The sequence below is a fragment of the Diospyros lotus genome, chromosome 5, assembly GCF_014633365.1.
Source record: "Diospyros lotus cultivar Yz01 chromosome 5, ASM1463336v1, whole genome shotgun sequence".
Classification (NCBI taxonomy): domain Eukaryota; kingdom Viridiplantae; phylum Streptophyta; class Magnoliopsida; order Ericales; family Ebenaceae; genus Diospyros; species Diospyros lotus.
Genome location: NC_068342.1, coordinates 19,781,587 through 19,898,399, shown reverse-complemented (window position 1 = coordinate 19,898,399; position 116,813 = coordinate 19,781,587). Strand labels below are relative to the sequence as shown.

At 36.3% G+C, this 116,813-nt stretch overlaps 5 protein-coding genes across 16 annotated transcripts; 2 read left to right on the top strand and 3 right to left on the bottom strand.

Annotated features, from left to right (window-relative positions):
- Positions 1-37,849: 37,849 nt before the first annotated feature.
- On the bottom strand, positions 37,850-38,188 carry LOC127802142 (uncharacterized). Its single transcript, XM_052337838.1, has one exon. It carries the CDS (start codon positions 38,186-38,188, stop codon positions 37,850-37,852), a length of 339 nt encoding a protein of 112 aa, XP_052193798.1.
- Positions 38,189-52,883: 14,695 nt separating this feature from the next.
- On the top strand, positions 52,884-56,497 carry LOC127802803 (UV-stimulated scaffold protein A homolog). 2 transcript variants are annotated; one of them, XM_052338835.1, is made up of 3 exons: positions 52,975-53,115; positions 53,352-53,504; positions 54,446-56,497. In XM_052338835.1, exons 2-3 carry the CDS (start codon positions 53,502-53,504, stop codon positions 56,270-56,272), a joined length of 1,830 nt encoding a protein of 609 aa, XP_052194795.1. In that variant the 5' UTR covers positions 52,975-53,115; positions 53,352-53,501; the 3' UTR covers positions 56,273-56,497. The 2 variants fall into 2 exon arrangements, with proteins under 2 accessions (XP_052194794.1, XP_052194795.1); XM_052338834.1 differs by lacking the exon at positions 53,352-53,504 and having other exon boundaries at positions 52,884-53,115.
- A 3,696-nt stretch (positions 56,498-60,193) lies between these two features.
- Positions 60,194-68,350, top strand: LOC127801624 (E3 ubiquitin-protein ligase SINAT5-like). The gene is made up of 3 exons (XM_052336902.1): positions 60,194-60,740; positions 66,893-67,279; positions 67,988-68,350. The coding sequence occupies exons 1-3, from the start codon at positions 60,528-60,530 to the stop codon at positions 68,348-68,350; spliced, it is 963 nt and encodes a 320-aa protein (XP_052192862.1). The 5' UTR covers positions 60,194-60,527.
- A 136-nt stretch (positions 68,351-68,486) lies between these two features.
- LOC127801625 (calcineurin B-like protein 7) lies at positions 68,487-84,855 on the bottom strand. 2 transcript variants are annotated; one of them, XM_052336903.1, is made up of 11 exons: positions 84,729-84,855; positions 82,989-83,132; positions 76,379-76,596; positions 71,583-71,685; positions 70,678-70,760; positions 70,506-70,565; positions 70,049-70,157; positions 69,853-69,905; positions 69,296-69,376; positions 69,069-69,181; positions 68,487-68,912 (listed from the first exon to the last, which is right to left on the bottom strand). In XM_052336903.1, exons 4-11 carry the CDS (start codon positions 71,659-71,661, stop codon positions 68,843-68,845), a joined length of 648 nt encoding a protein of 215 aa, XP_052192863.1. In that variant the 5' UTR covers positions 71,662-71,685; positions 76,379-76,596; positions 82,989-83,132; positions 84,729-84,855; the 3' UTR covers positions 68,487-68,842. The 2 variants fall into 2 exon arrangements, with proteins under 2 accessions (XP_052192863.1, XP_052192864.1); XM_052336904.1 differs by lacking the exons at positions 76,379-76,596; positions 82,989-83,132; positions 84,729-84,855 and having other exon boundaries at positions 71,520-71,653.
- Positions 84,856-96,723: 11,868 nt separating this feature from the next.
- Positions 96,724-103,560, bottom strand: LOC127802560 (cyclic pyranopterin monophosphate synthase, mitochondrial). 10 transcript variants are annotated; one of them, XM_052338417.1, is made up of 5 exons: positions 103,251-103,560; positions 101,849-102,002; positions 98,767-99,702; positions 98,459-98,603; positions 96,724-97,731 (listed from the first exon to the last, which is right to left on the bottom strand). In XM_052338417.1, exons 4-5 carry the CDS (start codon positions 98,558-98,560, stop codon positions 97,141-97,143), a joined length of 693 nt encoding a protein of 230 aa, XP_052194377.1. In that variant the 5' UTR covers positions 98,561-98,603; positions 98,767-99,702; positions 101,849-102,002; positions 103,251-103,560; the 3' UTR covers positions 96,724-97,140. The 10 variants fall into 10 exon arrangements, with proteins under 10 accessions (XP_052194377.1, XP_052194380.1, XP_052194378.1 ...); XM_052338420.1 differs by having other exon boundaries at positions 98,767-98,864; XM_052338418.1 differs by having other exon boundaries at positions 101,849-101,893.
- Positions 103,561-116,813: the final 13,253 nt, after the last annotated feature.

The following is a 116,813-nucleotide window of genomic DNA, read 5'->3' as shown; positions in this document are numbered from 1 at the left end:
AAAATGCATTTCTTAAATGTAAAGAAAGGAAAGGAGTTTTCCTTAAAGCTTTGCTTGTAACAACTTTCTTCCTTTTCTTCTCCCTATTTCTCACTGTTGGCTGCGTCTTCTTCTTCCTCAAATCTCCTCTGGTCTTCCCTCTAACTTCCAGCCACTACCAAGGCTGCTTCTTCAATTCCCTTCCTTGGCTGAGTCTCCTGCTTCAATTTATAATTAGCAGGCCCTCACAACTACATCCTCGCCATTTCTTCTAATTAATTCATGTAATCATTAGTTATACTAACCCAGTCCCACTTAAAGCCATGTATCTATGATTTTTCTTATCTCTTGGCACCTCATTAATGCTTTACTTAACCACAAGAAAGTTGAAATTAGAGAGGCGAGAGGAAGGAATACAGGAAGACTGGATGCATCGCTAATATCCAGATTATTCTGGCTATCCAAATGCTAGATTTCTTCTCTTGTGAGTGATATCCGAATATGCCTTTGGGTATTCAGATATGTTCCTCTTATGCATCCAAATAAAACCTCCCACATCTAGATTTCGCTCTTTTTCCTTGCTCTCCATATCCGAATAAAACCCCACATATCCGAATAAAGCTTCATATATCCAAATAAGGCCTCATGCTATTTGAATTCATGGCTTGATGTATCCGAATATCCTTCATGCTATCTGAATACATGCACTCTTCCAAAATATGAACACAATGAATTCCATAAAACTCTAGACAAGATAATTAATATTCCTCCTATCTTAGCTTAGATACTTACCCTTAAATTTCTTGAGACCACAACCCATAAATGAATCATCTTTATTCCCAAAATTTCTAATAATTAGTCCATCCTAATAACTACTTAACTTCGTAGATACCTGGTATACCATAGGTAAGTTATCGCCCCTTACGAGCTAACCAGCCCACATGAAATTCCTTTAAACACTACCTAATTCTTCTATTTCCCCCTTAAACAACCATTGAATATACAACACATAGCCACCTTGCTCTTGACTTGAAAATTCAAGTTGTTACAATTTGTGGCTTATGTACTACATTATTACCCGTTAATGAGTTGACCTATGTGCTATCATCATTAATCAAATGATAAGTGGTTTCCAAACCAAAACTTGTTGCCTTCCTTATGGTATGGTCTTAAGCACAATTCTAGACTCTAAGGTTGATAATCTAGGCAATGTTAGGCATGACTTTATACATTCCTCCCAATTTCTTAGTCAAGCCTCTCTAGTTCGAATGGGATACAAGAAAGATTGAGAGGGCAATTGGGCTAAATCCAAGAAAGAAAGGAAATTCACTTGTTGGAGGATGAGAATGATCACCACCCTCCTCCTCCTACTTTTGGTGAGCCCACTGCCTCGATACCTCCTTCATCACTGTTACTGGCCTCTTTATCCCACCACGTGGGTGAATCTTCTCATCCACCTGATGATGTCATTGTTCATGGGATAGCTAACCTGAAGGTTGAAGTCTTTAATCTTCAAGATGAGATGAGCGTAATTCATCGTCGTCGGGATGAGATCATGTAGCGTCTCAAGGTTCTTCTCTCCCATTTGCTATCGCCTGCATCATTTTCATCTCCTCTGCCGCCTCTAGAGTCTTAACATCTCTTTTATATGTTCAGACATTTGTTGTATATTTTGATCTTTATGAACGATTTGCTCGTGTTTTGGTTATTTATATGGTTTGAGTTTGAATGGTGAATGAAAGATAATGTATGTTTTGTTCTTAAGTTTTGTTCATTAGTATGAATCATAATTGTAAACCTCTTTTGTATGGCAAGTGCTTGTCTTGATCCTTTGAATGAAAATATTGCACTTTTGTATTGTAAATGGTTCCTTTGAATGATAAACAAATATTATGATCTATGGGTTCTATTTGGCTTATTGGTTGCTCATTTGGTTACTTCATCTCTACCTCCTATTGCCTCTTTATTATCGTGACTAATGATCATTTGTTTGTTGTCTTCAGTTATGTTAGTTTATAGGGGAGTTTGTCTTAAGGGGGAGTTTTGAGTTTTGTTAAATTTTTTTTTTTAAAAAAAAAACCTTTTTGATTTATGAGAAAAAGGGGAGATTATATTGAAATTGATTTTAAGTGAGTTTTGTCATTATTAAAAGGGGGGAGAATGTTGTTTTTCTCTTTGCTTTGGTTTTAATGATGAAAAACAATATTCTTTTATAATGAGAGATATTTCTATCTTTATTACGTGTTTTTGCCTTGTATCAATGTATAAGTTGTTTAAGTTCAAATCAAAAATCAATTTCAATATTTTGAATCCTTTGCCAAATATCTACTAAGGGAACTTGTGAAATCAAGTTGATGTCATAAGATTCAAATAATTTTCTTCCATCAAAATTGGTTTCGAAATGATTGAAAAATGAAGCAAATATTTTTAAAAGCAAATGACAAACTATTGACTGGTTCTAAGTAATGGTCAACTATTTTTCTTTTTGTTGTTAATTGGCTTTCATAGACTGTTGATTGATCAAAAAATGGCTCTCAACCAAGTGCGATTGACAACCACTGCATAAAAATTTGTGGATTATTTTTCAGCATGTCGATCGTTTTTGCTCTCCATGTCGACAACTTTTCAAATTTGTACACTAATCTGTCAATCGATTCTATGAATCTATCAATCGTTTTTCTAGCAGACTTTGCTAGATTTGAAATGCTATGACACACACTAAGAGGAGGGTGAATTGGTATATAAAAATTCTTTTTCCTTAAAAATTCTTTTGATAAGAAGGAGATGTCTATGAAGACCACGACTTCGTTAAACCTCAAAATCTTGAAATGGCACGAAAAGGTATTAACCATATAAAGATAATCTCGTCTTGACAATGGAGAATACAAAATTGAAAAATATGAAATCTTTTTCAATGAAAGGTTAAATATATAAATCAAGTGAGGAATATAGAGATGCTTGAAAAGATAAATAAACAAAGAACACAAACATAAGAGAACACAAAGGATTTATAGTAGTTCTGCTTAAGCCAAGCCTAATCCATTACCTTAGCTCCTCACTAAGAATTTTGCAAACAATCCACTAAAACCTCCTACTTACCCAAGACTAGAAAATTACAAACCTCTTGCTTATACAAGCAACCCCTCTAGCACCTAGCTAGGTATTTCAACCCCTTGCTTCAAAGAGCAAGTTCTTTAGCACAACAAGCTAGGAAAATAAGAGCGATACAAATGAAAGAGAGAAGCTAAGAGTTAACACTCTTAGTTACAAGTTCTCTCACAATGAAACAAGGCTTAAGAATAAATTTATAATGATAGAACGAAGCCTTGGAGATAAAAATACAACAATTAAAGAACAAAATATTGTAAAGCTCATTTATGTCCATTATCCTTCTCAAGTTCATCCATGACTTCTTTTTATAAGAATTCCCAGAGCCTTGCCCAAAACTAGCCGTTTGTGACCGTTGAGATTTGAAAAACTAATCGTTATGGCTTTCTGCGAAAAGAGTTAGTTAACATATAAAAATGATTAGTAGACAGAATCAGGAAAAATAACAAACTTGGTCGACAGACAAAATAAGTTGGTCAACCAAATCATAAAAACAACAGAACACTTAGTTGACCAAAACATAAATAAGCATGGCACTTAGTCGACCAAGTCAGCACATAAGCACTGTTAGTCAAAAAAGCTTATAGCTTAGTCGATCAAGACATAAACAAGCATATTGTTGGTCGACAGAGCCTATAGCTTAGTCGACTAAGTCATGCTTTAAAAGATAAATGAGCATACTGTTAGTGGACCAACTTACATAATAATCTTGAAACCTTGTCAACTTGATTTGCTTTAGGATTTAAACAATTTGAGATATTTTAAAAACAACTTAAACCAATTTAATTTGAGTCTTTGACTCAAATAAACCCTTTGGATTTAAAATAGCCCAATCTTCATTTCTTTTTGAGATACTTCATGAAATTGATTTTTGAATGCATAGAAAACATTTAATACATGAATTCCATGTTTAACGAAAATTACATTATTTGTCATTATCAAAACTATTTTGATCACAAGAGTAAAATATCATACTTATCCAATGGTTAGTTTTGGAGCTCATTTAATGCCCTCCAACTACCACCAACGGTTATATTTTTTAAAGCTCTCGTCAAGCTCTATAAATATAGACATGGTGGATTATTTACGTAGCTTAGAGATTTTACTACAAGCATTCAAGTGTTCAATGTATTCTCAAGCGTTTAAATTGTTTTAAAATTTTCTCTCTTAAGGCTTTGTTCTTCAAGTGTATTTATTACTTCAAGCCTTGTGTTATTTTTGAGGGAATTTGTAACTGAGAGATTCATCTCTCAAATCCTCTCTTGTTGTAATCACATTGTATTTTCCTAGTACGGGTGTTAGAGGGCCTATTTGTGATCAAGTAGGAGGATTTAGTGAAGGTTTTAAAATTCTTAGTGAGCAGCTAAGGTAGTGGATTGAGCCATTTGGCTGAACCACTCAAAAAATTGACTGTGTCTTCTTTGCTTTTGGTTTCATTGCATTTATCTTATCAAGAATTGTTATCACTCACCATCTTTTGTACTAAATCCTCACTTTAAGGAAAAAAAATTCAAATTAAATCAAAGTTTTTAATCACCAAATTTGCCCCCCCTTCTTGGGTATGTGGTTCCATTGCTAGATAATTCTATCACTCCATAATTTATGAATCCTGAGGCGTACTCCACTTTACTTGCGTAACATTCTCGAGAGAACTTGTACTCATTTACTAGTACTGTAGCTTGAATGGCATTGATGTCAACCTCCCTTAACTAGCGAGCAACTAGGGGTGTGTAGGGGTTTAGTTAGACCGAACTAATCGAACCGAACTACTTGAACTGGTTGGTTTGATTCAATTATTTTGGGGTTGGTTATCAATTCGGTTATTTTTTTACATAATTTCAATTATTTAAAAATTGGTTCAATTTTCCTTATTCAATTAACTGAATAAATCGAACTGACCGATACTCAAAATGACGTTGTTTTGTATATGATAAAACAATGTCGTTTTATGTTATAAACCTACTATACACAAAAAACCCTATCGTGGAGAATAGGTTACACATCCATTGTGTTTGAGAGTCTTCGAATTCGATGAGAGAAAGAGAGAGAAATCGAAACCCTAACCCTCTAATTGAAACTGAAACCCTACCATCGTCATCACTTCCTACTGTCACTGTCTGTTCCTTTTGTCATTCCTTCATTGCCTCCACCTTCTGTCGCCTTTCCCTCTGTCGTCAGACGTGAGTTTGAATCTTTGAGTGGTTTCTATCTTATGATTTCCTTTTCATACAGTAGATGTTGTTTCCATGGCTTTTGAATTCGATTTCCTTCTTCACTGAGTTCAGTCATGTTTTGTTTCTGTCGTTCAATAGATCTCTCTCTCTGGTATTTATTTTATTTTCTTAATATGCACATATCAGGCTGATTCAGCCATCCGTCCACTCTTAAAGGTAACTCACTAGTCATCATGTTTATTTGGGATACTAAACTTTTTTTTTTTGTTAATGGTTTATATTTCATATTTTGAATAACTTATATGCTTTTATGTGAACAGTTTTGGGAGAAATGCTAGCCAGAGCTGTATATGAAATAGAACTGATTGTCTTTTAGGGTATGATCTTTAATAATTTAAATCATGTTTAATGTAGAAAATGTTAGTTATATATAATTTTTATTGCATATTATTTTTTTTATTTAAATGCATGTATGTTTGGGTTAGAAAAATTGGAAATGGAGTTGGCACTTGGCAGGGTTTTGGGCTGTCCTCAACTGTACCTATCCCATTATCATTGTGCTTATAATTAAGGGTGGGTTAATATTATTATTATTTGTAGTATGAGACCTTGTTAAATAGCCTGTGTTTCCAACATAACCTCAGGGTTGGGTATGATAATTAATATGGATAAATAATTACCTAATAATTAATTTAAGCTGAGCAAGTGGATTAGCATGAGTAGTAATTATTGTTAATTAATTTAATCATGATGATGATGCATGGCATATCCAAAAAGTAAAGGTTGTGAATTCTCATTAATTAAAGAAAAAAAGTAATTTAGACCTCAATTGTATTTAATTAGGCCACTTAATTTTAGATATTTCAAGGTTTTTAATTTATTTTTTAAACACACTTTACATTACAAATATACTCCCTAATCTACCAATTATTTTACTTATAAATGATGTGAGATCTTGTCATTCTCTAAGATACAAATCAAATGACAATAATAACTAGAAGATATTTAAACTCATTCTTTAAATACAATACATATTAATTATAATTGTATTAATTTTAAATGACAAGAGAAGAAGACATCAATCACACCACAAACATCCCTAGTAGGGATGATAGTTCAAGACCTGCACTAATAGCACCAAGCCAAGATAACCAATCTCAAGATGATAGAGGTGCAACATCACTAGGAAAGGCAAGGAGAAAAACAATAAGAGCTAGGTATAATATGTGGGATCATTTTACTAAGTTTACAAATTTAGAGGGTCAATTTAAAGGGAGATGCAATTATTGTTCTAGAGAGTTCCATTGTGATCCCAAAAAAAAATGGGACTGCGGCTTTACGAAATAAAATGGGAACATGTAATGTAATTTGTCTAAAATTTTGAATTCCTTCACGTTGGACAATTTCTCGTGATTGTTTTGAATTATTCAATGAAAAGAGGTTGAAATTGATGAACGACTTAAAAAATTCATGTTAAAGAGTTTGCTTAACCATTGACACATGGATTTCCATTCAAAGTATTAATTATATGTGCTTGACAACGTGCTATATTGACAATAATTGGATATTGAAGAATTTGTTTTTTTAAATTTTTATCCAATATCTAGTCACAAGGGTGATGCCATTGCTATGGCAATTGAAAAGTGTCTAATGGGATGGAAACTCGATAGATTTTTACTTTTACAGTAGATAATGCTACTTCAAATGATGTTGTTGCGGGTAACTTTAGGAAAAAAATGGTGAAATGGGATGCTAGCATTATGAGTGGCCATTATTTGCATATGAGGTGTGTGGTTCATATAATAAATTTGGTTGTGCAACATGGGTTAAAAGATCTAGATGAATCAATAACAAGAGTTAGGGATGCCAGTTAGATATATTAGACAATCCCCAGTAAGACTAAGAAAATTCGAAGAATGTGTGGAAGTGAAAAAAATCGAATCTAAGGGCCTGTTATTGTTCGATGTTGTAACTAGATGGAACTTCACATACTTGATGTTAGAGACCGCTCAAAATTTTGAGAGGGCTTTTGAGAGATTTGATGAGGAAGAGCCATGTTTTATGCTTGATCTTGGTACAAGTAATTGGAATAATGAGTTATAATAGGTTATTACTATTGATGGGAGACCCAAACTAGAAAATTAAAAGAGGGTCAGAATGTTTGCTAGAGTGTTATAACAATTTTCTGAGCTTACTTTGTGGGTTTTAGGTTTTTCATATGTCACTTCCAACACATTTTTCCATGAGATTAGTACCGTTCACTGTCTCTTACATGAGTGGCAGGAGGCTGACGATCTTGAGTTGAGTGAGTTGATCGAAAAAATGAAAGAAAAGTTTGATAAATATTAGGGGCACTCGAAAAAATAAATCACTTATTTTATATTGCTGTGGTGTTTGATCTTAGGCACAAGTTAGAGTTTATGGAATATGCACTTAAGGAGATGTATCTGGGTGAGAAAAGGGCTGTTGCAGTTTTGTCCTAAAAAAATGTCATATATGCTTTGTATGAAGAATATAATAAAAAATTGGTACCTCAGGGTGAAGCAGGAGAGCCGTCTCAAGTGTCTACTTCACCTGTTGTGGTGAATGTCGAGAAGGGAAAATCTAACAGACCAAACTTGCTTAGTTCTTGTTTCAAAAAGTATAAATCTGCCAATGGTAGTGGGTCTACAACTATTCCTTCAGAATGGGATAAGTATTTAAATGAAGTGTGCGAGGAGGAAACTAATGACTTTGGTATTTTGAATTGGTGGAAAACTAATTATCATCGGTTTCCTATTCTATCTTTTATGGCTTGGGATGTGTTGACAATTTCAGTTTCTATTGTTAGGTCTGAGTATGCCTTCAGCATAAGGGGTTAAGTACTTGATCCATTTAGGAGTTCTCTATCTCCTAAAGTTGTTGAAATTTTAATTTATACGCAAGATTGACCTTAGTCATTTACCACCCCAATGAGTGTTGATGAAGATTTGGATCTTGTTGAATAACTTGAAGAAGGTAAACCCAATGTTACTTTTTTTTTTTTTTTAAATTTTAGTTCAATACTTGGTACTTTGAAATTATTTAATTAATTTTTTGTATTTTTTTTAGAATTGGCAAAGGTTACCATTGACAGCCCCACACCTATGAAAATTTAGATTTTGAAAACTCATGCATTTGTAAGTAAGATAATTTGAGTCTCTCAGTATTTCAATATATATTTATGTGTTGAATGCATTAGTTAAGATCTGTTTATTACATTATTTTACAGATTTAGAAATTAGAATGAAGCATATACGACATTTTAGTTCAATCCCCCCCCAGCCACATGTGCCAAATTTTTCTTGTGGCTGCTTCACTCAACTCAAGTTCAGGAAAATTCCCCCCCCCCCCCACAAGTAGTTAGTTGTATCCTTTGTCTATAACAATTGTTTCTATATCCTTTGTTTATATATTGCTGATTTTAAAATTTCGAGGTATCAATAAACTCTTTTAGGTTCCTTTCAGACTGTGGAACTGATTAAGACCTTTATGAATTACCCGGTAATGATTCTTGTTTTTATTGTTTTAGTACTCAATTGTATGTAGCTTCACAATTTAAGATGTTGTCTAGTAACGATTCTTGTTTTTATTCCTTTCAAACTCTAGAACTGAGCACCATGACTTGTTTTTACTTTCTGTTTACCATGATTTGTTTACAATTTAAGCACATGTAATGTTTATTTTGCACTATGATCATACTAGTTTGAATTCATGCATGCATTTTGTTCCTATAATAAATTCTTTAATCTTTGTTTCTATATTTCTAGTGGGTGTGTTTATTGTTTGCTGGCAGATGCCTTGCAGGGAAGAAAGTGAGAATGTGAAAAGTAATATTTTTCTCTAGAATTTGGAATTGCCTATTTTATAGTATTTATGAATTTTCCCTCATAGCTGTTAGTATCATATGTTGAAGCTTGAAAATAACTTCTTTCACTAACTCCTTTGGCCATTGCTTTCCCCTTCTAAAGCAGGATGAGATGTTATAGAAAGCTAAAATAGGATTCCGCAAACTAAAGGCAAGTTAAAGTAGGATTCAGCTAAAGGCAAGTTATTTTTGTAGTATTTATGAGATGTTACAATAAGCTAAAGGCAATTTGTCTATTGACTTCCCATTCTATTTAAAGTAGGCATAGAAAATATTAAATTGTGACGCACTTCAGTTTTTTTTGTTTTTTCTCTCATTGTATCATTCCATTATGCATTATGAGGAGAAAGAGGAAATTGGATGGAGATGCAACACATCATGCATTTAGGTTAGAGAAAAAAAGTTGGATGGAGATGGAGATGGAGATGCTGACGAGGACACAAGAAGAGCCATGAGAAAATCTTTTGTTACTTGTAATTCCAAATATCACTTCAAATTGGATTGACATATGACAAGTGAGTTGTGGATCTAATGCTTCTTAGGCTTAGTTTTCTAGGTTCTCTTGTCTAGTTGTTTGTACAATTTTAAGCATCTTATTTTCTTTGTCATGTGATTTCCAGTTGGCCTGATTGTTAGGATAATTTTAAGTACCATTGCCAAAATTCTATATATGTTTAATGTTTCTTTCTTCTCCATTTTCCTTTTGAATTGTAATCTACTTTTCCATATAGATTATGTTCACAAGTTTTTTTCCATACTGTGGAAACTTTAGTTGGCTTTGATAGATGTCAATGTATGTATTTTGTTGGATATGTTCAACAGATTAAACCAAAATGTGATTATGTGAGGATGCATAAGTGATTTCAATATATGTTTCCATCCTTCATATTTGAATGTGACTGTGAGGATATGTTCAATAGATGTCAAACTCGAAAGATAGCAACAACATGTTTCATTTTTTGTATGTGAGGGGATATATAACATATGTTCAGCAATGTTGTTTATGGTATTTGATAATGCTTATATGTATGGTTTTTATGCCATTTTTTTGTAGGAAGAAACTACTAAGAAATATAAGGTCATTATTAATTAATGGGTTTAAAGTTGGAGATAACAACAGTAGGTTTCAGTTTATTGTATTTCAATTCGGTTACTTAAGTTTCTTCAATTCGATATATCGGTTATAATCGATTTTCGGTGATCGATTTCTTCAATTTCAGTTAGGTCGATTATTGTGTTAAGCGGTTCATTTTGATTTAGTTTTTTGGTAAGATTTTTAGTTATGTTTTCGGTTTGGTTATTGCAAAGGGCGGTGTTGGCGATTTGGAGAGCCATGATAATCTTTCGTTGCTATTTTATTTCACACTTATTTGATTGCGTTCCCTCTTTATTTGTTCATAGTCATCGTTGAAGGAGTTTCTCTTCCTCCTTATTCTCTCGACATCTCGCTTAAGGTCTCGGCCTTGATCTCTGTAGCCCTTAAGGTCCTTAGCTTTGTGCTCGAAGCATTTTTGTTCTGCTTGAAGGTGGATGCCTTCATCTATCCATTTTTGCATGTCCACTTCAGTTTTAGTAAGGTCGGCTTGTGCATTTGTGGTGGCCTGCCTTTGGACACTCTGCATGGAAAACTAAAGCAAGCATTAGACCTCAAGCAATACAACAACTAAAGTAGCAAAGCCAAAAGATGCATACCTAGACAAAGTGTCATTCTGCGATGTCTAAAGCCTCTGATGTGCACCGCATGAAATCCTGTTCATTGCGTGGAAACACTATGGTGTAAATCAACCTAGCTCCCACATCAAGCTTTGCCATTGAGTTTATATAAAGAATCCCCAGGCACACTTGGATCTCATGCCCCTTTAGTTGTTGGTGTGAGAGGGGGATTTCCCTTTCATGTATTAGCCCCATGGTTGGGAGCAGGGGCAGATGCTTTCTGGACTCTGTCTCCAACTCCTGGTGGGGTGGACGCTCTGTTCGCCGGGGAGTGGGAGTTAACACATAGCACGATGTTGGTTGTGATACCTCTCTAATCGGGCCTATTCCTGTCGGTTCCTCACCTCTTCCTTAGCCTCTAAGGGGGCATGTGTCCCTGGGCTCAGTGGAGAAGGTGGCTCTAGTAGCTCTCTTTACTCGAAGACCCTACAAGAAACTTATGGGGATGGCAACACTGGTGGAAGAATGACAATGGGTAGGTTAAATAAGTCATTTTCCATCGGATTTGCGGCTGCCCCAAGGTCATTGGTGGCTTATCCTGCCACCCTGGCTCTCTTGTTTCTCTAAGCCAAGGGGATTTCTCCCTCTAAAGTCTCCTTAGAATCAAGGATGAGTGCAGATTGTTGTTGTCATTTTGCCTGCCACTGGCTTTTCTCCCACTCCTGAGCCTCTTGGGCTGGCTTCGCCGTCTGATTAGTGGTTAATTTTGTAAAATTTTGCTATAATTATAACCCCCGTTTTGATTTTAAATTGGTTTAATTAAATAGTTATGTGTAATATATATATATAATATTATAATAAACATGTAAATATAATATATATATTATAACATAATACATATATTCAATGGAGTGCGTGCATGGAGCATCTATATAATATATAAGTATATAATATACCATATAATATATCATATAAATATAGACATAATATATAATTTAATAACACTCAATTGCTTGTTTGTCGGCACGAAGAATGTGGGCTTGGGGATTCAAATTGGATTGAAGAATGAAGAATTAAAGCACATGAAGAATTAAAGCCCATAAAGAATTAAGGCCCAACTTGAGTAACCCATGGAAGATATCATTTAGAGAAGGCCCAAGCATTATTTTTAATTTTAATGAGGATCAAAAATCCAATTGTAGAAATTTATTTATTTTTTATTTTTAAATATTTATTTTGTGAGTGCTTTATTAGGTGTGTTTTTTTAACTAAAATCCATTTAACTATTAGGTGTGTATTATAGCTAAAATCCATTTAACTTTATGAGTACTTTATTAGGTGTGTATTTTAGTTAAAATCCATTTAATATTAGGTGTGTATTATAGCTAAAATCTATTTAACTTTAAGTGTGTGAGTGCTCATTAGATATAATTATGTTTAGTTGAATAATTGAAATTGTGTGGTTTGTATTGCATCTTGTGGGCTATAAATAGTTCACTTGATTGCATTTGTAAGTGTGATTATTATTCTTGAATCAAAGTTTAGTTATTTCTTTAGAATTCTCTCTTTGAGAATTGCTTTTGTTCTCTCTTATTTTCTCTAATGTTTTCTCTTGTGATTTTACTTCCTTTCTTTCTTCTTTCAAATTTTTATATCCTTTATTGTTACTTTATTATCCACCGCCTAAATGGCCGGTTAATTTTTGCTTTTTAATTTCTGTAATTTTAATTCCTATCAGTTAATTATCCACCGCCTAAATGGCCTGTTAGTTTATGCTATTTTAATTCCTATCATTTAAATTCTGTTATTTTAATTACACCATTTAAATTTCTGTCAATTAACTTTTAAATGGAGATGAGTAGTTAAATCTAATCTTGGGTTAAGGCAAGGACAGTGTCCAACGCCAATGATTCCCAAAGAAAGTTGTGCTTTAAATAAGTGACATTAATTTAATTTTCAATATGAGTGTGTATTAATTATTGAAAAATCACTAGGTTTGGATTGGAGCGTAAGCCTAACTTAGAGCTTCCATGTCATGTATGAGAGTTACTAGAATTGGAAACGCTATCATACCCAAACCCGGATGATTAATTTAGTTGTTTTGTGTATTAATTGCAATTGGATTTATGATGGTTGCTTAAATTAGAATCTCGCATATCATGTATGAGAATTGCTTAAACTAGAACTATCATCATCTTTAATTATTTTTAATAACAAACCCTCATATCTGAAATTAAATTAATGTTGCTAATCTTTTCTGGTAAAATTTGGGAATCAACAGGTTGGTGCTGAAATTGTCTTAACCCAAGTACTATCCAATTTCATATTCTCACGTTCAGTATTTATTTCAATTTCTACCTTGCTTTATTTCCCAGTATATGTTGTCTAAAAAAAAACCATAAAAAAATCTTGTTGTCAATTTGTCCAAATGCGTGTGCGTGTGTGTGACATTCTTTTTTCTTTTGCCATAAATAAATCTCTCAGTGGACGACCTAGACTCATCTAGTAAATATAAATTTAATTTGGACTACAACTGCATTCGTACACTGACGAGTATAAACCTCTCATCAAAATAAAGAAAAAAATATAAAAGTTTTAATATGTTTTTATTGTGTTTTAATTGCAGGGTGAGAGTGCAGCCAAATTTTGACGCCGTTACCGGGGAGATTGAGGTAAAAATAAAAAGAAAAAAAATTATAAATTAAAAAAAATTATAAATTAAATAAAACATATATTTAGATAACTATTAATTACTAAACAGTGCAAGAGACTACGGTCAGGTATGATTATTGAAACATTAATTGATTCATTAGCATCATTATTTATTGTTGAATTGGCATTTTCATATTCTTTATATCTCAGTATTTTAACATTTCTGTGTCTTCTAATGCATTTGGCCATCCCGATCCCAGTGAGGGGAGATTTTCTTTTAACCAGAGTCAGGGGGAGAATTCTTATCTGTCGAGCTACGACCCAGATCTTCATATTGATTACCCCAATTCTTATGATCATTGGAATTATCCTTAGAACGATGACTCTTTATTCCAATCTCATGAACATTTCTCTCCAATATCTCACCAATTCGAGTTAGAACAAGGGGTTAGATCTCAGGTCTCAGGACAAAGAAGGTTTTTTGCAGTGATAGTCTCGAGTGAGGACAGTCTTGAGCGGGTTGATGATGACTTTTTCTATTTTATAAATTTATTGTTGTATTTTGATAATAACAAAATTAATTAATAAAATACTAATTAAATTAAATTTAACTGAAAATAAAAAACTTATCCATCAAATCATCCCTAATCATATTTTAATATAATACATCAATATATGACAACTAAGACTAAAATGTGTTTGGTGGGTATGAAAGAGGGAGAAGATTTTAATTTAATTTAACTATTTATTGTTGAGAAATTTGTATTTTGATTTATGGAGAAAATAATTTTTAAAAAATATGTTTTTAGTAAATTTGGTTTATTGATGATTTCTAAACCATTTTATAAATTCATTTTAAATTGGAGAACTTGATGATTATATATATATACATCTCTTTCAAAATAGCCGAGTATGGTTTTGTATTAGTCAAGTATGCTAAAAGTCTTTATGAAAAAATAGGCTAAGTATAGCTTTTGATGTAATCGAGTAATTGTTCAATATGTTTTCAAAATAATCGAGTATTGAAGTGATTCAATCGATTATTATAAGTTCCTACTTGAGTATATTTTTGCAAAGTTATGTTTCTTAAAACTAAGTCAAGTATGATACTTTTATAATCAAAGTAATGATCCTTCACTACTTGAGTAAGCCTTTGAGAAAATTGAGTATCTCTATAGCTATGGAATTTGAGCATATTTTCAATCGAGTTAAGCTTATTTAAATCGACTAATGTATTCTGTAATTGAGTAAATATATGTGTTAGTCGAGTGCTTTATACAACTCTTTGTTTTCTCAAAATCAATTGAGTGAAATCTTCTTGATAATCAATTAACTTGATTTTATACTCAGTGAACAATCATATTAGTGATAGAATTGAGCTGATGTGGTATCCACCAAGAGGGGGGGTGAATTGGTATATAAGAAAAATTTCTTTTGGAAAGTGAAAATATTTTTGTGTAAAAAGGAATAATTATGTGGTCTTATTGATGATTACACAAAGTCAAAAGTACAACGATGCAAGCTTAAAAGAGAAAGTATAAAGAGCAGTGAAGACATAGATTTATAGTGGTTCAGCCTTCCAAGCTTAATCCACTACCTTAGTTATCCACTAAGGATTTTAAAACCAATATCATTATCAACCCCCTACTCAATATGAGTAGGTCCTCTAGTCCTTGACTAGGCAATGTACAACCTCCCAATTTAATGGGCCCTCTAGCTACTGCTAGGAAGAAATACAAACAATGAAGTAGAGAATCTAAGAGTACAACTCTTAGTTACAATTTCTCTCTTTAAATAAATAAACGAGGCTTAAAAGTAATAGAACAGTATATATCAAAGCCTCTTAAATGAGAATATAGAGAGAAAGAAAGATAAAATTCAATGTAACAGTGAAGGCACGATCGTTCAAGATATTCAATGTTTTTCCAGCGGCCTTTAATGCATCTTCAACCACCTATTTATAGTTGATGGTGGGTATGTTTGAATTTTGGACCATTGTGGGTGGTTGGCGAGCATTTAATGCACAAAAAACTAGCCATTATAAAATCTGTGAAACACAATAGTCGACAGAGAAAATGATTAGTTGACTATTTTTACAAGTAAAATTAAGAATAGTGGACAGACATATACTGATAGTCGACTATTTCTAATACAAAAATCCAATAGTCGACAGACATACTTGAATAGTCGACAGATGCTGAAATGTGAAGAAATTTTTGAATTTTATGAACAAAAATAGTCGACAGATATGAAGGCATAGTCGACTATCCTTACTCGATAGTCGACAGATGCTTGAATAGTCGACAGAACAATCAAAATAGTCGACTATTTCAAAGCATAGTCAACAGAATGAACCTGATAGTCGACTATCCTTTTGAAAATCTTGAATTTTCAATACATCCTTATTCGATTCTTTAAAGACTCATTTTGATTATCTTGAAAGGAAGTTGAGATTATCAAAAGTATGATTTGAAACAAATTATTCTTAACAAGCAAGTTGAGATTATCAAAAGTATAATTTGAAACAAATCATTCTTACATCCATACTTAATATTTCATATCTTGCTTTAAGACTTATATACAAAAAAATGCATTTTCTCATTCATATAATCCACATAGTAGAAATTGATTTTCATATAGTCATTATCAAAACTATTTTATTACTAAGAGTGAAATATCAATTAGTCTAGTAAAGAAAGGTTGATTTTCTGGCTAAGTTTATGGTTCTGAAGATTAATCGAGTATGAAATGTTTATACTCGAGTAAATGTATCCATTAGTCGAGTAAGCTTAGCCTAGTAATCGAGTAAGAAATGCATAGTCTCTGTGACTTCTAAGTTAGTCGAGTATTGAATTGATCATACATGAGTAAGCCATCTATATAATTGATTACCTGAAAAGTCCAATTGAGTAAGTGCTATATTAGTCTAGTAACCTTATAAGTTAATCGATTAATTGTTGTCAGACTTTGAAAAATATAGGCATTGAATGCATTAAGTTGCTAGTTTTAACTTTTTAGTACATTTAATTCCATTTCAAACAACATAGGCGTTCTTAAATGAATTAATAAATGTTGTTTAATCTTTATAGAGACAAAAATGACAATTGTGAGACAAATTGAACATTTCAATTTGAATTTTTCTATGTCAGCTAACATTCAATGTAGGAAATCTATAATTAGGAAATGGAATTGCTTGGAGAATGTTAGAAGAACTGAGTACAAAACTCTAGAGCAATCTCCAAAAAGCTTTCAACAATCTCGTTCAAATTCTCTTGCTTCTCACGAGCTTACTTTTTAACATCCTTATGTGAGAAATTATTTAGAGAGTATTTTTCATTCTAAATCTTATAACTTTCTCTATTAAGAGAAAAACTTTTGTACTTACTGTTGTTATCATATTTTTCTTTTGAGATATCCTTCACATCTTTTGTGAAATTCTTGTAAAGATTACACATGATCCTTTAAAAGGTAGTGGTTATGGCTTAGCATATTTGTGAAAAGCCAACTTGTAATACCCCATGTTCGTATGAGGTTGCCATGTAATTTTAATGAGTTTAGAATACCAAAAAATTGGCTTGATAACAGTTATAAGTACTGAATCGACTGCAGGGAATGCCTCAGGGTGAAATTGTCTAAGAAAAATTATATGGTCTTGATGAGCGTTCTGAGAAAAGATTTATGGTATCGAAAGAAACCAGATCGGGAATAGTTTTCGATACAGATAAAATATAGCTGCCATTTAGGTAAAAAAAAAAAAACCAAATCGTTATAAGAGACTCCCGAAAAATTAACAGAACCCTAGGGGGGCTCCGATTTTGCGTAATGAGCAACCCTTCAATAGTTTCAGGATGAAACAACAGCTCGGTAAGGACACTGGGGCAAAATTGTCATTTTAACTAAGCTTTAAGTTATTAATTTCATGTTTTTAGTATCAAAATGTCAATTAATTCAATGTTAGAGGGTATATTTGTAATAAGGAAATTTCATAGATGAATTAAAGATAAAATTTGATATTTAAATGTGAATTTTCTCTTACACCATAAATATAATATGGATATATAGGCACGTGTAAAGTGAAGCTTCTGTGAAGCTTTAAATGTAAAGATTTGGTGCAAATTACAAGCAATTGCCAGCGAGATTTGAGGATCCAATCTGTAAAAATCAAGGAACAGGCAGGATAAGATGATTTGAGGAATTAAATGCGAGGCGTAATATATATGTATTCGCGTGCATGTGTGCGTGAGTGGCAGCTTCCATGAAGCTTCATGTTGCTGCAGGTGGATTTATTCAAATGATGAAGTGATGGACCCTTTGCAAAATCTTCATGGCCGAGCTAGATCTGCGCAATTTGAAAGAGAATGGCAGCGGGATTTAAGGGGATATGGTTGCCGAATTTGAGAGATTGTGTGATTAATGCAATGTATAATATATATATATATATGTGCACGTTGGAGAGATAATAATGGCTGCCTATAAATAGGCAAAGAAGTTAGCCAATTGAGAGCAAGCAAGTGGGAGATTGAGAGAGAGAGAGAAAGAGGGATAGCGAGAGAGGGAGATCGGTCGGTGGTTGCCAAAGCAGCAAGCGGCCATAGCCGCAAGCGATCAGAGCAGGGGGCAACAGCATGGCTGGTGTGTAGGAGCTGGCCGAGGCGGACCAAGGTGACCAATGGCGTCGGCAGTTGCAGCCAGCAATGGCTGAGACCAGTTGGAGGCGCAAGCTACAAGGGCGGCCATGGCGGTTTAGCGAGCAGGGTTGCACCAGCTGCGGCCAACAGCGGCAGCGAGTAGCTTCAGTGGCGGCGCGGCGGTTGGGGAGGCCAACGGGAGCCGGCGAGGGCGGCGGTAAGCCGACAGCAAGGCAGTACGGTGGCTAGGCAAAGCTAGCCATGCACCCATGGTGGAAGGAGAAGAAGCAGGGGAGGGAGGAAGAAGAAGAAGAGAAGGAGAAGAAGAAAAAATAAAAGAAAAGAAAAGAAAAGAAAAAAAGGAAAAGAAAAAGAAAAGAAAGAAAAAGAAGAAAAAATAGGAAAATTCTCGAAAAAAATCTTGAAAAAATAGGATTTAGATATTTATTAATATTCTGGAGATTTTGGGTAAGAAAATAATTCGGGCACACGTTTCGAAGATATGACACACATACCGAGAAAGCCAGAGATGCTAAGTTAAGGTGAGTAAAATTTCTTAGAAAATTTCAGAAATTCAAGAATATTATTTTATGAATTTTCGTAGTGAAATATTTGAGAAATATTTAATTTGGATTTATTGAGGAAAAATAGGAAGAAATAGATAGAAAATTATAGAAAATGTCAGAAATTATGAAAAAATAGGTTTTAATGTTTATTTAAATAATTATGGTGATTAGGATACTTTGAGGCTGAAGTTGAAGGGACTCGTGCAAATTTTGAGGTTGGCACGCAAATCGAGGCAAGGCACGGTTATCGAGGTAGCCCGATAAGCTTGAGAAGATAAGTGGTACTTCCAATTAAAGTTAGTTTTACGAAAAATGTTTGGTTGTAAGTGATTTATGTTTAAGAAACCCGACCCTCGAGAATGCTTTCATCATATTGTCATACTGTGATATGTACCCAACACGTAGACTGCATCCATGACATGATTATGAAATGCATAAATACACATTGATATCATTGATCACACGCATTTGTGGCCGTAGGGAGTACGAACTGGCACCGCTGCTTTACCAATGGTGCACCCATACACCTCGACCTTGAAAGATGTGGCCGCAAAAATGGTAGGTAGCATGAGGGGTGCAGTTGACACCTACGATGAAAGACATTGCATACACACATGACATAGCATTATGCACGCTTACTTAGATGATTCATCATCTAACTTGGGCTTTGCCCCTGGAATATTCAAACGTTCTAGGTGGAGATTGTAGCAGATACAAGGATAAATAAGGCATGAAATGGCACGTAACAGAGTGCTTGAAGAGTGAAATGTATGTTATGTAGCCCATGTATTTAAGTTCTGCTAGTTTGAATTTTGAACATTTTGAGGAATGTTGAAGATGTAAGAATTTATTTATGATTAATGTTAAGATATCAGGTTTCGATCTTTGCTTCCGCATTTGATGTGTATAGTGATTCTCTTTCGAGATTAATGTATGGGAATTCTGGGACATATTCGAGGAATGATGTGATTTAACTTTAAGTTTGAAGAAAAAAAAATTATTGTCCCGAAATTGTCCCAAGATATAACACGCTCAGGAAAACGAGACGTTACACAACTTGTAAGGTTATGCTTGATCTTGTAAAAAATGTAGTTGTTGTGGCTAAGCCTATTTATAAAAGACAATTGTATATGTTTGTAGTTGAACTTGTAAAAATTACAAGATAATATAATACACCTGTGAGTGTGTTTGCAAAATCCTTGGTTGTGAACCAAGATAGTGGACTAGGTATTTGAGACTAAACCACTTTACATCATGTGTTTTGCTCTTATTATTTCACTTATAGCATTCTTATTTTAAATTCTTTTATTTAAGTTTATATTTTGTTAAGGATAAAAAATCTTAATTCACCCCATCTTAAGCTAATTTTTGTATAATTTATTTTTTATTTAAATTTAAATTTAATTAAGATATAATTAACTTTATTTTATTTTATTTTATTTAAAAAAAATAAACCACGTTAACATTAAAAAATTTGGCACAAACCATAAGGACCTCAATTTCATTCGTATTAGACTGATCAAAATTACAGATTAATATATTTATTTGACCATAAAAAATTAAATACGGAGCTTACATTTATCAGTGGACATTTACTCGATTTTTAAATTTATTATTGTTGTATTCAAGAAAGTGGGCGTGAGCCTAAATAAAGAGGCCTGAAAATTTATTAGAAGAAAAAATCCACAAAAACAAGTTATAGGGGCATGAAATTTTTGGATGACTCAGAGACATTAGCTAAGAGACCAAGACTGAATGACTGAGACCAAGAGACAACGACGTGACCTCACCTAAGAGCCTTTCTCAAGACTCTCTTGGGAATGCACACGTTACTCGACCATTACTATTCAAGCGACTTTCGTGGGCCACCTAGACCAGGAAGGTTCTCTCCCAATCGTGCGAGAAATCCTTCTAGGAGACTACAAACCCCGAGATATCTAATCTCCAAACACTGATCATGTGACCGTGATGAATAGAATTAATCCTACCTCTAATGTCTTCGTCTACAAATCTAGAAGAGAGTCCGAAATATCTACTGAGAATTATAACTTTCCCTCCACTTATCAGTCTCCTCCCCTTATAAATGAATAATTTCTCTTTTAACAAAGGTACACTCAAAATTCTACATTTACTATAATTATATTTTATCTACATTCTATACATTCATTCAGAAATTGACTTAAATATCGAAAAGTTCACGTAAAAAGTCACTTATGCCCTTAACTAATTTCTTTTGCACAGGTCCCTTGCAAACCCCTAATTGAGACACTTTCTTATATAAAAAAATATATTATTATATTTAAATAACAATAAATATAAACTTTTACTTTTACCCATTTATTTTTGCCTAGTAATAATGCATAAATTAGCCAAAAGACAGCTAGCTATGTTTCCCAGCAGAGACTGAGCGGCATGTGGGCTTTGAGACATTCCAGACATGGATTTGCCTAAATCTTATCTGGGTGTCATCTCATCTCAGTCATCACAGTTTTATCTAAGTTTTTTTTTATTGTATGTTGTAAGACTGCCTCGAACATGAAGACACCACCATACGCGTGCTTTTTGTCCATTTGTTCGAATTAATTAATTATTATATTTTAATTTCAAGTTAAATTCCTTATTATATTTTAAAAATAATTAAATGAATTAATATACTTTTAAATATGGATCATATTAACCATTATCGTAAAATACTATTATGGCACTGTTATATAGCCATTTAATTTGATTAAGGTGAAGTAAAAAAGAGTAAAAAAAATTACTATATTTTTAGATCTAAGCCTGGATTAATTATTATGATAAATGTTATATTAATATCATTAAATAAGATTTTAATTTTATTAACGATATCAAACACTTGTTCAATCAAATCCTAGTTCAAAAATTATACTCAAAATCATATTTCAATCATTCAAGATGGCAACAATTGTTGCATTGTAAGTTGTACAAAAGATAAGAATGAGGACGAATTTATGTGTGAGTGGTTTTGAGTTTTAGTTTAGGATAATCCATAATAAAATTTAAATTTTAAAAGTAAAAATTTTAATTTTATTTTAATTTTTTAGTAATAGTTTAGTCCAACTCAAATTTTTTCAACTCATCCCACTCTGGATTGTTGGATCCTCCCCTAGATGGGAGCAACTATTTAATTTTTCAAAGAGAATAAAGACAAGAACCCAAATTAAGATTGGGAAAATACCGCATAGTGACTATTACCTCACCACGTTTTTTTTTATTTTTTTGAAAGAAAATGCAAGTATTGTTAGTTGAGCATAAGAGCAAGGGTTACAAAGACTAAAATGGAGCATAGGACCAAAGAATCAACAATCTGCAATTTGCAATTGACTCCCACCCATTGCCAAAAACATACATGCAAGTAACCAGAAAATGTTTCCATCGATCAGTTCTGCAAATGAACTCCCACCCATTGCCGAAAACATGGTTAGCAATCAGCAAGCGACACCACCCCATTGTAGAAGACATGTCCAGCAGAACAACTCCCCAAAACAACAGCCAATTAGTTCTGATGCTTTTTAAGGGGGTTGATGAAACAGGTAGGTGTGATATCCCGCAGTAAGGAAAAGAAGAATAAGAAAAAGGGTTTTTCAGCTGCATCGAGGACCTTAAAAACTAATTCATTTCTTTCTATGCAAATTGTCCGTAATAGGCGTATGAGAGGGATCTTCAATATCTTTTTTGGGCTTTCCATTTGCAAAAAGACATTGGCACTGCTGCCGAGCCCGGGCACGCCAACTGAAGCCCCGAACCCTCCCATTATTTTTGGCTTCTCCACAACCTCCCATTTCACAAGAGGCATCTTATAATTATTCTCATCTTCAACTCCATTTCACAAAAAAAATTCCTTTGCAATCTTGGAATTTTCTGGGGCAACGCCCACAGGAATTTTAAACAAAGACAGATAATAAGTAGGTAAGTTGGACAATACCGATCTAATCAAATTGAAGCCTCCCGCCATAGATAGACCCCATGCCTTCAAAGCCCACAACTTGTTCTTGCCTTCTCTTTCACTTCCACCCACTCTCAAAAATTATTTGAATGATACATTAAATCACCAAGTAAACCTTCCCAAAAACTTGTGTTGGAGACTCATCTGGTCAAGCAAGTGTTCCTCCACCGAGAGAACCCTTCCGGCTGGGAGATTTTCCTGCGGAAGACTCTTTCGGTCCACCTAGGAGAGCCAGAGGAAGGCAGGCACCATACATGATGCTGCAGAAAGCTCTAACGTCAGGGATAACCGTCGTTTTGTCCTTAGTGTTTAGGAAACTACTGATGTGAGAAAAATGATCAAGCAAGTTTTAGAGCAGAAGAAGATACTACCTACCTAGGAAGAAGAACAAAAGAGAAGGATTCCTTTTGCAAAAGGAATCATAGAGATGCCCCCTACCTCCAGAGCTTAAGATGCCTTAGTTATCTACCTATTCTGGAAAGGAAGACCCTCATGGACATATTCAAAATTATGAAACAGCCACATTATTACATGGATGGAAAGATGCAAGTATGTGTTGGGCTTTTCTTTTGACTATGACTGACTATGCTCTCACATGGTTCAATAGTCTGGTAGAACATTTTATATCTTCCTTTGATCAATTACGAAGGGAATTTATCAAGGCTTTTATCATCAATAGTCCAAGAAAGGACGCTACTTACTCTACATATGACAAAGCAACAAAGAGATTTTTAGGCAATATGTTGATTGATTTTGAAATGCTACTCTTGAGATTCATAATTTACAAGTGGGATTGACAGTATTTGCTATACTTCAAGGCACGAGATGAGTGAGATTACAAGAATCTCTGTCTCTAGACCAATCGACATCCCTAGTAGATTTATTTATCAAAGCAAATAAGTATATCCTATAATCAAAATTCATGAAAACGGTAGGTAGCACTAAAGAAAAAGAAAGAAAGAGGAAGGAAAAGGATTTGGATGAAAGAACAAGAAAAAGCGAAGATAAATCTAGGAGATCTAATGCGCCATTCATACTACAATTCAATAATTATACTCTACTTATAAAACCCGGATCGTCTATACTAGCGGCTACAAGGGTGCAAGATTGGTGAGATTTTCGAAAAAAATTAGTCAACTTTGTTAGATTTAAAATGCTATGGCACACACCAAAAGAGAGGTGAATTGGTATATATAAATTCTTTTTACTTAAAAATTCTTTTGATAAAAAAGAGATGTCGCCTATGAAGACCACAATTTTGTTAAACCTCAAGACCTTGAGAAGGCACGATAAGGTATCAACCGTATAAAGACAATCTCGTCTTGACAATGAAGAACACAAGATTGAAAAATATGAAATCTTTTTCAATGAAAGGTTAAATATATGAATCAAGTGAGAAATATAGAGATGCTTGAAAAGATAAATAAACAAAGAGCACAAGCAAGAGATGAACACAAGGATTTGTAGTGATTCGTCTTAATCCAAACCTAATCCACTACATTTGCTCCTCATTAAGGATTGTGTAAACAATTCATTAAAGCCTCCTATCACTTCGGATAGGCCCTCTAGCGCCAAGTTAGGAAATACAATCTCTTACTTGAAAAACAAGCCTTCTAGCAATACAAGCTATGAAAAACAAGAAAGATACAAAAGAGAGTTTATAAGAGTATATACTCTTAATTACAATGTCTCTCAATAAAGATACAAGACTTGAATCAAATGAAACAAATTTAGTACAAAGTCTTTGGGAGAAAAATAAAGCAAAAACTCTTGTAAGCTTCAAGTAAAATGATTTGTAATCTTTAGATCAACCCATTCCCATCCATTAGCCTCTTCTTGATCATTCTCGATGTGTATTTATAGGCATCCCAAAATATCTAAGAAAAAACTAGCTGTTGGAGGTTTTCTGCAAACAGATCTATCGACATATGAGGTGGGTTAGTCAATAGTTGCTAATGAAAATAAAGACTTAGTCGACAGATACAAAGATTTAATCGACAGATACAATTCATCTATTCTGTTATTCGACAAAGTGATAGAGTTAGTCGATAGAGTGAAGGCATTAGTCGACAAATTGGAACACTTAGTCGATAGATTGAAAGGGATAGTCGACAGAATGAAATGGATAGTCGATAGATGCAAGGTAGAAACATAGCTTAGTCGACAGGAGGAAGAACTTAGTCGATAGATTCAATACAAGACTTCTGTTAGTTGACAAATTTAAGAGATTTTGTCAATAGATGAAGTTTGATAATACAAAACATTACAACATATTTACATTTCCTTAGTTTGAGTAAATGTTCTCATTTTCTTTAATTTATATTTTACCTTCCATTTACTTTAATACATAAATGTAAATAAGAAAGTACCCCCATTTGGATTCAGTAAAAATATCTAAAAAATAAAAATCCATAACCATAAGAAAATAGAATTTTGTTTTTAGTATAAACTCGGGATTTAACAAATTTACCACTATCAAAATACATACCTTATATTTATTGAAAAATTCATTAAAAATTGTTTTAACAAGAATGAATACTACCTATCAAAATACCAGAAGATAGATTTTCAAAATGTTTACTTAGAAGTTAAACATCAAAATACACAATAGGATGATTAGAGCAATTTGGATCAACAACATGGTCTTTTGACTTTGAAACATTTTACTTAATTTTTCCAATGATTCAAAACCATTTTGAAAAGCCATTTAGGAGATTCTTTTAAATCTTAATACTTGTTTGTGCAAATCTCCATCTATAGAAAATTATAGATCATTTGGTTTTCATTTTTACAAAGGTACTCAAAATTGATTTTTGTTTCCAAATCATATTATCAATTTTGTTTTTCATCATCAAAACTAAATACAAGATAAACACAAGAGTAAAATATCAAACTTATAGGAAAAGACAAGGATGTCTTCTGTAGATTCCATAGAGTTTATGGCCATCTAACAGACAACTGTCAAGATTTAATGAATCAAATAGAAATGTTAATTAGAGAAGGCAGGCTCAGAAGATATGATGGTGTTGAAACAAGAAGATGACATGACCAATGACAAGATGAAATACCAAAGAGACGAGAAAGACAAGAACAATAGCAAGAAGATAAAAGGAGAGATGACCAGAGAACTCCTCATCTTGATAATGAGCCCATTTTCTAAGCTATCCATGTTATTTTCAATGGAGAAACTTTAACGGGAGACACATCATCTGCTTGAAAGGCCTATGCTAGACATGCCTATCATGTGAACTCTATCATGAAAGGACAAGACAATGAGAAACCCATTACCTTCACCCTAAAAGATAGGGGGAATATCATTATGCCCCATGACGATCCTATGGTGATCTCAGCCATCAAAGCTAAACACCCCATGGAAAGGATATTAGAAGATAGTTACACTTCTGTGAACTTGATTTATTGGAATTGTTTTGAGGAAATGTACTTCTCTTTAGATAGATTGAAATATGTATCCTCACCTTTATACAGCTTTACTAGGGGAGTAGTACCAGTTGTTAGATTAATACAATAAGCAGTAACCTTGGGCACTGAGCCTCAAAGCATTACTCAAAACTCCCTCTTTGGCATGTAATGTTTTTTATTTATTTTGGCATGTAATGTTAATACTTGGATGACCGGTCCTCAATGATATGAGGGTCATGATCTCATGAGGATACCTTCTTATAAAATTCCCTAAACCACATGGAGTAGACCAACACTAGAAGAATTTTAGTATATTGTGACAAAAATAATTGTGATGGATTAAATTTTATCACCAAAAGTATCTTTTTTTGTGACAAAATAGAATTTTCTCATGTGAAAGTTAAAAAGTGATTAAAGTTGTGACAAAAAATATTTTGTCATAATATAGAGAGGTAGATAATTTATAATGACAAAATAATTTTTGTTACAAAATTTTGTCACATCAACTTGGGGCCAAATTTTTAGCGCTAATTCAACTTGCATAATATGACAAAATAATTTTATTAGAAAAAATGTTGTCATAGTATTTAATCATATAAAATGTAATTACAAAATTTTTTTAGTCACAATAAGTAATAATTTTTATTACAAAAAAGTTTTGTCACAACATAGTATTATAAAAAAATGACAAAAATATGTATGTCACAAGAAATTCAATTTTTGTGACAAAAATAGTGTTAATGACAAAAATATTTTTGATGAATTCAATATTTTCATAAAAATATGTTATATTAAGCATAAAAAATAATAATCTGGTGACAAAACAAAAATATTTAAAATATTTTGTCACAATAAAAAAACAAAAGACATGTAGTGACAAAATATTTTGTTATAAAATATTTTGTCATAAAATATTGCTACCAAATTTTTAGTGTCAATATTAATTGGATATCTAAGCATATTTCATCAAAAACAATTTTAGTTACTATATTTTATAATAAAAAGTTTTAATACAAAATATTTTGTCACTATTAAATATTGATCCGTAATTAATTATATCTATTGTTATATGTAATGTGTCATTAATATTATCAATATATTCCACTAATCAAGAACATTTTTTAAATTGATTTAAAGGTCTTTTAATTATTTAATTATCTTAAGTCATAAATTGATTAACTTCTAAATTGATTATTTTTTTAAGTATATAGTGAAATATTGAATTTCAAATAAATAATATTATTTAAATTTATTAATAAATTATAAAAGAAACACTAAAAAATTAAAATAATAAAATAATATTTAACTTTTGGCTAATTTAATTTTCCTTGAAAATTTGCTCCATCATTTCCCTCAAAAATTTTGTCCATCTTTTGTTGTTTTGATTTGGTGCAAATTGTTAAGTTTCCTATTTAAAAATAAAAACTTATGAAATTTAACTATCGTTATAATATTAGGATATTTTGTTGTAATATTTTGTTATAAAATATTGGAGTCAAAATATTAATTAAATATCTTGACAAACATATTTCATCAAAAATAATTTTAGTCACTATATTTTATCATAAAAAATTAATAAAAAAATATTTTTTCACTATGAATAATATACTCTTATAAAAAATTGTCATAATAAATAATTAATGTAACAGCTCGTTATTGGGTCTATGTCATGGTTAATGATTTTATTTTATTTTGGAGTATAAATATATTTTTATATATCTTAGATTATAGAGAAATATAAAGATTAGAAATTTAATAAATTGAGTTGAGTTTAATGAATGGAGTTGGGCTAATGTGAAAAGCCCAAGAGCATGGGATAACAAAAATTTAAATAAAACCCATTTCTAATGGATTGGGTCTAAACTATGTGGGTTGTGAATTTAGTTAAATTCAAGTGAATTGGGTTGGGCTAAGTTAGAAAATAAACTCTTTACGCTTATGTGAGTTAGGCTTAATTAATAAGAATTGAATTAATGGGTTGAGCTTGAGTCCATTTGCTATGTGGTGAGATAAATTTAAATGGAAATATAATTTATTTGTGAAATGTCTAAAATTGGCATAGGCTTGTGTTTGTGTAAAAGGCAAAATGGTCATTTTGTCAAAGGAGTTGACTTTCCTTCTCTCATTTATCTTCTTGTCGGAGAATCTCTTCTCCATCTTCTTCTTCATTTTACCTCTAGGAGTTTCTTCTTCATTTCTTGATTTAAAGCATCAAGGGTTGGATCTTGGTTCTTGAAGAAAAACCCCTTGTCTTTGATCTTCCATCAACATCAAGGCAAGTTCCCTTGCATCATTTTTTGTTACTCAAGATTTTATCTCTTCTTAAATTTATGTGTAGATCTACTTGATCTTTCTTCAATTTTAAGCATATCTTGCTCAATTTTGTTATGTAAGATTTTCTTTTTGGTTGTAAAATCTTTGTAAAAATCCTTTAAAATTGATGGGTCTTGTCGATGTGATCATTTGGGACTTAATTTACTCTAAAATCCTTCAAGGAATGACATATTTTTGGTTAGATTAGAGCAAAACAATTATTTGTTGGGTTGTTTTGCATTTTGTTTGTATGTTCATTTTGGGCTGTGGTAGCCTACGCATGCTTTATTATTTTGGATATTATTTTAGTAGAAATATCCTATTCGAGATCCGTTTATGGCGTTGTAAATCAGACTCGATGAGCTTCAATTTGATATAAGGCTTGGATTTTTTTGCTTCAATTCGAGCCCCTGGTGGCCTTGTTAATTTATGCTAAACAAATTCATAACTTACTGCTCTATATAATTGGACCTTGCTTGGGTTTTTGCAGTATGACTTTCTGTGGTTATATTCGATTTGTAATCCGTTTGTTTCTATGTAAACTAGACATCATAGGATTCATTTTGGTATAGGATTTAAAATTTTTGGCCATGATTTGGACCCATAAAATCCTTGTTATATTCTACCTTGCTTTGGTTTTTGGGTAATAACTCATTGTGATTATTTTTTATTCTAAATATGATTATTGTTTCAGAAACTAGAGATTTGAGGTTTCGATTTGATATATCTTTCATGTTAGGAAACCAGCCGACCGTGTAGGTTCGATTTTGCCTTATTCAATCCGTAGAGTTGCAAGCGCGAACTCCTCCAAGTCAGTCCACACGATCGACCCTTTCCACGAATGCCTCGAGTAATGCTAGCAAACCTAGGCGCCTCTTGAGAGAGATCCAAATTTCTTCTCATTTTTCCAACTTCTTAAGCTGCATATTTATAGAGTTAAAAATCCTTATTGTGCCTTGGAAAACCTCTAAACAATTTAGGCCTAGCCCTTAATCACATTGGGCCGAATCTCTCTTTTAAATTGTGGAACGGACTCGACCTAAGTGTGTGATCCCTTAGGTCCACCATTGAGCTAGATGTAGGGCCAATTCTATTGGGTTATATGAAAACCCAATTTATTAGATTTAATTAAACTTATGGGCTTCTTAATTAACACATCTCATGGGCTTCTTAATTAAACTCTTTAATTAATAATTTTAGAATTAATCAAATTAATTCTAAAATCCTACATATCATGGTTAACGTCTAGCAATATGCCATGAATACCTAGCCAATGATGAAAAAACACGAACCTTTTTAGTTGCAACTACCGTGCAGTAAAATCCTTTCATCAATCTATGTCTCGATTGAATTTAGGGTGTGGTTTTATGACGAAATCCTAATCATTCAATAACTATGCATCCATCCCAGATTTATGACTTGATAGGCGAAATCAAAACACATTTTGATTTCCACCTCACCTTGGCCAAGGATTTTCTCAGTCATGAAATCATCGGAATACATAGGACATATTCTTATCTTATTGATAAGTGATGAATCCTATTTCGACATCACAAGCCTTCATATTGATAAGGTTACGCCCAGTGATAATTTGTTAATGACTCCATTAGAATCCAAAAAAGAACCAAAACGTAACCAATCAAATATAAGACTACCATGATGTCTCAAGTCTAAGGATCAATCTGCACTATTGCAACACAAGAATTTCAATTCGACATCAAATAATAACCATTAGGAATTCTGTAGCGAGTCAATTCAGTGTATTTATTCTTTTAATAAGCACCCACATATATGCACTAGTGTCCTCACACCAATGTCCATGAAACGAGACATTCTCCTAATTGTGCATGCATCATATGTACTAGTCTATCTGAGTTATTAGTGTCCAATCCTAATAACTCTATGACTAGGAACATTTAAGATCAAGGCTTGAAAGGAATATGTTTCATGATCATCATCCTTATGCACGACCATATTCCATGAGTCTATTTGATCTATGGACTTTGTCAAGTATGGATTATAATAAATAATGATGACAACCATCAATGACAAATAAAAATATAATGCCTTGCAATAACAATTGATTGAAGATAAAGAATCAAAATATAAAGTATGATCAATTACATGTAAATATAATTGGCTTGTGGGGCATAACTCTAACAATCTCCCACTTGCCCTAAAGCCAATTTCCCATGTATCTTAAGCCCATCTTCTCAAGATGACGTTCAAACACTTGTTGTGACAATGGTTTTGTAAGGGATCTGCTACATTCTCCACTGATGCAACCTTCTCCATTTTGATGTCACCTCGGCCAATTATCTCACGAATTAAATGATATCTCCGAAATATATGTTTAGATCTTTGATGGGACCTCAGTTCCTTTGCTTGAGCAATTGCACCATTGTTATCACAGTACACTAGAACTGGATCAACAATAGTAGGAACCACTCTCAATGCTGAGATAAAATTTCTCATTCAAATTGCTTCCTTTGCAGCATCTGATGCTGCAATATATTCAACTTCAGTGGTAGAATCTATTGTAGTTTCTTGTTTGGAACTCTTCCAACAAACTGCTCCACCATTAAGTGTGAATACATAAACAGACACAGATTTTGAGTCATCTACATCAGACTAAAAACTTGAATCCGTGAAGCATTCCAATTTTAGTTCACCTCCTCCGTAAATCATGAAAGTGTCTTTCGTCCTTCTTAAGTTCTTAAGAACCCCTTTCATAACTTTCCAATGCTTCTCACCTGGATTAGACTGATATCTGCTCATGACACTCAGAGCATGTGAGACATCCAATCTAGTGCATAACATAACATACAGTATGCTACCTATGGTAGAAGCATAGGGTATAGATGCCATTCTTTTCCTCTCCTCTAGAGTCTTTAGAGACATAGACTTGGAGAGAGAAATCCCATGGCGCATTGGAAGAAATCCTCTTTTATATCCTTCCATGTTAAACATTTTTAACATTTTATCTATACACATTGATTGGGACAAACCAAGCATCCTTTTTTATCTATCTCTATAGATCTTAATCCCAAAATATAAGATGTTTCGCCCAAATCTTTCATGGAGAAATTTGTAGATAACCAGGCTTTTCTTGTTTGTAACATACCTACATCATTCCCAATGAGTAGTATGTCATCAACATATAGCACCAGAAAAGTGACTGCACTCCCATTGACCTTCTTGTACACACATGGTTCATAAAAGTTTCTGATGAAATCAAACAATTTAATTGTCTCATCGAAACGTATGTTCCAACTACGGGAAGCTTGTTTTAGTCCATAAATGAACCTTTGAAGCTTACAGACTTTCTGCTCATTTCCATTGGATATGAATCCCTCTGGCTGTTCCATATAAATATCCTCCTTAACGTCACCATTAAGGAAGGTTGTTTTCACATCCATTTTCCATATCTCATAATCATAATATGTGGCTATGGAAAGTAAAATCCGAATGGACTTAAGCATCTCAACTGGTGAAAAAGTTTCCTCAAAATCAATACCTTGAGTTTGAGTGTAACATTTTGCCACCAAATGAGCTTTATAAGTCTCTACCTTTCCATCAACTCCAAGCTTTCGCTTGTAGATCCATTTATAGCCAATAGGTACAATACCTTCAGGAGGATCCACCAAAGTCCATACTTTGTTAAAGTACATGGAATCCATTTTAGATTTCATAGCTTCTTTCTATTTTCCCGAGTCGATATCAGATATCGCCTCCTTGTATGTTCTTGGATCCTTATCCAATAGAAGGTTATCCTTATTACTCTCAACCAAGAAACCATACCTATCAGGAGGTCTTGAGATCCTTTGGGATCTTCGTGAAGATTGTGTGCTTTCAAGTTCAAAGTTATTTTCTGCCTCCACTTATTGTGGGATAGTAGTTTGTGCTTCTTGAATTTCTTCAAGATCTATCATATTGCCATTATTCCCATCCAATAGGAACTCATTTTCTAGAAAAGTGGCGTTCCTTGAAACAAACACCTTTTGTTCAAGGGGGTGATAGAAATAATATCCAATTGATTCCTTTAGATACCCCACAAACTTACACTTAGTGGATCTAATATCCAACTTATCTCCCACTATTTTCTTGACATAGGTAGGACACCCCTATATTCTTAAATATTTGTAACTGGGTGTCTTACCAAACCTCATCTCATATGGTGTCTTAAGCACTGATTTAGAGGGAACTCTATTTAGTAAATGGGCAGTTGTCTCAAGAGCATAGCCCCAAAAAGATAAAGGGAGATCAGCGAAACTCATCATGGATCTAACCATATCTAATAAGGTTCGATTCCTTCGTTTAGAAACCCCATTTAGTTATGGTGTTCCTGGTGGAGTCCACTGGGAGAGAATCACATTCTGTTTAAGATGATTAGTGAATACTGTACTCAAGTATTCTCCCCCTCGATTAGATCGAAGGATCTTAATACTTTTTTCTATTTTTTTTTTCTACTTCATTCTTGAATTCTTTGAAATTTTCAAAGGCTTCTAACTTGTGCTTCATAAGGTGAAAAACCATCTCTTGCACTAACATTTAGTGGCCCATAGACATCTGAATGGAACAAATCCAATAGGTTAGATGCACGCTCCACTTGTCCAACAAATGGTGATTTTGTCATCTTTCCTTTAAGACATGATTCACAAGTTGGAATTGACTGTAAGTCAAACAAGTTCAATAACCTATTTTTAACCAATTCATTTATTTTGTCTTTGGATATATGACCTAACCTTAAATGCCACATGTAAGCATAATTTTGATCAACAGCCTTTCTTTTGTTACTTTGTTGTAAACAAATCATGGAATCATTAGTTTGAACATAATACAAATTTATATAATAAAACACAATGGTTTTTGAAAATGTATACATTTCAATGGCTCAGATTGATTTTTTTCAGATGAATGGCTTAGATCATTTTTTTTCCCGCTCAGTCACTTCCCATATCTCTCTCCCTCTCCCTCTGTAGTTCTTTCCTGCCCAGTCACTTCCCATATGTTTCTCTTTTTCTATCCCACTCTTTCTCTCTCTTTCTCCCACCCACCCGCCTCCCTTACTCACTGCCTCTCTCTCTATCTTTCTCCCTCTCACCCACCCACGGGCAGCTCTCCATTAGGTAGCGAGCAGCTCTTCATTGCGGCCGGCCCGCCTGAAGCTCTCCATTGCCACCTCCTCACTTCCGCGTCGCCTCCAGCTCCATCGCTATATGTATGCATGTGGATGTATATGTGTGTGTGTGCGTGTAACTGTATTTTTTGCATTTTGTGTGTGAGCATGTGTATGTATATGTGTGTATTTTGTGTGTGTGTTGTAGTCATTTGATATATATATTTTGTGTGTGTGTGTGTGTGTGTGTATTTTGTGTGTGTCCACAATCTGTTTGTTGAAGATAGGGGCAGAAGTATGCGTATGTGCGTGTATGTATTTTTCTTTGTTTTCCAACTCTGATGACAAGCATATAGCTCCTTGAGCTTCTGGGTTTTTGTTTTTAATGCTTAAGAAAGTTTTGGGTTTAGTTGGTTGGGGTTTTCTTTGGTGAAATTGGGTGTTTGATGATGAAATGGTTTTCCAAATCTCTACTTTTGGATCGTTTCTCACTTTCGATTTTGCCCAATTTTCTGATATGGGTTTCTCATATGTGAACAGACATTTGCAACTTCACATCATTATCGATCTTAAGTGAAGTTGCAACAGTGAATGATACATACACACAGTGAAAAGGAGATAGCCCACAGTGTGTGCGTGTGTAATGATGTGAAGTATTTGCAATGAATATATGTATTGGAAACACAGTGTGTGCGCGTGTGTATGTATATAGAATATATGTATTGGAAACAGTGTGTGCGCGTGTGTATGAATATATGTATTTGCAATGAATATATGTATATATGATGTGAATGATTCATTCCTTCACTAAGTTACCAATCTTACCGATTTTATGTATATATTCATTGCAACAGTGTGTGCGTGTGTATGTATATAGATTTTTTACATTTAGTATTGGAAGCACCAAAAAATATAACAAAAGAAAAAAAAATTATGATTTGGACCCTTGTTCAAACATTTTCTTAAAAATTTTATTCAATTTCTAACATTGGATACAATTAAGTTGGACCCAAATATACAATTTTATTTTTTAAAAATTTTATGGGACGAAAATGAGTTATAATTTTATTTTTATTTTTTTATGTGTTTATGTAGGTCCTACTCTTATAAAATTATGTGTTTATATATAATTATATGTGTTTATGTAATCTTACAAATACACACAGTGAATGATAATATATTTTATGTATATATTCATTGCGAACAGTGTGTGCGTGTGTATGTATATAGATTTTTTACATTTTGTGTGTGTGTGCGCTGTACATTTTTTACATTTAGTATTAGAAGCATAAAAAAATATAACAAAAGAAAAACAAATTATGAGTTGGACCCACTGTTCAAACAATCTGTTCAAACATTTTCTTAAAAATTTTATTCAATTTCTAACATTGGGTACAATTAAGTTGGACCCAAATATATAATTTTATTTTTTAAAAATTTTATGGTACGAAAATGAGTTATAATTTTATTTTTTTATTTTTTTCATGTGTTTATGTGGGTCCCACTCTTATAAAATTATGTGTTTATATACAATTATATGTGTTTATGTAATCTTACAAAATTTTATGTGTAAAAATTTTGTGTTTATACAATTTTATGTGTTTATATGTAGGTCCCAAATATATGTGTTTATATAGGTCACACTCTCAAATTGAAAAATTATGCTCTAATTTTAATTTTATCATTTTAATGTGATTGTTAAAATACATCTATTCTAAACATTGGATTGGCCTTTTATCATTTTGGTTTATATTTTTTTTTTCTTCTCATCATCTATTCTATCCATGACAGTTATTTATTTAAATAAAATATTAAATTTTATTATCTGATTTGGTAGCAACTGATTTGTTTTTTAGGTTAAAGTGCAATAGTTATGGACAATATTACTATTTTTTATCAAGTAAGTTTTTTTTTTTTTTTTCTTGTTCATTTAATGTAAGGCCTATTTTGTTTTTTTAAAAAAATACTTATTATATTTAATTTTTTTCTAATAAAATACTTTTTTCCTCATACTTTACAAGTGGATGGAGACTTACACCGAACCGTAATATCGACTCGGTTTACTAATTTTTTTATTTATGTGTATCAAGTTTTATTTATCACTCTAAAGTGTTTACATGTATAGGTTCGATTTCTTCAAGAAAGAAATGTTAATGTTGTTATTCGTGATGAGTGTGACCTTAATAGCATTCGTGAGGTAAGCCTAAAAGTCACTTCAACATTAGTTTACTTATTTTTTATTATTATAGGCAAAGACAAAGGAAAAAAAAAAGACTATCCCTTGCAAATGGAAGAAAAATGTCCATCTCGTGGTATGGTTTCTCAACAATTTTTAAAAGTTGCTGTTAGGAATTTAGTATCATATACTCTTTTTTATTTATATTTTTAAAATATATATATTTTAAATATTTAATATGAATTTTGTTTTTCTGAAACATGTTAAAGTAAGCATTAATATGAAGTATGTTAAAGTAAGCATTAAAAAGAGAAGAAAACGATTAAGAGAAAAACACATGTTGCATTTACAGTATAGCATAATAATATATAAAAATATAAGAGAAGAAAATGAATATGTGATAAAAAGGAAACTACATAATACAAGAAGAGTAAAAGAAAAGTAGAAAACATTACACGCTAAAGAAAAAATGACATTATATTTGGTAATAATATTAATACAAATATAATTAGTTTTGATTTTAATTAGGGTGAAAATCTCATTTTTATTCAAAAAACAAGGGATGTCTCTTTTTTGTTAAAGAAAGTAGTAAAAAAACAAACCAAAGATATTTTGAAGAATAAATCAATCTTTATTTGATGCTATGTTTTACTCTATTATTTTAGAACAAACAAATTACGTATTTGAAAAAAATAAATTTTAAGTTTTCATTAACATTTTTTTTACTCCCAATTGAAAACTTAACATTTGTTTTTACCCCAAACTTAATTATATATGTTTAATTAATGAGATAAATAGGGGGATGTTTGTGAGAACAAAGAAGGAGAAGGAAAAATAGGTAAGAGGAAGAGAGAGTAATGTAAGAGAGGGGGGAACAGTGGGCTGAGAAACTTAGAAATAGGAGGGCTGCGAACACAGAGGGAAGGGTGACGGGTCGGTGCTCGCGGCGGGGAGGGGGACGACGACGGACGATGCTCGCGACGATGGTAGGGTGAGCGGAGTGACGGTCGACAAATGGTACTCTTTGAGCGGTGGGTTGTTTTAGAGAGAGAGAGAACGGGGGATGGTGGAGGAGATGAAGAGATAGGGGTGATGACGGATTTGGTTCGGTGGTATGGCGGCGGGGGGCGACAGCAAGCGGTGTTAATGGCGGGGGGTGACCGGTGGGAGGGGTGCGAATAGGGAGCGGTGGTGGTGGGGGCGAAGGGGGCGACAACGGACAGTAGTGCTTTTTGCGATGGAGGGGTGCGAATCTGAGTTCAGTGCTTGATTATTTCGCATTCAAATTCAATATTTGATTTTTTTTAGTTACATCGTGCCTTCAGGCACGGGTTATCCCTAGTTATTTGATAAAGCACTAGTACCATATAAAAAACCATTTTTAAAAATAGAACAAACTCCATTAGAAATTGTAAAATTAAAACCTTTTTTTGTCCAAAACGGGAATAGAAATAATGTTCTTGATAATGTCTGGCACATGAAAACAATCATTCAAAACTAACTTTATTCTAGATTCTAAAACTAAATAAACTGTCCCTATGGCTATAGCAGCAACTCTTGCTCCATTCCCAAGCCATAGAGAAGCCTCATCTTTATTTAGTCTCCTGTTTGTTGTCATCAACTGCAAATCATTGCAAATATGACTACCACATTCGGTATCTAATACCCAAGAAGCATCATTAATTGAAAGGTTAATTTTAACAAAGTACATACTTGAATCATAACGTTTCTGTTTTAGTTCGCAAGATAAGTCTTGCAATTCCTTTTCCAGTGCCCAAGTTTTCCACAATGGAAGCAATTTCCTTTCTCCGATTGACTTGGCTTTGCTTTCTTGACTTCACCCTTAGGCTTTGTCTTCCCCTTTTGAGAACTCTTCTCTTTACCTTGCTTTGACCAATTCTTCTTTGGTTTTGAGGAATGTGAGGAACCAATAAGCATGACAGGTTTATCCTTCTTCATTGTCATCTCAGCAGTTTTCAACATGTTAAGCAGCTCAGGAAGAGTAGTCTGAAGCTTATACATATTGAAATTCATGACAAAATGATCAAATGAATCAGGAAGAGATTGTAAAATAAGATCTACATATAGATCATTATCCATGACAACACTCAAAGACTCAAGCTTTTCTATCAGGTTTATCATTTTCAATGCACGAGTATTGACTGATTCACCATCTGTCATATGGGCCCTGAAAAGTTCCTTTGAGATCTAATATCTCACATATCTAGTCTGCTCACCATACAACTCTTGTAGGTGCAAATGAATCTCTGCTGCATGCTCCATGTTCTCGTGTTGCTTTTGCAGCTCATTGGACATCGATGCTATCATATAGTAACGAGCATGAATATCATCATCTTTCCACTTCTGCCAAGTGGTTAGTTCCTCTAGGGTGGATGCCTCTGAAACTTTTTCAGGTGGGGCCTTATCTATCACATATGTTATTTTTTCGGAATCCAAAACAATTTTGAGATTCCTTAGCCAATCCAGATAATTGGGACCTGTCAACTTGTTAGTGTCTAGCAAACCTGCAAGCGGATTCTTGGCCATTTTTTATTTCACAAATTTGCAAAGATAAACATGATAATACATTTACACATTCAATCAATTACATTCACATATGATTAAGGACTTTTTTTGTTATAAGTGATACTCCCACTATTTTAATCAAATCTTAGCACTCTCAAAATAAGATTTGAAAAGCTTAAATACATAGGCTTTCTAGTGGGCTTGAGACCCAATTAAAATTACCATAAACTCGAATAATATCGTAGCTCTTATAGTAATTTTAAAAGGTAGGTAACTCTTACCAATTACATCTCATGTAACCCTCAAACTATTTTGACTCATATTTGCATAAACTCAAATATTATTGACGTTCTTATGCAAAACATGTTAAGTCAGACCATCATTAAACACAAGTGTGACAAATAGAGATACCCCTAAATAATATTAACCATAGTATTTCTACATATCACCTAATGTACATCAACATGCATAACATATAATATAGATTGCCATACTTAGTATGTCCCAAATAATATTGGCGATGCATATCAAACATGAAAACCTCATGTCATATGCCAATGATGGAAGGCCATGGAGAAATTAAACTCTTTTGATTTCCCCGTTCACCACTTAATATTCATACTTAAAACAATTTTTAGAAAGGGGTTTTTAATCTTTCATTTAGATCATAATACATGCATCTAACACATTGCATAATTTATTCATCATAAGCATGCATCTTATACACAATGATACTAACATGTTATTAGCATGTATCTTAGAAATCATAAAACCATCTCATGCAATGAAGATCACATTTGAATACAAGTTAAAAGGACATGTAAACAAAATAGATTTTTAGCCTTTACATTTATAAAACACATAACAGATTATGCACCGCCCCATACAGGGGTTCAGGTGCAGCGCCCCCGATGGGGTTGAGATCATATCAACATTAGATAGTAGCTCGGTTTAGATCATATCATAAAAACTTGCAAAACAGTATGTAGTTCGACAGAATGTTGTTCCTTATATCATATCAAAAAGACTTGGTGTTCGGTTTTGATCGAATCATAAACCTAGCACCCAGCAAACTATTTGAACAGATACTGATCATGCCAAACGATAAACAAATATTGATCGCATCATTATTGATGTTTGTTTAAACACTGATCATATCATAATTGCTATTCGTTTCAAAAAATAAACTTATGTTGATCATATCAAAACAGATCCATATACTGTTCGAACAGATAATAAAACAGTTTCGATTTTTCACATTGATCATATCAAGCATTGCTATTTGAACCAAAACTGATCTCGATTTGATCATATCAAACCGATTCTTTTCGAACATGTTGTTCGATAACATGACCCCATAATCTGAATCGGTTTCAATCTTATTGCATGCCGATTACAGATCTTATTTAACCCTCGAAAACAAACAGATTCGAAGCATGACTGAAACAGCAAAATAATGGCAGAACCAAATCGTTTCTATGCATCAGTTTCATATCACATTAAAAACTGATTAAAGAACTTTATAATCTACCATCTTAGCATGCTGATTCGATGCATAAATCATCCATCAAATAATGGAAGAACCAAAATCAATGCTGATTCGTTACTGCATAAATGATCCATCAATTAATGGCAGAACCGAAATTGAGACAGATTCGTTACATTGCCATAAAACGATCGAATCAAAATATAGATAACGAAATCATTAAAGGTTCGAAATAACCTTGCTCTGATACCACTGTTAGGAAACCAGTAGACCGCGTAGCTTTAATTCTGCCTTATTCAATCCGTAGAGTCGCAAGCGTGAACTCCTCCAAGTTGGTCCACACGATCGACCCTTTCCACGAACACCTTGAGTAGTGCTAGCAACCCTAGGCGCCTCTTGAGAGAGATCCAAATTTCTTCTCCTTTTTCCAGCTTCTTAAGCCGCATATTTATAGAGTTAAAAACCCTAATCGTGACTTGGAAAACCCCTAAACAATTTAGGCCCGATCCTTAATCACATTGGGCCGAATCTCTCTTTTAAATTGTGGAACGGACCTAAGTGTGTGACCCCTACATATCATGGTTAACATCTAGCAATATACCATGAATACCTAGCCAACGATGAAAAAACATGAACATTTTCAATTACAACTACCGTGCAGTAAAATCCTTTCATCAATCTATGTCCCGATTGAATTTAGGGTATGGTTTTATGACAAAATCTTAATCATTCAATAACTATGCATCCATCTCAGATTTATGACTTGATAGGCGAAATCAAAACACATTTTGATTTCCACCTCACCTTGGCCAAGGATTTTCTCAGTCATGAAATCATCGGAATACATAGGACATCTTCTCATCTTATCGATAAGTGATGAATCCTATTTCGACATTCACAAGCCTTCATATGTGATAAGGTTACGCCTATTGATAATTTGTTAATGACTCCATTAGAATCTAAAAAGAACCAAAACATAACTAGTCAAATATAAGACTACCATGATGTCTCAAGTCTAAGGATCAATCTGCACTATTGGAACACAGGAATTCCAATTCGGCATCAAATAATAACCATTAGGAATTCTGTAGCGGGTCAGTTCAGTGTACTTATTCTTATAATAAGCACCCATATATATGCACTAGTGTCTTCACACCAATGTCCATGAAATGAGACATTCTCCTAATTGAGCATGCATCATATGTGCTAGTATATCTGAGTTATTAGTGTCCAATCCTAATAACTCTATGACTAGGAACATTTAAGATCAAGGCTTGAAAGGAATATGTTTCATGATCGTGTTCCCTATACACGACCATATTCCATGAGCCTATTTGATCTATGAACTTTGTCAAGTATGGATTACAATAAATAATGATGACAACCATCAATGACAAATAAAAACATAATGTCTTGCAATAACAATTGATTGAAGATAAAGAATCAAAATGAAAAGTATGATCAATTACATATAAATATAATTGGTTTGTGGGGGCATAACTCTAACAGAAATTTGACTGAGAAACGAGCTCAAAATAGACCTTTGAAGTTACCTTTTGAAATTTGGAAATTTTCTAAAAATTTTGTCTAATTAATCCTGTTTATGCGAGATTTTTCTTAATTATTGATGATTGACATGAAATTAGGATATGCTTATGTGATGCATTTTTATATTGATTTGCGCACTTATTATTTTACACAACAGCTATGTTAGTGGGTGAGAAAAGGATATCATATGAGCGCCTGATGCGAGTGAGGTGGCCATCAACCCTGTAGGCAAGGCTCAAATTGTTATTGCTTGTTGATGTATTTTCATAATGTATATATATTCATGAATGGATATATTAGCTATGGGAGTATTGGAATTATGTGAAAAATTACTTATTGTTGATACATGTGTATAAGCATGGAAATGATTACATGGTATGTATAATAATCACGGTATCAAAAATTGATGTAAATGGAAAATTTATGAGTTGTGTTATACTGATATCTTCTCATAGAGTTGTGGTTTACTCTATCTTGATTATCCATGCTTTTAATTCTATATCTTCATATTTTATAAATATACTTGCTGAGCCCTGTGGCTCACATTGTTTACTTTCATGTCATTCCAGGTAAAGGTAAAATAGTGGTTGAAGGCGAGTCTAGTAGGGCTAGAGCCCAGGGTTACTGTTGAGCCAACTTGCTCCAATCAACTTATTGTGTATTTTGATATTTAACAAAATATAATTTTGGTAAAACTATGTTTGATATATTTAAATCCCCTAATAGAATTTTTTTATATGTCTTAAGTATTATAGTATTTTGTGTATCAAAATGAATTAAGAAATGTTATTTCTTTAAGTTTGGAAAATTATTGCATTATAAGGATACATATAAGAAAATATTTTCATTTTTAAAAACTATCTCTCGATATTTTGATAACTAATATTCATTGATGTTAAAATAATTTTTAATGAATTTTTCAAAAAATAGAATGTATGTATTTTGGAGGTGGTAAAATTGTTAAATCCTGAATTTGTAGTAAAATCAAAATTATATTTTCTTATTGTTTTGGATTTTTAGTTTTTAGATATTTTTATTGAATTCAAATGGGGGGTAATTTTTTATTTATATTTATGTATTAAAGTAAATGGAAGATAAAATATAAATTAAAGAAAATGAGGACATTTACTTAAACTAAAGAAATGTAAATATCTTGTAATGTATATATGCTATATGGATTATATCTTCAAACAATTGTTATATGTATAAAATTTATTTTCTGTAAAATTGGCCTCAAAAGTCGAGTTTTGGTTATGTGGAGTCGACTCCCCTTAAGTTGAAGTTGACTCTTGTAAAGTTAGAGTCGATCTGGCAGCATTGATGTATTTCAAAGAGTTAACTATAGCATTAGAGAAGTTGACTCCTGTATAACTAGAGTCGACTCCCAGACTCTAACGGTCAGATTTTTCTAATCGTTACAGATCCGTTGGAAGCTCTACTATATATATTAAGCGGAGAAATCTGGAGAAGGCTAATACTGTGACACCCGTAACTTACTTATATGCTTAATGATAATAATATTCATATAAAAATATTCGGAGCTTAAAACCAAAATCATACTTTCTTTAAATCAAATAAAATTCCAAGACATGCTTTATGGCATACATATAGGAAAAGATCAGAGTTCAACCCTAAAAACATTGTTTTCAAAAGGAAACTAAACTTAAGTTCTTGAAAATCCTTTTTAAACAAGCCACCACGCTCCACGTCCATGTCCTGGTCTCCTCATTCATGCTCACCTGGGGGAGGGGGAAACATAAGGGGGGTGACATTACGCAAATCTCAGTAAGTACAAGAGAACCATCATATGTATTTAAACAAGTCATGACATAACATAACATATCGTATGGAGACACGAGAGGTTCCACCAACTTGCAGGGGTAAGAACCCTCGTGCGTAGCGTTACCGAGCTCTGGTCCCAAAACTTGCGTGAACATAACATAACATGAGGGACCACATAACATAGTTCATGGTCATGCTTAAACATCATAAATAGTTCATAATGTACTTACCTTAACTTGGTTTGATGAGATTTGAATGCTGAAGGCTTCACCTTTACAAAAAGCTCGAAGCACTCCCGTCTAGCATGAATTTATCCCAATTTAGAATGAGGAAACTCTTGGCCATGAGCCCTATTTATAGGCTTGGAAACTTGGTCACCAAGTAAGTCACAATCATTTCAAATCTTTTCTAAATCTTTCAAGATATTCCAATCATTTCAAATCTTCTAAAATATTCTCTAATCATTCCATATCTTCTAAAATATTCTATAATCATTCTTATCAAATCTTATCCAAATAAGATCTTATCAAATCTTATCCAAATCAAATCAAATATTATCCTTAAAGTCATCATGAGGCTTAATCTTTATCTCTAAAGTCATCATGAACACTTATCTTATCTCTAAAGTCATCATGAATACTTATCTTATCTCTAAAGTCATCATGAGCCTTCATCTTATCTCTAATATCATCATGAGGCTTCATCCTTATCTCTAATATCATCAGGAGGCTTCATCCTTATCTCTAAAATCATTTATAAGGCTTTTCTTGAATCTCCCAAATGCCATTAGTAAAAAGGTTTCAATAATTACACTTTGGCCCAAACTTTTCAGGTAATTGCACTTAGACCCTTTTCAACTTGGTCCCTAGGCCAATTTTTAATTGCATTTTAGTCCCCGAAGAAAGGACTAATTACGCTAATACCCCTAGTTTTTAGGTAAATTACACTTTTACCCGAACCTCAATATTTACGATTTTACCACTGGCTCAAAATTGAACCTTTGTCTCAAGGCTTCTATAATCCCTTGAAATGACATATTTCCTCAAGTATTAGAAGCTAAAATAAAATCCCAAGTATTACATTATATTTTAGTTTAAAAATCTTGGGCGTTACAATCTACCCTCCTAGAAAAATTTTCGTCCTCGAAAATTTACCTTACTTCTCGTCATCAAACAGCTGGGGATATTTGGATCGCATATCGTCCTCGCGCTCCCATGTTGCTTCTTCAACTGAATGATGTTGCCATAACACCTTGACCAACGGTATATCTTTATTGCGAAGCCTTCGTACCTCCTGAGTAACAATGCTTATTGGTGCCTCCTCATATTTCAGGTCTTGCTGTATCTCTAATGGTTGATGCTTTATTACATGGGTTGGGTCGGGGACATACTTTCTGAGCATTGATATGTGGAAAACGTCATGTACTGCTGAGAGTTCTGGTGATAAGGCTAGCTGATAAGCAACGTTCCCAACCCACTTTAAGATCTCAAACGGGCCTATAAATCGAGGTCTAAGCTTTCCTTTCTTCCCAAACCGTAAAACTCCTTTTATGGGCGTAACTTTTAAGAATACCTTATCACCAATGGAAAACTCCAAATCCCTTCTTCTTTTATCTATATAGTTTTTCTGTCTATCTTAAGCCTTCTTCATACTATCTTTGATCTTTTCAATGGGTTGTACAGTTTGTTCCACAATCTCTGGACCCAAAATCTTCCGCTCGCCAACTTCATTCCAATGAACAGGTGATCTGCATTTCCTTCCATATAGCGCCTCATAGGGTGCCATGCCAATAGATGCATGGTGACTATTGTTGTATGCGAATTCAATTAATGGTAGATGTTTCTCCCAATGTCCACCAAATTCTAGGGTACAAATACGAAGCATATCCTCTAAAGTTTGTATTGTCCTTTCAGATTGTCCATCTGTCTAAGGATGAAAAGCTGTACTAATACTTAATTTGGTTCCCATGGCTCTGTGTAAGCTCATCCAAAAGTTGGATGTGAACCTTGGTTCCCTATCCGATACAATGGAAACTGGAACACCATGTAGTCTTACTGTTTCCTTAATGTACAGTCGTGCAAGCTGATCCATTGTAAATGTCATCCGAATAGGTAAGAAGTGAGCTGATTTGGTAAGTCGATCCACGATCACCCAAATAGCCTCATGTCCTGTTACTGATTTGGGAAATCCTACAACAAAGTCCATCGTCACATGTTCCCATTTCCACTCTGGAACCTCCAATGGTTGCAGTAACCCTGTTGGTCGTTGGTGCTCAGCTTTCACCTGCTGACATATCAAACACTTCTCAACAAATTTAGCTATGTCTTCTTTCATATTCCTCCACCAAAACACTGCCTTTAGGTCACGATACATCTTTGTACTTCCAGGATGTACAGAATAAGGAGTGGAGTGGGCTTCTTCTAGAATTTCTTGCCTTAGTTCCTCAAAGTTTGGCACACACAGTCTCCCTTGGTAGTAGAGTGTGTCATCACTAGCTATTGTGAAGTCCTTCCACTTCTTGGTGTTAACCTCAGCTTTGATGTATTCAAAGAATTGGTCTCCCTTCTGATGGCTCTTAATCCGATCACGGAGAGTCAGTCGAACAGAGAGTGCTGCCATACGAGCATTAGAATTAGATGACGTAGCAACAAACTCGAGGCTTAACCTCTCGAACTCCTTCCACAAAGGCTTTTGTGATGTCAAAGCTGCTACTTGGCTCATTTTCTTTCTACTCAAGGCGTCAGCCACCACGTTTGCTTTGCCCGGGTGGTAGTGGATTTCACAATCATAATCCTTCACCAATTCTAGCCATCTCCTTTGTCTCATATTCAACTCTTTTTGTGTGAATATGTACTTAAGGCTCTTATGATCGGTATAGATATCGCATTTACCTCCGTATAGATAGTGTCTCCAGATTTTCAAGGTATGCACTACTGCAGCAAGTTCTAGGTCATGTGTAGGATAGTTTTGCTCATAAGGCTTCAACTTCCTTGATGCATAGGCAACTACCTTACCTTTTTGCATCAATAAGCATCCAATTCCTTGTTTGGACGCATCACTATAAATAACAAAACCTTCTGTCCCTTCAGGAATAGTTAATACTAGCGCGTTGACCAGCCTCTTCTTTAATTCTTCAAAACTAATTTCACATTTCTCTATCTATTCAAACTTAGTACCTTTGCGAGTCAGCTACGTCAAAGGCCCTGCCAATTTGGAGAACCCTTTGATGAACCTCCTGTAGTATCCAGCTAAACCCAAAAAGCTGCGAACCTCATTTACATTGGTTGGTCTTGACCAATTTAATACCGCTTCTACTTTGCTGGGGTCCACTTCTATTCCTTGAGCTATGACAACATGTCCAAGGAATACCACCCGCTCCAACCAAAATTCGCACTTCTTGAATTTTTCAAATAGCTTCTTTTCCTTTAAGATCCCTAAAACAACCCTCAAATGTTTTTCATGCTCTTCTTCACTTCGAGAATACACCAATATATCATCAATAAAGACGATGACAAATTTATCCAAGTACTCATAAAAAACTCGATTCATTAGGTCCATAAAAACTCCAGGCGCATTAGTCAAGCCAAAGGGCATGACTAAAAACTCATAATGACCATACCGAGTTCTGAAAGCTGTCTTCGAGATGTCACTAGATTTGATCCTCAACTGGTGATATCCTGACCTTAGATCAATCTTTGAGAATACTTGTGCACCTTGTAACTGATCAAACAAGTCCTCAATCCTGGGAAGAGGATACTTGTTCTTAATAGTAATCTTATTCAATTCTCGGTAATCGATGCACATCCTCATTGATCCGTCTTTCTTCTTGACAAATAATACCGGTGCTCCCCAGGGGGATACACTTGGTCGAATAAATCTTTTCCCCAAAAGTTCCTCTAACTGGGTTTTCAACTCATGTAGCTCCTTTGGTGCCATCCTGTAAGGAGCTTTAGAAATAGGTGCGGAACCAGGCACTAGATCAATAGTGAACTCTACTTCTCGTTCTGGTGGCATTTCAGTCAGGTCATCAGGGAAGACCTCTGAAAAGTCCTTTACTACTTCAACGTTATTCACTATTAATTCTTTTCCTCCCTTAACCACCACTGACATTAAGAATCCAATACATCCTTCCGACTGTAATAGTTTCTTGGCTTTTAATGCTGAAATGACACGGGGAAGGTATTTTGTCTCAGCCACTGAAAGGCAAAGTTCTATCCCTTCAGGATACTTACAAACTATTTCCTTTTCAAAGCATAGAATGGTCGCATGGTGCTTGGAAAGCCAGTCCATTCCCAAAATCACATCGAATTCTTGCATATCTAAGACATATAAGGTTGTTTCTAAAAACTTTCCCTCGACCTCCACCTTAGCTATTCTTACTACATGATTCGTGCTTAATTACGATTCATTTTGCAAGCTCTTCTTGATGGACTTGATTCCTAATTGCTTTCATTCTAATAAGCCCTTCTTAAACAAGTATTTCCGCTATAATCATGAACTCTTGAGTTTGGAGCAATATCACTAGCGAAAAACGCATACTAATTAATGACAAATAAGAATCATATCTCTCACATACTTATTCCAACATGAGCTTCATACGTGTGCATACATATAACAACATACGCTCATAAATATAGCTTGAGGGAATAACTGCATAGTTAAGGGGGATATGACTTGCATGAGCATAGTATCCCTAAAGAATAAGCATAACAATTCTTATAACTTACCCGGAGATTAGAAGCTTGAACGGGACGTGGTGGATTTTCATGTTTCCTCAAAAGCATTTCCTTAAAAAATTTTACTAAAAGCACAAAAATTTTCTTTAAAAACAATTTGAGTCTATAGGAAAGTAAACTTTGCTCTGATACCACAATGTGACACCCGTAACTTACTTACATGCTTAATGATAATAATATTCATATAAAAATATTCGGAGCTTAAAACCAAAATCATACTTTCTTTAAATCAAATAAAATTCCAAGACATGCTTTATGGCATACATATAGGAAAAGATCAGAGTTCAACCCTAAAAACATTGTTTTCAAAAGGAAACTAAACTTAAGTTCTTGAAAATCCTTTTTAAACAAGCCACCATGCTCCACGTCCATGTCCTGGTCTCCTCATTCATGCTCACCTGGGGGAGGGGGAAACATAAGAGGGGTGACATTACGCAAATCTCAGTAAGTACAAGAGAACCATCATATGTATTTAAACAAGTCATGACATAACATAACATATCGTATGGAGACACGAGAGGTTCCACCAACTTGCAGGGGTAAGAACCCTCGTGCGTAACGCTACCGAGCTCCGGTCCCGGAACTTGCATGAACATAACATAACATAGTTCATGGTTATGCTTAAACATCATAAATAGTTCATAATGTACTTACCTTAACTTGGTTTGATGAGATTTGAATGCTGAAGGCTTCACCTTTACAAAAAGCTCGAAGCACTCCCGTCTAGCATGAATTTATCCCAATTTAGAATGAGGAAACTCTTGGCCATGAGCCCTATTTATAGGCTTGGAAACTTGGTCACCAAGTAAGTCACAATCATTTCAAATCTTTTTTAAATCTTTCAAGATATTCCAATCATTTCAAATCTTCTAAAATATTCTCTAATCATTCCATATCTTCTAAAATATTCTGCAATCATTCTTATCAAATCTTATCCAAATAAGATCTTATCAAATCTTATCCAAATCAAATCAAATATTATCCTTAAAGTCATCATGAGGCTTAATCTTTATCTCTAAAGTCATCATGAACACTTATCTTATATCTAAAGTCATCATGAATACTTATCTTATCTCTAAAGTCATCATGAGCCTTCATCTTATCTCTAATATCATCATGAGGCTTCATCCTAATCTCTAATATCATCATGAGGCTTCATCCTTATCTCTAAAATCATTTATAAGGCTTTTCTTGAATCTCCCAAATGCCCTTAGTAAAAAGGTTTCAATAATTACACTTTGGCCCAAACTTTTCAGGTAATTGCACTTAGACCCTTTTCAACTTGGTCCCTAGGCCAATTTTTAATTGCATTTTAGTCCCCGAAGAAAGGACTAATTACGCTAATACCCCTAGTTTTTAGGTAAATTACACTTTTACCCGAACCTCAATATTTACGATTTTGCCACTGGCTCAAAATTGAACCTTTGTCTCAAGACTTCTATAATCCCTTGAAAGGACATATTTCCTCAAGTATTAGAAGCTAAAATAAAATCCCAAGTATTACATTATATTTTTGTTTAAAAATCTTGGGCGTTACAAATACTCTATTAAGATCCATCATCTTAAAGCACACCCAAGCTCTTAAGCATCCATTTCAAGCAATCCAAGGCTCAAGCTTAAAGTCCAATCTTTGGAGCCCAAGGCAAAGAAGATATTCTCTCCAAGTGTGGTAAACATTGTATCATTGTATTTTTTCATTTACCTTGTATATTTTCATTGTACTTGTATCCATATTTGTTCAAGATTGTTGGACTTAAGATTGCATTGTAATCACTTTAATTGTGGATTGTGAGTGGCCTCTTAGAGCTCAAGTAATATAAGTGTATTGTTGTAATAGTTTTCAAGGTGAGCTAAAGGGAAAATCTCAGGGTGTACAAGTTTGCTAGGTGATCTTGTGTAGAAACCTAGTAGTGGTTTTAGTGGAACCTCAAGTGTTGGGTTGACCTTGAGAGAGTGGAGTAGGTGTTGGAAACACCGAACCACTATATATTCTTGTGTTGATTATTGTTATTTGTGTATTTATATTGCTATCCTTTTCAAACAGCATATATATTTATAACAAGTATTTTCTTTATATAAGCAAAGCTCAAGAGTTTTTAAAATGGAAGAATTCAGTTGAATAAGTTTTTAACACTTAATTCGCCCTCCTCTTGAGTGGCTATTGTGTGTCAAGGGACCAACAGTTGCAAGGTAGGAAATCCATCTTTTAGCTATTTTTTAGCTTATAACCCTATTTATCCTTTGTTTTGTGGTTAAAAAGAGATGAAAATCTCTATATATAGCAGTTTACAAGTGGTGTTAAGGGTAAAAAAAGGTTAGGGATTGTCAAAGAAGGAAGCTAAGACAAGTTCTTATTCTTTCTTTTAGTTATAAACCTGAGATTAAAGCTTTTGGATTGGTTTTTGTCAAACTCTCTATTTTGGAAGCAAAACTTCTAGATGGTTGTAAAATACGTATCTCCTTTTGTTAAATCCCTTCTTTGATGCTTCTAAAGGATTTTGTTCTCCCTGTTTTTGCTTGGGAATGATGTTGTTTTTAATGGGTTATAGTTTTGGCTGGAGTTTGATCTTTTCTGCCATGGTTCGAGTGAGAAAAGTAGGGGGATCGGGTATTTTTGGGCTCTGTTAGTCGACCGATTACCCCCTGTTTAGCTATAAAGCCTTTTACAAGCTTAAATTACCCTTTTCTCCCTCTTAGATCATGTTTCCCTATTCTTGAGTGTACTCCATGCATATAAACCATGATTATATGAATATATGTAGCCTTATGCATGTAAAATATAAGGGGTTTTGTGCATGGATTATGTATGAGCATGATGTCCTTATTATGCATGGCACAGTTGTAAAACTTAGTGCGCGTCGCTGACGGGATTTGCTGGGATATCCTTACTGTAATAAACCGAAGCTAGGGTTGGCTATCCAACTAGACTTGTGTTAAGCTCGAGTGGGCCAAAAGGGCCAAACTCTTGTGGGACCTAAATTCCCCTTTAAATGACTATATAGGAACATGCATCTTGAGCTCTATACATGATTATTGTGATTTGATGTAAGCTTAGCATGTATGCATGCGTTTTATGTTTACGACACTTATGGTTTGATTCCACTTCTCTCTATGTTCATGAGAGGGGATATTTGTTGTCATCTATGATTGAGTTTTATTACTCCCTTGTCTTTGTTTCTATATTACTTGTTGGGTTTTGTAGCTCACTTGTGCTTGCATCATTTCAGGTAGGGGCAAGACTAAAGTTGACAAGGAGCCTAGCAATGTGGGATCCAGTGTTTAGATGTGTACAGAGTTGTCCTAGATAAAATATCTTTAGAGTTTTGTTTTGGTGTCTGATTTATGGTTGTATAGCTTTTAAGGGCCCTGTTTTGTCTTTTTTGTAAAGCTTTGGGTTTATGGCCCATTTATGTGATAGTATTTGTTGCTTCATGTTATATATATATATATATATATAGTCTTATTGTTGATGACTAAGTGGTATAGGTTGCATTTATTTATGATTCCAGCAGGTACCATCTCTTTTTGGCGCTCCTCCCTTAATGCCTCGACTGGGGTTTCCAAAGTTGGGGTTGTCATATGAACCTCATTAGCCATTATGCCAATGTTATTGACCTTCTTTGGATTTCCTTTGGTGAAGACATAGGAAACTTTGAGAAGGCTAAGGTAGAAAAGTACCTTGCCTTTCCATCTTTTAAAGTTAGTCCCCTTAATCGAAAGGGTGTATTGAAATCTTTAACATTTCCCTCAACAATTTTTTCTTGTGTAATCTCCATTTGAATCTCCTTAAAATTGTTGATAACAAATACAATAATATGGATAATATAAATAAGAAAAATACAAAATCAATTCAAGTTAAAACACGAGTTTTTCACTTTTCTAAGAAGATTAAAGTTTGTAGAATTCATCTCTAATGAATATAAAACTTCTTGACTTGTCTCTAAAATGTAACAACTCGACTAAAATGTTGTATGACTCAAGCAACTCTCTATACAAGAGCTTGAGTCCCAAACTCCACCAAAAAAATCACCCTTCTCAAACTAGTAAACTCTTGCACAAAAAGAGATAGAAATTTGTGAATTGGATACAAATGGGCTCTAAAGGAAGCTTTATTTGTAGGCTCCTATAACCTCTATGATTAAATAGGGTGATTAATGAAAAATAAATGTTTCACATTCTTACAAGTGATGATTACAAGAATTTAAATTTACATGTAACTCACCGGATGAATGTGAGATATAATGCATAGGAGTTATATATGAAATTCAAATAAAGTCTCCATGAATACATGAACAAGTTTTTTTTTTTTCTATAAATAGAATACATGAATAAGTTACAAACATTTAAAATTAAAATGCATAATTACCAACAAATTGTAATTTTAAACTATGAATAAACAGTGAAAAAAATGTTAATTAAGAAATTATCTGAAAGTCATTTTATGTTATTAGTTCATAAAAAAATTCTTCAATTGAAAATTCTTGTAGAATGTTAAGGGAATGTTTCATTAATTTACACTATTATTTTACTAATTGGTCTTTCTAATTTAATTACTCATATTTTCTTATATTAATTAAATATATTTCATATTACAACAATAAATTTGTTTTGAGTATCAAAGTTTTTAAAAGCAGATAAAATTTTAATCATATTTTTTCTGATCTTATATTTAAGATTAATTTAACAAAAATACATAATTTTTTATTTTGTTGAAAACACAATTATTCTACTGGTGAGTTATGATAACTTCGCTTGTTCATGATCTTAACTTGATGAAAATAATTTAATTTATTCATATTTTATTTAATAAAATATTAACAAATAGTTCAAAGTTCTACTTGTAATACAGACCCAACATGACACAGGGCACAATCAAGTCAACTATTTAATTTTTAAAAGAGGAAAATGGACAGTTTTGGTTTGGTTTGATGATTAGTGAAACGACATCGTAGTACTGAGTAGTTTGGTCGGCTACGTTGAAACTTCAAATCTCCAGTTGAGTGCCGGTCAAACTTTCACTCTCGTCAAACGACACGTCACCACCATAGCGGTCCCAGCGAAGTTACCGAAACACCCTCTCTCTTGAAATTAAGATTTACGGTCAACGCAAGGGCATTACAGTAACTTGAGATTCGACCTCCCCTTATCCCGGCCAAATCCCAGATGATTGATTTCCCGGCCAATGTTGGGGAGGGATTTCTGAGAAGATGATGGAGGAGGAGCAGAGAGAGAGGGTCGTGGTTCTTCGCTTGATTGAGAAGGCGACGAACTCGACGGCGGCGGAGGTGGATCCACGCCTTCTCAAAGCCATCAAATCGATCGTCCGTCACTCCGATTCCGAGCTCCGCCTCGCCGCCCACACCCTGATGAACCTCATGAAGCGAGACCACTCTCAGGTCCCTTCACTTCTCTTATATGTCTACCATTCCATCTTGTTCTTCGATTTCGATTTCGTTTTTGTTTTTGGTTGATTTTCATGCAATTAGCGTTGCATTGTGAGTGAATCTAGGGTTTCCCGTCCTCGTTGCTGTACTTGATATTCAATAGAATCAATATCTTGTTTCTCTTCCAGAACTGGCTCGAAAGATTTTGAGCTCTTGTTTGATGATGAAGAAGTTATGTTTGTTTGCAGTTGAGTAGATTTCTTATTTGGATGGATTTTGTGAGACTGAACCGCGGATTCGTGACCTGGCGATGTGATTACCTGTTTTGTCCTAGAAATTGATTTATTTTGGGGAACCTTCCTTTGGGTATCGATTTGTATTGGGGCGTCTTAATTCAAATGGTATGCTTAATCTGGGAACTAGATTGATTCATTGTATAATGTGCGAAAGAGTTTCAGGCTTTTTCGGCAGTGCTTATTTTGAACTTGATGTATGCAAGATTTGCTGACTTTTTTTCCTGCAATATATAATTTGGGTTAGTCATTCACATGTATACGGGAAAACGGAAGATAAAACTGATGGACTGGGTCTGTTATTGGAGGATAACGGTTGATATTGCAATTAACTCTGATGAAAAATGGAATGTGAAAATTTAAGCTGAAAAAGGCCCTCTGTTTGATTTTAAATGTTTGGAGCTGAAAATCAGGGAGTCTTATAATTGTTGTTTCTAGTACAATGGTGCAGGATGGGATTTGGATGGATATTATGGGAAATTTTATTGGAATGGAAGAAATAATCTTCTGTTATGTTGAGGTTTTCTTTTTATAAGTTAAAAAATCTCATTAAAGGGACTAATAACCGGTTTGCATGTGGATAAACATCCTAAATTGGAATCAAAATTAATTAATTAAGGTGATTCAATGTGTAATCTAATTTACATAATTTGTTGTTTGAGTTGTACACATTTACATGTGAATTTCACTCTCTTTTGATTTGGTGAAACTAATACTGATTAAAAAAGATTTCAATCTGGAATAATCTGTAGATAAGATACCTTGTGCTTCTCATAATAGATGAACTTTTCAATCTGGATTAACTATTGTTGTCTTAGGGCAAATCTTCTTTCTATGAGCAAATAAAATATTGTTAATGGTGTCAATTGCTGATTTATGTGGATAAACATCCTAAATCAAATTAATTAATTAAGATGGTTTAATGTCTGAGTGATCTAATTTACTTTATTTGTTGTTTGAGTTGTATGCATGTACTTGTAAATTTTGCATTCTCCATGTGGGAAAACTAATACTGATTAGAATATTTCAATCTGGAATTTCTTCTGTAGGTAAGATACCTTGCACTTCTAATAATAGATGAACTTTTCATGCGGTCAAAACTCTTTAGAACCCTAGTTGTTGAGAATCTGGATCAGTTATTGGCTCTAAGTGTCGGATTCAGAAGAAACTTGCCGCTTCCTGCTCCTCCTGCTGTTGCGTCTGTTTTGCGTTCAAAGGCAATTGAATTCTTAGAGAAGTGGAATGCTTCTTATGGGCCTTACCACAGACAGCTTAGATTAGGGGTTGACTACCTGAAGAACACCATGCGACTTCAATTCCCTAACTTTCAAGCTAATGCTGCTAGGATTCAGCGGGAGAGGAGGGAAAGGGAAATGAAGACAAAAGAGATTTTACTCATCAAGTTTGAAACTCTGAAGGAAAATTTTTCTTCAATCAAGAATGAATTATGTACAACAATTGATGAGATCAAGGAATGCTTGGAAATTGTTGGTGAAAAAAATGAAAACTTGCCACTGAGTTTTATGGATGATGAAGAAATGGAAGAGTTTCGCAATTCCGAGCTTAGGCAGATACGCCTTGATTCATTGAAAGAGGGGCAGAAAGTTCAAGAAACTAGTGACAATAAGGTGGTTTTTGATGCACTGAGGGAGCTTTACAGGCTCCTGGTGACTAAACATTTAGTTTCAGTGCAAGATTGGATTTCAGTTCTTATAAGGGTCGAAGTGGTAGACAACAGATTCAGGGACTCTGCTTTGAAAGAGTTCATTGATATTCAACGTCTTCTCCAGTCTGTGAAGAAGAAATGTGAAGAAGCTGGTTGTTCACTCCCTGACAGCCGAAATCATGAGGAGGAAGATATTTGGGAAGAGGGTACTCTTGAATCATCTAACAACAAGAGTTCTGGGAATTTTGATAACCAAGATGATGATTCTACCAATTTTAATAGCCAAGTTGACGATTCTACCAATTTTGGTAGCCAAATTGATGATTCTGCTATTGCTTCAACTTCTTTGGAGGTGAAAAAGAAAGCTTCAAAAAGGAAGGACACGAAAACAGATTGTGACAAGAACGTGGAGCATGAAGGTGATGAAAGTGGTTCAAACCCGCTTCGAAGTAAGCTTCTAGCTGAAGCTCCTGTGATGAAATGGGGTTCTTTCTTGGATAATTGGGGTTCAAACAGGGATGTCTTGGCTAACCAGAGGGGTTTGGAGCTTGAAGGTCATTGGGGTCGAGTAGAATATGATGCAGTTATTCCAGCAGCAAAAATTGCAGAGCTTAATGTTCAGACAACCCTCTATGAAGAAGACAATGTTGAAATACAGCCCTGTCGCGCTCCTTTGGGTACTAAAGGAGGACTTTGTCAGAGAAGAGATTTGAGAGTTTGCCCATTTCATGGGCCTATTATTCCACGGGACAATGAGGGAAAACCAATCTTGCAAACCTCTTCATTGGAGGAGAAAACTCCTGATTATGGGACTGATTTGATGGAGAAATTGGCAAAACAGGCAGTGAACAATGTTCGAAATAGGGATAAAGAGGAAGTAAAGAAGAGAGAACATGATAAACAGGCATTGAAGCGAGCAAAGCTTGCAAAAGTTCGAGAGCACAATCAGGCTGTCTTAAGGGATGCGGCTCTGGCCTCAACTTCTAGATCTTCAGCCATTGGAGAAGATGTAGAGACAAGCAGTCAGGAGAAGTCTTTGGCCAGAAACAAGAAGCAAACTACTCTAGCATCAATGCTGAAAAGGAAAGTGACGTCTAAAGATCGATTAGCTCAGAGGTTATTGCACAGTCGTGCCAGAGATGCTACAACAAGACAGCTTACAATGGGAGAGGATGCAAAATACAGAGAAGCCTTCCCAAATCAATGGTAGATGATTTTTTTTTTTTCTCCATTTTCATATGTGACCCGGTTATGGGTATTTCTTTGTGTAAATAAAGTTCGCTTTCTTAGTTGGACATTGGATAGCTAGTTAGGTTTCTCCTGTGAGTTCCATAATGCTTGGAAGACCATGTCCATTAGTAGTGACATGGGCTCCTATAGTTTTGTACATCTGATTACTACTATTTAATTATACATTAAGGGTAGCGTTTGTTAATCAAGATATAGACCAAAAAATATGAAATATGAAAAGCATTTCAGATAAAAATATTTTTCATTATATTTGTTAAATTTTTTGAAAAGAAATCACATGATTTTTTATTTTGAACTTTCAAGATAAATTTATCTTTTTTTTTTCTTTAGATAGTTTATCTTAAATTTTACAAATAAGTTATTTTGATAGAGTTTTATTTTATTTATTTTAACAAACATTATCTAAACAATAAAACCAAATGGGTAGTGAATGACAGGAAGGAGAAGTTCTGTTCATACTTATTAAATACACATGAATTGCCTTTCATTTTTCCCTCTTCTCTCCCTGGAATGTCCTTATAATAGGTGATTTTATTTTATTTTGTTTTATTGGAATTTTGGATTGGATAAAGAAAGCTTTGAACTCTCATTCACTTTTAAGTTAAGGAGTTGTAAGTGATCATAGATAATGATTGGTTGTATTTGTTAAGATTTGGCTTAGTCTCTTAGGTTTCTTGGTGAACCTAAAAGAGAATAAGAGAAAAAAACGAGAATTTAATTCTAACTCTAACCACCCAGGAAAATATTAATTCTTTCTTTATCAAATAACGTTTTTGATTTTCAAATAAAACAAGTAAATAGAATTTGAAAAATTAGAATTGCGTTCTCTTTGTATTTTAAATTTATTTTTTATTTTTTATTTTAATATTTTATTTTCAAAAAACAAAAAATGTGTTCCGTTTGTTATTCTAAAAAATTATTTTTTAAAATAAAAAATTAAAAAAATACATAATTTTGAGAATAATTTTTTAATGACATTTTATTCAATAACTTTGATTATTTAGTAAATTAGAACTATTTAATACTAATATATTATTAAGAAATATATACATTTTGAAAATATATTTTTAAAAATAGCAAAGTAAATATATTTTTACTATTTTTAAAAATTAAAAATAACCTAAAAACAGTAAAAAAAAAAGTCGAGCCCTAAGTATTCTTACAAACATGCCCTTTGCCTTCTCTTTCAATCTTTGAAATGGCTTTTAACCCAAGTCATATCTCACTTTGTCCTCCTCACTCAATATCATCATCATCATCATCATCATATATATAATGCAATTTTTGTCCGCAAAGGGAAATGATTATTACCCAATGCCCCGTGCTTTTTCCTATGCATATATTGATACTTACACATCACTGATAAGGTATTATTTTATATTTAATTTTTCTTAGCGGTTCCATTAACATCGTCATTGGACAAATTAAATATATTATGGGTTCTTATACTGATTTTAAACATATTATCACGAAAGATTCATATAGTTAGGTATTCTAAAGAAAACAGGCAATAGGTAGGTGTATTGATGTTGATTTGTTCGTATATTTGGACATTCTAAAGAAAACAGGCAAAGGGGCATTGATGTTGATGTAAAATATATTGTTTTAAAGAAGAAATATCAAGTGAGATGCAAAATTCAGGACAAAAATTGCAGAGTATTAGATTAGACAAACTTGTCTTCATTTGTGTGTCAAGGAGTTGGCAGATAGATACAATTGGTAAAAGCAATCAATGTTTGATTAACACTAACAGATCAACAACTGATGATTAAATCAATGATCGATGTTTTGTGTGTATGAAATATCAGATGACTATTGCTTTTGAGTTGGCAAGTCAAGTCAGGCATGTATGTATGTATGTATGTATGTATGTATGTTTAAGTTTCACCATATAAAAAGAAGAGATCATGCCCCTGCCCCTGCCCCTGCCCATGCCCATGCCCATGCCCAAACCTCACATATTTTCTTCTTGGAGCTTACTCCATCATGATATGGTTTGGAAACAATAATAATAATAATAATAATAAACATAAAAAAGTAAAAAGAAAGCGGGAGCTTTTGTACAAACTTGGCTCATTCATGCCACTGCTACCTTGCAAGTGAAGAAATGGGGCCTTTACATCATTACTTAGGCACTTGTATCCTATTGGCATTTGCCAGCAGCATATGATGTTTGATGCTCCTCCTCCTCCTCCTTTAATTCCTGCCCCCAACTTGCCTTTTTTTCACTCACCCATGCCAAATTCATGTGGAATTTTTTTTTTTTTTTGAAAAAAATAAATTCCACCGAGTGACTTTGAGATTTGACAAAATAACTTAAATTTCTTTAATATATTATAAATGATGAAGACTTTCCTTATTGGAGTAACTTTTATTATTTAAATTTTGTCTCTCTTCCTTTTGTGCAAATTGGATTTTTTATAACTATTTTTTATCTTTTCTTGCAATGGTTCTCTCATTGGGCAATGACATTAATCTCATCTTCCTCTCTTTTCTCTTATCTTCTCCAAAAATTAATCAATTCACAAAAATGTCTTTGAAAATCAAAAAGCTCGATTTGTGAAGATATTTCTCTATAGATTGAACATTTTTTTATTTAAAATGAGAGGTTTTTTTCAATAGGAGAGAGAGAGAGCGCGTTTAATGACATTGTTAGCGATTCAATACAATAACATAGCATTAACGACATAAAATGTCTCTTTTTTCTCTTTTAAGTAATTAAGATGGAGAGAAACCCATCAATGAGTTTTATCGCTCATTTTTTCTTTGTCCTCTATCTGCCTCTATTAAAGAAGTCCAAAACTCAAATTTGGATTCTTTTGTAGTTTTAATGGATGTTTTAGTAATTTCTTCATTGGTTGATCATTGATAGTGATTAATAATTGTCTCTTTTTTTTTCCATTCCCAATACAAATGAGAGATGAAGAGATGAGAGAGAATAAATGACAATTCTTTTTAAAATAAAATTAGCAAACAATAAGGGTGAAAGTGATACAAGATAAATAACCTCAAGGGAGATTTATGTTATTTTTAACATATTTAGGGGACACTTGTGTCATTTTGTCAAATTTCAAGGGTGTTCGATCTAATTTATCCAATTTAAAAAATAATAGCATACTTTTATGAAACGAGTAAGAACTGTTTTTAAATTTAAGTTTTGTGAGTTTTGAATAAATTCTCAATAGAAATGAAAATGATATAATCTTATAAAAAAAATTTAATTGGGAGTTATGGGACCTTGCAAGCAAAATTCTCCTAATGTGTTCATCTTTCATTTTGCAATGTAGAGTTTTATTTAGTTGTTTGATGTGAGAGTGAAGTTATGTCTACACTCTCACATTTGTTTGTGTTGAATAAATATTATATTTTCTGATACGACCAAAATAATATTTTACTTGTAGTGGATTGTCTCCATGGCACAAACATGAAATGAAAGAGAAAGAAAGCAACACTCTCCAATCTGTGCAACATTCCTTGAGAGATGCCTGGCATGGATGCATCAATTTCTATTCTTTATAGAATTGATGCCAATCCATTGTACATTTTTTAAACTTTTCTAATAAAAAATATTTTTATAACTTAAATAACCAAAAATTAAGTTTAATATTATTAGCAACTTTTTTGGACCTTCTTACATAAATGTTTTACAAAATAAAATATATTTTTAAAGATTATATTTTGGTGGTATCTATAATAATAAGAGTATTTTACAAAATCAACTAAAAATTGTGACCCACCAATTAGCATATTTCTTGAAAGGTGTCAGGTGAGGATTAAATTTATAATCAAGACAAGATTCAAACTTATATGAAATTGAAGCTTAATCAGATTTAGTTATGTTCTTATTATTATTATTATTTAGAAAGCATCATCATCTTCATCAACATTAACTAACAACATTGCTGTTTATGTTTCTCTCTACTTTTACTTTCTTCTTCTATGGAGCCTATAGTTGGTATAGAAGATCAGATCCCATGAGCATTTGATGGATTCCTTCATTGATTTCCCCATCTATTCATCTCCCGATATTATACAGCACAATTAGAAGGAAAGCCTACCCCAAACACACAACAATCTTCAAGATTCAAGCAAAGCTCTTTGCTTTTCCCTTTTCTTTTTTTATCATCTTCCATCTTCAACACAGAGTGGCAATGAGCAAGCAAACGACAGATCCAAACCCGTAAAATCCTCCTTGTCTTTCTATCTTCATATGAATGGAGTTGGACAGCATTGAATGCGTGCCCCAATCCTTGGACGGGATGGATCAGGACGACATCCATCGTCGTCTTCTTCAACCTCAGTTCTCGTCTTCCAAGCCTCAGGGAAACGTCGTTTCTCGTGCCGTTCATCAGACTGCAAACACTCCAATACACGAGCTTCTCGAATGCCCAGTTTGTGCCAATTCAATGTACCCTCCAATACACCAGGTCTTTTCTTCTTCCATCTCTAATTTCAATTGATGGGGGGGTTTTTCTTCTCCATAGATGTTATGGCTGTTCCTTTTCTGATTGTATGTTTTCCCTTTGATTTGCTAGCCTTTTTGGGTTTATTGAGTTTTTCATTTCTGGTGAATGTTGCATTTCGTGCTAGTACTAGTTCTGCTTCTGTCATGGGTTTGTTTTTGGGACTTTCTGGCGATTGATTGTTCAAATTCTTCGGCTGCTTTGTGGCTGATTGGTCTCACTTAATTTGAATTATCGCCAAACATTGGAATTCACTTAGTATGAATGTTCGGGTGGTTGAAGATCTGCGGATCCACAAAGGTTAGCTTTTCAGTCATAAGAGAGGGTTGTTACTGGAAACCTAATTCTGTTTCGTTTTCTTATTTACTAGCTTGGAGTTTGGTTTGAAATTTGCCAGCAAATTAAGATGGTATGTATGATATGATTTGTGTCAGTGGAAAACTGGCTGGGGCACTTATATATGATATGAGTTTATTAACATAATGCTAATGCAGGATAGATACAGGACAGAGGCTATGATTTCAAGACCTAATAACTAACTGGCATTTTGGTCTTCCCTCACTGCCATTTCGTTTGAGAATATTTTAAAAAAAATATCTCTTAAGATGATCCTTCTTAGCAGGTTAAAGGAGTAAGTGCAAACATGCAATGCATTTTGTCTGCCGTGCCCATGACAAACTGGATGTTATGGTCTTCATACCTGGCCATGATAAATTTTGAGTACATCAATACATGGAGCTTGGGGAAATAATAGATTGACTGAGGTATCTTGTGCACACAAGAGTAATTGTGGGATTCTTATCCTAACTGTCATCTCTATGTTCATTTAGGCTAGAAATAGGAAAACTGAGCTACAGGGCTTACGCCTTAAAAGTTATCAGTTGCTGATGGTAAGAGGGCCTCTAATTTATGTCTAGAAAGAAACCTACAATTAAAAGGGGGTTTGATGAAAATAGAGTCAAAACAGTTTGTGGTGCAGTCAATTGATCTATTGAAGTGAAAAATGTAAGCCAGTAAAATTGAACAAGTTGTTTTGTTTCTTGTAACTGACAAGATGGTTTGCAAGGAAAATGCTCAATTCAGAGAGGTTACTCAAGACCAGTTCATATTCAAAGACTTGTTCCCCTTTAGTTCTTTAGGATGCTGTGGATGCTTCTAGAAATCATGGGTTTGGTATACAGCCGTTGTGTTTAAAATTCTACACATGGTCCCTAGTTGAAAACCTAAAAATCAGAGTTCATACTTATGTTTCTTTTTTTGGTAAGTATATACTGATATTCATGGTCAACCACTGTTCATATTTGGCATGAGAAAGCACAAAGCAGATGAATTCAAGTAACATGGCTAGAGCTGCATAGATCTCAACTACAGCTGTTGGAATCACATTTTCCAGGTGCTATTATGACAAGTATACTCATTTTGTTATCCAACCTTATCAGCTTCAAAACTCACACTGTATGAAGGAGAATCATGTAAATTCAGTGTTTGTCTAATGCATCATAGTTGGCGACATACTATCTGCTTATACCAAACTGAGAATTAAAGAGTCGGCTTAAATTTCGACTAAATCTTTTACTTTCCACTTTTTTTTTTTTTTATATTTAATCAAATTATATGAAAAGCATAGTTATCAAAGGTGCAAGGTGCATGAGGTGCGAAGCGCGAGCCTCAAGCACATGAGGCACACATTTGATTAACGTGCTTATAAAATACTTATATGCTATTCTTTTCAATATATATCTATAAGGAGGTAGATGCAAACTCATATAATCATAAATGATAACTAACCAACCCTATAATAACAACTAATATTATTGTAGAAAAATAATTAGTTTCTTCTAACAACAAAAGAGATTAGACGAAAGAAAAAATTATATTAGAACACACTGCAAAAAAAATTACTGGAAAACAATTAGTTTCTTTTAAATTGCAAAGGAACTTAGAAAATAAATCAGTAGATCACACAATGAAAACAGTTGTTTCTTAGTGATTAGTTTCTTCTAAATTGTAACATAAATTAAAAGAAAGAAAAAAAAATTAGTGTGGAACACACAATGAAGAACTATTATAGCATTGGATTAGTTTCTTCTAAATTGCAGAAGAAATTAAAAGAAAGAAACAAAAATGAAGCAGATTGCAGATGTGAGTAGTTCTCTACTGAATAAACATCTGATAGGATACCAAATAGCAAATCCAAACAACAATCAAATATCAATAGTTTCCAATACTTTTCAGCAGAAAACAAGAACAAACCAGGGCATTCGAGAGGCCCTTACTCTCCCAATTCTTCTATCAAAAACTAGCTACCCTCTCTCTCTTCTCCTCAGCTCTTTATACTGCTCCTCTGCCCCTCTCTAACTGAATTCCCTTGCACATGCAGATTATTCCCTCAACCTATGGATTACAAAACTACCCCCATGCGCACATGCTGGTTGTAACAACCTGCATGTGCTAATTCCCTATTCTCCCCTTCATGCTTGTTGGTCTTTGGTAGGTCCGGTACACCGGTGGCCTATCATTACTTCCCTCCCGCACTTTCACCTTGTCCTTAAGGTGAAAAGTAGGAAATTGTTGCTGAATCGTAGGGCTCCCAGTTCATCGTGGCGATTGCTTGCACCACTGCTACTACCAGTGGTGCTACCATTCTCACTGTCCTCAAACTCACTGGTAGCATAAAAAAAACATGTTCTCTGCAGAATTCCACGAGTATCGGCTCATGAAGTAACTGGTGTCAAGTGCACTCTCTGATGGAGGAACAAAAGCAGCCTTCTGTCTAGCAAGGGTGTCCCAGTTAATATCTCTGAAAAATGCATGCTGCTTCACCTCCGAGGCTCCTCCTACTCCTAGTCTCTGATGAGGATCTTTGGTTAATAACTGATCAATGAGATATTGGGCTTCATAGCTCATTTCTTCAGGTACCTGGGGCCAAGGTATCTTTTGGTTGAGAATATTATCAATTATTATTTGAGGATGCTCAGCATTAAAAGGTGGGATACCAACAATCAGCTCAAATAGAATGATACCCACAGACCACCAATCCGCAGTTGCACCATGCCCTATCCCTCCCTAAGAGAATCTCGAGAGCCAAATGGTCAGGTGTTCCAATAGCAGACCGTTTCTTTCGTCTTTCTCGCTGATGCTTAGATGCAGTTAACCGAGGTTCATCTTCTCCCAATAGCGATGTCCCACTAACAGCCGGACCAGATAAATCATCGATGCTATTGATGAGACCAACCCTTGAAAGCCCAAAATCTGTTAACTCATCCCACAGAGTAGAATCAACCAATTCCTCCTTCCGCATTTCAACAGATTCAGCACTGTTAGCATTCTGACATCTCTGTGCCCAAGAGTGAAAAGAATGTTGGAGCCAATCAGAATTTAAACAAGACTCCATTATCATAAGCGGAGCTTCTAAGTCATTGGGCTCCACAACAGAATGCAAATTGAGCCCTTGACTTCTAGAAACATGCTGCCCTTCCACCATCACAACCTCCTTGGGCGAGGCACCCACCCCCTCATGATGGTGAGAATACATGAGGGGCCCTCCATTATCAGCCAACCCCATGTAAAATTTATGAGAAACCTGGCTAGGAGTCGTACCATCTTCCTAGACAACATGGATCGTTGATGGCGCCCCCTTCCTCGGCGAGATGCTCTCCTTGGTTGTCACCAGTTCGGCCGTTCGCGGCCTTTTAAATGGATTGATCGTCGGCTGCCCTTCCGCCTCGCCGTGGAACTCCCCAACACCATCGTCGTCGGCAGCCACTCTGCCTCGCGACACCATCATCTGCTCAATCGCCAATCCCCCTTCAATATGCAGCTCGTCCCTCATGCCTTCCAGCATGGATCCTAAGCGATTCCTCAGCAGCCCCTTCAACTCTTCCCAGCGTCTCACTCTTCGTCTCCGTTGCTTGCACTGGACCCATGAAAGAGCAGCACCCTCCAAACACAGTGCTGCCGAGTACATCTTCTCCTCAACAACCAGCCCCTTCACTGCAACTCCCAACTCTTCACCCGTCGCCTTAAGCTCCGCCCAACTCCTCACCCGTCACCTTCGCTGCTCCCACTGGAACCACGATAGAGCCGCTCCTTCTACGCATAAGGCCGTTGTCTCTAACTTCTCCACATCGGACATCTGGTTCACAATGAAGTAGCACTCAGCCCTAAAGACCCAGCCATCTGGATCATCTCCCTCGAAGATGGGTATTTCCGGGCGTCTCCCACGGTACTCCTGCTTTCCGACACCATCGACCCAGTCGCCCCCTTCGCCACTTCTCGCTCCAACTACCGGCGTTCCCTCCCATGTCAAGGGCGAACCCGCAGGTGGGTCTTCCTCATCTCGCTTCCCCTTCCTCTCTCTCTCTTGCTCCTCCTGTCTCTCCTCATTCTTCCTCTTGCTCTTGCTCGCCCACTCCTGTTCTTCCCATCTCGCTCGCATCCTCGCGAACAGCTCTAGCAGGTTCGCTAGGTGACTCTCCATCTTTTGAAACGCACTCCTCATAACATCATCTCCCAATGGAATGCCTTCCACCCTCACCTCCAAATCACTGACTGGGTCAGTCAAGTTCACCATTAGGATCGAAACGCTCTGATACCAAATTGATAGGATACCAAATAGCAAATCCAAACAACAATCAAATATCAATAGTTTCCAATACTTTTCAGCAGAAAACAAGAACAAACCAGGGCATTCGAGAGGCCCTTACTCTCCCAATTCTTCTATCAAAAACTAGCTACCCTCTCTCTCTTCTTCTTAGCTCTTTATACTGCTCCTCTGCCCCTCTCTAATCGAATTCTCTTGCACATGCAGATTATTCCCTCAACCTATGGATTACAAAACTACCCCCATGCGCACAAGCTGGTTGTAACAACCTGCATGTGCTAATTCCCTATTCTCCCCTTCATGCTTGCTGGTCTTTGGTAGGTCCGGTACACCGGTGGCCTATCAACATCACTGCAAAAGATATTGGCGAGTGGGAGATCCGGCAAACCTCCGGCTTACACCCCTAGGTTTGCCTCTCACCAATATATAAGAATATGCAATCAAATTAACTAAAAATAAGATCTAAAATGATAGACAGACAAGAAATAGGGTTTTAATTACACTTATATATACAAGGAATGTGCCTTGTGCCTTACATGAGGTGTGTGCCTAGGCAGCACCTCAAGCTTGGCACTGTACCTCAGTGGTGATAAGGTGCAGAGAGCTGCACCTCGCGCCTAGGCATACCTCAGGCAGGCCTTTGACAACTATGATGAAAAGTAGGTTTATATCGAGACTAAGAACAAATAAGTTATTCATTTTGATTATTGAATAGGTTCATTGCTTATGAGTTATGCCTTTTGAAAATGCCAAGTAGATGATTTTTGTACTGCACATCTGAAGTATGTTTGGAGCACAGAGAACTAGAATTCAGTTAATACTTGCTGAGCCTTTCCAGGAGAGAAGTGGTTTACAAGGGGCTATAGATGCAAGACATGGAACAAAAATTGAAACTAAAATGTTTTGGTGCATTTTTCAATTGGCAATCACTCAAGTCTTTTTAGTTATGTTTGAGCATAAGTACTTTAGGTATTTACTTTAACTATTAATGTTCTTTTATATTCGGATTTCAGTCTGTTGCTACCTTATGGATGTCAGATGTTTGTTTTGAGTGCGAAAACTATGTTTTGAACACTCATTGCATTACATCTGTTGGTAATTGTGTACGTTGCTGTTATAAATCTTTATATGCTTATCTAGGACATCTGTGATAGGAAATATAATTTTGATTTTTCTTGATTTAGAATTCAGATTTTCAGTGTACTGTTTTAGTAAGATTTGATTAGGTTTATATTTAGTTGCCGATGTAATCAAAGGGATAGATTGATGTCTCTAGTAAGAGATAACCTTCTTCTTCTTACAATTTTCCCTCGCTGTCCTGCATCAATCTGTCATCTTCAGTGCAAAATGCATCTATGTTTACATGTATGCATACCAAGTATTCTGTTAAAATTTCAAATTAGTTACAAGATATATTTAGTGTGTGCATTTACTTGCTACTAAAACCTTCAAGGCCATCTTTTCTCTTGAAAAGGGAATTGACTAGTCTTTTAACAAGTTTTGTTCTTTGCAGTGCCACAACGGGCACACTCTCTGTTCCACCTGTAAAGCAAGGGTATACAACCGCTGTCCCACCTGCAGACAGGAGCTCGGTGATATAAGGTGTCTAGCGCTAGAAAAGGTAGCTGAATCACTTGAACTGCCTTGCAAATATTGTTCTCTCGGCTGCCTTGAGATATTCCCCTACTACAGCAAGCTTAAACATGAGGCTATATGCAACTTTAGACCATACAACTGCCCCTATGCTGGATCAGAGTGCACTGTTGCAGGGGATATTCCATACCTAGTTTCCCATCTTCGAGATGAACATAAAGTGGACATGCACTCTGGATGCACATTTAACCATCGCTATGTCAAGTCCAATCCACGCGAAGTAGAGAATGCCACATGGATGCTAACTGTAAGTAATTTCCATTCATCTTATATGTATGGAGATATAAAGCTTGAAGAAGTTTTGTTTTATTTATTTTTTTGGAAGGGGGAGGAGTCCATATGATATATGGAAAGGTGACAATACTTGGAAGAACAAATTACTTATTGTCCAGGTTACTTGGATCGCTGTAAAGATGAGCATTTTCATCTGGTTGGATCAGAGCCATTCCTTGAATTACTCTGTTCTAAGATGTAACATGCATTAATTGGACTATATTTCATGCTTTACATTTTCAGCTAAAGGTAACAGTTGCACCAAAGAACATTCCTTTTACTCGATAATTTTCTCATGTGCTAGCAGTGTTGTGCGCATAAGGAGCAACATTAAGATAAGGCCTTATATGTTGTCTCTGAACTTAAACCATTAGTAATATTTACTCGAAAACATTTAAGTCTTCTTTTCAAGTAAAAGTCCATAGTACTGCAATGTTGAGCAGGGCCTATCATCTTTTACGTCGCTGATAATTACTGTTATAGAGTACAATTCCAGCAGTATTGGACCTCTTCAATTGTAGATTTTCCAAAGTATTTTGCTGAATAATGCACGATGTTTGTCTCTCGTTTCTCCCAATTGCTGGGTGATTAGTGTTATAGAGCACAAGTCCTTAAAAGAGTATCAAACATGTCTAATAATAGCCACTGATGCATTTCTGGTTTTTTCCTCTCTTTTTTTCAGGTCTTCAATTGTTTTGGCCAGTACTTCTGTCTCCATTTCGAAGCTTTTCAGCTTGGAATGGCTCCTGTCTATATGGCATTCCTGCGATTCATGGGCGACGAAATAGAGGCCCGAAGCTATGGTTACAGCCTGGAGGTTGGGGGACATGGCCGAAAACTCATTTGGGAGGGCACCCCACGGAGCATAAGGGACAGCCACAGGAAAGTAAGGGACAGCCATGATGGTCTAATTATACACCGAAACATCGCACTTTTCTTCTCTGGAGGGGACAGGAAAGAACTCAAGCTGCGAGTAACAGGTCGAATATGGAAAGAGCAGCAGGCCACAGATGGTGGAGCTTTCATACCTAACATCTGTAGCTAAGTCTGCCCTCACTCTGAAATTTCTGCTAATGTTATCAGTTGATAGAGATTCTGAGAATTCTCGAGGCTTGTAACAGTACTAGCTGGAAGTTTCAGCTTTCATTCATTGTTTAATAAAGCTCTTTTGGTGCCATTGATATCAAAAGCTCATATATAAATATCCATTATCACACTCCAACTCCAGTACAAATAATCTTTGCTCCTAACCGTCTTTTTTATATGTCCACAGGTACACAGTAATGCCCTCATCTTAGTTATCCTCACATTTTGCGCATTGTTGGTGTACTTACTCTTTAACACTCTTATGTCTCTTATTTGCAGCCACTTCTGTTCAAGTACACCATGTAAATTGGCACCCTTCAACATTTGTTGGTCAGAACCACATGATGAAGTTTATATCGCCTTCACAAGTCACACATTGCTTCTCCCTGCGTTGAATACCAATACCACCACAATGAAGATTTTTGAACCTCGTAATATGTCATATATATGTTTAGTCCCCCAATTCTGAATCTTCTGTTTCTGTATTCAGTACGAAACAGGGAAATGCAAGCGTTATATCCCTGCCAAGAGCATAAACGATCAAAGATAATAGTTTGCACATGAATTGGAACCAAGTGTGATCAAAGATGAACATAGAGCCAAACAATATCTTTAATTCCTCCCAAAACATTGTTGAAGAGTATTGTTATGCTAATAGGATTGCAAAACAAACTCACATTAAATATGGAAGTGTCATGTTCCTCAACAATGATGGGTTCCTTGCCACATATTCTTTCCATTCCTCCTGATCAATCCTGCCATCACCGTTTAAATCTGCTTCCCTGAAAGTCTTAACATACCAACGTGTGTGAAAATCAATACCTAAAAGACATAGAGACATGTATGAAGAGAAAGAGTGTTCACGTGCAGCCATCCAAGAGCAAAGCCAAGGTCCAGACCAGACCTTATCAACAATGGTTTCAACAATATCATCAGATAGACTCAAATCAGATTCACTCAGAAGCGCCAGCACCATTTCCTTCAACTGTTAATTTGCAAGAAAGAATTTTACGGTTACATTTTTGCTTAAAACATTCCAAATACAATAACCACAAAAACATGATTCGTAAGTTACGATTTTGAAAAATGGGAAAGCTTGCTTCTCGTGCTTCAAACCAGGATCTAATAAAACTGGCCACGAGGGCAGGGTTCACTTTCAAAGTCACAAAGGATCAAGTTTTAACAATAACATATAACTACCTAACTGGCTTAGAACTATCAATGATTGTACTGAGTCTCACCATTAAAATTTGTCAAGGGTTGGAACTGATTAAGAAAAATATATTTTTCAATTGTTGAACAGAAATTCAACCATCAACGGGGGGGCGCAATTATCAGGCTCTGTGAACAGAAATTCAGAAACTGTGGATATGCGGGTGGTGTTTTTTGGAGAAAGAAGTAACAGAAGGGAGCCTATTATGGCTTCAGAATGATGGGATCAAACATGAAAAATGCACTTACCTCCTCATGCTCAATATAGCCAGTGTGCCTTAAATCATACAATCTAAATGCATCTGCAATATTATGCACCAATTAATCAAATTAGCAAAAATTGCAAGCAACCAAATGAAGAAACTCATCTCTTCTAAAAATGACAATGCAGGGATAATAGAAAGAGGTCAACGGGAAAGCCTTCCTTGTCATACTTAGTGCTTACATTTGATTTTCTCTTCTTCAGGAGTTTTTGGATGGAAGACACTTAACGATTGAACAAATTCTCCAAATTCAATATGCCCATTTTTATTCACATCAAACAGATCAAATATCTGCAGAAGGTGAGGGACATAATAAGGAAAATTTATAAGAAAACCATCAAGACTGAATAAATTGCAAGTACAAAAGCAATCATGAAAATCAACAAATATTCAATCACCAATTGTCGAGCAGAATGCTACCTCATGCTGTTGTGGAACTTGTCCCGAGAGGACTTTGCCAAAGAAAAGTTCACCATGTCATGAGAAACACTATCCACAATAACTGATGTTTTCTAAGTTTTAGAAAACAGTCGGATGTTCATTTCTACATAAAATTTTAATCACAACTACGGCAGGTCATGGGACTTTTTCTTCTTCTTTTGTTAAGATCTAAAGCCAGATAATAAATCAGGTACATACCCTATCTGCAAAAAGGTTTTGCCTCTTGCTGTTCTTGAAAAGTGCAAGCTGGAGCTCTGCCTGTTGTGAGACAAATAGCATAAGCAGAGCTCGATGAAATTTAAAAATAGTGACCAAAACCAACCATCAATAACATAAGAAGCAATTTCATAATGATTCTCTGAGAAGATACCTTTTGGATGAACCCGTCATTGATGACAGATTTGCTCAGTTTCTTGTATAGCTCATACAATGCCTCCACTTCGTTAACGCTAACTACCAACCATAAAAAGTATCTCAGGGCTACAAAATGCATTTCAGTGCTATCCAATTTAATTTGGATGATTTAACAAGAACTAATAGGTTAGATAATTAATGCTATGTTTGGAACTGGGATATGTGGAAGGATTTCTACTAAAACATCATTGCTCCACACATCTACTAACTTCCAGTTGGGAGACTAATTTCACAAAGACAAAATCTTAATTATTTGGATGACAAACAACTAGGCCAAATATTGCCTTTTCATACATCAATTAACCATTAGAACCATAAACTCTAATATTATTAGGGAAACTACTGAAGTGCTCATAAGAAGCACTGCAAGCCACACCTCATAAGTAATTAAAAGAACTAGGATGTGGAATGTTATTAAATAAATTTACAAAAGTACTCACTATTACACCCTTTGGGTAGAACTCACCCTCAAAAGCTAGCTAGCTATCAAGGGAAAAGTGCCCAAGAAGTTATAAACCCCACACCAAGAGCCTAAACTTCCGATGTGAGACAAGTCCCACATGTTGAATGAGGGTAGTAGAAAATTTTGAAAACCATTGCCAAGAGGCCCGTTTTAAGCCATAAATGGACTTGCGCAATTTGCAAATTAACCTCTCCCCATGAGAATGAGTATGATGTGGAGGCTGATAATCAAGAGGGAGATCCATATATTATAACGACCCAGATTTTCACCTATTTTTATTTACAATAGTGGAAGCAAATTGATTAAAGATACACATTTCAGGAGCTCTTACATACATATCATGGCATCAACAAATCAAACCCACAAAACACCCCATCTTAGCCCCTGTCAACATTCACCTCCAGAGATTTTTTCGATCGAGAGAGCCCTGTACACATAGAACCTAAAGAAAGGAATATCAACTGCCATAGCATTCATCCCCAAGCACCATTCTTCTTAAACCTGAAATGATGGTAAAGCAAAGTGAGTCACAAGGCTCAGCAAGTATAATAGAAATAAACGAGGCTCAATAGGAAATCGTAACAAGAAGGAATCGCCACGACTAGCCATAACAAAGCTTCCCACATCATGTCTCAAGTTATTGCATATATTCGTTATACTTTACATTATGTGCCCATGTCAAGTTCCAGGTTTATATGGCACATGTTCATGATTATGCAAATGGTTGTTTGGGCACAATTCATATTGTATGCCGTGCACCGTCATGCACGTTCACATTGCTTTTTACATCATGTACCCCCATGAAAGGTTTCATATCATAATGCAACACATGCACGTGCTTAATAAAATACAAATAGCCCTTAGGCTCACATCTGTCAATATGCTTAAGCAAAAATCATATGCAATATCAAAATCCATAATACTCATCAACCATACATCATCCTCTTTGGCATGGTAGCACACGCCTAACCTACCCAGACGTCACCGACACAACGATAGCACAGTGCCCTCGCTCAGAGGCTGAGGGGACAAATACTCATCATAAACCTCACCTGATAATCATATACACAATGTCATGCATGATCATATGCAACTCACACTTTCATGTATATGCAAGGATCTTTACACAATTGTTATGAGAATGTTTATTCGAGTAGTTTAAGGGCAGAAGCCCACAAGTTACGCGTTATGCAAATCACATCATTGAACCCATATTTGTACATTTCTCAACATCTATATGACATAAGGCTTTAGCCCAATATTCAGAAGTCTAAATATTGATATTTGACATGATTCTAACGTACAATTATAGAACCCCTGTATGGGTAAATATTTGTGCCACTTTACTTTCAAGATTAAGAGTAACATCCGTTGTTACTCGCATTATTGACTGGTCCAGCATATGTGATAATATTGAAGCTTTGACGAAGGCTGGTCAGTTGACCGCCACCACCTTATAGGACAACCATGCAAACAAGCCAGTATTGTCACAACCACACCGAATCTCCCTGACACTCTAAGAACCTAGCCCCACATCGGTTCGGTATCATTCCTGAGGAACTAGGGGCGATCCAAAACCCCATGGTAGTTAGAATCGAATATCACCCGAAGTTACATATTTAGTTTAAACCCATCGTCCACAAACTCAAGAACAACTCACATATTATAAAATGGTTACCACGCGTATTTACATAATTAATGTGTGAAACCAAATCATGGTAGGGGAGATAATAAAATATGAAAAACAACGGGGACTTGTGTAAGGATTTAAGAGCAATCAAAGAGGGTTTGGAACTGGCCTTTTAATAGAAGATTCCAAACTTTTTGCTCACCCACTTAGTATTTTTACTAAAACACTAAAACCGCCGTCTAAAATTTATCTGGAAAGCCAGCACCACGACCTTGAATCCCTTAAATAAAAATCCAATATATTAAACCATAAGGTTTATTTATTACCAACATTACCTCAAATATTTTTCATTTAATTCTAACTATTTTTGTACTCACCTGACACATTTAATTTTCTTCCAATTTCCTTTCCACATAAGTGTCTCCTCTGCGCATTCAACTTCTTCTTCGTTTCCCTCTCCTATTTATAGGCATTATCATGCCTTGACAGCCAAGTTTCCCATAATCAATTTCAACCACAATTTCTAATCTTATCTTTCAAGGCTAATCATTACACCTTTTGCTTAATTGCAAAGCAAACCAAAATTTCCAATCTTATCCCCCGAGGCTAATCATCACACTTTTTGCTTAATTACAAAGCAATGGCATATTTATCTATGTAATCATCACTTAGCTTATGCCAATTTCCATCCATGTAATTTTTGCATTTGCCTTCCCTAAACACATCATTAGCTCCACTTTAATCTTGGCCACAAAGCAATTGAATAAGTCTCCAATTTGAGACTTTCCAAGCATAATCATGAGCTTGTCAATTTCCAAGTGTAATCATCAGCTTTGACTTTGCACACACAAGCATCCACAAAATTTTAATATACTTTATATTTACTTAATACATATATATTGCATATACACTTATGCACGGCACCCCTCCTACTTCCAATTTCTCCCACTCTTCTTCACTTTATTATTTGATTTCCTTTCCACTTACAAACATAATAAATTTAATATGCTCAATTAAATTCCTTAACACAACGAATCCTCATAAATAAATCACCTCAAATACCGGAATTAATAATTATCATTTGTCTCCAAAATTCTGGAATGTTACAGTCTCCTCCCCTTAACGGAATTTTGTCCTCAAAATTCGCACCCAACTAATCAAATAACTGATCGAAATTCCTTAACACCATGAAGTGAATTGTATCCTCCCCTAGTTATTTAATTAGTTAGGTGCGAATTTCGAGAATGAAATTTCATTAAGGGGGGAGACTGTAACATTCCGAAATTTTGGAGACAAATGATAATTATTAATTTTGGTATTTGAGGTGATTTATTTATGAGGATTCGTGGTGTTAAGGAATTTAATTGAGCATATTAAATTTATTATGTTTGTAAGTGGAAAGGAAATCAAATAATAAAGTGAAGAAGAGTGGGAGAAATTGGAAGTAGGAGGGGTGCCGTGCACTAGTGTGCATAAGTGTATATGCAATATATATGTATTAAGTAAATATAAAGTATATTAAAATTTTGTGGATGCTTGTGTGTGCAAAGTCAAAGCTGATGATTACACTTGGAAATTGGCAACCTCATGATTATGCTTGGAAAGTCTCAAATTGGAAACTTGTTCAATTGCTTTGTGGCCAAGTAAAGATTAAAGTGGAGCAAATGATGTGTTTAGGGAAGGCAAATGCAGAAATTATGTGGATGGAAATTGGCATAGGCTAGGTGATGATTACATAGATAAATATGCAATTGCTTTGTAATTAAGCAAAAAATGTGATGATTAGCCTTGGGAGATGAGATTGGAAATTGTGGTTTGCTTTGCAATTAAGCAAAAGGTGTAATAATTAGCCTTGGGGGATAAGATTGGAAATTGTGATTTGCTTTGCAATTAAGCAAAGGTGTAATGATTAACCTTGAAAGATAAGATTCGAAATTGTGGTTGAAATTGATTATGGGAAACTTGGCTGCCAAGGCATGAAAATGCCTATAAATAGGAGAGGAAAATTAAGGGAAATGAAGAAGAAGTTGAATGCACATAGGAGAGACTTATGTGGAAAGAAAATTGGAAGAAAATTAAATGTGTTAGGTGAGTACAAAAATAGTTAGAATTAAATGAAAGATATTTGAGGTAATGTTGGTAATAAATAAACCTTATGGTTTAATATATTGGATTTTTATTTAAGGGATTCAAGGCCGTGGTGCTGGCTTTCTAGATAAATTTTAGACAACAATTTTAATGTTTTAGTAAAAATACTAATTTCTATAGCGGGTGAGCAGAAAGCTTGGAATCTTCTATTAAAAAGCAAGTTCCAAACCCTCTTTGACTGCTCTTAAATCTTTACGTAAGTCCCCATTGTTTTCCATATTTTATTCTCTCCCCTACCATGATTCGATTTCACGCATTAATTATGTAAATACGCGTGATAACCATTTTATAATGTGTGAGCTGTTGTTGAGTTTGTAGATGGTAGGTTTAAACTAAATATGTAACTTCGGGTGAGATTCGATTCTAACTGCCACGGGGCTTTGTATCCCCTTGGTTCCTTGGGAATGATACCGAACCGATGTGGGGCTAGATTCTTAGAGAGTCGAGGAGATTCAGTGTGGTTGTAACAATACTGGCTTGTCCGCATGGTTGTCCTATAGGGTGGTGGCGATCAACTAACCAGCCTCCGTCAAAGCTTCAATATTATCAAATATGTTGGATCAATCAATAATGCAACTAACAACGGGTGTTACTCTTAATCTTGAAAGTAAAATGGTACAAATATTTACGCATACGGGGGTTCCATAACTGTACGTTAGAATCATGTCAAATATCAATATGTAGACTTGTGAATATTGGACTAAAGCCTTATGCCATATATATGTTGAGAAACATACAAATACGAGTTCAATGATGTGATTTGCATAACATGGAACATGTGGGCTTCAGCCCTTGAACTACTCGAATAAACATTCCCATAACAACTCTGTAAAGACCCTTGCATATACATGAAGATGTGAGTTGCATATGATCATGCATGACATTGTATATATGATTATCAGGTGAGGTTTATGATGGGTATCTGTCCCCTCAGCCTCTGAGCAAGGAAACTGCTATTGTTGTGCCGGTGACATCCGGGCAGGTTAGGTGTATGCTGTCATGCTAAAGAAGGTGACGTATGGTTGATGAGCATTATGGGTTTTGATATTGCATATGGTTTTGTTGAGCATATTGACAGGTGTGAGCTTAAGGGCTATTTGTATTTTATTGAGCATGTGTATGTGTTACATTATGATACGAAACCTTTCGTGGGAGTATATGATGTAAAAAGCAATGTGAACATGAATGTGCATGACGGTGCACGACATACAATATGAACTGGGCCCAAACGGCCATTTGCATAATCATGAACATGTGCCATATAAACCTGGAACTTGACATGGGCACGTAATGTAAAGTATAACAAATATATGCAATAACTTGAGACATGACGTGGGAAGCCTTGTTATGGATAGTCGTGGTGATTCCTTCTTGTTACGATTTCCTATTGAGCCTCGTGTTTTCCATTATACTTACTGAGCCTTGTGGATCACTTTGCTTTACCATCATTCCAGGTTTAAGAAGAATGGTGCTCGTGGATAGACGCTATGGCGGTTGTTATTTATTCCTTTAGGCTCCATGTGTATAGGGCTCTCCCGACCAAAAAGATCTCTGGGGTGAGTGTAGATAGGGGCTCAGATGGTGTGTTTTGTTAGATTTGATCTGCTAATGCCATGATGTGTATGTAAGAGCTCCTGAAATGGGTAATTTTAACCAATTTCCTTCTGCTATTGTGAATAAAAATTAAGGTGAAAACCTAGGTTGTTATATATATACCTCCTCAAACAGATCCCTATTCAAAAAGGCATTATTAACATCAAGTTGGACTAAAGACCACTTGTTAATGGCAGCAAGAGCAAGAAGAACTTTGACTGTGACCAATTTGGCAACAGGGGAAAAAGTGTCGATAAATTCTTAACCCCTTCTGTTGAGTATATCCTTTGGCCATCAAACGGGCTTTATGCCTCTCAACAGTCTCATCTGACCTATATTTGATTTTGCATACCCACTTACAACCAATGGAGTGTTTGTCAGGTGGAAAAGGAACAATAGACCAGGTGTTAGTATGTTGCATAGCCCCCCACTCAGCAGCCATGGCATCATGCCAATGAGCAAATTTGACAGCCTGATGATAATGCTAAGGTTCAAATGTAGAAGAAACAGAAAGAAAAAAGGAGCTATAAGAATAAGACAAATTGGTGTAAGGGATACAAGGTTTCAGGAAGAAGCAGTGCTCTGCTGGTCTAGAGGCTGCAATGGAAATCTCAAAGATAGGAAGGAGGTTTTGTGACTCTAGCAGACCTGTGGATAGGGGAAGAAGGCAAATCAGGAGGTTGAGGATTGGAAAGAAGTGCATGATCCTTGGCAGAACCTGAGGATGTAGTAGGTTCAGTCACAGGTATAAAGGTACAAGGTAAATCCAGAATAGGCTTGGGTAAAACAAGGTTAGGGAAGGGGTCAATTAGTTCATCAGTGGCAGAGACAGAATGAAAAGGGAAGATGTGGTTCATGGAAGACAACATCTCATGAAACAAAGATGGCTTTGGTAGCAATGTCATACAACCTGTATCCTTTCATACCAGGAAGATAACGAATAAAGATACAAGGGGTAGCTCTAGGATGAAATTTGGACTGATGAGAGGGCAAAGTGGCAGCAAAACATAGGCTGCCAAATACTCTAAAAGAACCATAGTCAATAGGAGAATGATACAACAATTGGTAGGGAGATTGATAATACAACACATTGGCTGGTGTCCTATTTATAAGAAATGCAGCAGTAAGGACACATTCACCCCAAAACTTGATAGGTACCCGGGACTGAAAATATAAGGCTTTAGCCACATTGAGAAGGTGTTGATGTTTTCGTTCTACAATCGAGTTTTACTCAGGTCTCTCTACACATGAGAATTGGTGAACAACCCCTTTTGAAGCAAAAAAATCAATAAACAGTAACTCAGGGGCATGATCAGACCTAAAACCCTTAATCACAGCATGGAACTGAGTCTCAACGAGGGAGAAGAACTTGGGGATAATAGATCTAGCCTCAGACTTATGCTTCAAAAGAAAAACCCAGGTAAATCTTGTACAATCATCTACCAAAGTCAGAAAATACCGATGTCCAGCATAGGCAGGAACATGATAGGGGTATCACAATGAATAATGTCAAAAGCATTCTTGGACAAATGATTATTTGAAATAAAGGACAAGCCTCTCTGTTTAGCTAATGGACAAATGGAACAAGGAACATCATTGTTCTTGTGATCATGTTTAAAATGCAACACATCCTTCAAATGGACCAACTTCTTAAAAGAAAGATGGCCTAATCTATTGTGCCATGGATGACTGTTGATCACATTAGCTATTGTGCCATGGATAACTTCTTAGGTACATTGTGATTCCCAAGTCCAAGCAAATTTGCATCCAAAACATAAAGTCCTTCAACAAGATTACCCCTGCCAATCATCTTCAGGTAGGGAACATCCGGGATAATACAGGCATTATGAAAGAAACTGAGAGACATAGTATTCTGCCCAGTCAATGCACTTACTGATATTAAGTTGAATTTGAAATGAGGCATATATAAGACATTCTCAAGAGCTAGGTGAGAACTAAGTCGCACTGTCCCAATGAAATGAAAATCTGGCTATGATTCGGTAGTGTAACAAAGGCATTTTGAATAGGCCGCATGGATTCAAAAGAAGAATGACTACAACAGATATGATTGGTGGCACCTGAGTCAATTATCCAATAATGAGGACAACTAAGTCTTGGATTAACTGAGATAGAAAAACAGGTACTTGCTGCTTGATCGGTAGAACCATCCACTTTTGCGCCAGTCTTAGCAGCTGACAGGTGGGAACTTAGCATAGTCATCAGGTGCTGATACTGATCAGAACTCAAAGTCTGCACAAAACTCCCAAACCCTTCATGGCTTTTAGACTGATTAGAGGCACAATCAGTGACTTGATTAACAAGAGCAGAGGTTGTCTGACCAAATTGTGGTTGGTGAGTTCTCTATTTAGGTTTGTACCTCGAGGATATTTAGGTTTGTACCCCGAGGATATCCATGCAATTTATAACACTTATCCACAGTATGCCCATTGTACCTGCAGTGTGTACAAAAAGGACGCTCTTTCTTCTGGACTTTACCATAAACAGGTTTGTTCTCATTATGTTTAATAGCAAACATTACCGATTCATTGCCACCACCAGCAACTATATTTCTTTGATTTTCTTCTTGACATATAAGAGCAAAAACTTTATTGATAGGGGAGATGAGGTCCATAAGGAGCAACTGACCTCGAATTTGCGCAAATGAGTCATGCAGTCCCATCAGAAAGGACATGACATACTCGGTTTGATAGTGCTCTGCAAGAGAATTGGTGCCTCCGCAGGAACACTTTCCACACAAGCATATAGGCCTATAGTTGCTAAGTTCCTCCCAAATTGTCTTGAGTTTAGTGAAATAAGAACTTACAGAGAGCTGGCCTTGAGTTAGATTCATCAGTTCTCGTTGTAACTGGAAGACATGAGGTCCATTTCTTTGCTAATAGCATTCCTTGAGATCTATCCAGATCTCATGCGCGGACTCTTAGTAAATCACGCTAGCTGAAATCTCTTTGGATACTGAATTGAGAATCCAAGAGATGACCATATGGTTGTTGCGGATCCACGCATTGCAAAACGGATCACCAATGACTGGCCTTCCAATCGATCCATCAATGAACCCTAGCTTGTTCTTCATGGATAGCGCGACTCCATGAAACGTAATTTTCCCCAATTAATGGCTGAGAAACTAGAACAAGACCAAGACTATTGGAGTGATGAAGAAAATATGGACTGATGAAGAAAATATGGACTCAAACCATCGTCAATGAAAGAATTGCTCACTGACAAGGAGAAAGTCAAGTCTGTTGCCATGGAACAATTATGGACGAACAGGAGAGATCTGAAAGAAAAACGTGAAGAACCAGACTTCGAACAAGAAGAATGCTAGATCTGTATAAGTTGTCGGTGAATGGCCGGAAACGACCATGCAGATCATAAGAACGGAAGGGAGCTATCGCTCTGATACCATATTGAGACAAAAGAATGAAAATACCTCGTCTCATTCTTGAAAGAAGACCACTTACAACGTTTAAATACAAGTAAGCTATTTTGCTTTAACTAATTAACTGACGAGCAATACCCTAACAACTAACAACTAATGGTACGTACAAAATATAGCATAACAAATAAACCAATATCTATTATCCATACCTTGCAGTGGACCATAACATACCACCACACTTCGTAGTCTGGCGCCCACGACAATGGGTTATGCGCTAGCCACAACTAGTGTCGGATGAACACTGCAATGCCGACGTCACCTCTGTTGCCGCGCGATTGCAACTGGGAGATATAGGGCTGACTTTGATACCACTGTTGCACCCCTTGAATAGAATTCACCCTCAAAAGCTAACTGTCAAGGGGAGGGTGCCCAAGAGGTTATAAACCCTACACCAAGAGCCTAAGCTTCCGATGTGGGACCATAACATACATTGTCACACCCTTAAGGTTGAACAAGGGAGTGAAAGGGGATTTGGAAATTAAGAGAGAAATTTGGGGAAGAAATTAGATGAGAGGGAGAGAAATAATAGATGAGATAAGGGAGAAGATAACTGTGTGTGTGTGTGTGTGTGTGAGAGAGAGAGAGAGAGAGAGAGAAATATTAGGAAAGAACAGTAGTAAGAAGAAGAGGAGATCGCAAAGAAGAATTAAAGAGAATTTAAAACATTCATCAATTCCATACTTCCTCCAATGTAGGTTGTGGCTTAATATATAAGCTCACAACTGTAGCTACAAGACAAGACTTTATAACTGCCTAAGCTACAAGACAAAAAAGGAGAAAAGACAAAAGAGAAAAATATCCTAATAATCTCTAGCTACAAGACAAATAACCCTAACAAAAATAGAAATTAAAAAACAACTTACAAAAAACCAAAATTACAAATAACACCCTTGGAATGTGACAAAATTTCCCCCTTGACATGTTTCTTGTCCCCCAATGAATTTATTATCATTGAGCCATTGTTATTCATCCAATCTCAACTTTCTCTATCTATTTTATTCTTCTTTCTTTCTTTCTCCTTCTAGGCTTTTTCCTCTTTTCTTTTATGTTCCTGATCTCTTGCTCTTCCGTTGTTAGGACCAGCACCAGGAACTGGTCTGCTCTAGCTGAAATGACAATAAGATTGTCATATTGCTTAGGATCAAACATTAGACTAGGCACTCGGGCTACTACAATGGCCTTTGCTTCCTCTGTCAATTCATCGAATAATTTCTCATTTTTCTCTAGTACCCTCTCAATAGGCACATCTTGATCTATTAGCTCTTCTTCTGATTTATTGACAATTGTAACCGAATTCATTTCAACAAATTCCTTTCCTAGTGGAGCCTCAATAACGTCTTCGATAGCTGCCATTCCTTCTTTGTCATCTTGGATTGTTTGCTCCAATTTAGGTCTTTCCTCAGCTGCAGTAGAAAAATTCCGAACAAACAAACTACCTTTCGAAACTTTTCTTTTTAAGGACTTAGCATGTTCTGTGGAAAAATATTCAGTTGGAATACTAACTTGGAACTTCTGTGAAAACAGAGTCAGTAAGTCATCCAGCTTGTGTTTGAGGTCTACAAGTTTATTGCGTGCTTCCTTGATTTCTTTTCTCATCGCAGCACATTCTTCTGTGATTCCTTTTTCGATTACAACCCAAATTTCTCGAGAGTTACTCGCCTCCACTTGAATCTGTCCTAAGCCTTAGGGTCGCCTGCAGATCGCTTGACTTATAGCCAAGGACTGATAAGAAAATAACCGTCGAGAAGCGTTAGGAAGCAACGATCGAGTACATCTAATATTATCGAGAATTAATAGTTGGGGAGGGTCGGAAATCATCACCTTCCAATCAAAATTGCAGCACATAACAATTCTAATTTGAAGCCGTTTCTAACAGCCGCCATGAACCGCCAATCTAAATAGCGGTCGAAATTGGCCTTCTGAAATCTGAACCTAACTACTTGCAAAGATCCCACCGAGGATTGAACGGCTCTGATACCAATTGTCACACCCTTAGGGTTGAACTAGGGTGTGAAAGGGGATTTGGAAATTAAGAGAGAAATTTGGAGAAGAAATTAGATGAGAGGGAGAGAAACAGCAGATGAGATAAGGGAGAAGATAACCGAGAGAGAGAAAGAGAAATATTAGGAGAGAACACTAGCAAGAAGAAGAGGAGATCACAAAGAAGAATTAGAGAGAATTCAGAACATTATATAAGCTCACAGCTGTAGCTACAAGACAAGGCATTATAACTGCCTAAGTTACAAGACAAAAAAGGGAAAAGACAAAAGGGAAAAATATCCTAGCAACCTCTAGCTACAAGACAAATAACCCCAACAGAAATAGAAATTAAAAAACAAATTACAGAAAACCAAAATTACAAATAATACCCTTGGAATGTGACAAATTTTTCCCCCTTGAAATGTTTCTTATTCCCAAAGAACCTATTATCATTGGGCCATTGTTATTCATCCAATCCTAACTTTCTCTATCTATTTTATTCTTCTTTCTTTCTTTCTTTCTCCTTCTAGGCTTTTTCCTCTTTTCTTTTATATTCCTGATCTCTTGCTCTTCCGCTATTAGGACCAACACCAAAAACTAGTCTGCTCCAGTTGAAATGATAGCAAGATTGTCATATTGCTCAAGATCAAACATTAGACTAGGCACTCGGGCTACTGCAATGGCCTTTGCTTCCTTTGTCAATTTATCGAATAATTCCTCATTTTTCTCCAGTACCCTCTCAATAGCTACAAGACAAGGCATTGTAACTACCTAAACTACAAGACAAAAAAGGAAAAGACAAAAGGAGAAAATATCCTAACAATCTCTAGCTACAAGACAAATAACCCTAACAGAAATAGAAATTACAAAACAAATTATAGAAAACCAAAATTACAAATAATACCCTTGGAATGTGATACTCACTACAACAAACTGTAAATGATGATAGGAGGCACCTTTACGATGGAAAATTCGTGACAGGTCTTTGAAACTTACAAGGTGTTTGAGATGTGAGAATGTTAAGATCTTCTCTTCCAGGCTGTCTAGATTTCTTTGAAACTTTGCTACCCGTAATAGAACAACCGAGTCCCAGTATACTTTGTGGGTGAAAGGATGGAAGACTAAGCAGATTTAGCTCTCCTACAAAATCCTGAATGCATCAGTGCAATTAACTATCAGATAGTTTAACGAACCAAAATGGAAAGTGCCGAAGGGAATAAAAGGCACTAAATAATGTTGATATTTGCAGATTCTGATAACACTTATACGTCTGAGTTTTCAGCCTTTGTTTTGGCAGCTCTAGAGAGGCATTCAAAGTTATAAACTTGTGCATGTCATAAACTTGCACATTTTGCAATCCAAGAAGTGGGACGGAAAATGAAATGATATAAACACATTGATAACATAACTTTCTAAGATATGGATCTAACAAAAAACTAAAGAAACTTGTAAGAACTCTGGTCTGTGCACTAGAGCCGGACAAATGAGTGGGTTTGGCTAGTTGAATCAGATACCAGTCAGGAGGCAGGTTGAGCTTATATTAATTCAGACCCAATATTGCTCGCTCCTGCCACTGCAGACAGAAATTGATGCAGAATTTATACAAATTTGAAAGAACATCCTTCAGCCCCCCCCCCCCCCCCCAAAAAAAAAAAAAAAAAAAAAACATTCCCATTTTTCAAGATTGTAAGAAAAAAGTCCAATCAACAGTACCAGCTGCTACTCTACTAGGAAACTATGGCTTGAATTACAGTCATGAGCTCAGAGTTTAAACCACTGTGTATCAGTCCAAGCATTCATTAGTTAAGATTGCAAAACAAAAAGGCGATAAACCTGGTGGAGAAATTAATTATCACAAAGTTTGCAACATAACATTTAGGTACCAATATGACTATGTGATGGGAAGTATTTTAGAAGATGCTATTAATATATTTTGTTATTTTTTTAGAATATTTTTGTTTATTCCTTTCCTAATTAGTTTTGGAAAGATTATATCTTCAAGATTTAGGATGATGGTTAGGATAGGATTTGACCTTTGATATATTTCCTAATTAGCTAGGATCTCTAGCATATATAAATCCTTTGAGATGTATTATTAGGGAGACTTTGATCATTGATATTGAATTCAATAAGTGACTTTGAGTATCGGGTTTACTCTTGTGTTTTACTTTCAGGTTCTGCACCCCTATCTTATTCGGTATTAAAATGAAAGTTTCAACATTAGAGATTATTTCTTTTTTCCTTACTCTGTTTCTTAACAACCAAACAAGAACAAAAACTTCAAAACACACAGAGAACAGAAGCATGAGAAACTGACGCACGGAACAACCCCTTGATATTGATCGACAGACACCTTATTAACTAGAAGCTTAAGGATAGACGGATTTCAAAGTTGTAAAGTTGTACATATGTCACACATCCCTCTCACAGATTCAGCTAACGAGCAATCGAGATAGACCGACCCTAGTCTGCTGAATAAAGGGCCGAAGATTTACGCGTATTTAAAACAGAAAAACAATAAGAAAAGTTATGATCGTCAAAGGTAAGAGAGTTCAGTTCAATACAAAACTACGGAATCCTGATTCGCGCAATAGTTGAAATAAACAAGGAAAATTTTCAGTGGAGGAAACAAATGGAAAGATCAAATTGACTACATCTGCTATGCAGCTTCTTCCGGCATCCATGTTGTTTAAAGCTGAATAAATGCATGGCAAAAGTAGAGGTGAACAGCCTTACTTTTTCGATCGTTTGGGAGTTTAGCGACGATTAGGGTTCTCCTGGACAAGAAAGAGGAAGCATAGACAGGGGAGCGAAGCAAATGTCATCGAAGTGAACCGCGTCTTATATAGCATGTCAATGGCCAACTGAGTTCCGAGAATTTTTTTTTTTTTTTTAAAAAGGTGACCGTAAAATAGGCTGGCTAATTTAGTACCTGTCTGCTCTTATCCAGAAATACTACTTTCGTGCCTCTTAAGACCTTACATTATGTCAATATAGGAGATGGTACTTCGGTATATTAGATCAAAATTTGTGAATTTAGCCCAGAAAATGAGAGATGTCTTATTTTTTGTTACCTAGAATTACTATGTCTGATTATCAAATTGTGATGAATGCAATAATTGTGGGATAAAGAGAGCCCAAAAACAGCTTGATTGCCCATGCGCCTCTCAATCATTGATCCAAGGCCTAGGTTGGGGCTCATAATTAGGCCCTTCTAGCATTTCTCGTCTTAATCGAACATGTATTTTTATCTAGATCACTCTTTCAGAATGGACCACCGACCACCTATATAGAGGCACAATGTTCAATGTGGAAGATATGTCATTTGTTACACTCTTATTACATTACTACTACGTCATTTTCGAGCATAGTAACTTATTTGAGTGTCAGAGGACTTATCGAGAGATGAGACCTCATCTTTCTCTTTTCTCGTAGGAGCACTTGGGATGTGCTTGGGCTGGGAGATTACCAAAACAATCTTGAATATGAGGACTACGCAAGGAGAACTCTGAATTGGGTGGTGATGACCTTTCAACTCCTATCATTTTGGTGCCCACCTTAGGCCTGACATCAACATTAGTTCGTACTTACTCAACTTTGGTGGCAACCCACTCGTCCACCGAGCAGTTGCCCAACTCCTTATATAGTATGTCTCCATAATAAACACTTGCCACTCTGGGGTTTGAGCATCAAAATTCAAGTCATACAAAGGCTTAGATCCCCATAGTAGTTAATCAACCATCTCACAACTAGTAGAGGAATCAGCCTCCCCCAAACTAAGTATCACAACTTGACAACTAAGTGCAACATCTCATAGAGCTATTTGCCTTCCTTACATAATGAGGGTAGAGGAAATAACCTTGAGATTAAGCCCTCCTAACACCATGATCACTATTCAGGTGAGCAGCCTCACCATTCATAGGAGAAAAGGCCATCTCACAAGGAACTAGACTTGAGGCACCATGATCAACATCAACAATAAGGAGGTAGAATCCACCATTCCCAAGGGGAAGGGACACAATCAACAACACTTAGAGAGTGAAGGATCAATATCTTCCCAAACTCGGGAGGGTGAAACTCTACAAGAAAGGCATCTCTATCCTTTAGAAAGGAAAATAAAGCACATGGAGGAAAGGAAAAAAATTAAGGGCAGGGATCTTGACTAAGCTTTTAGTTGGGCAATAATGTTTGAAGTCCCTTTTGATAGGTTTTGAATTCTAGCGATCAAACTCTATAATGGAACCATAAACTCGTCTGATCATATCAAACTCTTTATAATGCACATGCTTGTTCAATTCACCTCAAATGGAATGTGGTGCTAAGCCTTCTTGGCAACGGTAGACAGGAATGCTCGGCATGGTTACTCGGCTATACCAAATCTATTGATCTATTCTTTTGAGGAATTGAAGGTTAGTTTCCTTGCTAATTTTCCCATCTCCAGCAAGTAAGAATGTTATTGCATTGGTAAACATTTAAGGGAAAAATAATGAATCCCTTAGAGGGATTCAACTTAAAAGCACTTGAGATATGTGATTTCAATCATTGGATTCCCATGGTAACTTTTCAGAATGGTTTGAAAGGGGGAAGACTATTGAACTTGCTTGTTAAGAATCTATTGTTTTGTTTCTCGAATGTTCTTCACTAGGTTTCCAAATATATTAGCATCGAGGAGGTACACTAAGATATAAGAGTTGAGACTTTTGAGAGGAAAGACAAGGAGAAGAAACCTGCTAGGTAAAAGGGTCGAGTAGAGCCTCACGGGGGGAAAGAGCCTGACCTGGAAGGTCAACCTAACCCCCATAAGAGCCCAACGAGATATACACTCCTCAATGCCCCTAGAACTAAAATACTAATGACCATAGAAGGGAAGAAATACTTGAGGACGCCGAGAATGATGAAAACACCAGCACATAATAAATATAAGATCTAACTAAGTATTGTTGATTCCACAAAAGTCATGACCATGACACTAAGGAGTGTAAGTAGTTGAGGGAGGAAATTTAGGACTTGCTAAATTAGGGTTACTGTGACAATTTCTTACCCAGGAGGTAAAATGGATCAATTATAGAGATAATAAGTAGAATAAAAAAAAGAGTCCATTTTGAGCCCTTCTTATGGGATAAGACTCAGATTCCACCCCATCAAGAAGGCAAATAGTGGCTAGAAGAGAACCCCCAATATTTATACCTTGTCTTTGGACCAGACCCTCGTATAAGGTCAAAGAAAGGAGGGACGAGCTCAAGACAAATAGAGCCTTGGGAATCCAAGTAAAGAGAATGATCCAAAGGATCTATGACGATCTTAAATGAAGACTTTCCCTCCCAATCTACCTTTAATGATCCCTTGGTAATCTCGATAATTATGGGTCAGTGGGAGCTTAGGAGGATCTAGGTAGATATTGGGAGTTTCTCAGAAATTTTGTATCGACAAGCCCTTGGCATGGGGTATACCATGGAGCAACCCAGCTTGGTTAGAGTCCCTTTGGTCGGATTTGATGGGAGGGTAGTACAAGTCGATGGGATGATCCAACTCCTGGTTACCATAGGATTTAGATTGAGAAAAATGACAACCAAGTTGGACTTTATTGTGGAAAATGCACCCTTGATCTATAACATAATCCTCAAGAGATTAGGATTGACCACATTTTGGGTTATTCTTGTTAGTATTATGCCCTAATGCTAGATTTGATGACATCTAGTGGACAAGTAACATTTGATGTATCTTTGTATATATTTTTGGCAAAGTTATTTTCATTTATTATTAATTTTATGTATGAATAAGTCCCTAGATTTCCTTTCAGAGATCTCATTCTTAAGTTGTTAAGAATATGTGACAAGTTTTTTTGGCAACTAGAGTTCTTAAATATTCATGGTCCTTATATTTTTTAGGTGGGAACTCTAATTAATCAATTGCAAACTAGTATGTAAGTTTACTACTTTGACTAGCATGAGATGCTAATGGTAAATGGTAGTGAGTTGCATACCACATAGCATGTGATGCTCATATTAAACTAGTGGGTGGTTGTTGGAGAATAACTCACCGAACGTGATCCTAATGACAAATCACATGGCATGGGGGATAATAGTCTTGTCATTAGTTGCGATTCTATAACTGATCATTTGGCTTGAAGCGACATGGTTGTTTTATATGCTAGTGTGTGAGATTTGCTGATGCATCGAACCATCCAATTGTGAGGTAGGGACGTTCATCTTATGTGGTCTTATATTGTTGGTGCATGAAGGCAAGTGCTTGTGGATAGGATCTATCACCCTCATTAAGTTGAGGCGAACGTTCTATGTGGTCTATTGTTAGTGTGACGGGAAAGTCCTTGGGTCAAGGCAGAATGAATTATCAAGAAAAGAGTTTTTTGATGTGTCATCTTGTCACCTTGATGAGTTTGAACACAGTTATTGGGTTTGTAAGTTTATCACTCTATGGCTCTCGCTTAATCGGGACGCTAAGTGATGAAAAGATTGTATTACACAATAATTGTCAATTATAATAAGTTCACATATTGCCTTTATATTGTCTTGAGATTTTACTAGGTGTTACTTAGGGCCATCAAAACGTCTTGAGAAGATGAAGAGATTCTTGAGATGGGTCAAAGTACTTGATTGGCACCAAGAGGGTTTGGTGTTATCTGATTGCTTCTAGGCGCTAAACCTAGAAAGTCACACATTCTTAATGCCATTAATAGTTAATTGCAGGTCTTAAAATGTCATTAAGTGTTAATGATGGTGTTTGTTAAGTGCTAACGGACCACACGTAGCTAAATGGAGGACCATGTAGCATGCAAGGCGAAATTATCTACTGCTTCTATAATCAGTCGACCGTTTTTTGGAAGGTTGAGGAAAACAGTCGATAGTTCCTAAGAAACAGTTGACCAGTTTTAGACTTTAAACAGCTGATGGAAGCTTCGGGAGAAATTGATTCTCCCTATTAATAGCATACACATGGTTGTTGTCTGGGGCATGCTTGAGCCATGTTGTGTGCTCTAATTAAACCTACAAAATGAGATATTAAAGGAAGGAATTAAGAGAAAAAACTTGATTGTGTATGGGTTATGCTAATGCTTTTAGCCACATTTCACATGCACTGTTATCTTCTTCTCTCTGCTTCTACTTGCTACAAGTTTGAGCTCAAGGGTTGAGCTTAGGTGTGAAAGATCAAGGAGAATTGAACAGATGCTAGTAACTTGTAATCCTCTAGCTAGCATGAGACGAGGACAACGAGTTAGTTTTGGAAGGCTTGTTTGGTGTGGACAAACTAACCCCTTCATCACTTAAGAAGGATTCGGTCTCAATGTAGAAATAGTTTCTACACTCACTTGACATTTGGCTCATAGGTATTCATTCATTTGATTACATATGATGTAATACTGTGTTGCTTGAACATCTAAATTGCATATGGTTTGTGTAGGATTTTATTGTGCATTTCTAATGTAAAATTTTTTAAAATCTGTACACATCTATATGGCATATCCAATAGTGGTATCAGAGTCTCAGCTTGGTGTTTAATGCATATTCAAGTGTGTCCAAGTTTTGTAAGTTTTTGGGTAGTCGATTGTGTGAAGGATGAAAAACTTTCGACTGTGTTCTTAGCCTAGTCGATCGTTTTCTATATAATCTCAAAATCTATCGACTTGTTAATGTAATAGGTCGATTGTTTTTCAAAAGAGAAAAATCAGTCGATGGTTTACCTTTAACAAGTTGACTTTTTTTCAAAGGCCAAAATCTGACGACAATTTTGCTAAAGGAGGTAATGACAACTGTGGCAATAGATAAAGACAGGGATTGGAAAAGAAAGGAGCGAGATGTTGAAGAATACCTTAATCGATGACAGGAAAGGACCCAAAAGTTGGATGTTGTTAGGCCCCAATTTAATCATTATGCCCAACTCACCCAACCACAGTCAGCCATACTAGCGGCCACAAAAGGGTTGGGACTCATTAGACTTTCGAAAATGGTTGTTCGACCTATAAGAAGAACTAGGATGAGCATTGCAAATACCATAGAACTCATGGTCATTCCACCGATCAATGTTGGGAGTTGAAAAATCAAATTGAGATGCTTATTTGGGAAGGACACTTACAAAGATATGTATGGAAAGAAGAGGGAAATGATAAGGAGCCACAAAGAAGGGAAGAGAGACCTGAAGACAAGAGAGACATAATCAAAGACAATAAGAGAGAGGGAGTGACTACAGACATAGTCCCCCTTTGGATAATGAACCAACACATCAGGCTATACACATCATTTTTGGGTGGCGAAACCTTGTCTGGTGACAGCTCCTCTTCCTGAAAGGACTATGCTCGCCTGGCCTACCAAGTCAACTAAATAATGGAAACTAAAGAGAATGAAGAACCCATTACATTCACACTAGCTGACAAGGGAGATGTAATCGTCCATCATGATGATTCGATAGTAATTTCATCCATCATTGCAAAACATCCTATCAGGAGAATTCTAGTAAACAATGGCAGTTCAGTCAACCTTATTTATTGGAACTACTTCGAACATATGCCAATTTCCCATGACCGACTAAAAAATGTCTCATCCCCTTTATACAGTTTCACTAGGGAGACTATCCCAGTGGCCAGTTCAATGTAATTACCAATCACATTGGGATCTGATCCCTAGAGCATAACACGACAAGCCAACTTTATGGTGGTTAAAGCCACTTTGGTCGGATACAATGTGATTTTGGATCGCCCCCTACTCAATGACATGAGGGTTGTAGTCTCCTCTGACTATCTGTTGATGAAGTTTCCTACACCTTGAGTGTGGGACAAGATCTAGGGGATCATCAAAAGGCACACACTTGTTATGTGTCATCTACAAAAGAAAAGAAAAGTGAATAGACTTAATCCATTACCAAGCAAGCTATGCAAGACTAACCGCCCATAAATCCCAAGTTCTATTGTTTCCCTCATATGAATTGTATGCATGATGATTGTGAATAATATGAGCCCAAGGCGAAACCATGGACGTAAGCACATTTAGTTGAACCATGTAAAAAAATGCTTGTCTCATTTCTCAAGATGAAAAGAAAGATCAATAAAAAGTTCTTTTCCAACAAAAGGCCCATTATCCCATTAACAGCTCGGCAATGAGGTAAAAATAAAAGGCCCATTGCCCTGCTTATACCTTGGCAGCGAGGCAAAAAATCCAATGCTCGTTGTCCCGCTAACAACCTAACAACGAGATAAAAATAAAAGGCCCATTGTCCTGCTTACAACCCAGCAACAAAGTGAAAAATCCAAGGCCCATTGTCTCACTAACAACCCGATAAGGTAAAAATAAAAGGCTCGTTGCCTTGCTTATAGTCCAGCAACGAGGTGAAAAATCTAAGGCCCGTCCTACTAACAGCCCAACAACTAGGTAAAAACAAAAACTTGTTGCCTTGCACATAACCCTACAACGAGAAAAACAAAGGCCCGTTATCCTACTTACAACCCAACAACGAGAAAAACACAGGCCCGTTGTCCTGCTTACAACCCAGTAATGAGAAAAACACAAGCCCGTTGTCACACTAACAGCCTAACAATGAGGTAAAAATAAAAGGCACATTGCCCTGCTTATAGCTTGGCAACAAGGTGAAAAATCCAAGACCCATTATCCTGCTAACAACCCAACAATGAGGTAAAAACAAAAGGCCCGTTACCCTGCTGGTAGCCTAGCAACGAGGAGAAAACGAAGCTCTTTGCCTCACGCATAACCCAACAATGAGGAGAAAAACAAACCCATTGTCTTGCACATAACTTGGTAACGAGAAGGTATAAGGTTGTTGTCCCGCGAGTATGCTGATAACAAAAAGGTGTAATATATTTTACCCCACGAGCGACTTACACCACTTCACCTACTAACTGAATGGCATAATATTTGTTGTATTGCAAGAAGCTCGACAACAAAGAGGCGTTATATTCGTCATCCCATAGGTAACCCGACAACAAGGAAATAGAATGTCAATCATCACGAACATCCACGGTTAGGAAAAAGTTCCCAATATGCCAATGCTCCTCCTAATGAAATATATGATATTTTACTCTTGGTAATAAAATAGTTTTGATAATGACTATATGAAAATCAATCTCTACTATATGGATTATATGTATGAGAAAATCAATCTTTAAATCTCCTTGAAGAAAAGTTATGAAAATTTATATAGGAGAAATGTTGAAGTGTGGTTGAGTGTGTTTAGATTCAAAATAAATATATGTTTGATAATCTCAACTTGCTTTCAAAAGAATCAAAATGAGGATTTGTTAAGTTTTCAATGTTTTCAAAAGGATAGTCGGCTATGTGGTTCATTCTGTTGACTATGCCTGAAAATAGTCGACTATGCTGTTAAGGATAGTTGACTATGCATAAGGATAGTCCACTATGCTGGTTTGATCTATCGACTATTTGGGGCTTCTGTCGACTATTTTTCACTCTGTCGACTATCATGTAAAGATAGTCGACTATGGCTTTTCTTCTGTCGACTAGTCGACTATCTTTGTTCATGAATTTCAAAATCCTCTTCATATTTTTGTATCTGTTGACTATGTTTATGTGTCTGTTAACTATGAAAAATTTGTGTTATAAGATAGTCGACTATGCCTTCTTGTCTGTCGACTATGTCTTGTTTTTCTTGTAAAAATAATCAACTATGCATTTTCTTCTGTCGACTATATCTTTTGCAAAAAGCTTCCAACAGCTAGTTTTTCAAACTCCAACGGTCACAAACGGCTACATTTCTCTTCAATCTTTTGGGAAGCCTATAAATACAACTCAAGGATGATTAAGAGAAGACTAATGGATTGAAAGGAAATGATTTGAGCTTACATCGTATACACATTTGTATTTATATTGTCTGTGCTTTATTTTTCTCTCTTCAAGGCTTTGATCTTCACTTGTAATGATTTACTTTAAGCCTTGTATCATTTTGAGAGACATTATAACTAAGAGTTTCATCTCTTAGATTCTCTCCAATTGTACACTTCTTGTATTTCCTAGCTTGTGTAGCTAGAGGGCCTACTTGTGTAAGTAGGAGGTTTTAGTGAATTGGTTCAAAATGCTTAGTGGGAGATAAGGTAGTGGATTAGTCTTGGTTTAAGCCGAACCACTATAAATTCTTTGTGTCATTTATCCTTCTTGCTTCTACGTTCATTGAGCTTTATATTTGTCATTTCATATGTTTAATGTTTTAAATCACTAAAACCTCAATTGGGTAAAAAAGATTTCAAGTTTCTATCATGTTTTTAAAATAACCAATTCACCCCCCCTCTTGGTGTGTGCCATAGCACTTCCCGATCCAACAATATAGACACATATATGAGCTAACACCGGGTGTAATCACCAAGTCTGTGTTTAATACTCTTGAGCGGATTTGAAGATCTTTCCATAAAGCATTGGGTTTTCAGCAAGCATCATCAAAAACAAGGAAAAGAAGAGCCCCCGCCTCCTGGGGAGTCAAGAGCGCATGAAGGAGTCGTGTCTACATTATCAGGGGATGGAAAACTGAGCACCAGGATCTCTACTGTAAAAATAGAAGCTCCAGCACAGTGTGCATCATTCGAAGCATCTTACTCATCCTAGAAAATTGAAATACAAAAATGTCAAGGCTACAAATGATCCAGAGACTTGAAATGATCCGGAACGACCTTGAGACTTGAAAGTCACTTTCTTAGAGTAGAGTTTCAAGAGAAAGAAGTGAAAGGAAGGTACGTACAAGACACTCTTTTCACTCGAGACTATCGTTCAAAAGAGTAGGGAGCAATTAATATGCCCTGCAAACAACAAACATAATTTGACTAAATATTTCCCATCAATCCATTAATAAAACATGAAGCACAACTTATTGAGCAAGAGCATAATTGAGCAAGGAAAAGCTGGAACAAGGCAGTGGCCACTTGGTCAAGAAGGTCCAAGATCACATTCAATATAGAAATAACAATTGGCCACTCAATCAGGAAGGATCAAGACTAAAAGATCCACTATTGAAAAGCAACTAGAAAAAAAAAACCCAATCGAGCAAAGGAAAGGGCAAAAAGCCAAGGAAGAAGCAACTCGACCATGATCGAGTGCGCACTTGATCAAAAGTAACTTAGGCCTTTGAGGATGCCCCACTAAATCCATCCATGAAGGAATATCACAAACGAGCAAGAATGAAACGAATTGAACAAGGAAGAAAGCAAGAAAAAATAAGCAAATGGGTGGTGAAGTGATGATCGAGTGGCCACCACTCAGTTATGAGATGGACATGAAACAATTCACCCCCGAGAGCCTCTCTTGTAACTGGGAAACCCTCCCGGGGCTTTCCTAGCCTAACCTAGGATCCTTCTTGGGACCCACAAGAATATTTTGAGATTTTATAGTTATGTTGGGAATATGCTCAAAATATACCACCCGAGAAACCCGGGATAGCTGCTATGTGTCCCTTTCTCCTTCCTCTATAAATAGGAGGACATCCTCCTCTCTTAGGTACGCTCACTCTACCACTTTGACTCCAATTCTTGCGCTTAAGCACTTAAAGACTAACTTAAATATCGGAGGGTTTATGCGAGGACCTCCACCCACGCCCCTAGTCGGTCATTCGTTTTAATAGGCCTCTCAATCATCTAAGATCACTCAGTCATTAAAGGGCACTTGGTCATTTTAGGGCACCCGTTCATCAGCAAGCCACCCATTCGTTAGGGCACCTAATCATTGCAATAAAACCTCCAGGTTTCCCGATCATCATCACACAAGACTATCAAGATCACCTTTCCCATATTACAAATTCATTGTTGTATCTTGGCAATAACACTCATAATGTGTCCAAACTTAATGTATCATGTACAACTTAACACTTAAGTTGTAGGTCATACATTAACAATATCAATCTTAGTGTCACAGCTTAGGCAACCACCTTCAAAAGGTTTTTCCCTAGCCCAGACTAATATACCCAAGACTCCCCCTCTAGCGAACCAATGTGGGATTTGGCACACTACAATAAGACACGCTAGTAACACACACTATATTAACCTTTCAAATGTGGTTGCCTAGGCTGTGACAATATGGTATCAGAGTCAACTCGCTGGTCCGACGATGGTAGGGGTTGTGTAGTGGGGATTCTACATATCTCGAGAGGGGGATAGCTAGCATGTGTTACTATAACATGTTGAATCCCACATCGATATGCCAGAGGGGGAGTCCTAGGTATATTAGTCTGGGTTAAGCAACAACCTTTTGAAGGTGGTTGCCTAGGCTATAATACTTAGTGTATCAACTACAACTTAACTCTTAAGCTGTAGGGCATACACTAACAATTTTAACTATAAATAGAGGAGGATCTATCCTCTCAAGTCACTTTTACTCACTCAAGAGCTCTACAATTTCTTCTGCAATCTCTAAGAATCTAACTTAAGTTTTAGAGGCTTTGCATGAGGAATGCCTTGCGCCTTCTAACGATTTCCTTCTTGCAAAGTTCTGAAAGCTTGAAAACAGATCCCTCAACATAAATTCTATTTTTGTATTTGAGCAACAATAGATTCTTTTGTTAATGGGACTTAAAATGCCATAATAGGGATGAATTGGGCTTAGTGTTTACCTTGTGGCCATAAGGATAGGGGTACTCAGTTGTTGACGTGGATCATCCAATCTTTTATCATTTTTATCATCATGGTGGTATTGATGGTTGAGGAAACACCCTTTATTGTTAGTTGGTAAGGGATTAAATCATGGTTGATAATGTAAAAAATTAATCATCAATATATTTATTGAGAGTGTAATAATTGATTTAGATGTCTTGAATCATAAATCTCTAAGATGAACTTATGCAAGAAGGGAATTACGAAATTGTCCCTCGATTGGGTAGGAAAGTTACTCCAATGCCTAAGTTAGATGTAGAGTAATAGCAAGAATTGAGCAAGATAGCTGGAAATTTTAATTAAGAATACTTACCTTATAGATCCTACTCTATTTATAATAGTTTAGATATAACCCTTTACTTAAAATTAGGTACAAAGCTTTGCCCAAATAAGATATATTGCTGCTAAAAATGGGTTGGATAATTAGATCAAGCGAAGGGTGGCCCTAATACTGGACTGAGGTCAAAGGTGGCTTAGATAATAAGTCAAGATCGAGTGTGAGCCAAGGAAGATGTACACGTGTCAATTGATGTAGATCTTGAGTATCATTAATACTATCTTGAGTAGACTTGACCATATAAGGCAAATGTAATGGTCCATGCGTACTGTCGTAAGGCTAAGACAATACATTCACCTTCACAAATAGTAGTTATCTTATGACTCAATCTAAACATTCTCAGAAAATTTTTGTAATCACGCCAAAAAAATATATATATATTATGTTGGTCACCGCCACCTCTCTGTGCTTGCATGGAAAACACCAAAGAGAAATTGTTGAGAGGCCTTTGTGTGGTGTATGCTAGTCCATTTAACTTTGCTACCATGTAATTATGGTTTTGGTATGTATTATTTTTGTAAGTGGACTATATATATGTATGTATGTGGGTAGGTAGGTAGTGGTGGGTTTATGTATTAAAAACATTAATAAATTAGGTGATATTTGCAGATTGTGATGAGGTTGGCTCTTTCAGCCTTGGTTTTGGCAGAACTCCAGCTAGATAGGCGATCAGAGTTATAAATTCAGTTTATTTTTATCTTAAGAGTGGCATAAAATGAAACAAATATAGATGTAACAAAACAATTATAGAAACATGTAAAAACTCTGATTGGGGCTTATACTAATTCAGAACCATCCCCTTTCTATTGCCAACTTGATGTATAAGAATTTTGAAATGAGGTTCCCATTTTTCCACAATAGGAATATTGACGTGGATATTTATATGGGAGTTGATACGTAGGTGCATTTATCTAACACATTCAATAAAGTTACTAGAATTTAATTAATAAGAAATGACAATAAATACAGAACAAGGCCCTAAGCTAGTCCCCAGGAACACAATGCCGACTTTTCTTGTGAAGGGCATCCCCCCCCCCTCCCCTTTTGATGGCATTCATCCTTGAGCTTTCTCCTATCTTCCAGCCTCATCTTGCATTGGCTAACTTGGGGTATCATGAGAAACTGGCACACGAGGCCCCAGTGATATCAAACTATGCCCATTTCTTTTTATGCGATTCCCACTTCAGTTCAGAAACCCATTACTTGTCCCTTGACCACTCCCCGCTTTTGCCACCAGTTTTGTGCTCGAGCCTTACATCGGTGATCTGAATATATCTGGAAGCAGCCTTGCACATATCATACACTGTCAGACCTGCAACAGTCACTGCCGTCATTGCTTCCATTTCCACGCCGGTTTTCCCTGTTGTAGCAACTTCGCCTTCTATTTCGACACTGAAGTCAATCGGATTTAGTGTCAAATCAACGCGTACATTCGTCAAGTGGATATTGTGGCAAAGCGGGATGAGGCTACTTGTCTGCTTTGCTCCGCTTATGCCTGCAATTTTTGCCACGGCTAGCACATCTCCCTTGGCCAATTGGTTGGCTAAGACCAAATCAAACACCTTTTTACCCAGAATAACTTTGCAACTCGCAACAGCCACCCTTTTGCTAATTTCTTTCACGGAGATATCCACCATTTGAGCTTCCCCCTTGCTGCCAATATGGGTGAAGCCAACTTCAATTTCTTTAGTTTTTGGAGATGGAGACTGAGAATCCTGGACCATAAACTGGTTGTTACCTGAACTGGCAAGATTAGTTGGAGGAGGTTCACCAAATATAGACTCCATCTCCTGCAACCAAGGTCCAAGGAGATCTTAATGTAAGCAGTTTAAAATGAAGAACGTAAAGCACATTGATGCATGAGGTATGTTGTTGGACACATCCATATCTTGATATTGACAAACAATACCTGTACTTTCTTTATTTCAACATAATATTTAACATTCAGAAACGAGTACTGAACTATGGCTACCAAATCAAATTTATTTAGTTATTCCTAACGTACATTTAGGTCTTCGTTTCTATTGTGGTCTTTCTTCAATCATTATTAAGACTCCCATGTCTCCATTGTCCTACATGTGGAGATTCCAGTCATTGATTAGTGCCGGCAAGCAGTGAAAGAATTGCATGTCCCCATTTATATGTAGAAATAAGCAGCCAAAACCTGGGTGCTGTATGAGATAGACAATTAATAGAACATTTGAAATTAAACTAGGTGCTCATTTTTTTCCCTTTCTTTTTTGATTTTTTTTTCTTTTATCTGCAAGACCTTTAATGCTAGACTTGCAGCTGAATCAAGTCTCAAGCCCTCTATGCTACATAAATTCATGAGGATATTACTAATTTAACCAAAACTCAGCCAGCACCTCTTTCCTATAATGCAGTTGAAGACAAGTGATAAAAAGCAACAGAAGAGTGGAAACAGCTTTACAATCTATATTCAATTATATCTACAAACACCCATATCAAGTTGAATTTGGATTGAGGTTAAGCTGAGCAGGAAACAGTATTTGATACCTTATTAAGCTCGGCAATGGAACTGGAAAGATCATGACTGTTGTTTCTGCTAAATAACCTTCTCGCTGGCGGCAATGCCCCAGCAACTCGACGAACAAACATGACCGGCCAGAGATAAGATTCGCTTGGGGAAAGCACTTAAGACCTACACGAAATCCAATTGGGAAAATACCAAGCCCACATGAAACAAAATCCCACAGATGCATTTTTACAAACATGTACTATTTTATTCATTGGAAAGATAAAAATCAAGAATAATGACTAACTGAGGAGGAGAAGAAACTAGAAATGGAGATTTAGATTCATACCCAGTTGCAAATATTGTCAGAGAGAATTGCCCAGTGAACAATTATCTGATGGTGGTTTCTTTGCAGTATGGATTGGTATCTTTGAACAAAGACAACCACTGACAAAGAACACAGAAACACACACCGCTGAGTAATATGATTGATATTATATAATCTTGACAACTATAAACTTTATCTTTACTTGGCATTCTTGAAATTTGGAACCCGTATTTACAAAAGATGTGACTTCAGACCAAGAAACTGAACACCATAGTAAACAAATATTAAGATATGGGCAGTTGAAAATCACCCTTCACGGCTAACCCTTTCATAATTTAATAAAGATGTTCCAACACTTTCCAATGAGATATCTTAGCACTAGCAGGTTGAGAAATATCAGTTTGTGAGACTGAAGTTGTGAACAACATTTTCTAATTTTGTTAATGTGTGGGGTTCTGCACTATAAAATTTACATGTTAATTGAGAACCAATAATGCTACGAACAATATCCTAGCATAGTTGAATTTGAGCATATACAATGAAAGACAAGATATGCTGTTTTGCAGTTCTTCTAGGTTAATTTATTGCCTCCTTAGAAGACTGAAGTACTAGACCCAGGTGACTTGGAACTTCTTACAGGATCTCTTATATATGACTATCAGGAGATGGTACACACCCATATATGGTTATATATATGTAACATTATAGAAACCTTCATATCAGTGCACTATATCACACACCCAGTTCACAAATTCAGCTGAAGAGCAATCAAGATCAAAGGATACCAATCCGTTGAAGTCAATCTCCAACCAAATTGGTGTCTTTGTACTTTATATTTTGCTTCCATTCAACTGACCAACCAACCCCTTCATGAACTCAATCTCCAATGACCAACCAGCCACACCTTCTTAGTCAACCCAACCTCTGATGACCAACCAGCCATACCCCTTTTATCAACTGAAAAATATAAGTAAAAATTTTTGTTAAATATTATTTAGCATATATACTTAATCACTTGATAAAACACAATATTTTTATCAAACATCACTTTCAATTTTATTTTCAAAATTTTAAAAAATGACAATACTATCAAACACAATGTTTAGTTTTGATTTTTTAATAAAAAATAAAAAATGAATGAGAATTACCACCAACACCAAACACGTCTAACAATACCAACTTTGGATTTACACGAATTGCCCTTGCATAACAGACATTGACGAAAGGGGTCCAGTTACTGTTTTATTCTTTAAATAAAAAATTTAAATTTAAGGAAGTTAAAAGAATATTTCCTTTTTAGTAATCCAGGGGCATTGGTAAATCCCAACACCCTTGAGATTTTACAAAATACTAGGAGAATCCCTGCATTCTGGAATTTATGAAAAAGGGATTAGTGTTACCAAAAAAAAAGGACTAAGAACAAAATAGTTTCTCTTGAAGCCCAAGCTATTTATTTATTTGAAGCCCATGGCAGAGGAATCATTCTTCAAACCAAGAGTTGTATTTTTTTCAAGGGATCCTCTTGGATTCTGTTTGTTTGGTGCAACAATAGGAAAAGAAGATTTATCTCCTTCCATTGGTTCAATTGAAGAAACGAAGAAGCAGCAAAATGAGAGAGTTATCCCATGGTTCAATCCCCATTACTGAAAGCTGATTTCGGAGACAAAGCAATAAATATAGGGGTTATCCCTTTTTTGTGTTTGGATAGCAGCATTACATTAATTAGTATTGGCCAAGTGAATGATTCACTGCAATGTTTGCCATATTGAAATGTGTACACAACATGCTAAGAACTAAACCTACATATATACAATGAAGCAGGGCAATTGCATGAGTTAATTAGGATCTGATATGCCCAAAATGAACTAGAAGAAAGTACTGACAAGCTTATTGCTAGTTGGAAAGGTACCAAATTGAGAAGAATACTAGAACCCTGTACAGAAAGGTATAAGTGAATTCCTAAGTGGGAATGTAAACCCAAGCACAGCATACACTGCATCCAAAACAGATGAAGTGACTGAAACTGGAAAAAAATGCAAGAAAACTGGTTGTAAAATATGAAGATTAACTTACGAATATTCAAACAACACCTCGGAAGGAATAAGAAAAACCTAGAAGCCAATAGGTGGCAATTTCTGCCACCGTAGGCAGAAAACATTCTGGCTGGTCATTTGGTTGGTTTGGACTAGAGAAACAAGCATACAGGGTAGCTTCTGCCTGTCAACTAACCCTGTTGAGGCTGGTCACCCATTTGGCTTCAGATAGCAGGAAAATGAATTCAAATACCTAGGTAAGTGTTTAAAAAAATATATCTAAGGCATTTTAAGTAAAGCTGAAACTGAATTTTTGTTGGAGTTCCAATGAATATAAAATTGATACCATGATAGAGATGCCTCAAGATATCTAAGGCCATTGAATGATAGATGAATGAGAAACAAAATATCTGGAAATTCATTGAAAAGCCTAGTAATGTCTTATGCATTGAAAAGCCTACTGCAAATGATGAACCATGACCCATAAGTAGGGATGTAAATGGGTCCCAATTAACCCCATGTACAAGTAAAACAAGTATAAAAATGGGGTATAGTATAACCCTTATTTGAAAATCTATTAAACCAAGTGTGTAAATGGGGTTAATTGGGGACCTATTCACATCCCTACCCGTAAGCAGATTCATTTTCAACCAAGCAACTGCCTAAAGAGAGCATATCAGATACAACTAGACTTTATTGGAAAAACCCATGAAGAAAAATACTTGCATTGTAATTCTTAATGTATGCTTTGGATTTGGTTTAAGATTTAATTCACATTGGCATATAAGCATACAAAAATCATTTAAGGAGAATCAAGATAAAAGTAAATTTGAAGAAATTGAGTTCTACTTGACACACAGAATATTTTGACCCTATCACTTTTACTCCAACATACAGATGAGCAGATTCTTGCAGTGCTGGGAAAGGGCTTGAAAGTCTATAAATTTGTATTTCACAAAAGTTCTTAAACAACAACAATATAGCATTCATTAAGACAATCAAATGAACAAGATACCCTCAGCTTCTAGACAAAAAAACTAAAACATGGAAAGGTTCAAACTACAGCTTACATAGTGATGACTGAGAGTCTGAGACTTTTAGCTTTAGTCTGGTTCCTGTAAACATCAATTATTATTTCATTCTTCCAATGGGTCAGATCAGTTCATGAGCTTGGTTTTTGATTAAAAGTTGAAACCAGCTTAGATCCACAGGTGTTAAGTTACTCTGGAAATGAACATTACAGACCAGTAAACAAGAACCAGCATTAACCAAAATATGAAACAAATTATAATGTATGTAGCAGCTACTTACAGCTTAGTCATGCAAAGCCAAAACCCCAACCAACAGAACCCATCTCTAGAGGGGTTCCAAGAAACAAACAAATAAACGAAGCCACTGAACCAAAACAAGCCCACATACACAAACATATACATACACATGCACAGTAAGCAGACCAACCTGAGCATTGGAAAAACCTTTATGAATACAAATGAATCCAACAAAAAATTAGGAACATACTGCAATAGAGAAACCACAGTGCCACACCCACAAACGGCAGCTAGGTTGCACGGAAATGAAAACTAAAAACAGAAACGATACGAAATAGAAAGGGGGAAATGACATTTTTCAAAAAGGAGGCAACAGAAATGCCAGGAAATGTGTAAATAAAAAAAATATAAAGGCCTTTTGTAAATATAATTTTTAATATAGAAAATTATTAAAAATAGTTATTTAATCTAAAAATAAACATAAATTCCATAATGTATTCAAACAAATATAAACATAAATTCTAACATGCATGAACCATGACTTACTAATTAAAAACAAACAATAAATTAAAAAAAGAAAAGAAAAGAAAAGAATCAAACAAAACATAATTTATAAAAGTTCCTCCACTTCATCATTCTCTTTCTCTATGGTCTCTTGGACATCAATCCAATATCATTTAATCAACAAATCAACCAAGTTCACACTTTAATTCATTCCCAGACGAAAGCCTAGCAACTTGAATCAGTACAATTAAGAGGAACGGAGAAGATAGAGAGATAACAGAGTCGTTGAAAGCATAGCAGTTGGGGGGTTGGGATGGATAACAGAGTCAGCTCTGCTAAATGCTAAGCATCTATTGGGTTGAAATGAGAGTGGGCACATCCCTTCAACTGCCACCAGACAAATTTCACTTTCAAATTGAGAAAACCAACAATAATTCAGTTTGTAATAATTCTGAATGAGTTTATCTGATCAAACAGGGGCAGCCTCAAAATTAGGGCGACACGAACAACAACCCTAGCAAGAAAAGGTTCCCATCACTCTGAAAGATTATAACAACACAATCAAATTATCACAATGAAAGTAAAATCATTAGCTTACGGAAAGGAATCAGACCCTTCCAAGTCAAAACGAAGCAATACAAGAATCACCAGAAATAAGACCAAGAAACAGGCAAAAGAAGAAAAACAAAAGAAATTATACCCGTTTAAGCTGAATCGACGGCGGCACCGAGTAATCGGAGTTTGTGTTTGTGAATCGACGGCGGCAAGGGGTAGCGACGATTCGTGTTGCACGGAAACGGCGGTTCAGCCCAGTTTGGGTTTATGAATAGACGGCGGCACCGAGCAATCGGAGTTGTGAATCGAAGGCGGCACCGAGCACCAAGCCCCGAGCAACTGGGCGGCAAGGGGGAACGACGATAAGGAGACGGTCAGAGAAATAGAGAGTAGCTGTAAGCTGTGACGAAGGTAAACCCGAGAGGGAGAAGGGTTCGCAGAGCGGCAGAGCGGCGGCCCACGAATTAACCTCTTTTTCATAATTTTTTAATATTACGAATTGATTTCCAAATGTTTTTGAAATTATGAAAATAATTTTAATTTTTAATATTTTAATATTAAAAATATTCCAAAAACACTAAAATAACACCCGAAAAGATTCAATGTGAACCTCGATTCAAAAAGGCGGCCTTTTATATCCCAAATTCGCTTTGGATGAAGTGAGAATTTATATATTAAAATAAAAGAATTTTTTATATTTTTTAAATAATTTTACTCTATCGAATAATTCAATAAAAATAGATTTTGCTTCACAAAATTTTATGTAAAAGCAACAAATAAACCAACGGTTAGAGTAGAGAAACAAATAGTTGAGCAAAGTGTATTGAAAGAGGGGGATAACAATTAGCCTTTCTCCAACCAATTACCAACGTAAACATTGAGGTTGATCCTTCTCCTGTTCTCCAACCTCTCTAGTTGTGCCTGTGTGTAATAACCCTGATATGCTTATACGTGTGTATCCTACACCTATGAGACATGTTGGCATGAGGGTGGCATGTTAAGCTAGGACGTGAGTGGCTAATAGGCTCAAGTGTTGGAAAGCAGAGAGTTATCGTGCCAATGTGGCAACAAGCATGTTGGAGAATGGGCTTTGAGGGCTAGAACACCAGCAAGCAAGTCATTTTGTAGTATGGTTGAGATGCACGATACGGCTGGGCATGGTCACGTACGGGCAAATGGCCAAAGAATGCAAATGTGACGAGGTAGGCAGCTGTAATACCCGGTGTAATCGGTGTTAAGAAAATAGGAAAGGAAGTAAGTATACTTCCAAAAATGCCCTTGAGAAAGTGATGATCCTTGAGATTGAGAATGCCCATGAGAAGGGTATTTCGGTAATTTGGATAGAGAAATCCAATAAAGGGTATTTTGATAAATTAAAAATAATTCCTATGTGGAATTAGGTGTATAAGTGAATAAAAATCCCAATTTGGTATTTATGAGGAGATATGTGGGATTAATAAATTCACAAGTAGTATTTGGGAATTTTGGAGTGATTCTATGAAGGAAATTAATTTTGGAAATAGGGAAAATGGTGGATATTAAATTATTTGAGGAGAATAATTATATTTTCCCTAAGTTGGTGAATTAATGTGGTAATGCCACATGGATGTCCAAGATAAAGAATTGAAGCCAAGTTAGTATCTTAGAGTGACACTTGGCATAATCTTGGAAATTAGAGAGAAATATATATATTAGAAATGTGGGAGCATATATATATATGTGTGGATTTATGAGTTGGAGAATGATTAAATTAAATGCAAAAAAGAAATGATAATTTGTCTTTCAAGCATTTAATGAGAGGCATGATTATTTGGATTAAAGGAAAATCCAAAAGAAAATGGTAAATGGTCACCATTAATGCCTTGGAAAATATGAGAATTAAATAAATCAAATGGAAAATGGGAAAATGGTCACCCATTAATGCTTGGAAAATGGTGGGATTTATTTAAATGGAAAATGAGGGATTTATGTCTCTCAAATGTGATGTTGTGAAAATGGTCTCAATTAAATAAATGAGAATTAAATGAGAAATTCAAGATTTAATGGATGAGATGTATTCTTGAAATAGAGAATAAATCCAATGGTGGGGATTTAAAGAGAAGAAATGGCATGGATTGCCATCCTATTAAAAGTGTGCTTTCTTTTAATGGTGGAGATGAAGTCTTGTAAAGGCAAAGGTGATCCAATGGTGGATTTCAAGCAAGACTTAAGGCCATGGATTGTGTTAGTTTGGAGGGTGAGGATTTGTTCTCACCAAAAGAATGGCTAGGATGCATTCTTGAATTTGAAAAATGCTAGTATAAAAGGGGAAGTGTAGGAGACTTGTCTCCCTTTTGGCCATTTGTAGAAATGAAGAAGGAAGAAAGAAGAGAGATAGAAGAAAGTCTCTCATGGAGGAAGGAAATGGAGAAGAAAAGAAGAAGAAGTTAAGGTAAGCCTTATTCTTTCTTTTCTCCATTTTAGTATGCTTGTATGCAAAATAAAATTCTTTTGGAATGCCATCTTAGATGGAAGAAATTGAAGATGGAAGCTCTCTTGAAATGGAGATTTAATATTCAAGAAGAGGTAAGGGTTGGCCCCATGGGAGGGTGGCCTTGCAATGAGTTTTAAATATGTTTCATAAATGTATATGTTGCATTTGGCATGTTCTTTTATGTTCATGAGACTTATGGCCATAGGTTAGTTTGAGAACATTGATGAAATGGTGGGTTGATGCCTCTAACCTTGGAGGGTTGTGAGGGCAAAGAAACCTAGCCACACTTGCATGCATTTGGCATCATATAACTTGTTATGTTCATATTTATTTGGCATTGCACCCTTATTGAGCTTAATAGCTCATGAGGTTTTTATCCTCACATATAGGTTGTGAAAGCATGGAAAAATCAATACAAGGTAGAATGGCATGGGAAAGCATGGGAATGAAGACCCAAGAGCTTGCTATGGCTTATGGAAGCATTGTTGTTGTGTTGATTTAATTATTGTATTTGGTTGGTAATGGCTTTTCTTTTAAGCCTAAAAATTATGGGATGTAATTTCTTTTGTTTGATGATGGCTTGTTAAAGCCCAAGAACATGTGTGTTTGTTATATCTTGGAATGTATGTTTCATTTAGAAGGTGGGTTATTGGATTATAGCTTATGGCATGAGGAAGCCTAAGTCTTGGTGAAATGTTATTTGGAAGGTTTGGAAGCATTAAGAGTGTGGTTTAAGCCTAAATTTTGGAGAAAAATAGGCTAATATTGATGATAAGTGAAGTTTATTTATTGATATAAATTCTGGAAGAAAATTTGGGGTTTTATAGCCCAAAGAAAAAAAAAGAAAAAAAGAAAAAGGGAGTGAAAGGGGGGCAGCTGCAGGCTGCTGGAGGCAGCAGCCTGCAGCCCTCGCGCGCGGGCAGGCGCGCAGCCGCGCGCGCCAGCAGGTGGCCGCGCGGCCAGCGCCTAGCGGGGCCCCGCCGGCCAAATTTTTTAAAAAAATTGGAATTTTTGGGAGAAATTGGGGCATTTCTTAATTAAATTTGGGCCCCGGAGGAATTTTCAAAATAAATGGATTTTTCGGGTATTTAGGAGAAAATACCAAAAATTTGAAAAATTGAAAATGATGAGTTTTTCCTCCAAAAATTGGTGATCCATCAATGGATTGGTTCAAATGGTGATTTTTTTTGGAGCCCGGTAAAATTCTTCGATGAAAAAGAATTAACGAGAAAATGGTGATTGGGCGCCTAAAGGAGATTTTCCCTATAGCCAATGCAGTGTGGCTAAAGCCCATTTCCTCTAACGAATCCTGGGATTCAGCGAAGGGAAGGACGAGTCTAGATCCCACCTAGGGCGTTTCATCTTGAAACACGATCCACCCTTCGCCTAAGGCCGGGCAGGTGGACAATTCGGGTGATTGTTCACGAGTAACACCCGTAAGTGGGAGCGGGGCGTTACAGCAGCGTAGGCCGAGAAGCGCGAGACATAGAGGCAAGCTGAGTAGGCTAAGATGTGCGAGACATAGGGGGAATCCACGTGGCCTTGAGTCATTGATAGAGTCAAACGCTAATGTTAAGAGATAATCAGCAGCCGACGAGAATGGTTGCAGCACTTATGCAGGCACAACTCGCGCACTCCCGCAAAAAGTAGAACACATCCACACAATGCACGCCTACGAAGCCTCTTGCGCACGCGTGACTAAGGCAATTCGGACAAGTGGCGGCCTGGTAAGCCATGCGACCCATAAAAACAGTATTTCACGTGATGCATGCAGCCTTATTGAGTTTGATAGAACGGTTATGTGTGATAACCACTTGTAAAATTGTAGCCTATATATATATGGCTAGATATTGATTTTGGTAGCTTAGAAAGAGCATAACCCATACCATTTTCTTTATATTCTCAGATTTGAATATAAAGTTAGGAGTTTTCTCGTATTTCTTTATGTGCTTTCTTTTGTGCTGTGCTTAATCTCGTTAGGTGCTAGGCTCACCTAAGTGGGCAGACTTAGGGCCATCACAAGCTCACCGCTCGGATTCTTGAAGGCTAGTCTTGTGACAAGTTGGTATCAAAGCCAAGGTTGGTTGTTGTGCAAAGAAACGAGTAAAACAAATGCCTAGTGGAAACGAAGTTGTTCATGACTGAGTCTCTCATCTGGAAGCCTATGTAGAAAAGAGGAACCCCACTAATGAAGTCTCGTTGACCTAGAAAGTAGTTGATGCAACCTCATCTATAGAGGATTTGCAAACCCTTATGAATGATCTGTGCACTTCCTTGAAGGATAGGATAATGGCATGGGAGGAAACCCTGGTAGCCAGGATGGCTGAGTTTGAGGCAGACTTGCTCGCGCAAGCAAAGGCATGGAAGGCAGCACTGAAAGATTAGATTGCCTCATCAGAAGGAGATATTTCCCTGCTCAAGCGCGCCAAGCTGAGTGAACCCTCTGGTAGGGGTGAGACAACCCCAAAGTCGAAAGTACCTAAGCTCAAGGCCTTCATAGGAGTGCGAGAATCAAATGCTCTCAAGAACTTCTTATGGGATATGGAGCAGTACTTCAAGACTACTCACATACTTGATGGCGAGAAGGTGGATCTCGCAACTCGCAAGCATGTTCCTTGCTAGTGATGTCAAGTTGTGGTGGCACACCAAAATGTCAGCAAATGACAAGGACAAGCCACGTATCTAGACATGGGACGAACTGAAGGCGAAATTAAAGGCTTAATTTTTGCCTTCACACAGCTTATGGATAGCTCATGAAGCATTGAAAGGGTTAAGACAGATCGAATCAGTGTAGGACTATGTGAAGCAGTTCAACTCGTTGATGCTAGATATTGAAAATATGACTGAGGAGGATTGCCTCTTCAACTTCATGTTAGGCCACCAAGCATGGGCCCAAACAAAACTAAGGAGGCAAGATGTGAAGGATCTTCCTTTAGCTATGGTTACAGTGTGGAAACCCTCATAGACCTTCAAGCCCTAAAAGCCACAAATGGTGCTGGTGGGAAGGCGAATGACAAAGGGAAAAGAAGGGACGATCGCAAGTTGGAACAAAAAGGCAGCTATAAATTCAAGAGCAAATGTGCAGTTAGCAACACAAGCAAACCCAAGGTAGGTGGGTACTTTATATGCGATAGGCCGCATAGTGCATGTGATTACTCAGGAGTGACTGAATGCCCTAATTGCTTATGAGAAGTAAGGCCCTGAAGGTGGGAATGAGGACCAGGTTTGAGTGAGCCATCTCCAAGTATTAATTGGTGCGATTTAAGCCTCTACTCCGGTAGGTGGCTTGATCCTTGTATAGGTTGTTATAAATGGGGTGGACTGTTATGCGTTGGTGGATAGTGGAGCCTCGCACAATTTTGTGGCAGACCGAATGATGATGGCACTAAGGGTGCAAGTTGAGTCATGCCAAAATCACATCAAAGCAGTAAACTCTGTAGCCTAGAGTGTAAGAGGAATGGTCGACCTCAGAGGTGGTGCTCTTCATGAGTCCATGGAAAGGGATGTTGCCTTTCATGGTGGTACAGCTGGATGACTTCGATGTTATACTTGGCGTGGACTTCTTAATTAGGGCTAAGGTGTAACACCCCATATTTCTCGAGCGTGTTATAACTTAGGATTTCGAGAATATAAAAAAATTTCATATCACAATTGCTATCGTATATTACACAATATCCCCAAAACCCTAATTTTCACATTCTCAGCTTAACAAACCCAATAATCGAATAGCTAAGACGGGTGTTAAAATTTCAAATGTGGAAGCTAGATCAAACCTGATATGGTTCACAACCATAATGTTTTATTTATCATAAATAAAATCGTTTAAGACTTCTATAAAATGTATTACAAGGACATCATCTCTTGTAAGATAAACATATCCAAGACATACATATGTTCGTACATAAATAAAGATATGATAAACATGCTACAAGTAGTAAATTAAACTTATTCTTCAGCTACCTCATTTCCCTTAGAGCTGCTTGTCGAACTTGGAACGTTTGAATATTTCAGGGACATAGTCCAATTAGAAGATGAATCTTCCAGTGAGAAACTCTAAAAAAACTGTTTATATCAATGCATGATCAAGTATAAAACATATGAGGAAAATAGCGAGAACTACTTTAAAGTGCCTCGTGAACATGTCAGCCTCCTTCAACGAGAGCTTTCTCAATGGTGCACGCATAGTGCCTCTCGGGAGGTCCCTAACCATGTCACCTTGGCCTGACCTCATAGAACTCATGTAAGCACCACATCCATTGTCCCTTACGCTCACGGTCTTCCCCACGAGAGCTTTCTCGATGGCGCACGCATAGCGCCTCTCCGGGGATATCTGACTTTTGCGCTAGGCCAACAACAAATAGGTGCAATAGTATGGCCACAAGAATTTTATAAATGCAACAGTTAAAATCCAACAGCATATATTTTTCAGAAAATATATTTCATATAAGCCACATGATTTCACGTAAGAGAACAACAAGAGTTTACGTACAAGAACTTCACAAAACACGTCTCATGCAATAGAAGTCTCTCATAAAAGAATAAAAACAGGATTTGGAGTATAGGAATCTTACCTTGTTGGTTTATCTCTCGGACAGTACGGTTTAACTGCAAACAGCCTAGGTTTCTGCAGAAAACACATATTTCGGTAAATCTAATCTCAAATATTTTTACATAGGGTTGAGGGGCATTAAAGTAAGGACAAAACTAGAAAACTTGAAGAAAAATAGGCCCCTCATGCGCTCTCACGCACCTTGAAAAAGTGGGCCACGCGCCTTCACGCGCTGCACAGCAGATTCGGATAGCTTCGCCTCGATTTGATTTTTCGGCCATAACTTTCTCATTTTAACTCCAATTCGACCCCGTTTGAACCTACGTGACCCTCTCTTCCCCCTCTACAGGATTATCAAAAAAATGGACTTACCTCGCTTTTTTTATGACTGATTTTGGCAAATTTTGGCGAAAACTCGCAACTCCGATGAGCCTGATTCTCCACCGCTTTCTTCCTGTCTTCTTGCAGAACTTCCTCCCATCTCTCTAGAGCAAGCTCCTCCACTTGGAATGCCTCAACTCTCAAACTTCCTTGGAATGATTTGAGATCAACTCATGGCCTCTATTTATAGATTTCTTGAACCAATCACATTATGCCACTTGTCACAAGCTTAGCCATGGACTCCAAAGACTCAAACCTATAATTGAATGGCTTTTCAAATCCAAAACTAGAATGAATTTAACTTTTGAAATCCAAGCTAATACCCCAAACTTCTTCCAAATGACATTTTGACTCTTATTTCAAGTTCTCAACTTTAATATTTTACCACATAAGCTTATAATCTCATCCTTATTTCATTTAGATAATTCTCTAATTATAATTACACCCTCAAACATCAAATTTATCGAGATACTTAAAATCTCAAAATTAATAACTCAAAATTACTCGATATGCATGATTTTTGGGAAGCCCTTACCATAATTCGGTCTTTTTAGGCTACAACTTAGCTTAACCGAAAACCGTCTCTTATTTTATTTCTTTCAGTGTCATAAATCTCACATCGGGACGCTCATCAAAGATATACCTTTGTCCTTAGGTATCTAAGCTCCAGGGCACTCTCTGCAGTTGATTCGGTCACTTGTTACCATTTCAAGCATATTTTTCGATATTTTAATCTCATTTAAAATAAGTGGCAACTTCACAAAAATATGGGGTATTATATTCTCCCCCCCTTAAATGAATTTCGTCGTCAAAATTTGAAACATACTCGAAATTATTGAAGGTTAAATAATTATTGCATTATGAAATACAATTTCTAGAAGAAAATATAAAAATTTCCTACTCTATTTCCATTTCCTCGAACAGATGAGGATATTTCTTCCTAATTGTTTCCTCAAGTTCCCATGTTGCCTCGTCATCCGAGTGCTTTCCCCACTGAACCTTCACTAACGGGATCTCTTTATTCCGCAACACTTGAGTTTGGCGATCTAAAATTGATCTAGGTGACTCCGGGTAGGTCAAGTCATTCCTTAGCTCAATTGTCTCCACTTGAACTCCAAGGGTTGGATCTGGCACATGCCTTCGAAGTTGGGAGACATGGAACACATTATGAATCCCAGACAAGCTAGGCGGAAGTTCCAATCGATAGGCCAAAGGTCCAACTCTTTCCACAATCGGATATGGTCCTATATACCTTGGCTTCATCTTTCCTTTACCACTTCCACGCGTCACCAAATACTGGGGTGACACCTTGAGATACACTAGATCCCCTACCTCAAACTCTAGATCCCTTCTTCTTTGATCAACATAGGATTTTTATCGGCTTTGCGCAGCTCGAATCATCTCTTGGATTATTCGAATCTTATCGGTAGTCTATTGCACAAGCTCGGGCCTCAACATATGTCGTTCCCCTACTTCGGTCCAACAGATAGGTAACCGATACTTTCTTCCATACAAAGCCTCATAAGGAGCCATCCCGATGCTGTCGTGGTAACTATTGTTGTACGCAAATTCTACCAATGGCAGATGCTCCTCCCAATTTTCTTTAAAATCAAGGGCACATGATCTCAACATATCTTTAAGCATTTGAATTGTCCTCTCTGATTGCCCGTCAGTTTGGGGGTGATAAGCTGTACTCAATTTTAGTTGGGTCCCCATGCATTCCTGCAAACTCTCCCAAAACCTCGAGGTGAATCTCGGGTCCCGATCTGAAACTATACTTATCAACACACCATGGAGTTGTACGATTTCCTTCACATATTGCTCTGCAAATTTTCGTACCGGTTGATCCATCCTCGTAGGCAAGAAATGTGCTGACTTTGTCAACCTGTCTATCACCACCCAAATGGCATCATAGCCCCTTCGACTCTTTGGAAATCCTATCATGAAATCCATCGTGATATCTTCCCATTTCCACTCGGGAACTTCCAAAGGTCTCATCAACCCTGCGGGTTTCTGGTGCTTAATTTTCACCCTTTTAGCATACATCACACTGTGCCACCCTTCTAACCACACTACCCTTCATCTCCGGCCACCAATAGATTTTTCGAAGATCTCGATACATCTTCGTGGCTCCTGGGTGCAAGGTATACTTAGCCCTGTGGGCTTCATCCAAAATTTTCTGCCTCAACTCCCGAAGGTTTAGCACGTACACTCTATCTCGAAACTTGAGAATGCCATTTCGCATCACAAAATCCGAACTCTTGGGTTGGCCTTGCTCATCTACCCATAGACGTATACGCTGGTCACTCCCACTAGCCTCCCGTATCTTGGTCTCCAGATCCAGCCGAACCGTCATGCCAGCTACTTGGACAGAAGATCCCTTTGGCACTACACTTACCGTCATCAGGCTAAAAGCCTCAATCAGTAGCCACTCCTAGGCCATCAACCCGGCCATAATAGTAGGCACAGTCCTGCTCAAAGGGTCAGCCACCACATTGGCACGCCCCGGGTGATACAAGATGGTGCAGTCGTAGTCCTTCAGGAACTCCATCCATCGTCGCTGCCTCATGTTCAACTCTTTCTGTGAGAACACATACCTTAAACTTTTGTGGTCCGTGAATACATCGAACGTCTCCCCATATAGGTAGTGCCTCCATAGCTTCAGAGCATATACCACCGTTGCCAGCTCCAAGTCATGCGTTGGGTAGTTCACTTCGTGCCTCTTCAACTGGTGTGATCTATATGTGATCACCTGACCATGCTGCATCAATACATAACCCAAAGTAACCTTCGAGGCATCAGTGTATACAACATATCCACCTGGCCCACTAGGCATTGCCAGCATAGGTGCCAAGGTCAGTCTATCCTTAAGCTCTTGAAAGCTTTCCTCGCACTTGGTAGTCCATTCAAACTTTACCTTCTTCCGTATGAGCTTCTTCATAGGTGCAGCTATTTTCAAAAACCCTTCCACAAATCTTTGATAGTAGCCTGCTAATCCCAAAAAGCTTCGCACTTCGATCATGCATATCAGCTACTTCCATCCTCGAACAACCTCAATCTTAGCTGGATCTACTGGGATTCCTTTGGCTGAGATCACATGCCCAAGAAACGCCACTTGGGATAGCCAAAACTCGCACTTCGAGAACTTAGCATACAATTGGTGTTTCCTGAGGGTTCCTAGCACTATCCTCAAGTGCTTCTCGTGGTCACTCTCATTCGAAGAATACACCAATATATCATTTATGAAGACGATCACAAACTGATCCAGGTAAGGCTTGAACACCCTATTCATAAGATCCATAAACGCTGCTGGAGCGTTAGTTAATCCGAATGGCATTACAAAATACTCAAAATGGCCATACCTCGATCGAAATGTCGTCTTTGGAACATCATCTGGTTTAATTCTCAACTGATTATATTCGGATCTCAAATCGATCTTCGAGAACACCTTCGCTCCCTACAGTTGATCAAACAACTTGTCTATCCTTGGGAGCGGATACTTGTTCTTTACAATGGCCTTATTTAGCTGACGGTAGTCAATGCACATCCATAGACTCTCGTCTTCCTTCTTTACAAATAGCACTGGTATGCCCCATGGCGACATGCGTGGCCTAATGAACCCCTTATCAGTCAACTCCTGTAGTTGACTCTTCAATTCTTTCATCTCCGCTGGAGCCATTTGGTATGGCGAAATTGATATCGGTTGGGTTCCTGGCACTAACTCAATTAAGAACTCAATTTTTCAAGGTGGAGGTAGTCCTGGTAATTCTTCTGGAAACACGTCATCATATTCTCGTACCACTCGCACCTCATTGAGTTTCGGTACCTCTCTTTCTTCTAACTGAGCATAAGCTATGAATCCATGAGCTCTTCGGCTTAACAGCTTTGCAGCCTTTATTGTTGAAATCATCTTTACAATCTCGGGGTCGCCTTGTCCCCAAAATTTGACCCACCCTCCCTTGGGTTTTCTTATGGTCATTATCTTCCTACGACAGTCTATATTGGCATCGTATTTGGACAATAAGTTCATCCCTAAGATTACGTCGAAGTCATATACTTCTAACAGAATCAGATCAGCCTGGAACAGAACATTACTTAGGCTAATTTCGCATCCCCTCACCATTTCTAAGGACTTTATACTTTTACCCATAGGTGTCGAAATCACCATAAGACACCCCATATACTCGGTTTCTACTCTCAAACTTCCAGCCAAAGCATGCGATATAAAAGAATGAGTAGACCCTGGATCTATCAATGCATGCATAGGAGTATCCAAAATGAAGAGAGTACCTTGGATAACTGCAGGATTTACCTCTACGTCCTCCTTGGTCAAATTATAGACTCACCCCTATTTGGTCCCATTTTCTTTTTCAATCTTTAGCTGTTGCTCTTTCTTCTTCGGGCAATTCCTCGAGATGTGCCCGTGCTGGTTGCAATTATAGCAGATCACGCTCACTAGTGTTGTTGTTATGGCTTTACCTTCTTGGACTGTTCCCTTCGAGCAATTTCTGGAGGTATGCTCGGGCTGTCCACAGGTGTAACAGACAATGCTTTGGCTATCGCACCTCTTGCCCGGGTGCCTCTTCTTGCATTTAAAGCACGCCTTACCCTTTTTCACGATCTTCCCATCCCAAGGTCCCAAAGTCAAGTGGGATTTCTCTGATTGTCCTCCAGTTTGAACTGTTGTGGCCTTTAGTTCTGCCACCCACATCATATTCTCCTCAGCCGTCATAGCTTTGAAAACTATATCCGCTTAAGACTCCATATGGACCAAGCTCATCAGCTGTTGAAATTCAATTCGCAAGCCTTGTAAGAATTTTTTTCCCTTCTCCACATCATTAATCCCATACAACAACATATACTTGATGAACAAAAAAAAAATCAGCCTCATATTGGGCCACAGACATATTTGGCCCTTGGCGTAAGTTCATAAACTCTCGAGCTCTAGCCAACTTCCAACAAGTGGTGTAAGAACCCATATTTCGTAAGGTTGTCACGTAATTTAGATAAGTTTAGAATACCAAAAAATTGGCTTAATAGTAGTTATAAGTACCAAATCAACTGTAGGGAATACCTCAGAGTGAAATTGTCTAAGGAAAATGATACGATCTCGATCAGCGTTCCAAGATAAGATTTATGGTATTGAAAGAAATCGAGTCGGGAACGATTTTCGGTATAGCTAAAATGTAGTTGCCATTTAGATTACAAAACTGAATTGTCATAGAGGACTTTCGGGAAGTCAACGGAAGCTTGAGGGGACTTCAGTTTTTAGTAATGAGCAACCCTTTAGTAGTTTCGGAATGAAACAATAGCCCGGTGAGAACACTGGGGTAAAATCGTCATTATCTAGTAACTTTGAAGTTATTAATTATGAATTTTCGATATTGTAATGCAATTTAATTTGGCGTTTGAGGGTATATTTACAATTAGGGAGTTGCATAGATGAAATAAAAGTAAAACTAGAATTAAATGTGTAATTTTTCTTAATTTAAAATGTAATATATAATTTATATATATACCTATATCAATGCGTGCTCAGGCACGCAATGGTCTGCAACTCCATGCCTCTGCATCTTCAAAGCCCATACCCTACGACTTCAGCCATACCCTACAAGATTTGGAGAAGTTTGCACGTCAAGAGGGATGAGCAAGGCAGGCTTGAGGCGGTGCTTTGGCTATAAAAAGGGGTAGGAGGAGAGTGAAGAGGCAAGGGAGCTCGAACTTGGCCGAGAGAGAGAGTTGAGTGAGAGAGGGAGCTTGGGCTGAGCATGGGCAAGAGAGAGAGTTGCGCAAGAGAGGGAGGCCAATTGGTGCCGGCCCAAAGCAGTAAGTGGTCATAGCCACAAGCTTTAAGGGGCCATGGCCACAAGTTCGAGTGGAGCAGGGGCTGCTATGGCAGCTTAAGCGCAAGGCGGAGCTGCGAGCAGCGAGTTGAGGCCAGATGTGCGTGGTGGCGAAGCTTGGTGGAGCTCGGAGTGATGGCCAGCGAGGCAGAATGCAGCCAAAGATGACTGCACAGCTGTAGGCGGCCATAGCCTCGACAGCAAGCGGTTGCGAGCTACTGCAAGCGCAGCAATGGCCGTGACGGAGGCTGGCAAGGTCGAGGATGGACAGTGAGGCTGGCAGGCGCTTGTGAGGCTGGCAGCAGCTAGCAAGGGCGACAACGAGGCTGGCAGGAGCCGGTCGTGCGTTGCAGGTGGCTTTTCGCGCAGGAGGCAGGGGAGAGAAGAAGAAGAAGAAGAAGAAAAAGGAAGAAGAGAAGAAGAAGAAAAGAAAAAGAAGAAGAAGAAGAAGAAGAAGAAGAA

What these genes read in the sequence shown, in the direction of transcription:
- LOC127802142 (XM_052337838.1), bottom strand. Translation starts at nt 38,188, where the DNA reads ATGGCCAAGAATCCGCTTGCAGGTTTGCTAGACACTAACAAGTTGACA.
- LOC127802803 (XM_052338834.1), top strand. Translation starts at nt 52,927, where the DNA reads ATGATGGAGGAGGAGCAGAGAGAGAGGGTCGTGGTTCTTCGCTTGATT. An exon ending in TGAAGCGAGACCACTCTCAG is followed by an intron (nt 53,116 to 54,445) that starts GTCCCTTCACTT and finishes TTTCTTCTGTAG; the next exon opens with GTAAGATACCTTGCACTTCT.
- LOC127801624 (XM_052336902.1), top strand. Translation starts at nt 60,528, where the DNA reads ATGGAGTTGGACAGCATTGAATGCGTGCCCCAATCCTTGGACGGGATG. An exon ending in TGTACCCTCCAATACACCAG is followed by an intron (nt 60,741 to 66,892) that starts GTCTTTTCTTCT and finishes TGTTCTTTGCAG; the next exon opens with TGCCACAACGGGCACACTCT. An exon ending in ATGCCACATGGATGCTAACT is followed by an intron (nt 67,280 to 67,987) that starts GTAAGTAATTTC and finishes TCTTTTTTTCAG; the next exon opens with GTCTTCAATTGTTTTGGCCA.
- LOC127801625 (XM_052336903.1), bottom strand. Translation starts at nt 71,661, where the DNA reads ATGAATGCTATGGCAGTTGATATTCCTTTCTTTAGGTTCTATGTGTAC. An exon ending in GCTATATTGAGCATGAGGAG is followed by an intron (nt 69,377 to 69,852) that starts GTAAGTGCATTT and finishes GCAAATTAACAG; the next exon opens with TTGAAGGAAATGGTGCTGGC. An exon ending in TTGAAACCATTGTTGATAAG is followed by an intron (nt 69,182 to 69,295) that starts GTCTGGTCTGGA and finishes TGGTATGTTAAG; the next exon opens with ACTTTCAGGGAAGCAGATTT.
- LOC127802560 (XM_052338417.1), bottom strand. Translation starts at nt 98,560, where the DNA reads ATGTTTGTTCGTCGAGTTGCTGGGGCATTGCCGCCAGCGAGAAGGTTA. An exon ending in CCATTGCCGAGCTTAATAAG is followed by an intron (nt 97,732 to 98,458) that starts GTATCAAATACT and finishes CCTTGGTTGCAG; the next exon opens with GAGATGGAGTCTATATTTGG.